Here is a 112,915-nt window from a genome sequence, read left to right on the forward strand (position 1 = left end):
ATCTTCTTATGAACAGCCCTATTTACAACACAGCCCTTAACTATATAAATCTTCCCATCCGCATGAAAGGAGACTCGTTATTGGTGATTTTGTGCTTAAAAACAAAGTCGACATCTCATGGAAATTGATGACCATGGTTGAGGACTATTCAAAGCTGGCTGGCTGCTTGGACCACAGAGTATCTTACTCGCACACCTACAAGGAAGCTAATCAAGTTGAGGATTAGATGGCGCATCAAGCTCTCTTGCCTTCCCCCAACCCCCTCAACTTTTGTACTATCTCCCTCCCTAAGGATTTATTGTTTACCTGTGCTAGTGATTCTTGGGGCCAAGCTACCCTCACCTTGTGTAATTCATGATGTTTCTTAAAGAAAAAAGAAACATATTCATATGAACATAATGTATAGGACTTTACCTAAAAAAAGCATAATGTATAGGAGATATTAGTAATATGCAATTGAATGCTATGAATGCCATGTACTCAGAATTTTTGTTTGTGGGAAATCTGAGCTCCTAACTAACCATTTTAAACCTAGACCTCAAAGTACTTGCGAAGACAACATTGCTCTAGATTGGCTGGCTAAAGGACATGAAAGAGATGGTTTCTTCAACCTTTCTTTCCCCTGGGACCTTAGATATAATAGCTCTTCTTCACTGATCAGCGGACAAGAGCCTTCATTGTTAGCTCTAGTTTTTCTTATCTTGCACATGTATTAAAAAAAAAAAAGAGTAGACCTCAAGAGAATTTAGTGTGGACGTCTTATTTGCCCTAATAGCAAACAATCTACGTATCTCCCAATTAATGAGAAGCAGTTCAACATTTTAAGTCCTTCCCAGGCAACATCAAGCTGTCAACTGAGTCGGAAAGTCAGTCTGCAGTCAGTTCAATACCTTTATTCATTCGACTTTTTTTTCCAATTCGGGTGATTCGTTTACGTGGTCGAACTTGGTTTGATTTTCAGTATGAGAAACTTCCTATTTTCTATTTTTTTTTTTTTTTTTTGCGGATTTTAGGTCATGAAGAAGTCAGGTGCTTCACTAAGTATACACTGAGAAGGACCTCCGGAAGAAAGGTAAATCTCTGCCATAGAATGAATCCCAAGGGCCAGGCCCGTGTTCCTTTGGACCTTGGCTTTGTGCCCAAAAACTTGCACAGCCCGATTAAGTTGCAAAAGGAGGTGGGTTCAGAGGCGTCAGAGTGAGACGGGATCTGCTCCTCACAAATGGGCGCCTCATATGCGCATCCACTCTGCATTGAAAACATCTCGCATGAATAATAATTAATAAGTGCGGGAGATGTTCTACGTGTGAAGCGCTTGTAAGGCATCAGATCCGATCTCATCAAGAGTAAGGTTTTCACGCCTGGAAGTCCAGCGTGTCAGCTCTCCTATGGATATCAGCCCCATTAAAAGGGACGGAGGCTCCACCCTTAATCCCCCCTGTAAAGGGGCTACAGTAGGAGAAACCAGTCGATCACCCTCCAAGAAGCCGGAGACAAAGAAGAGCTCATCACAAACCATCTCAGTCAACACCCTTAGGAATGGAGATCAGTGGGGATTGGAGGGCGTTTCTCAAAGTTCTGATGACCAGCACAAAACGGAAATGCAAGTCGCTAACATAAGTCTGGTTGGCCCTCAGAAAGGGGTGCAGCCTGGTGTATTTCCAAATCCAAGTATAGCGTGTGATATTCATCTATCCAAATCCCTCTTTCTTTTCTTATGTTTGTTATAAATAGTTATTAGCAGGACCCGTGCGATGTATGGGATTTGTTAAGTATAGTTAAACAATAAAACACATAAGAGTATACAATTGTTTTATATTTCTAACTTTTAAAATGATGGTTAATTATTTATATTTTATAATATTTTTAATAATTTTTTACAATACAAAAATAACAATAATTTATTTATGCTAAGTTTATTCATCGAACTAATGTAACCAACCAGTTCAACCCGAATTGCTCAATTTCTAATATTTCTGGTTGAAATTGGGATCAGTTTCGCTATGGCCATTTGTAAATTGACTAAAATCGAATGACCCAATCATATATATATATTAATATTTTTATATTTTAAATATAATTTTTTAATACGGGAAAGTGGGGAATTCCCATATTTCTTAATCTCAGATATTTTATATTATAAATTTGTTTTTTAATAATGTTAACGTAATTTTTTAAATTTAAAATTGTTTTTATTGTAATCTTTTAAACCAATTGAGCAAACCGAAAATCAACCCAAACCAATATAACCCGATTTAGTTGATTTTCACTAATGGTCAGTAGATTTTGGGTAACCAACTCCCCAACCTAACCATGTCGATTTGGTTGGCCAAATAGCCTACAAACAAACTAAACCAGGTCGTGATCAACACTTCTAATTTCATCTAAATTAATATTTTAATCTCTAATAAATAAAATTAGTTTAATATCCAATAATTATTAAAAATTTATAGTAAAAATGCACAATAATTGAAAATATATTGATAATGAAAATAAAACAAATAACTAATAAAATAAAATAATTACAAAAATACTAAAAAATATATTAAGTTAGTCAATAAATATTGCAATCTCAAAAATACAATAAGTATAATAAATTAAATTTAAAAAGTTAAATAACATTAGCTTAATATCCAATAATTATTAAAAAAAATTTATTAAATAACAAAACAAATATAGATTTATACATAACTATATATATTCATAAGAAAACTATAAATAATTATTGAAAATACAATAAATATTAATTATATTATATTAAATATATAATAAATATAGATTAAGATTTTAGAATCATTATTAATGAATATTAGTTTTTGAAAGCTATTCTTCTAGAATTATTAATTGATGTAAGTGAAATTGGTTATTTATAATATTATTTAGTTATTTAAATAGTATCCTTATTTAAACATTATAATTTTAATTATTAATTGAATTTAATAATCTATAGAATTATAATTTATTCTATTTTGCATAATTTCAATGTTAATTTTGTAAAAATTTTAAATTATTATTAATTTTAATATTATGTTATGATTTTTTTTAAAATTTTTAATTTATTGCATAACATTGTTATTTTTAATTTTAATAATCTGAAAAATCATAATTTATAATGTTAGTACATAATTTCGTAATTAATTTTGTAAAAATATAAAACTATTAATAATATGAATATTATTAAATCTATTATAATTATTTTTTGTGTTTTAATAAATATTTTAAAGTTTATACTATTATTACATAATTTCATTATTAATTTTGTGAAAATATTAAATTATTACTAATTTGGATATTATGTTATGATTTTTATTTTATTGCATAATTTTGTTATTTTAACTATTTAAAATATAGTTATGTTAAATATTTCGTTATTTAAAATACTTAGTTATTTAAATATTGAAACAATATATAAAATTTAAAAATACTCATTATTTGAATTTAAGATATTTAGTTATTGAAATGTTTAAATAATTAAACATTTTTCTGTGTAATTATTTAGCTATTTTTAGTGTTTTATTATTTAAGATATTTAGTTATTGAAATAATATTTTATTTTTTTAATGTTACATTTCTATTATTTGAATAACATTTAATTTGAATAATCTGGAAAATCATAATTTATATTGTTAGTACATAATTTTGTATGAGAAACCCTTAATCCCCCCTGTAAAGGGCTACAATAGGAGGAACCAGTCGATCACCCTCCAAGACACCAGAGACAAAGAAGAGCTCACCACAAACCATCCCAGTCAACACTCTTGGGAATGGAGATCAATGGGGACTGGAGGGCGTTTCTTAAAGCTCTTGTGATATATCTATACTACTTTAAAAAGTACGAATGGCCTCAAGAATATTTATGGAATTTTCTAAGGACAATATTTACCCCTCTATATTTAAATTTAATGATACAAAAATAAAGGCAAATAGGGTAATTGGTTATTGATATTAAATGACTTGAAAAGAGGTAATTTAAAGATATTAATGCATTCCATCATCTCTCATTAAATCCAACGTTTAAGTTATTAACTTGCATTCATGTTCATTGAATCATATATTTAAGTCATTTTTATTATTCTCATCATTAAGTTTTATTAATTAAATTCATACTTAATAAATTAATAATTCCAATAACATAAAAGCTTATATCTTTAAAATCTACAAAGCAAAAATAGTGTTTTTATCTAAGTGGTGGTAAGAAATTAAATCATTTTGGGTCAAATGAGTTAATCCATGTTGCTACGATTAAATAATAAAATTAAAAAATTAAAAATTAAAAAAAAATGGGAACATTTTTAACATAAATATTAAATAATAATAAGTATGTTAAATAGTAAATGTTTTTATTAATGATGAAAATGGAATGTAAAATTTAAAACCAATTGGAAAAAAAAATATTTTCCTATTCTCTCTCATTAAATCCTATATTTAAAATATATTTTTCTCATTATTAAATTCTTGTAATTAAATCCACAATATTAATTTTAATATTATAAAAATAAATATTTTGAAAAGTAATTTAAAAACAAAACCATTTTCTTCCCTCCCCCGGTGGTGGACAAACAATTTGACCTTGCCGCTATATAAAAAGGCGCAAGTTTCATTTTGCCTTCGTCACGCCTCTCCCCGTCATTTCTCTCCACTCTCGCTCAGTCATCTATTGCTTTCTCTCTTGTGCTCTCTATGTCTCTCTCTCTCCCCCTTTCTCTCACAGTCGCCCCTCTCTCGCGCGCGCTCTCTCTCTCAGTTGTCCCTCTCTCGCTCTCTCTCTTGCTCTGTTAAGGGAGTGATGTCTCTGTCAAAATAGTCGATGCTTCTTCAGGCCTTCTTCTCGGATTGGAATTATAGGTTTTATTTCTAGGTAAAGTCTAACTTGAGGTTTTATATATGCATTCTAGGTTTTATTTCTATTGTTTTGTTTTTTTGTTTTTTTTTTTTTTTACCTCTGGTTTGGCCCTGATCGCCGGTCATTTGCCTTTTCCAACCTTTATCAGTATTTTGATTTTTTTTTCCAATTTACTGTTTGTTTTCTTTGCATGATAGAATCGAGCTCATTTCCTGAACATATAGATTTAGGGTTTGTGTCGTTCATTTGATACTTTCACTTGTAGGAAGTTAAAGAATGTTTGTTTTAGTTCTGATATTTAAGCAGCGTACATGTGAATTTTTAGATCTGTTGTTCGATGCTTTTGGTTCTTGCTTAGACTCTATTCAGCTCTAAATCTTCTGATGTAGATCTGCTGATTTTTTAGTTGAAATAACTTGAGATATCTGTTATAGCCTCTACGTTTTCTTTGTTTATTTTTCTAAGCCATTGACATGATTAACTACTCCTATAGTTTGATGTACTTTATAGATCTTGACTCTTTTAAATGATTATGTTAGCATACCATGTGGAAAGGTTGGGATAAACTATTCACCAAACAGAAATTTCTGAATTTCACTGTTTCAGTACGCAGCTGGATGTTATTGTCTCATGAATCTATGAAAAAAAATGTCATTGTCTCATGGAGATCATCAAATATACTAGAAAAATATTTATGCCTATACAGGTTTGGAATGCTAATTGATATTGGTGAATCACAAAAGTTGAATCAATTGGGAATTAGAAATTGATTTCCACTCCTAATAATAATAATAACAACAGTGCATTATTGTCTGATGACTTTGATCTTGGCCATGGAATGCTATTATAGTATATAAAAATCCAGTCCCATCCCGACCCTAACTCTGTCCTACGCCGACCCTAAAAAGGTCCCAAAGGCCAAAGCAGAATATATCTTTGAAGTGAAGGAACTTTTTGTAACACACTTCTCATGTTCCCTTGATACTCACATCTCTTGTAATTTCTCTCTTTATTCTAATATTTTCTTTTAATGTTAAGAAAAGAACCAGACCCTAAGGGATGCTGCTGTTTTAGGATACTGTGTCTCACCACTTTTCTCATACTATTCATACCATGGACCTGTCTTCGGGGTCATGCTCCAAGTAAATCGTGGAAAGCTTCCTAAAAATAGGTAAGACTATATTTACATAAACAAAGAGAAATACATGGATTTGAGGCAATGCTGCATGATGCTCTTCTATTCTTGACAGGTATTATGGTTTCATCAGCTACTGCACTCAGTGCGGGAATTCTCAGGCTTTTTATGTACAAATTGAACTTGGAAATACCCGGTGCTATGGGTGCAATGATAATCTCTACTTGGTCCATGGTCATAGGAGGATTGTTCTATGTTTTTGGGGGTTGGTGCCCTCAGACATGGAGGGGATTCTCCAAAAGTGCACTCTCTGAACTTTGGCCTGTGGTGAAGCTCTCTCTTTCATCTGGTGTGATGCTCTGGTAAATTTTATTTTCCCTCTTTTTCCTTTCTTCTGATTTTTATGCTATTCTTTCTTGCATTTCTTTAATTAGAATTGTTTGAATGTGGCTGTTTTGCTTCATCAGAAATGTTATATTTATTTCCATGGGTTCTTGTCTTCTTAATAGGCTCCTTCTATGGTAGGCTCTTCCCAAGCCAGAGGTCTTCACTTCGTTCATTCTTCATATAGCTTGCATTGGCCGTCTCAGGTAGTCGACTATTGTTTTTGTTTATAACAAGTTTAGACGTTCAGTCTGTAATATTTTGATGATATGGTGATCGATGACAGGTTCCTCAAGGGCTAGAAAATAATAAGGGGAACATTTACATGGCGAAAACAAGCCCTTCGAGCATTTTCAAAGCATACTTTGAGCAATTTGAAAGAGACTTTTCGACATTCCTTGTGTCACGCTCAGAGGAGTTGGTTCCAGGAGGGCGTATGATCTTAACACTTCTGGGTAGGAAGAGTGAAGATCCCTATAGTAAAGAGTATTGTTATATATGGGAGCTGCTGGCATAGGTGCTCAATAGCTTGGTCTCGGAGGGAAAAATCATGGTTCGGCTTTAGGAAGCTAAGGCTTTCTGATGATGATAGCAGCTTTTGGCTTTGCATGAGCCATGAAATTATCAAGTTGTAGAAACCCAAGGATATTTTTTTAAATATTCAAGTCTGACTATGTATTTGTGATTCAAATATTTTGAATGGAGAATTTTTTTTTAATTTTATTTGTAATTGATGTTTATTTATTTTCGTATTTTATTTCTATTTAAATGAATATAGAGAAGAGAACAAGAAATTTGAAGAAAATTAGGAAAAAAAAGGTTATTTGAAATATATATATATATATATAAAGAAGTTCCTGACTGTCGCTAAAAAAGACTTCTAGTGGCAGTTTAAAATTTATACTAGCTGCCACGAAAACTGCCACTAGAATGTTTTAGCGACAGTTGTTTTAGTGGTTGTTTGTCGACTGCCATTAAAGCCTCTAGCGGCAGTTTTAGGGACTTTTCCTTGTAGTGTACCTAGATATTAAATGATGTCAGAGTCAAATAATAAAATTTTTAATAATAGAAAATACAAAGAATCACAAAAAAAATAGATAAGAGAAAATTTTGGGACATATCTAATGTTATATATTTATAACAAATAAAATATTTGGTACATCTCTAATATTGTACATTCATTATATTGAACAAAAATAAGTTTTATACATAAGAAATAATTTTATCAATGATGGAAATGTAATGCAAAATTTAATGTCAACATAGAAATCAAACAATTTTTATTTTTAGATGGTGGGTTAGTGGTTTGAATAAAAGGATACCATAGACAAACAAAAATTAGGTGTGCTAAGTAAAAAATATTTTATATAATGTAAATGAAATATATAATTTAAAGGAAAGTTATAGTCAAAGTGGGTTGTACATTTAAAATTAGGTTGCAGGTTGGTCTAGAAACCAACCAAACTCTAAACACCGGCTCTACATTTCAAATTATAAAAACACTCGCCATGTCATCAGAGGGTTATGTGGTTGTTGCCAACATTGGATTCTTATTCCATGTTGGACACGATAGAAAACCTATATCAAAAATAGGTTTCCAGTTTCTCTCCCACTCCCTCTATCTCTTGATCTCCCTCCCTTCTCTCTCACTCTCACAGTCATCTCTTGATCTCCTACTCCTTCTGTCTCTCCCACTCTGCTTCGATCTGTAGCTAAATCAAAACTTCTCTCTATTGTTCTCCCTCAATCTTTTTTCATTCTTCCCTGTCACTATCATCTCTATCAAAATCTCCTTCTTCCTCAATTTCTATCATTCTCCAATTGGTGTAAATTTCATAGCCAAGAGTTTCCTGTGAATTTTATCAATTTGGTGTAATAATTTTTAAACCATACCAAGTTAGTCTCGTGTTCTTTTATACGATCTGATTAATACCATATAAGTGTGTAAGAAAATAAGAAAATAAAAAATGAAAGAGGGAGAAGGATAGAAACTAAGGGAGAACGGTAGAAATTAAGGGAGAAGGAGAAATCGACCGAGAAAGATGAGAGAGATCGAGGGAGAACGATAGGTAGAGAGAGAGAGAATGAGAGAAATTGATATAGAGAACGTAAATATAGAAACCAAAAAACATTTTTTATTTATTTTCAAATCATATAGTCGTTGAGCAGATAAAGATGACTGTGAGGGAAATTGAGAGAGTGAGAAACTAAAAACCCTTTTTTTTTCCAATCACCCAACATTAGATGGCAATTTCAGCATAAGCTTTTTATTGTGTCCAATATGGATTAAGAGTCCCATGTTGGCAAAATCCACATAACCCTCCGATGACATGGCGAGGGTTTTTATAACTTGAAATGTAAAGCCATTTGTTAGAGTTTTGTTGGTTTATGGACCAACTTGTAACCAAATTTTAAATGCATAGTTGGCTCCGACTATAATTCTCCCTAATTTAAAACTAATCCAAAAGCAATGCTATTTCTTATTTAGATGGTGGGTCAATGATCCAACTTAAAAAAAAACACACACATGATGTCATAATTCAATAATAAATATTTAACTTTATTTTTAATCATATTGTTATCTTTTTTTATTTTTAATTTCCATCTTAACTATGATATATCTAAAATTCAAGTAATTAATATGAATACAAATTTCTCATGTGCAACGCATGTACTTAATTACTAGTATATATATATATATATATATATATATAGATAGATAGATAGATAGAGATAGTGTGGGTGTGTGTGTATGTGTCTGAATGGGGGATAGTTAGTTTCCTATTAAAAAGGAGAGGAAAAAAGGAGGTAAGCCATGTTAGGTGGCAACTTTTAGTGCTTCTAGAGGGAATCTTGCACCCCATATGGAATTGCTAAGTTTGGGTAATGAAGCAAGAAGAGGACTATTAACATGGCAAGCTCTATTTTAGTATAGAGCTTATTAGTATATAGATAAATTCATTAAGAGACAATATAATAATTTTTCATTCAACCACTTGTTAGCCTTTGCCATTTAAAAACTCAATGATGAATGGTCTTTTATGCTACTATTTCTTATTAGGGATGTAAGGTGAATAGGATTAAGTGGAAAATTAGCTTTGGTTCAATTTGATTTAGGTCTAGGATGAAGAAATCAACTTCGTGCTCACACCGTTCGCATAACCTTTTTTAGAACCGTGCATTAGGAATATTTTCATACTTGTATGTTTTTTACATAGATCAGCTTTAGTTAGGGATGTAAACGATTGAATCATATTTGAATAAGGCTATATTCGAATTTGATCCGACACTGTTCATGTTAGATCCGATATGATCTGATAATACTCTATTTGAATTCGAATCATATCAGTAAGTTGAATCTTCGGATCAAATCCGATCCAACTTGTTTTATTTAAAAATTAATAATTTGTTAAAAGAAAACAAAATATACTAATTTAAATAAAGCAATAACAAATAGTAGTTACTCCCCTTGTTCCGGTGATACTAGTATTGGGACAGATGGTATTCATAGTCTTAAAATATACCCTATAGACTAATGCTACATTCTCTGATATTGGTTTCATATATCCCTAGGTCTGTAGTCTTAAGGTCAAGGCTTCATGTATCCTTAGGTCTATTTGAGATACTGAGAAATTAGGGAAAGCATTAAAGTAATCATTGTTCATGTCGGATCTGATAGGACTCGATTTGAATTTGAATCCTATTAGTAAGTCGAATATTTGGATCAGATCCAATTCGACTTATTTTCTTTACAATTTAATGAATTGTTAAAAGAAAAAATAAAAAGATACTAATTTAAATAAAGTAAAAAAAATACAAGTAATTTTTAATTATTTTCATATATATATATATACATTTTTTTATAAAAAATAAATAATATATCAAAATTTATAAAAATATAATATAAAAAATATATTTATAAATAAATAAATAACATATATATATGTATTATATATATATATATTTATATTTATAAATATATAATATATTGGATCGTATCTTCTCAGATCGAATAGGGTGATTAGAATTCGACCAAAATAGGATTGAATCTCGGATCATATTGGATTGGATCATGATCTGATCCATTTGCACCCATAGCTTTAGCGATGCTGTAAGACGAAATTTTAGGTTTGAAGTGTGTAGATGTCCTATGGAATACATTGAGAAATATATATAGATAGATAGATAGAGAGAGAGAGAGAGAGAGAGAGAGACAAAATCTGAAACTTGATTCACTACCTTCCATATTCCGAATGTGTCTAAAAAAAAGGAAAATTCCTAATTAGTACCCTATACTTTGGGCCTAGTGTCAATTTGGTCCCTAAACTTTAAAATGCAACAATTTAGTGTCACGTGTCAATCCAATACCTACTGTCAACTAGCGGTTAACCAACCGTTAAGTAGCATTTGGAAAAGACATAAATACCTTTCGAGTGTCATCTAATTTTCTTCATAAACCATTCAAACATTGATAAAAATTTAATAGTCTCAAATCCTTGCATCTTTTATTCAAGAAAGTTAGGATCACCAAAATGCCCACTGAGACATGACCCCAACTTTGTTGAATAGAAGAGGTAAGGATTTGGGACTGTTAATTTTTTTGTCAATGTTTTGATGGTTTATAAAAAAAATTAGATGATACTCAAAGAGCATTTGCGTTTTTTTTTTAAATGCCACTTAATGGCTAATTAATAGCTAGTTAATGTTTGATATGTGATTGACACATTTTGAAAGTTTAGATATTGTCGAATTTAAAAGTTTGAGGACCAAAATGACACTAAGCCCCAGGTAATAATTGAGAATTTCCCCCAAAAGAAAAACCTATTGGGAATTTCCCCAAAAAATAAAAAAACGTGCTGCTAACTTTTCCAACGGAAACTTACGATCGAATCCCACCTTCACTCGGGTTGGCGGTCTTTATGGGAGCAGCATAGCACTATGCTTAATCCATTATCAGAAAAAAGAATCCATATTCCAAAAAAAGCTAGAAAAAATGTTAATTAGACTACATCAAGATAACTGTATTAAATTGTCATTGATCTGGACCGTTGAACTAGTGATAACGCACTGATGGAAACCCTATTTTTGATGGTTTTGAACTTTTGATTGCCTGACAGACAAATTGTCTAGTTTTATTTTCTTTTTTCTTTTTTAATGCATGATGCATGGTTTTGAATTTTGTTAAACAAATGATGCAAAAATTTCTCCGCACCCACGAATAGGAATATGCCACGTCAACTTGACTCTTTAAAATCCAGCTTAACGGAGTCCAAAAGGATTTTTGTCTACATGCTTCCCAACTCCTCTCGTCGTTCTCTCTCCCTGCCTCTCTCTCCGTTCTTCCACTGAGAACGCCGCTGCAACCGCCGCCGGCTCGTTCCTCTCTCTCTCTTTCTCTCTCTCTCTCTCCCCTCTCACTGGCGTTCTCACACTGCCCGCAGCAGCAGGAGGTCAGAATCCTAACCCTAACCTTGTGAAATATGAATTTCTCTGCTTCAGAAAAAAAATTGTAGGTTTCATTTTTGAACAAATTGAAGCTTTGAAGGTTTCATTTTCACGTTATTTAAATCTCTGTTTCCTCCAAAAATGTTCGTTTAATATGAACTTGAATCAATGCTGTTTGACTTGCAGTTATTTAAGCAAACACCTCTAGCTTCACTTCTGAGTGTTGGCAATCATCCCAGGTATTGGCATCCTATTCCTTCTATGCTTTTAAGTGTTAGAGGAAACTGTTATTTTATTTTTCTTCTTATTTTCTTTTTTCTTTTTGATGAGACTGTTGTTTTGCTTAAATGAGGCCTTTGTATTTCACTCACTTTGTTTCTGTTATAATTTCTGATTGTTTCTTAAAATCAGCGCATAGTTATATAGTTGATAATTGTCTTAAGCATTGGTATTCCCGTTCTTTTTTATAATTTTGATCAGGTATAAGTCATTGACTACCTACTAGAGAAGTTACATGGATCCAGAGTTCCAAACCTTCCTTCTCATTGTTTTATCTTTGACCATGTTACCTTTTCTACCTAAAGGAATAGTGAAGTAATTAATACCTAGAGTATCCAAATGGTACAAGCCAGAGTTTGATTCATGTTAACAGCAACAGCCAGTTGCTTGGTTGTAATAATAACCCGATGCACTATCATTCTATCATAGTCCCATCCCGTTTCAGTCTAAACTGAATGGTTACCCCACATAAGAGATCAAGAATACTCTCAAGCTTATCCAAATAGAACTGATCATGATATTAATACATATATCTGGAAAAAAAAACATAACTCGTCAACCAAATCATGATAAACCCAAATCCAACAATGTCAAATTACCAATGTTCAGAGAACCGGACCCGGCATAGAACCAGAGAAGGGAGAGAGAGGTTCGTGGGTCAGAGGTTCGATCGGGGTCGAACCGTGATGATGTGGCATATACATATATATACTACGGGTCATATAAATACTATATATAATATATTTTACAATTTCTAATGTAATCCAATGTAAATATATTTTACAATTTCTAGTGCACTTAATTACTATATATAATAGTATATATATAATATATTTTACATTGGATTCTCCCCGATGTTGGCTGTGGAATTGGAAGCCAGAAGTCTTCTTGAAGGCTTGAAGTTCTGCCTAGAGTTGGACATCACTTCAGTTGTAATTGAGGGAGACGCAAAGAATGTAATTCAGGCTCTGTTGGAGAATACCATTTCTCCTCCATGGCAAATCCAGCATCTAATTGCCGATTGCAGAGCCATTCTCAGCTCCTTCAACCTGTTTTCAGTGTGTTACATTCCAAGGAGTGCCAATAATGCTGGGCATCTCCTAGCCAAGTATGGTTTAAAAGCCCAAAGGGTACACACATGGTCTGTTTGCCCTGATTTTCTTTCTGATTGTATCTCTTTGGATGTGACACTGAGTTCTCCTTAATGAATTTGCCTACATTGGCTTCAAATATATATATATATATATGTATGTATGTATGTATGTATGTATGTATGTATGTATGTATATATATATGTGGTGAATGGATGGTAAGCTTCTTAAATTTTAAAACAAATGACTAGGGTTAAAGCCTTTTAACTTACATTTTCTTTAAAATAGTGCATAATAATGTAATATTTATAATAAATAGTCATTAATTAACATAAGTAAAGAGGTGGATTAGTGGTAATTAAGTTATCTGTGAAAATAAAAGGTCTTGAGTTCAAATCTTGTTAACAACATTTTAAAATTTCACTTATGCATGGACCTGGGCGGTTTCATGAAACTAGGACTGGTTCACCGGTTTTCCGGTTCAACCAGCCAGTCAGCCGGTTTTCAGTGAGTTTTGAGCAAGTCTGGTTATTGGGGTATTACTGAACCGGTCAGGGCCCCGGGTCACGGTTCAATCAGCCGGTACGACCCGATTTTCTAAACATTGCAAATTACCCATATCAATTCCTTTCAGTGACTGCTAGATCAGTTTCATTGACTAGTGAGGGAAGCACACAAATATATATATATATATATATATATATATATATATACAAGTAGAGCATTTGGAAACTACTATGAATGAAATAATTCCTCTTAATTTTTCAATACATTTAAGTGCATAAGTAACTAACCTGAAATGGACATCCAGAGAGATGTTAATGGAAATAGAAATAAGGATCAAACTCCTACTTAAATTTCTTCATGTCATGGTCATCAGTCTGGGAACTAAAAGCAAAAAATGCAACATTATATAAGTGGTAAATTTCCCATGTACTTTGGCTATAGATGTCAGACTCTTGACACTATGGATTCTTGAAGGACATTTCTATGTAAAGCTTTTCTCTTTCTCCTTGATCATTCATCACAAATTAACAGATAACGTACACAATCAATGTGAACTTTCCTATAAAATGTTTTTAATTTGAAAGGTACAGTATAATGTATTAATTTAAAAAATATGGTCCTCTGTACAATGAGATGCTGTACAAATATATGCCTTTTAAGGATCCCCAAAAAATATCCAACCCCAAAAAAGAAGCAGAGAATATATCATCCTTCAATACAATGTGTAAAGATAGCCAACTCTTTAAAAGTTCTACTGCCAGATTAATCACCCCTGTTTCTGTAGTTGGTTCTGTTCAAAGGTTTCCCTTTTTCCATTCATACCAGATAGCCCACGTAACAACCGCCGGAACAGCTGACCAGCAGACTTTCCTTTGCCTAGCCATACCTGCAACTGCAATTTTATAACCCTGAAAAAACGGTACCAAACGGAGGTACTACAACCACACTGTAAAAACAAGTGATTTGAGGATTCATCCTCACTTCTACACAGCACAGAAATCAAATCTGGTGTGGTGAAGCCTTTCTCTAGCAGCAAATCTTTTGTAAGACACTTCTCACAAGTTGTCACCCACATAAAAAACTTAACTTTTTTCTGGAGCACCAGTCCCCCATACGGCCTTGCTTGGGAAGTCTTCACCTGTCTCCCCAATAATGGCATTATAAAAGGATTTCACTGAAAACTCCTTAGTGTGTCCATTTCCAGTATCTAGAATCATGGGTTTGCAGGTTTATGTGCTGATTTTGGAGTATAGCAAAAAGCTCAGCCACTAAATCCAGTTCGGCAGTTCCTGGTCATTAGACCTGTTCATGGGCCGGGCTCGGGCTTGGCTCTTGTCAAAATTCTAATGGGCCTGGCCCGAAGCCCAAGCCCGAGACAGTGTAAAGTTGGGCCTGAAGCCCGGCCCGTGAACAGGTCTACTGGTCATTGATACTCCTAAAGGAGAGAACCCATGCAATCATGTTATATCTACCACATAAGATCCAGCAACCCTCACCAATTTGATCTCTGCTACAATAAAGCTCTGCCCTCACACCATGAATCCAACCAGAAATGTAATATTCCATCTCCTACTTTGAACCTGCATCCTTTGCAAAATTTATTAAAAGCCTTGTAGATACCCTTCTAAACACTATACCCGTAAGACATGTGAGAAACTGAGAATTTTCATAATCCCAACCATTTCTACTTAAGCCCTATTTCTCTGCTATAATCTTTTCCCAAAGACTATTTGGTTGTGGAGAATCTCCAAAACCACATGCCAATAAGTCCTTGTTAAAATCCAACAAAATATGGAGTGTTTTAATAGTTTATGCTTTTCTATAGATTGTGTCCACGAGTCCTTGTTTCGTCATCTTACCATGTCAAACTCCCATACATGCGTCAAATTCTGAATCCTGTGTCCATGTCCTTGTAATACTGCTTTTTATACACCTCTATACAAGAGGTACACCTTAATCATATGAGCAGTATACTAAAGTGCAAGAGAGTCCTAGAGACTGAGGTGCAAGGTGCAAGGTGCAAGGGAAGATAAAATTGGTTTGCCAAGGAGAAGAGATGGTCAATGAAGGGGAGGGGAATGCAGTGCATTGCAAGATAGAAAGAGGACTGGTTGCTGAGAGGATCCTTTATAGCTTCCTGAAGACAGGTAAACATTTATTTTTTTGGCAACTACAAGGATCCTTGGCTACTTCTTTCTATAAGGGGATAGACTTATATAAGACTGAAGTATCGCTGTGAACTAGCCGCAGTAGCAAAACTACAAGCTGTGTGGTCATTTGGTTAGTAGCACTTGTCTAAGGAAGATACACTTAGACCTGAACCGTGGATGCCCTTCATGGGTTGCAAGACAAAGTAAATAAAGCAAGCTGCGGTCTACGGAGCAAATAAAAAAAGCTTTGTACGATAGATCTTGTCTCCCTTGAGACGACATGTGGTAGGAGCTTGTGGGTGTGGGAATTAGAGCGAATATTTTTCCTGCATCGCAGCCCGACATGTGTCCTCATTGGAGCAACCTAGGGACTAGAGCCCTTAACCACCTAAGGAATATTCTAGAATTCTTGATCCTTGCTCATGCATGAAGTGGGCCCTCCCTTCATTTATAAATACTAGGGTTCATGATGTGAAAGTGAATAATTCAGATCATTCGAGTCATTAGATACCTTCATAATCATTCTGTCACCAGTTTTCTTCATCTCCAACTGTTCTATCAGTTTGAGCAGTTATCATTCTAGCCATAGCATCATTCTGTCCTTTATTCCCTGAAAGTTCTACCCTCTTCTTTCCAATCCAATTTCTTGCTTGATGCCTTGTTCTTCCCAGCATCCTACACTTTACCTCTGTTAAAAGCTGTTATTTGTCTAAGTATAGTACTGCAGGGGTACTATTGTAATTCTTCACATTTATTTTTTAGTTGCTGTCGCACTAGTATATATAACAAAAAAGGTGGCGCCGCCAGCAACCTTTTGAGCTCTCACACATCTTTATTCCTCTCTTCTTCTCTCCTGCATCATAGCACTGATAACATGGTATCAGAGCGAATTGATAAAAAAAAACATGGTATCAGAGCGGGACCATCAGATCTGAAAAGGAGAGATCGCACCAGACTTCCAGATCTGCCGCCATCATCTACAGATCAAGTCTCCTCACGCCTGAAATAATCTCTCTCCTTCCCTCTTTTTTTCTGGTCGTGTGCCAGGGCAGAACCTGTACTAGGTCTGCTGGTTGGATGTGAGGTGACCAGCACCTCTGTCTTTCCTTTTTTGTGGGGTCGACTGACCCCTGTAAAAAACTGTAGGTCAGTGAAGACCTTTTATGTGCTGCGATAGCAGTTTTTTTATGCTGAACCAGTTTTATGCTGAATCTGAAGGTCAGAGTGACCTGTACTTGCTATAACAGATTTCTATGTTTGATGCGTAGATCAAAAATTGACCTGTCTGCCCTGTAACAGCACCTGTGTTTATAAAAAAAGGGGCCTGCTAGTGCTGTTACAGCACCTGTGTTTTCCAAAAGGGGGTAACAGCACCTGGTGTTAATCAAAAGGGGTTGTGTTTCTGAAGAAAAAAGGGGAGGGGGGCTTCCTTTCTCCCTTGGTGTTAGCCTTTTTTTAAAGGTTTTGCTCCCACCTTACAGTTTTTTTGAATCTGTAACCATGAGCGGTGAAGATTCTGTTACGTCCGGTGTTTCCTCAATGCAGAATGGACTGAGTGGGGGTGCGGACTTATCCTTTCCCATGGCTGTTATTCCTCTCGATGGTTTAAATTATTTGGAATGGTCAAGAGGGATCAGGTTGTACATTACTGCAAGGGGAAAGATGGGTTATATAAATGGGAGAATTAAAGAACCTAATTCTGGGAGTGTTGAATATGATAGATGGAACCAGGAAAATAGCATGGTCATGTCTTGGCTTTTAGTGTCTATGCAACCCCAAATAAGAAGGAACTTTATGTGGGCTGAAACAGCAAATGAAATCTGAGAACAGGCAAAATCAACCGATTCTGAGCTACGTCACTATGCAAAGATTTATCAGTTATAGGTAGAATCGTCCACTTGTAAATAGGGGGAGAGGTGCCTTTCTGTGTACTATTCAGACTTGACCTCTGTTTGGAAGGAGTTAGATCATTATTAGAGTGTGGACTGGAAGTGTGATGAAGATGCAAAGTTATACAAGAAACTTGTTTCTCAGCAGAGAGTGTTTGCTTTCCTACATGGCTTGAATCCTGCATATGAATCTATCAGAATTCAGATCCTAGGTAGCAAGGATCTTCCCTCCGTTCAGGAAGTTTATGCTCTTGTACAATCAGAAGAAAGTAGAAGGAATTTGATGAACAATTTTGGAGGGGATGCAGTTGGGTTGGCAGCAAGAGGGAGTGTGATTACAAGTGGTGGAAATACCTTTAAGAGGGGGGACTCTCAAAAAAGGGCGGATGAAAAAGACAAACTGTGGTGTACTCATTGCCAGAAACCCCGACACACCTGAGATACATGCTGGGATCTTCATGGGAAGCCGAAATGGGCTCAAGATTCGAGTAAGAAGCAAGGTTCAGATTTGAATAAAAAGTCGGTACAGCAAAGTACAAGAAAGAACACTGTGGCAAACATGGCTTCTGAGGAAAATCAGCCCCCCATTACTACTGTGACTCCGACTCATGCCTCAGGATCTGACCCAAGGGAGGATATTATTAATTCCTTCCGTGACCATTTAGAGCTCTATGGTAGAGCAATTCGTTAGATGGATGCACCTTCCTCAACTTCATTTGCGTCTACGTCAGGTAACTCTACCACAACTTTCCATGTAGCATCTCATACCCCTGACACTCCTTGGATCATTGATTTTGGAGCGTCTAAACACATGATTGGTACGTCCTCTTACTTTCAAACCTATCACTTCCTTTTTGGAAGAGACAAGGTGAAACTAGCTGATGGATCATACACTACCATAGCTGGTCAAGGAACCATCTCTTCCTTTTGGCCTTGCCCTATCTGATGTTTTACATGTCCCAAAATTTTCCATTAATTTGTTATTTGTTAGTAGTATTACTAATTCCTTAAACTGCTCAGTGACCTTTTTCCTTTCTTATTGTGTGATTCAGGATCTGGCCTTGAGGAAGACAATTGGTAGAGGATGTATGGTGGATGGACTTTACATGCTGGAGAATAAGATTGGTCATTTATCTTTTGAGTCTTTAAAAGTGGTGTTTCTAGAGTTGTTTAAGTCGGTGTCAGTTTCAAATTTTACTTGTCAAACTTGTCAATTGAGTAAGCAATGTAGAACTCATTTTCCTTCAAAGAATAATAAATCTGAATTTCCTTTCCACATTGTTCGTTCTGATGTTTGGGGCCCTGTTGCTTTACCTTTTGAGAGTGGCTACAAGTATTTTATTACCATTATCGATGATTATTCTAGATATACATGGGTATATCCCATGTAAACCAGGGATGAAGTACCAAAAATTATCCAAGATTTTCAACGAATGATCTTCACCCAATTTCAAATTGAAATCCAAATCTTTCAATCAGATAAGACCAAAGAATATTTTCATAGTGATCTCACGGATTTTTTGCTTCACGTGGTTCACTTCATTGTAGTTCTTGTACCGGAACACCACAACAAAATGGTGTTGCTAAAAGAAAGAAACGACACCTCCTTAAAGTGGCCCAGGGTTTACTAATTCATATGAATGTCCCCAAACGATTTTGGCTTGAGGCTGTCCTTTGTGCTACTTATCTCATCAACCGTATGCCCTCTCGTTGGTTAGAGTGCAAAGCCCCACATCAACTTCTTTTTTCCTAAGGCTCCCCCTCTTTCCATTCCTCTTTGTGTGTTTGGTTGTCATTGTTTTATTCAAAACCTATCACCCACTCGTGGAAAATTAGACACTCATGCTATTCCTTGCATCTTCTTGGGGTATTCTTTCACTCAGAAGGGATACCGTTGTTTTGATCCTGTTTCTCGGAAGTTTTATGTTTCCATGGACATTTCTTTCTTTGAAAGTGAGCCTTTTTTCCCTGGTTCTCCTCAGGGGGAGTGTAGGAATGAGGAGAAATTGGTTCAACTCCTTCCTTTTCCTGATCCTCCTCCTTTTTGTGTCTTCTTTCGTCGTCACAAAGGCCAACCATGTTCAAGAGCTTTGGAGAACCTAGAAACTGTACCTCCAATGCCATCAAACTCTTTGGGGGTGAATCATACTCACTCAGGTATCTTGGTTCCTATCGATGTTCCTGACCCTATTGCTATTGATACTTCTGTTGCTAATGACCTTGACCTTCCTATTGCTCACCAGAAAGGTGTTAGATCTTGCACCGTTAAATACCCCATTTCCCACTTTGTTTCCAATGAAAACATTTCACCCTCTTTTCGGGCCTTTCTCACTTCCATTGACAGTGTGCCTAAGGTTCAAAATATTGATATGCCCGATGCGCCGGTATGGGCGTATCAGGCAAATTGATACTGTTTTTTTAGTTTTTTTTTAGTTTTTTTTTTATTTTTTTCTGAAACCAGTTTAGGGGGGCTAGTTTAGGGCTCCTCCATCCCCTGAACCGGTCAGACCCCCGATACACCCTCTATAGGGGCGTATCGGAGGGGTCCTGGAACGATACGTATCGATTGATACGGGCCGATACGTGTTGATACCTTAAACCTTGAGTGTGCCTATCCCTAAGAATGTTGTAGAAGCTCTTTCAGTACCTGAATGGACAGATGCTATGAAGAAAGAAATTAATGCTCTACATAAAAATGGCACATGGGAACTAGTAGATCTTCCTCAGGGAAAGGATCCAGTTGGATGTAAATGGGTTTTCACAGTCAAACATAGGGCTGATGGCATGGTGGAGTGGTATAAAGCTCGTTTAGTGGCAAAGGGGTTTACACAAGTGTATGGAGTTGATTATGCAGAAACATTTGCACCCGTTGCCAAGATGAATCCCATTAGAGTCCCTTTCTCCCTTGCTGCTAATCTTGATTGGGATCTGCATCAGCTCTATCAAGAATGCCTTCCTGAATGGTGACCTTGAAGAGGAAGTTTACATGGTACAACCTTTTGGTTTTCGGGCTCAGGCAAATAAACAGAAAGTGTGCAGGTTGAAGAATACATTATATGGGCTGAAACAATCACCGGGAGCCTGGTTCAACAGGTTTCATGCAGCGGTTCTGCAGAAAGGATACAAGCAGTGTCAATCTGATCACACATTGTTTGTCAAAAGAGGGGAAGGAAAAATTGTAGCACTGATAGTATATGTTGATGATATAATTATCACTGGCGATTGGAAGGATGAAATTGAAAAATTGAAGATTTTTCTTGCTACACAGTTTGAAGTAAAGGATCTAGGTCCTCTTAAGGTACTTCCTTGGAATTGAAGCTGCTCACTCACAAAAGGGTATCTTCATTTCCCAAAGAAAGTATGTCCTAGATCTACTCTAGGATTCAGGAAAGTTGGGAGTGAAGCTAGTTGATTCCCCTATTGATCCTAACCACAAATTAGGTGACTGCCAAGGTGAACCTATCAAGGATGTGAAACAGTTTTAGAGACTTATAGGAAGATTGTTATATCTTTCTATGACCCGTCCCGACATTGCTTATGCAGTGGGTGTTCTTAGCCAATTCATGCATGCTCCCAAGACCACTCATCTTGAAGCAGTAGAAAGAGTTCTCAGATATCTTAAGAAGTTCCCAGGTGTAGGATTGTTGTTTCAAAAGCACGGGCATTTGAAAGTTGAAGTGTACATTGATGCAGATTGGGTAGGATCCCCGAATGATAGAAAGTCAACTAGTGGCTATTGTACCTTTATAGGAGGAAATCTAGTTACCTGGAGAAGCAAAAAGCAGAATGTGGTAGCTAGATCTAGTGCTGAAGCTGAATATCAGGCAATGGCTCATAGAGTGGCTGAAATTATGTGGCTAAAAAAATTTTTGAGTGAGTAGGGTTTTCCAGTGGATAGACCTATGACCCTATTTTGTGATAACAAAGCAGCCATAAACATTGTTGCTAATTCAGTGCTACATGATAGAACTAAACACATCGAAGTTGACAAACACTTTATTAGAGAAAAGGTTGTCACAAGGGAAGTGTGTATCCTTATGTTAGCTCTGAAGATCAACTTGTAGACATCTTTACAAAAGGGCTACACCACTCAAGGCATCATGATTTATGTGACAAGTTGGGCATGATTGACATCTATGTCTCAACTTGAGGGGGAGTGTTAAAAGCTGTTATTTGTCTAAGTATAGTACCACAGGGGTACTATTGTAATTATTCACCTTTATTTTTTAGTTGCTGTCGCCCTAGTATATATAACAAAAAAGCTAGCGCCGCCAGCAACCTTTTGAGCTCTCACATCTTTCTCCTCTCTTCTCCTCTCTTCTTTCTTCCTCTCTTCTCTCTTGCATCATAACACTGATAACAACCTCCAAAACCTGGTCCATCTCCATAGTGCCATACCTACACTTTCATTCTTTCTCTCTGTGAAACAGAGGGCTCTTCTCCTACTGTTGCTACTGCAGTTTCATTGAATCATGTTCTTGACTAAAATGCCCTTATCTTTTAATTTGGCCCCTCTCTAATTGTGAGGATAGAAAATGTAATTTGAACTTCTTTTTACCTCATTCAATTTCCTGTCATTAAGTCATATATATATATATATATATATATAAGTCCCATTCTCTCTCATTAAATCCTATATTTAAGCTATTCTTTCTCACTAATAAATTCTATCATTTTTTTTGCTTCAAATAAATTTTGTCAATTAGATATATATCCAATACTTTTAGCAATATAAAACCCATGTAAAATAAATTTTGTCAATTAGATATATATCCCAACATAAAACCCATGTTTAAAACCAACCCAAAAATGACACCATTCTTCCATCTTGGTGGTGGGTAAATAATTCAACCATCCAAGTCAAATGGGTCAACCCATGATGTCATAGTTAAATAATAAAACATTTAAGATGGAAATAAACACAAAAAATATAAAAAAACAAAATGTAGAAAAACTAGGCACGTTTCTAATATTTTGTATTACTTATTAAGGAAAAATACATATGATAAATAATAATTGGCTTTATTTGATGATAGAAATAAATTGCAAAATTTAAAACCGGCAAAAATGAAATTGTTTTTCTATTTGGTAGTGAGTTAACAGTTCAACCTTTTGGGTCAAATGTGTCGGCCCTTGATGCCAAAGTTAAATAACAAAATTTTAAAAAAGATAAAAACACACAAAAAAAAATATAGACATTCACTAATATTTTATATTAATCATGTTAAATAAAAATAAGTGTGATAAACAAGAATTATTTGTACTGATGATGGAAATGTAATACAAAATATAAAACCGATCCAAAACTTAAATTATTTTCCCTATTTGGAAGAGGGTCAACAATGTAACCTTTTGGGTCAAATGTGTCTGCCCTTGATATCATAATTAAATAATAAAAATGAAAATATAAAAAAGATAAAAAATACAAGCAATTATGAAAGATGCAGAAACTTTGTAGAAAACATTAGTGCACCCGGACATCTCTAATATTATATATTCATCATATCAAACAAAAAATTTAAAAATAAACTGTAGAAAAATTTGGGCACATCTCTAATGTTTTATTGATGATAATATTTTATTAATCATATTAAAGAAAAGGTGCAACAAAAAAGGATTGTTTTTATTGATGATGGTAAGGAAATACAAAATTCAAAACTTACCCAAAAGTTAAGTTGTTCTCATGTTTGGTGGTAGGTCAATAATTCAACCTTTTAGGTCAAATATATTAACCCTTGATGTCATAATTAAATAATAACAATTTTAAAAAAGATAAAAACATAAAAAAGTTACAAAAATGAACAAATTTTGTAAAAATCATTTGGGTACATCTCTAATATCATATATAAACAAAAATAAGTGTGATAAATAAGAATTGTGGCTAGTATACATGGGCTGGAAGACAATGACCGGGATCTAGGAATCTTGGCAAGGACTACAGTTGCTTCTCCTTGGAAAGCCATTCATGATTTGCTTCCGGTTTTCTCCCCATGGATAAGGTATGATCTGAACTCTGGTAATCTCGTAAAATTCTGGGAGCAGCCTTGGGTTGGGGACTCATCTCTGATGGACCAATTTCCCTCCTTATATGTGTTGTCAGACTTCAAGAATGAACCAATTTCTTCTTTCTTAGTTCCTTCTGATTCTAATTCCTGTTTTGGATGGAATCTAGGGTTGAGGAGAACAATAAGGGATAAGGATTTGGGCTGCCTGTTGTCTCTACTAGCCACCCTTGAAAATGTTTCCTTGGACCCGAGTAAGGATGACTCCAGAATTTGGACCCCATCCTCCAATGGCTCCTTTTCTTGTGCGTCGTTTTTTGAGACCTTGGTCCATCCTCCTGCTCCCTCTGGCCTTTCCTTCCCTGTTAATGAGATTTGGAGTAAACCCATTCCTCCTCGGGTTGGTAGTTTTTGCTGGGAAACTTTCCTGGAAAGAATAAACACAACTGACTTGCTTCAAAGAAAGAGACCTAATTCTTGCTTACTTCCCAATAGGTGTGTTCTTTGTAAAGCTAATGGGGAAACGACTTACCACCTTATGGTTACTTGTCCGGTTACTAAGACTATTTGGGAATGGGCTTCATCCTTGTTTGGATGCACTTGGAATCCCCCCGTGAGTTTGCAAAGCTTGTTCTCTCCCTCGTTCTCTAGATGGCCTAAGAAAAGAGGGAGGATCATGTGGAGAAGCATTAAAGCAGCTGTGTGCTGGTCCGAATGGGAAGAGAGGAACTCTAGACTTTTTTCAGACATGGAAAGATCTATGGAGAATTTAACTGAATTGATACACTTAAGGGTCAGTCATTGGTTGAAATTTTTGGAGCTTTTTTCAGAGTTCTCCATGGCTGATCTTTTGAGAAAGTGGAAAGAAGTTGCTACCTCGGCTCAGTGCAAAAGGACCTCTAGACCTTCTTGGTCCCCCCCTCCTTCAGGATTCATGAAACTGAATTTTGATGGTTGTAGTTTAAGGAATCCTGGGCCTTCTGGGATTGGGGGAGTTTTCAGAAACGAGGCTGGGATTATTTTTTCTATGTTCTCTGGCCCTATTGGTGAGGGTGACTCTCTTAGGGCAGAGATTTTAGCAGCTTTGGAAGGAATCAAAAGAGCAAGAGAATTAAACATTCGGTGCTTGATCATTGAAGGGGACTTGGAGGTGGTAATTAGGTGGTTGAAGGAAAAGACAGCAATGGTTTGTGGAGCTACAGAAATGAAAAGAAAAAATTTAAATGGCTGAGTAGGGATATTGAGGTGAAGTACAGCTAGGTGAAGAGAAGTGCTAATTCCATGGCTGATGGGTTAGCCAAGCAAGGGGTGCTTAAGGATTCTTTGTTTTGGGCCACTTTTTAGCTTTCCTTCTTGTTTTCTGTTGTGGGGGAGTTAAGATATTTTACCTCCCCTCTCTTGTACTCAAAGTTTCACAATTTTTATAATCTAATAAAACATTCTGTTATTGATAAAAAAAATAATTATTTTTATACACAGATATATAAAAAAATTGTTGAAAACTTTGGAAACATATAATTACTATCATTATCATCATCATCTAAAATTGCCACGTGCAAAGCATGTGTACACTTACTAGTGAAATCAGAAGAATGATTGCTGTGAAGTATCGAATTTTAATAACTTAGAATGCTTATTAATAGTTGTCTAGAAAAAAAGTGCCAGTGTTGGGTCACCTACCCTAAATGCCATGACATATAAAGTGGTGCCTATCTAAGTGGTGTGCCTACCTAGATGACAAAAATCACAAGGTAGGCACCTTGTTGCAATATTATTACTATGGTTGCATCCTACATCCTATTTGGATGTGTATAGATACATCGTATCATATTATCATGAGCTATGCTTTATTTTAAGGTTTTACTATTTAAATATAAAAGGTCCAAGGATTTTGAAAAGAAAATGGAAAGAACAAAGGTTCTTTTCCTTAATCTTTTATTAGTATAAAGTTGTAACTATTTTAGTTGCTAATAATTTTTGGCATGTAATTTCTCTATCAAGTATGTGTTAATTATTATATTGTTACTGTTGTGTTTGAGATAGTGGTATTAATGGATTTAAAATGATGTTGTCTTTAGATATAATGATTTGTCATATTTTGACAGGAAAAATAATATTATTATCAAAGAGCTAACTTTTTTTAATTTATATACATGATAATTGGTAAACTTTTAGGGAACCAACCTATAGCTTAGTGGTTTTTTTTTGGGAGAACTGTAAGGTAAAGTATTTCATTAATAACAAAAGGGCAGAATACAAAAGGCCCCTGTACAATAAGAGACTGTACAGCAGAAATAGACAGAAGGACTCAGACAAGCCAGCCTCTGAAAAGCAACCCAACAAAAACACTAAGATCTTACAAAAAGGAAATCAGGCTCAAAAAAAGAACAAGTTTGCCTGTTTTTAAAGAGAGATGGTTTGTTAGCCACAAAAACACCATCCCCATAATCCTGTTGAACACCTCTTCTTTTGATTCCTGCCTGCCACAAAAATTTTCAAATTTCTTTCACCCCATACTGCTCAGAAAACAGCAGTGGCATACTCCATGCTACTTTTCCAGCCTTGCTGAGGCCTCCTCGGAACCAAGCCTCTAGGAAGCCCTTCACATCCTGTGGGAAGCAAATATTAACTCCGAAAATCTCTAGCAGTCTTGTACAAACCCAGTAAGTGAAGTCACAATGCAGTAATAAATGACTGGTACTTTCCACATTTCCATTACAGAGTATGCATTTCCAGATCTTTCACTTCAAAACCTCTTCTAGATAAATTCTCCTTGGTTAAAATCTTATCCAGCACTGCAGACCAAACAAAAAAAGCTAGTTTTGAAGGAACAGGCCTGATCCAGATTCTGTTGCCGGAAAGTGAGAGGTCTCTTCCCTTGACAGGTAGTTAAAAAAGGACTTTACTGTGAAAGAGCCCGACTTCTCAAACAACCACTTCCTTTTGTCCTCCCCTGAACCCAGGACCTTGGCATCATACGAAATCTGCAACAGGTTGACTAGAGACTCCACCTCCCAGTCATTCAAATTCCTCCTGAACAGAGGGTTCCATGTAACAAAACCATTTTGCCTCTCTAAATAGTCTGCTACGGAAGCATCCTTATTTACAGCTATCTCAAACAGATCAGGAAATAAGGTCGATAGAGGGCTCTCACCGCACCAGTAATCCTTGCAAAACAGCACTCTATGACCATTTCCCACTTCATATTTAATGCCCTTCAAGAACTGAGGACGAATTTTCTGGATAGCCTTCCAAACTGAACAACCATAAGGGGACTTTGCCTCTTCTGTTTCCCACTCCCTGCTGCTAAAGCCATACTTTGCCACAACTAATCTTCTCCATAGGCTGTCAGAGCGCTCGTTGAATCACCACAGCCATTTCCCTAGCAAGGCTGAGTTGACATCTTTCACTGATTTTGTCCCTAAACCTCCTTTTTCCCTGGGTGAGCAGATTCTCTTTCAGTTTACCAAATGACACTTAGAGTCCTCCTTCCAACCCCTCCACAGGAAATCTCTCATCCTTTTTTCTATAGCTGCAGCCCATTTAGCTGGAATAGGAAATAAAGACAAATAGTAGACAGGGAAGGAAGATAAGACACATTTAATTAAGGTTACTTTCCCCCCTTTTGACGAGTACTTGGATTTCCAAGAGGCCAGTTTCCTATCAACCTTCTCAATAATAGGTTCCCAAATGGATTTAGATTTACAGCTTTCACCCAATGGCATACCCAGGTATTTTGAAGGGAGTTTACCCACTTTACATCCCCAATCAACCGCCCAAGAATCCAGGTTTGCCACTTCCCCAACTGCCAATATCTCACTCTTTTTGATGTTGATGTGTAGGCCTGAAACCACCTCGAACCATCTTAGGATTGCCTTAACATTCCTAAATTATTCCCAAGATGCACCACAGAAAAAGAGTGTGTCATCTGCAAATTGCAGAAGAGGAACCTCTACTTCCCCATTTCCTACTTGGAAGCCTTCTAGCAATCCTCCCTCCGTCACTCTCTCTACCATTCTGAAGAGGGCTTCTGTTACACATATAAATAAGAGCGGGGAGAGGGGATCTCCCTGTCGAAGACCCCTAGTGCTTCCAAAATGCCCAAACGAGGTTCCATTTATGAGAACTGAAAATGAAGAAGAAGAAAGACACTTTTATCCAATTTCTCCATTTCACCCCAAAATTCATCCTCCTCAACATGTAATCAAGGAAATTCCAATTTGTACAGTTCTCTTGCCTAGGTGACTGGGTGCACCACTGTTGCCTAGATCATATATATGCTTTAGTGATTATGCTTATTATCTACTCTAATAACTTCGGAACTGCGAGTTTTAATTTGAAAATGCAAGTATGGACAATTTGACTTTAGGCTTTATGATTTTTCTAGTTATTTCCTCTTTTTGGAAAAGTTGGCTATATTTCTATTTGTTTTATTTTAAAGCATATACTTCTTAGGCTTATGCCTTTTGCATTCTGGTTTATACCTCATGCCTCAAGATAGTGTGAAGCTTCATATCACATCTCTGCATTTTAAAACATTTCTCATTGTGTAGGTTAGTTTCAATAGTTCTCTGGTTGTCTTGGGACTATTAAAATAAACACTCACATGGCACAAAAAGTAGAGTTATATGACCTCATTAACCATCTTGAAATGACCTCTCTTTTTCTCTTTCTTTTATTTCAATTTCATTTTCTTCTTTACAATAGTTGGCCTTTTATTTTGCATTTTTTTAATTTCAAAGCCTTCTTATAGTCATCTCCAATGGTATCTCTGTTTGTGAACTTATTTATTTCTTTTTTATGCTAGGGGTCTTGTATTTCTATTCTTTTATTTAGTTATGATCCTAAAGAATGTTCAATCTGCAACATAGATGTCTGGCTAGTCTGCATTAGTGTTGATTGGTTTTCTCAATCCTCTTGGTAGGTTAAACCATTGTCCCATGGACTCGTCTTATGGATGGTACAATGGGCTGGGAATGTATTGGGTTTTAACACCTCAAAGATTCTTTGGTTTACTATTTCAAATTATTATTTATTTTCCCATTTCTTGTTTGATATAAACTAATACACACCCTGAATTATGACTTCAGTTCTTTTCTAAAGCATTAGGTCATAAAGGTGATATTTTGCATTTATGCATATGAGTTTAGTGTTATGCAATGCACTCAGTTCTTACTTCCCCAATTAGTTCCTTGTCATTGCTGTTTCAGCTCCAGAGCCAGTTTCCCAGTAGATATCCTGACCAACTTGTTTTGTCAGTCTCCATGTAATTGCATGGTTGCATCTCAAACCGGACTGTGAATTCATTTTTCACATTGCCAGGATATATCAACACAAGCAATGATTTTTGTGGTCATAAAATATCTTGATGGTTTTGATGTTTTTTGGGTGCAATGATGGTTTTGATTAAGGCCTTCGGTATTTCACAATGTTTTGTCTCCATACAGTCAAGGGCACTTTCTTCTGGTTCCCAAACCTTTTCTTCAATGGAATTTATTTTTGTCCAAGCAGATTAGAGACTTCCTTCCCTTTAACATTGAGTTGGATAAATGTCACTGATTACCAATCTGTGATATTTATTGGATAACATATGGAAGTGTTTGGAGATTCTGCGAAGCATTAAAGTTTGATATTTCTTTCTAATTGCCTGAATCTGATACTGAAACTTTAACATTGAGTTGGCTCACGTAACTTCTCCATGCACATTGTTCTTGTTATTATTGATAACTTATAGTTTGCTTCTCAGGAATTCAGATGTATTGAGGGCTAGCATTGATATAATTGATGGACATAATAGAATCAATCCTCAATATTCCGGTTCAAGATCCACCGGAGGAAGACTTCTCTTCTGCTGATTTGAACTGGACAAAGTTTGGAACTGCTGAGCATCATGATGATGTGGCCCTTATTCCTTATGACCGAGTTGATGCATTTATAATTGGAGAATGTTCTAACGTGGAATGCCCGACTAGGTTTCACATTGAGAGAGGAAGAAAGAGGTCAAAAGGCAGCCTAAAGACATACAAGAGTGATGAGTATCTGGAGTATAGACTGTAAGTCTTCTATCTCATGTTTCTAACTTTCAATTCCTTTTTAGCAATTTTTTGTTGGGTCTCTGCAAATTGGAGGCACCATGTTGTATCATTGTTGCTAATATCACATCTTTGAAGGTCTATGTATTGACAAATGTGGTGCAATTGGTCTCGTCTAACTTGACATTAATTTTTTTTTTTGAAGAAGGTAAAGTAAATTTTTATTAGAACAGAACCAAATTACAGAATACAAGAGGCCCCTAAAAACAGCAATTCCAGGGGCCAGGAAACCAGAAATTCATTACAACTTAAAAAACTGCCAGCAATCAGCTGGGCTCCAAATATCCTTGGTTGAACCCCTAATGCAGCGGCATTCCAAGAGATTAACTTTCCAAAAGTACAGGACAACAGTTGATCCACTGCACAGTGCCTTTTTCTGGAAGATTCTTCTGTTTCTTTCAGCCCAAATGGTGCTGATTACTGCCACAGGAATTGAGACCCACACCCTTTTTCCTAACTTGGATAGGCCTTTCTAGTCCCAGCACCACAAAAGATCCAGAACAGTCACATGCATAACCCAAGAAAGATGCCAAGAGGAGATGAAGTGGTTCCAGATTTTAGTGGAGATAGGACAGTGCAGAAACAGATGATTGCTGTCTTCATCCCCTTGATTACAGAACACACAAGACAAATCCTGAAGCTGTTTACCTCTCCTCTCCAGATTCTTCTTGGTAAGACACTTATTCAAAGCCACAGCCCAGAGCAAATGAAGTGACAGAAAATAGACCATCGTTACTCCAAGTTCAAACCCAGGAGTCTTCTTCTGACAAATTCAGGGACTGGCTGAACCACAACTCCAGCAGCTCTGACACTTGATCTAGTTCCCAATCCTGGAAATGCCATATGAAAGAGGGGCCCCATAGGCATGTGTTATCTCTAACCTTACAGCAGTCAGCAACCAAGACTTGGTTCTCTGCAATTTGGAACAGCTGAGGGAAGTCAGGGAACATCTCTGCAAGAGGTCTGTTAATACACTACACACATCCTTCTAGAAGCTAACCCTATGACCATTCCCCAACTTTACAGAAAGACCACTACTCATTAGAGGGAAGACCTCCATGATTTTCTTCCAAATAGAGCACCTTAGATAGATCACAGAATTGGTAGTTACCCAATCCCTGTCTGAGTTATATTTGGCTGCAACTAATTTCCTCCACCAGCTTCCTCTTTCTCTGCCAAATTTCCAGATCCATTTCCCCAAAAGAGCCTTGTTGAAAACCTTCATTTTTCTGACCCCCAGACCAACTTTGTGTTTCGGGGCACAAACTTGATCCCAGCTGACCAAGTGCATCTTCTTCTCTTCTTCCCACCCTTTCGATAGGAAGTCCCTCTGCAATTTTTCCATTCTTTGGGCCACTTTCTCTGGCATTGGGAAGAGTGACAGAAAGTAGGAAGGCAGATTAGATGAAGAACTCTTAAGGAGAGTAATTCTTCCACCCAGAGAAAGATCTAGCTTGACATTCATCTTGATTTTTTTTTGATCAATAACTGTGAAATGTTAAATTTAAGAAGAATTACAAAGCAAGGGGGCTAAACAATCTTAGCTCCCTAAAACAGTCTATGAGCAGCAAATACAATTACAATAAAGCCCAAAACAAAGAGTTTCTATTAATCCCTTGCCTCGCTAAATCATCTGCAGTGAGTTTGCACTTCTCTTAACCCATTTGTACTGAATTTCAACATCCTTAGCCAGCCACTTAAATTTTCGTTTTTCATTGCTGTACTTCCATATCCTTGAGTTATCTTCTTTTAACCAGTTCACCACCACTTCAGAATCTCCTTCAATAATCAGCTTTCTAATTTGCATCTCCTTGGCTCTTCGAACCCCTTTAATGGCTGCAAGAATCTCAGCCCTCAAGGAATCCCCTTCCCCAATTGGTCCTGAAAACATAGCTAACAGATTTCCATGTTCATCTCTTATTGCTCCCCCTATTCCAGATGGACCTGGATTTCCCATACTTCTTCTATCAAAATTTAGTTTAAGAAAGCCATTAGATGGGGGACTCCAGCAAGAGAGTTATGTCTTCTTAGCTGAGGCTAATTCAGCAATTTCCTTCCAGTTTTTTACCGTCTCATCTACTGAGAAGTCTGCAAACAAGGCCAAAGTTTTCAGCCAATGTATCACCCTAACATGGATTACCTCCAATTTTACTTCCAAGGTTCTCTCCTTTTCTGAAAATATCCTTGAGTTCCTCTCCTCCCAAACAGTCCAGCATATACATTCATCTTGATTGGAAATTTAAATCTTGAAAATTTTACTCTATACCAGGTTGTAATTTGTAGAAAAGGGAATCTCTGTAGTGTGGTGTGGAATCTGTTGTTACATTACGGTGTACTTGTTTCAATGTTGTTCGCTTTGTGAACAGTTTGAGTTGATTAATGATTTTTTTGTTATTTATCAAAAAAAAAAGCTTGGATGTTTGAAGAAGTAGTTTAGCCGTATGATTTATGGAGTCACCAATTTGACTTCAACTTCAACATGAGAATGGAAAATTAGGACACAATTCTTTCTTTATATAAAATCAAGACATGATGATGAGTTAGAGTCACATAGTTACAAACAAGTGATTGACTGCAATGATTCCTTGACTTTTCAATCTCTCTCTCTCTCTCTCTCTCTCTCTCAAGTCTTTCAAGATAAAACAATAAAATTTCATGGCAAACATCTTAACTTATTAAAGATCGCTTAGAAAAATAGTCATGACCTCTCGGTTTTTGAGTGACATCTAGCCTGTCTTACCCCGCGCTATAAAATGTGGGGAAGTGATGACTAGTCACTTTGGCTGCTCTAGTCAAATGCCTAGGTGCTGATTAGTCAAAAGGAAAGATATGGTCTAAACTGTGCACAGCTTCTTGTTGTACACTTGTACATGAGAATATCTTTTTGTAAAGCAGGGCTGGGGGGTACAGGATTGCTTGGGCAGTGTTTTGTAGATCCCTGTGTACAGCTTCTTGTTGTACATTTTTTTGTTCTCTTTTGTCTCTTTTAATGACATTATATTTTACCCGTTTCAAAAAAAAAAAAAAAAAGATATGGTCTGAACTTAAGCGCTCCCCTGTTGTCTGGGCACCTTGGCGCCTTGAAAACTATGCATTTTATGCAGTTCTCTACTAGGTATTACAGAAGGAATTTATAGTGGTAACAATTGTTCTACTTTGTTGTGGTCATTCCTGAACATTTTGAGAGAAAAGGGTAAAGTGTTGCATTAATCAAAACTCAGAACATTGAAAAGTTTTAATGTATTAGTGTTGAGTGTAATAAAAACTCAAAAAATGTACAAAGCCTTGCTCAATAAGGCACTATGGTCATTCCTGAACATGGAGATCCCACTTTCACTAACCTTGCCATTAAACAATAGATAGAATACACAAGAACTTAATAGTCAGCATGAGAGGACAACTATTTGATAGTCTTTGATACAAGTGATTGTCATCTTATTTTTATACAAGACATACCAATTAAGCTCAACCTTTTTTTTAATCAGTAACAGTCAAAACTTTATTAACAAATAAATATACAGAAGATACAGATTCACAACATAAGGGATGTAGATCGCCAGCTTTGTTTGCTACTCTCTTGGGAATCAACTATCAAGGAACTTCAGGAACCATGGGATTTCAAAAAATCACAAGGGGATTGACTGTTTTAGTATTTTCAGGGATACTAGGCTGTTAATACTTGAATAGAGCCGAGTTGGTACTTTTATGGGGACCAAGTTGAAATATGCCATGAGTTATGATCAAGAGAAAGAAATAGGAAAAGAAAATTAAGGAAAAAAAGAAAAAAAGAAAAAAAGAAAAAAAAGGAAAAGAAAGAAAAAGAAAGCAAAAAAGAGAGAGAGAGAATGGACAATTTAAAAATTGCTTCTTGGAATGTTAGGGGTTTAAACTCAGGGCGGCGAAGGGTGGTAGCAGGGGGCTTTTTGAAAGAAGTGGAAGCCTTCAGTCTTGTGTATTCAGGAAACAAAGATGGAGGCGATGTCCAATGAGGTGGTACGATCTTTGTGGGGCAATCTGGACTGTGAGTGGAAGGCAATTCCTGCAGTGGGCACAACTGGGGGTCTGTTAATTGTTTGGAATCCTTGTTCTCACTCGATTCAGGGGGTGGTGAAGGGCTTGTTCTCAGTGTCTTTGCTGTTCCAATCCTTTGAATGTAATTTCAAATGGGTTATGACCGGGGTGTATGGGCCAACAGAGGATAGAAGTAGAGGGGACCTGTGGGCTGAGTTAGACGGGATAAGAGAGAGGTAGGATTTCCCTTGGGTAATTGGGGGGGGGTTAATACAGTCCGATTTTCCTCGGAGAAGAGGGGCGGTAATAATAGATGTAGGGGTAGACAAGGCTTCTCACAGTTTCTGAGAAGATGGGAGCTAGTGGATTTACCTTTATTGGGGGGCAAGGTATACCTGGACAAACAATCAGGAAGATCTAGTATTAGAGAAGTTGGACAGATTTATAATTTTCACTGACTGGGAGGATAGCTTCCCTAATCTATCCCAAGAAGCATTGCCCCGCCCTCTCTCAGATCACTCACCAGTTCTGTTGGACTGTAAAGGTTTAGTCACCTTAAGAAATCCACCTTTCAGGTTTGAACAGTTGTGGCTGGAAGAGGAAGGCTTCATGGATCAGATTAGAAGGTGGTGGGAGGAACACAGTAACTGGAACAGCAGGTCATGTTTTCTGTAAGAAACTTTCCTATGTAAAGTCTGAATTGAAACGACAGAAGAGGCAGGTCTTTAAAGGGGTAGAAAGGAGAAAACAGGATTTCCTAAAGGAAATAGCGGAGGTGGATCGGGTGGAGGAAGAGAGGAGTTTTTCGGAGGAGAGATAGAAGAGGGCAAGGGCAAAATTAGACTATGACAAATTATGTTTCCAAGAATAAATTAAGTGGACACAACGTTCCAGATGTTTGTGGTTAAAACAGGGGGATAAAAACACAGCTTTCTTCCATAAAATAGCAAACAACAGAAGGAGAACTAATACTATTAAGAGGCTGGAGGAAGGGGGGGGGAGGTGATCGAAGGGGAAGAAAGGATCAGACAAACAGCAACTAATTATTTAAAAAATCTCTATAAAGAAAGGTGGAGAAGAAGATTGAAGCTGGATGGGCTGCCTTTCAAGAGGCTCTCTCAGTTTGAGGCCAACCAACTGGAAGCAGATTTCTCAGAAGAGGAAGTAAGAGCCGCAATTGAGGAAATGGAAGGTGAAAAAGCACCAGAGCCAGATGGATTCACAATGGAATTTTTTAAAAGAAGTTGGAGTTTCATAAGAGAGGACTTAATGAAAGTTTTTCAGTAGTTCCATCAGAATGGTGCATTCGAAAGAAGCCTAAACTCTACTACTTTGGCTTTAATTCCCAAGAAGAAAGGTGCGGTGGGTTTGAAAGATTTCAGATCAATAAGCCTTGTTAGCAGCATCTATAAGGTGGTGGCAAAGGTGTTAGCTAAGAGAATGAGAGGGGTGATGGAAAAACTAATATCAGAATCTCAGGGAGCTTTTGTAGATGGGAGGCAAATTATTGATATGTTCTAGTGGCAAATGAACTCATTGACTCCAAAAGAAGAAGTTGGGGGGGGGTGTTGCTCAAAGTGGACTTGGAAAAGGCGTACGACCATGTAAATTGGGAGTTTTTTGGATTACATGCTTAAAAGGTTCAATTTTGGGAGGAGGTGGAGGAATTGGATAAAGGTGTGTGTAACAACAGCTAGCTTCTCTATCTTGGTAAACGGTGTTTCAGTAGGCAGGTTTCAGAGCTCGAGGGGCCTAAGGCAAGGTGACCCCCTCTCTCCCTTGCTGTTTATTTGTGTATCGGAAGCTTTAAGTATGATGGTGAATAAGACAGTGGAAGGAGGATTAATTGAGGGCTTCAAGGTGGGTCAATAAGTGGAGGTAGCACTGCTGCAGTTTGCTGATGATACTCTTATTCTTTGTCATCGCAATAGAAGATTAAGTGGAAAAAATCAGAATGATTTTAACTTTGTTTGAAGTGGTCTCTGGCCTGAAAGTCAATATGTGTAAAAGTGAGCTAATGGCAGTGGGGACTGGTCCAAATTTGGAAGTGTTGGCAGATATTGTAGGCTGCAATGTTGGAAAGTTGCCATCAAAGTATTGGGGATGCCACTTGGGGAAAAATGCATTTCAAAGAAGATTTGGGACCCAGTGATGGAAAGAATGGACAAGGAAACTTGCCTCTTGGAAATCGAGGTATCTATCAGAGGGAGGGAAACTTACATTATTAAAAAGTGTTTTGTCTTCTCTTCCTACCTACTTATTGTCTCTTTTCCATATTCCAGCTAGTGCAGCTAAGATGCTGGAGAGGACAACGAGAGATTTTCTTTGGCAGGGATGGAAGGATGAGGTGAAACTTCATTTAGTCAGCTGGAGCAAAGCTTGTAAGCCAAGAAAGGCAGGAGGTCTGGGTTTAAGGAATGGGAGAAAGTTCAACCTGGCTTGTCTAGGGAAATGGTATTAGGGGTGGAATGAACAGACCACAAGTCAATGGAGAAAAGTAATAGAGGCTAAGTATGGCTCAAGGAACACAAATTGGGACCCAGGGGAATCAAATGTCTTATGGATGTGCGGTCTGGAAGGGTATTCAGAAGTCAGAGAAGGATTTCAGACAAGGTTTAAGAATGGAAGTAGGAGACGGTTTTAGAGTCAGTTTCTGGAAGGAGGTCTGGTGTAGGGTTAGCCCTCTTAAGGACAGATTCCCAACCCTCTTCAATATTGCTAACAACGAGTGTTTGGTGTCAGAGGTGTTTTCTCAGGTTGGAGGGGCAGCTGTGTGGTATCCCAGTTTTAGAAGGAATCTGAATGATTGGGAAGTGGAGCAATGGGAGGAGCTGATGCAGATGCTGTGTGAGGTAAGGGTGGATAGTACAAGGGGGGACAGGAGGATTTGGGCAAAGGAGAAATCAGGTAGGTTCTCAGTCAAATCTGTTTACAGCAGCCTTTGCAGGGAGGAGGAAGATAATTTCCCTGAAGACCTGGTATGGAGGACAGTGGCTCCTTTAAAAGTCTCCTTTTGTCTATAGGTGACAGCTTTAGGGAAGTGCTTAACAGCTGATAATTTGTCAGAGGTTGGGTAGTAGAACCAAGCAGATGTGTTCTATGTGGCAACAATTCTGAAAAGTTGGAGCATCTCTTCCTGCACTGCAGATTCAGTTGGGTGATTCGGATGAAAATGCTAGAGCTTTTTGGAGTTCAGTCCTGCCTCCCAAGAAATGTATTGGATCTGTTACGGGGCTGGGGTCTGAAGGGTCTGTCGAGAAGAGGTAAGATTGTATGGAAGGTGTTGCCAGCGGTGGTGGTGTGGTCAATTTGGTCGGAAAGAAATATGTGACTCTTTGAAAATCAGTTGAGATCAGAGGAGGAAGTCTTAAAGAGCATCTGGGGAAGGTTATATTCCTGGGTGGCAACTCACAAACCGTTCAAGAATTGCCCTTATGATTCTTTTTTGGAATAATCTTTTTGTATGATGTTCCTTTTTGATTTTTTGAGTTGTTCATAGTGAGTGCCTTGCTCAGTGCCTCAATGGGCAAGGCTGTAGCCTGTATGTATTTCTTTCAGTCTTCTTTAATGAATAACTTTACCTTTTTTCTCAAAAAAAAAAGGACCAAGGTCAGCTAGTTATGTAGTTGATACATAGCTGGAGGTGGAGTAGGGAGGAAGGCTTTGTATAGTTTCCTGTAATTTTTGTTAAATCCATGTGTAGAGACTGGACATTTTGTCATCTTACAATATGATTGTTTTTCTTTTTCAAAGTTCTTTGGTCCTTCCCCTTGGGATGAAAGATTGTACGGAATTTCTTATTTGATCTCTTTTTTTTATTTAATAAAATTTTTTAATCATTGATCTGAAAGAAGGAAAGGCCAAAATTTTCTGTTATAGCTTCCTCCTAATCCTCTTTAAAAAAGAAAAAATAAATAAAGATATAAAAAGAAGGAAAACTATTTTTAACTTTGGAAAAGCCATAGATCTTGATAGATGGTGAATCTGCAAATGCCATTAGATGGGCTAGAGGGTTCTAGGTATACTAGGGATTATCCTTATGCCCAATGAGGTGTATTTCTTTTGACATGATTGTATTTTGAAAGCATTCTCTAGGGATCAGAATGAACTTTTGATGGGCTAACTGGGTCAGGGGTTAGTTGTGATGGTATATAGATGGTTGACATTGCCGCAGAATGTTTTATATAGCTTCGTGTTTATACATCTTTGGATGGATTCACATTCTTTTGTCTGATCATCTGATGTCCATTCTATAGACTGTTAAGATGTCAACCCAATCTGGTTAGGAAGAAGAGGGTCAGCCAACTGGCAGCTATGTCAGTTCCACTTTGTACATTTACTGCAAAGATCTTCCATTGGAAAGGGAACTTCTCAGTGAAAGAGGCATTGGAAATTGAGACAGGAAGCTACTGCTTCTAGAATGCAAATTCATCCTTATGTTTTATTGGAGTATACTGATTGAAATAACACAAAAGGGTTCATGGATGAAGTAAGTGAAGAAACCTATGATAATCTTTTGAATCTGAAAAGTGGATGCGAGCACTAGTGTGCATTCATTCAAATGTATGGAATGCACTAATGTGCAACGGCTTTGAGCATACGAAGCAAGGTGCCAACCAGCTGGTTGGTAAGGTCTCCTGATGGTTGTAGCGGAGGCTTGGGATCAAATCCCGCCTGCACCTGGGTTGGGGGATGGGTACCCCTCATTGTGTAGCCCTTCAAAAGAAATAAAAAAAAACAGCTTTGAGCATACGAACAAACTAGTGTGAAAACGGAAGTGTGCTAAAAGCATGATTTAAAATGAGTGTGCACACTAGCAACAAGCAATGGATTGAGTACTAGTGCTAATGCACAACTTGCTTCTCTAGCAACATAACCTAATGCATTACGGTGCCCTGGCAGGTGCGTTCACTTGCTCTTAATCCATTCTATAAACAGTCTTATTTTAATTGTTTTTAATGTAATTTTTTTTTTTAATTTCTCACTGCTTGAGAAGAAGTGAAAGACACAAGTGCTTTGATTAACAGTTAACAATTTTATTAAAAAAATCCCCTTGATATCTCTTGGAAACCAATGCTTGAGATCACTGTGCATGTGTAAGCTGGCACACCAACTGAAAAGTCTGGATTGATCCAATAAGAATATCATGTATACAGTATAGGATCAATGATTCAAAGGCTTTGACATATATGAAGGATTAAATTGCACCATAACCCTCTTTGTCCTTATATGTAAGAACAATGACATGTTAAACTCTTTTATCCTACATGGACCGAAAGAATAAATATCTATTTTGAAAAAGAAATTTATTTTACAGTTTTTATTTGTTTTTTCTTTGTGAAGCTATTGGTGCTCTTTTGGACCTGAGAATTATGGGGAAGGTGGGGGTATATTACCAAGCAGGAGATATCGACTCAATACCAGAAATCGTGCTGCTAGACCACAATCCATGAGGGGCTGTACTTGCCACTTTGTAGTCAAGCGCTTGTATGCTCGTCCATCTCTTGCACTCATAATATACAATGAGAGACGCCACATAAACAAGTCTGGTTTTGTTTGTCATGGTCCACTAGATAGAGATGCTATTGGTCCTGGTGCTAAGAAAATCCCATATATCTGTAATGAGATCCAACAACAAACAATGTCAATGATTTATCTTGGCCTTCCTGAGGAGAATGTATTGCAGAAGCACATTGAAGGGGTTCAACGCTACTGTGGCTCAAATGCAAAAGTTACTACCCTTGCATCCCAGTATGTTCGCAAACTTGGGATGATTATAAAAAGGTCAACATATGAATTGGATCTGGATGATCAAGCTAGTATTCGCTTATGGGTTGAACGCAATAAGAAATCTGTATTCTTCTATCAGGATTCTTCCGAAACAGATCCTTTCATTTTGGGGATTCAAACAGAATGGCAGTTGCAACAAATGATCCGTTTTGGATATCATGGTCTTATGGCATGTGATTCAACATTTGGCATAAAAAAACTCAAGGTAAGTATTACTAGTACATAGTTAATTAGTTATAACCACAACAGAAAGTTAATGGACAGGATTTTTATGATATGTGGTGTTTTTGAATGACAGTATCCACTGTGTACACTACTTGTATTTGATTCAAGACAACATGCCCTTCCAGTTGCCTGGGTCATAACACGTACTGCTGCCAAGCAGGATGTGTCCAAGTGGATGAAATCTCTTTTGGATCGAGCACGCACCATTGATTCAGCTTGGAAGATCAATGGGTTTCTGATTGATGATGCAGCTGCAGAGGTTGATCCAATCAGGCAAGATGCTTTGATAAATATGAATATTTGTTTATTCTTCTGGCAATACAAAACCATCCATGTGTTTACCATTTGGATGTTACAGGGATATATTTTGCTGTCCTGTTCTCTTTTGCCTCTGGCGTGTTCGTAGATCATGGCTGAGGAACATTATCAAGAAGTGCAATAACATTGAAGTTCAGCGAGAGATTTTTAAACGTCTGGGAAAAATAGTGTATGCCATCTGGGGTGGGATGGATTCGGCGGATGCCATGGGGGAGTTTATCCAAGATTTTGTTGATCAGACTGCCTTCATGCAGTATTTCAAGGCCTGTTGGGTGCCTAAGATTGGTAATTAATTTATAACTACTTGTGTTGTTATTGGATGTACTTTTTTTTTCTAGATTCTCTCTTCTCGTTATACTCTATAATTTTTTGGACATTTTCATTGTACTTGTGCATAAAAATAAACTTTTACTTTCTTTTCTGATAGAAATGTGGCTTGCTACCATGAAAGCTTTTCCACTTGCAAGTCAAGAGGCATCTGGAGCCATAGAAGCATATCATGTTAAGCTGAAGCTGAAATTATATGATGATTCACATCTTGGTGCACTCCAACGGGTTGATTGGTTGGTGCACAAGCTGACAACTGAATTGCATTCAAGCTATTGGCTTGATAGATATGCAGATGAAAGTGATTCCTTTCAAAATGTTAAGGAAGAATATATTGCTTCTACATCTTGGCACCGAGCACTGCAAATTCCAGACGCTGCTGTTACCTTGGATGATAAAGAGCATCTCTTTGCAAAAGTTGTAAGCCAGAAGGACAGTAGCCAGTCACATCTAATATGGAATCCTGGATCAGAGTTCTCTTTTTGTGATTGTGAATGGTCAATGCAGGGAAACCTTTGCAAACATGTTATCAAGGTCAATATGATCTGTCAAAATTGCAAGAACTATCAACCTTCCATGTCATTTCAATCGTTCAGAGAGATCTTGCTCAATTTGTGGAAAAAACCAATTGATGATTCAATTGCGCTTGATCAGTCAATTGCCCGGACAAGCCAAATGCTTGACCAAATACAAAGGCTAGTTGAATTAAGCAATTCCAAAGACATTGGTAATTTAATAAACAATCTACCACTGAAGTGGGTGTCAAAGAAAGGTAGAACTGTATCTCGCAAACCAGCATCATCTTTGGCTATTTGTGCTAGGAATAATTCCAAGAATGCTGCTACCCTTAAAAAGAACCGCAAAAGGAAGAGGCTGTCTCGGTTCAGGTGATATCTTGAATATATGGAGAAAACGGCAGTAACAGGTATTTTTCTGCCTTTTTTCAAATTTCCGTTATTTGTTTATGTCTTGTCTTTTCAAGTATTTTTTTGAAACTTTCAGCTTTCTTGCTTGGGTATATATACATTTCTCTGTCACTTGCTCAATTTCCCCCATTCTGTACCTTTTGTAATATTTCTTTTATTTACTTGATGTTTATGCATCACTTGGTGGTGTTGGGTAACTCTTGCAGATATTTTACATTTTTTATCTATCATGTCCCATTCAATTTTCAGCAATCCATAGCTTTTGTCATCCTTCTCTTTTTTTACTTGTTCTGTTGATGCAATGAAGCTTAGTGATGTTGGTGAATTTGTGCCAGATTTTTCAACAATCCGTAGCTTTTTGTCATCCTTTTCTTTGTTTATTTGCGTAATCGATATATATGTATTTATATGGTACTTTCATTTGCACAGGATCCTTTTTCCACAGTCTATGTGGACATGCCATTTCCCTGAATAACATGACTTAATCTTTGGTCATGGAACTTGGAAAGCATTAGTGATGTCCCTGATAGCATGGCCCTTTGTTTTTTACTGAGAAGAGGTGCATGTTTTAATGGTGTCCTGAGCCACATCTTTGGAAATTTGGAGGAAGAGCTCACCTACGTATCTAGATATAATAGTATTGTAGTAACTGTTTGGATGAAGAACCTTGATGATAACTTGAATGCCCCCACGAAATGTGGTTGTGGTGTGGTTGTAATGAGTGTATAGAATGGCTCTGAACTGTGTCCTCTGAAGGGATTACTTCAATTTTGATGAAAGATCCTTGGGCATTTTAAGGCCTGAATATGCTGAAGTTGCACCATTTATCAGCAAACTTCAGTTTCTTTTTCTTATTGTTCATGTTTTTTATTGTACCAGAGGCCAAATTTTGTCCCAAGCATGAACCGGAGATGTAATATGCCTATGTTTTGTTCTTATCATTTGACTAGTCTCTTTATTACATGCTGTACTTAATTTCAGAATATTAAAGTATAGTGCTTCATATCATAACTAGTTGACAAGAAATTTTGGAAACTGGACATGTTACGCATAAGCACCGTCTTTGCCTTGTATGGTTTTTGAACTGTCGGTGACTGACCTGGATGGTTGGACCTTTCGGCCTAGAATCCATTCAGGCAATTGGTTCTGTTTCACCCCTGAACTTTTCCTCTGCCAAAAACTGTTGACTTGGTCAGTGACCTGCCGATTCAGACGGTTGAACCATTGACTCATTTGACCCGGATAATGGTTTTGACTGTTTTTATATTTTAATTAATTTTTTTTATTATTCAGACCGTATGATTGAACTGCTGACCTAAAAACCAGTGGCAAAGCAGTTCCGGTTTGACCTGGTTTTTAAAACATTGTTGCTGGGATCGTTAACTGTGTTACAGCTAACATAGAGCCTAGGGACTGTTTGGGAGAACTCTGGCTGTGGGTGGGATCATTTTTTGTCATGGCATGTCATTCCATCGAGTTCTATGCTTGTCATTTTGGTCAAAAGAATGTTGAGTGCAATTATTTTTTTACCCCACACCTATGGTAATGTGTCATGCCGAGAACGTTTCTGACGGCCTAAGCTGGTGGCCAAGAAAGATATCACCTACCATTCCTATGTGCTTGATGACAAGAATGGTAAGTAAATAAAATTAAACGAACTATCCGATTGGATATTGTCCTCCATCCTTGTTAAATGTATACTGATGGTAAGTTGAAAACCAGTAGAAGTTATTTATAGTGAACCAATCACCCCTTACAATTTAAGGCCATCGAATTGGTGACTAATATTGTATCATTGGGGTGGAGTTGACATCTTCGCTTCACAAAGGCCGATGTTTCCAATACATGGCGGAAATGTACTATGAGACAGCCGGAGATATAGATGAGGGAATTCGACACAATATAATGAATACCTGTCCCCGAGGATGGGTTGAATTGGTACACTTTGATAGATTAGTTGACCTGTTACACAAATTAGGGCTGTTGGTCATTTCGATTCACGTAATTTGCCCGGCCGAACTGACATGCTCAATTTGATATATTCACCACCCGAAACCGAACCAAAAATATCTGAACTGACTTAAATTGGATTTCTGGACACTATACCTCTATGTTTGACAGCCAAGTTTGAGAGCTATAGTTGTAGGCTTTGACAGTAGAAATTCTATTTTTATATAAAAGATTTGAATTTCAAAATGAAGACAAAAAAAGGTACATAGATAGTCTCCAGCTGACTCCAATTATTTTTTATTTTTAAACGAGGTAAGTTTAAGTGATATTGGGACAAGAGTAGACTATAATAAAGGGACGTTTCTCATATTTAAAAATTTAAAATATAAAATTATATATATATATATATATATGGCTATGATTGGGTTGAGTTGATTTTGATCGGTTTACACATGATAACTGAAACTGACTTAACCTCTTCGTTTCTTTAATTCAAGAACTAAAATGGACGAAAAATATATGAAAACTAGGAAATTCAGATTGAATTAGGTTGGGTTGGTTAGTTTGGTCGGTTTGATTGAGTTTATAGAACAATCCTTTTAACCTATACCGCAATTGTTATTGCACATACAAAAGCTTAGGTTTCGAAAAGACGATTCACCATATGAATGTTTTTATTTTCCAAATGAGCATGCATCCACTGCGTTGTATGTGCTATATAGTGATTGGGTTTTGTATCCAAACTCGATTGGAAGTTTATCTCCTAGTCCAATGCAATAATTTCATTATTACAAAAAAAAAAAAAAGAAAAAGACAAAAGAGATTTGCAAGATGGTTTGGGCCCCATAACACTATAACTTAGCAAATGTTGTAGCAGGAGATATGGCTGTCAATGGATCGGTTCTACTTCATCAATAATTTTAATAATTTCAATAATTTTTTTTTGTAATTTTTATCATATTTAATATTTTAATGTCTAAAAGGGTATATAATATAAGATAATTTTGGTTAAACACACTTATTTTTTAATATAAACAATTTACTATTTTACTATCATTTTTATTTATCAAAAATGATGTTTTAACTTTTTATGTTGTTAACAGAGATAAATAGATGTGTTAATTGGGTATAGTTTGGTTAGACCTGATTATCTCAATTAATAATTGGGATGAAATAGGTTATGAGTCTATAATTTTGTCCTGATTAAGCTCCAGTTCTCGGGTCGAATGATTCGACTGTCTGGTCCGATTGGATTGACTGTTTTGACCAAAAAAAAAAAAATAAAAAGATCAAAAACTGTTGTCTGGGTCAATGATTCAATGGTTCAATTGCCCGGGTCAACAGTTTATTAATCAAATCAACAGTTTTGAGATGAAACGGAACCAATCAATTGACCAATTCCCGGTTTTTTCCAATCCGACCATCTAATCCAGTCCGATTTTGAAAACACAGGTCCCGTTGGCATCAATGCAAAGAATTTCTCTTCGCTCAAAATATTCTCTTGATTCTCTAGATGTGAATATTATTTGAAAGTGAGATTTTCAAGATCGCAATTCATTTCTGGATGGAAAATCTCATCCAGATGGTTATTTCTCAGAAGCCAAGAAAACCTAACTTCTAGAAATGACAAATGAAATGCTACATTGTACAACACCACTAAAATTAACCCCTTCTTCTCACAGCCTTCCCGGTGTTCTGTCGTTGTCGTTCACCAGAGAAGACTCCATAGTGTTTGATCGTAGAGATCGGCGGTCACTTTGATGACTGTTGTCATGAGTGGTGGTTTGTGTCTGTGTTGTTTTTTTTTTTTTTTTCTTTTTTTAAATTTAATTTTCATTTGATTTTGGTGTTCTTTTTTTTTTTTGTTTACATCAATAATCGATTACCATCGGTGGTCTATGTCCAAACTAAGGAGTGGTGTTCGGTCCATGTTCGCGAAGTATTGGTGGTTAGTGGTTTTGTTGAGTGAAAGGTGATCCGTGTGTGAACAAAAGGGAGGGGGAGAGAGAGATACTGATCAAAAGAAGCTGTGGTTCTGTCCGAGGTTGATCAGTTGATGATGACTGATTGGAGTGTTGCTGTTGTTTATTATTAATATTTTTGAATGCACTGTTTTCTTTATGGTTTGAATCTTCTAGGTTTACGGGTATCATGATGAACTGTGTTGGTGTCTTATTCATTCTTCTCTCCATTGTTGCTTTCTGAAAATCCACCGTCATTCCCCATTGTTGTCTTCTCACTGATTGAAGTGGATTCAGTCCCAAGGCTCCTCGGCCTTCAATGTGATTGGCTTGAGTTTGAGTGGCTGGCCTTGGTAGTTCCTAAGAAATACGTCGGATGGGGTGAGGAAAGAGAAAGATGACAGTGTTTTGTGTTCCTTGATTGAGTTGCAGGAAAACAATGAAGAAGAAGAAGCGTACATGGTAATCAAACTTTGAGCTTGAGAAATAGGAATCAAAATTATATGTCAAATGCATATACTGTTTCTCAGAATCTGGAAAATCTAGAATTCATTCTTTTTTGGAAAATTCAGAGAATTAGAATTTGTGAAGGGATGTTAAAGCTTTTTGAATTAAGATTATCAATCAGCACTTTGCAATTCGACTCTATGGTAACTTGCTTTATAGGGGTGCAAATCGATCAGGATCCAATCTGATCCGAGATCCAATCTTATTTGGTTGAATTCAGATTACCCATATTCGGATCTTTGAATCAGATAATAGGATCCAATCAGAAATCAGATCAGATTTGGATCACCCTCTATCCGATTCGAGAAGATTCAATCTGATATATGTTTTATATATAATACATATATATGTTATTTATTTATTTATAAATATATTATTTATATTATATTTTTGGAAATTTATTATATTATTTATTTTTTATAAAAACATGTATATATATGATGAAAATAATTAAAAACACTTATATATTTTTTTCTTTATTTAAATTGGTATATTTTAATTTTCTTTTAATAATTTATTAATTTTTAAAGAAAATAAATCGGATGGAATCAAATTTGAAGATCCGACTTCCCGATCGGATATGAATTTAGATCCTTACCTATCGGATCCGATTGGATCCACCATAAATAGTATCGGATCGGATTAAGATATACCCTTATTTGAATCCGATCCGATCCATTTGCATTCCTATATGTAGAGTGTAAAACCTTATTTTTTGTATTATTTTGTATGTATTTGAATTATATACATATGCATTTATACTCCTTCCAAACTTAGTCTTATGTTCAATTCCATGGTCCTCAGGAACATGATCTACCATTTATGGTCGCATTTGAAAGAAGACTTGTGTCAAAACCCAAAAGTTGATAGGATTAATAAACCTATAACCATTTGTTCCCTTTTACCACCCAAATCTTGGCTACATATTACAGATCCTATAGACTCAGTTTGGAAGGAATCCAAATATAAATATGTAGAGTATAAAATTATAAATATATAAGGTTTACAAATATAAAATAACACGATTTGCACAGGATATTTTTGTATTTATACTCTTTTCAAATTGGGCTTATAGCTTAATTTAGAAAGAATATAGATACAAATATGCAGAATGCAAAATCTTGTATTTTATATTATTTTGTATATATTTGTATTTGTATTCTTTTCAAACTAGACCATAGTTTAGAAAGAATACAAATACAAATATGTAATGACTCAGTTTAGAAAAAATACAAATACAAATATATAGAATACAAAACTTTATATTTTGTATTGTTTTATATGTATTTGCACTGTATATATTAGTATTTTGACTCCTCCAAACTGAGCCGGCCTATATGACAAATTCTGTCGACCAAGTTAGCGGGTATATCCCACAAAATCAATCCATTAGTTACTAACTATGACAAACAATGGATTTGTTAAAAGATCGTTCATGAAATGGAATTGATGAATGGATTTGCTTAGACATCTGGGTTAAATGATTTGTTTAGTCCCTGTTCTTTCCTTATCCATTTACCGTGAAGGAGATTTACAAGCGTGGATTTTCTAATTCTGAGACATTGTCTTCTACCAGAGTTAGTCATCTAGAAGATGCCAAAGTTATTTCAGTAATTTAATGCTAACAAATATTGGCGTGTTGAATCAGCCTGGGATTTTAAATTCAAAACCAGACGTCGAGTCGAACGTCTATTTCTGAAAAAGAAAAAGTCCCCCCACTTTCCTTCAATTACAAGTATACATACCCTAGCTTGCAAATAAAACACAAATGGTGAAATGGTTATATGCTAGCTCTACATATCAGTCCACAGGGAAAATTGGATCAATCAAATGTAGACCGTCCAAACTTCAGGGGTCCCTCTAGGTTGGCCACATGTGTGCTCATCGCCCCACATCAGCTTCTTGGTTAAGATTTTGGGTGAATTGAATATGGTTTTAGCCATTGAATGATGTTTTTTTTTCCCCACTTTCCATTGAATGATGTTTTAATTTGAATGGAAATAAGAGGAAACCAAACTTCCTTTTGCAGTAATTTGCCACATCACACCATATGAAGGCTTCTCAAACTAGAAATTGGAAACGTCAATTACTCAAGCAGATTTTTGGCTTTACTAATCTCCAATTCTCCATGGTGGGATCTGGGATGAACCCGTTTAGTATGATTTACTGGGTGTTTGGTATAGCGGCGTTGTGGTGTAGTTGCAACCGTTGCATTTTCTGGCCCTTTCAAAGTCCACGCACTCTATGCCCTTGTCAAATTAAGAAGCAAATAAAATAATCAACCCCACAACAAACCCATCTTCATTTCTATTCAGAACTCCATTAATCCTTCTTTCTGCAATTCCCAGTAACAGATCCTCTCAAGGAGAGAGAACCATCAACCATGGACAGAGAACCAGAGGAGCTCCAGTTCCTCGGGTTCTTTGGCATCTACAGAGAAGCCTACAAGATTATCTCCTCATGGTGGACGATCTTCACCAAGATCACCTTATCTCTCATCCTCCCTCTCTCCTTCATCTTCTTGGCTCACATCCAGATATCCGAATTCCTCTTCGCAAAGATCCTCCGCAACGAGGACTCCTTAGACACCACCCCAGTTGACAGCCCCAGATACAACGTCATCCTCGACCGCCTCTCCTCCGAATGGACCACCTACTGGTTATTCAAGGCCGCCTATTTCGTCTTCGTCCTCATCTTTTCCCTCCTCTCAACGTCGGCAGTCGTCTACACGGTTGCCTGCGTCTACACCGCCAAGGAAATCACCTTCAGGAAGATCATGAGCGTAGTCCCCAAGGTCTGGAAGAGGCTCATGGTCACCTTCTTGTGGAACTTCATCATTGTTTTTGCTTACAACGTGGTCGCACTACTGATCTTCATTCTGACTTCCATCGCCGTCGGACCCGGCGCTGCCAGAACGGTGGTTCTACTGGTTTTTCTGGCTGTCTACTTGGTTGGGTTGGTTTACATCACCGTCGTGTGGCACTTGGCGAGCGTGGTATCTGTGCTGGAAGACAGTTACGGAATTCAAGCCATGATCAAGAGCAAAGCCTTGATCAAGGGCAAGATGTGGGTGGCTAGTGCATTCATCCTGTTGTTTAATCTGGCATATTTGTTAATTCAGATTGTATTTGAGAAGCTGGTTGTACATGGGTGGTCAATGGGTGTGGCGAGTAGAGTTGGGTATGGAATCGTTTGTGTCATGTTGCTCTTCTTCTTGGATCTCCTGGGTCTGGTCGTCCAAACTGTGATCTACTTCGTCTGCAAGTCGTATCACCATGAGAACATAGACCAGTCCTGTTTGGCGGATCATCTTGAAGTTTACCTTGGAGAGTATGTACCTTTCAAGGGGAAGGATGTTCAGTTGGAGCAATATTACGTTTGATCTGAAATTCAGTACATGTAAATTTTACTCTGCAACATTATATATCATATCAGTGATGGATGAAGAATGTGTATTAATGTCCTTGTTGGAAAGTAACTTTGAAGTTCATGGACTTTTTTTTTCTTCTTTTAATCCTTAATTTTCTCAACTTCTGAGTGATTATTTTGGTATTTATTGTATATCAAATTGATGAATAAGTCAATATCGGATTTATTAGGCCCTGGAATGACTGCAGAAGAGGAGGACTGATACATGGATAAGAAAGGGCTGGACTTATCTCTTTTTTTTTGGCAAAAGAAAAGCAGCCGAAACTCTTCATTAAGGAACTGATAACCGTACATGTAGAGATAGTGCTGGGTTGTATGATATTTTAACTTGCCCTTTGCATGCCAAGTAAGCTAACGTATGAGCTACTTTGTTATATGTTCTACTTATATGTACACATTCAATTATCTCAAAAGTGGATAGGGGCTTTTTAAGTTGAGCTTGGTGTAGATGTTCGATCCACTTCCTTGGTTTGCTTCTATCCCGCAAAAACTCGATCAGCTGCAAGGAGTCACTGTGGAGCTTTAACTTTGAAATTCCCATTTGTTCGGCTGCTGTTAGACCAAGAATTAGGGCTCTAAATTCTGCATCATAACTGTCGATGGCCCAGCATGGTTCACCTCCAGCAAGTGCTGTGCCTCCACCGGGGCATTCGATGAAGAAAGCTCGTCCTGCAAGACCTGATTGTGAGTCAAAGGATCCATCAATGAAAACTGAGGTAGAAGGACACCTGATTGAATTTGTTGTATGTATGTGACTTTCTATTGATGTCCTTTGATCCTGATGTTGAAGATAACTGCTCACTCGATGTAATATATCACGAGGGGTGATGTTGGCATGTTTGAAAATGATGCCATTCCTAGCTCTCCATAGGATATACAGTATTATGCAACCTTTCCCGTTAAGCTGGTTTGCCTCCTGTGAAGGTAGTTGTCTCTTCACTTTTTCCCACCAGTTCTTAATGGAAATAAAAAAATCTTCCTCTTCTCTGATATCTTCTGGGTTCAGTCCAACTTGTGCTTCACATCAAACTGCCCTTGTGAAAAGGGCATGTGAAGAAAATGTGTTGATCCGTTTCTGTACATGATGCACAAAAAGGACAATTCATTTCGGTTGGGGGAAGCCATTTTTTACATTTGTGTCGGGTAAGAAGTCCATTCCATAGCATCTTCCAGACTGCTATTATACATCTGTATGGGACATTGATGCACAAAAAGGACAATTCATTTCGGTTGGGGGAAGCCATTTTTTACATTTGTGTCGGGTAAGAAGTCCATTCCATAGCATCTTCCAGACTGCTATTATACATCTGTATGGGACATTCAATTTCCATAATTTCATCCAGGGGAAATGTGTATGGGAGGGTGATGGGTATTGAGATTCATACGATTTGTATGCTGATTTCACTGTGTAAATCCCCAGGGAGTTACGTTTCCACGGTATATCATCTTGCAAGGAATTTGTGTTGGGAGTAATTTGGAGAATGTGTTGACATGTTGGTTCATCGAAGAGCTGAAACAGGGTAGCTTGATTCTAACTCCGATCTGGGTTTAGTAATGATGACACATATTGGGAGCTGCTGGTTTCTATGGTATTGTCTTTTGGCTTAGGGATGCCCCTGCCATGGTTGGAATCCAAGGATCCGAAAAGACTGAGATATTCCTCCCCGTGCATACTTGCCACATTACATTCGGCCTTAGTTCTTTGAGAGATTTATGTGCTGAGAGCCACCATGAAGATGACTTTTGAGTGATCTTTGCTTGGAAGGGACTTTGGTTTGGGAAGTATTTTTGTTTGATGACCCGACTCCATAGAGTATTAGGAGAGGAAATGAGTCTCCATACCTGTTTCCCAAAAACCGCCTTGTTCATCTCCTTGCTTTTTCGGAAGCCAAGTCCACCAGTTTGCTTGGATTGACATGCTTTTTTCCAAGAGATTGTTTGTGTTGTTTTTTTGTCTCCCACATGCCACCAGAAATCCTTCATAATTGGGATGGTTTGAAGGACTGATTGAATTAAAGTTGTACGGCCTGCTTGAGATAAAAATCTAGAGTTCCAAGCAGTGATTTTGAGCAGTAACCGGTCCACTAGGGGTTGGTGATCAGTTGCAATTCTATTATCTTGCACACCTAGTCGAGCACCTAGATATTTTGTGTCTTGTAGTTGTTTTTTCACCTTCAAGATATGAGTGAGGAACTTTGCCTTGAGACATTGTTGCTAAACATGATGGATGATTTCTCATGATTTATTTTTTGCCTAGAGAGTTGCTCAAAGGTGGTTAGAATTTGGCTCAGGACTCTAACTTGCTGCAGATCTACCTTGCAGAAAATGATGCAATCATCTGCAAATAATAAGTGGGTGATATTCCTGTAGATTCTGGCACCTTCAATGAGGCCTTCATTTTCAGCACACACTAACATTTGTGTTAGTATTTCCATGCCATTGATAAAAAGATAAGGAGAGAGAGGATCACCTTGTCTCAAGCCCCAATTCAGTTTGAAATGTCCATAGCATTTACCTCCTAATTTTACAAAGAAGGTGGGAGTGGAGATACATTGATGAATGAGATTGATCCGGTGGGCAGGAAAACCCATTTTATTCAGTGTCTCCTTGATAAAAACCCAATCCATTCTATTAAAAGCCTTAGACATGTCTAGTTTCAAGGCAATCAGACCCTTTCCCTTTTTTTGGTGCTTCATGAAGTTCAGTATCTCTTTGGCTAGTATAATGTTGTTTGTGATTTGTTTGTTCTTGAGAAATCCCACTTGGAAGGGAGAGATGATCTCTTCAAGGAGGGGCTGCATTCTGGATACTAACCATTTGGAGATAATTTTGTAGAGCACATTGCAGAGGCTGATGGGTCTGAAATGTACAGATTCCATGGGGTCAAGGGTTTTTGGAATGAACACGAGGTTTGTGTTGTTGATTTCCTTGGGGAGGTATCCAAAAGAGAAGAAATGCAATACCATGTGGTGGATGTCATGACCCACAATATCCCAGAAATGCTGGTAGAAAAAGGCTGTATAACCATCTGGACCCAGGGCATTGTGGGGATTCATTTGTTTTACCACCCAGGATATTTCCTCAAAGCTTGGAGGTTGTAAGAGAGTCTCCCTTTGCTGCTCTGTGAGGGTAGGACATGGTATCATGGAAAGTAGCCTAGTATCCAATTGTTCACTGAGAGCAACTACTTCTGACATGGAGTTGATGAAGAGCTGAATAATTTGTTCCTTATTGGATGTCCATTCACCAGTTGGTGTAGATTGCTTTGTCTGGCCTTTTGGTTTCCTGTTTTATGGAAGTATTTTGTATTTTTGTTTCTTGCTTGATTTTAGTTTCCAGATCTTCTCTTCTTTTCTCAGCCAATATAGATATTGGGCTTCTAGGTCCTGGAGCTGTTGAGGGTTATTATCATGCATTTGTAGAGAGGAGATTTGTCTTTTCAGGTTGTTGATGTGGTCTTGTATAATCCCAAATGTGTGGTGGTTCCAGTGTTTTAGATTCTTTTTGCATTCTTTAAGTTTTTGTGGTTATCTGATAATGAAGAGATCCTGTGATGTGTGCCAGCCAGACTGAATTGACAATTTGTCTGCAATCGCTATGCTCAATCCAGAAAGGTAGAAAATGGAACTGGGATTGTCTGTACATGGAAATGGGCTCTGTACACAATTTGATAGGAGCATGGTCTGATGACATTATGGGGAGGTGGTGTACCAAGGAGTCTGGGTACATGTCTAACCATGTAGACGTGGCAAAGGCTCGGTCTAGTCTTTCCAAGATTCTAGATTTGCTGTGTTGTCCATTTGGGTGAAATTTTGAAGGTGTTTGATTTCTGTAGTTTTTTTTTTTTTTATCTCGGCTTGTAAGCAAGTCATAGGTCTCCTATCAATAACCATAGAAGGGACACTTGTTGCAGTATGTTGGTTAGTTGGGCCCAAATGTATTTTCTTTGATGTTTTTGTGGATGTTCATACAGGAAGATTAGGATCCAGGGTTGGTTTATGGGGGAGGTTTTCCACTTAAAGGATGATGAAGTTTTGTTGCGAGTGCAACATTGTGGTGCGAATGTTACTGGACCAGCAGCAGAGGAGACCACCTGACTGTCCTATGGACGGCTGAATTAAGAAGGACTGGAAGTTTTGTTTTTGTGCCAAAACTGTGGCGACAGTTTTGTTTTTGTTTCACAAAGTAAACAAAAATCTGGCTTGTCTTTCTTAATCTGATTACGCAAGTGCCGGACTTTTGAGGGTTTATGTGCCCCTCTAATATTCCATGAGAAGATGATTGATGAGGGTAGATTTGGCCCTCCAGTGAAATTGCGACACGTGGCACCTCGTGACAACTAGGCAAGCACCCAGGCAACAACTTACCAAGTTGGTGTCCCCCCCGGGCATCGGTCTGGCTGGCTTGGCGCGACCTGCACGCGGCCCACGGGCGGCCTGCACGCGGCCTGGCGCGGCCTGCGCGTGACCTGGCGCGACATGCGCGCGACTTGCGCGCGGCCTGCGCGCGGCCTGCGCGACCTGGCAACCTGTCCCGGACACAGGCGCCGACCTAGCAATCTGGCCCGGACACAGGCGCCGACCTGACAACCTGGCCCGGACACAGGCGCCGACCTGGCAACTTGGCCCGGACACAAGCGCCGACCTGGCAATCTGGCCCGGACACAAGCGCCGACCTGACAACCTGACCCGGACACAGGCGCCGGCCTGGCAACCTGGCCCGGACACCGACCCGCCGATTGACATAGGCGCCGACCTGACAACCTGGCCCAGACACAGGCACCGACCTGGCAAGCTGACCCGGACATAGGCGCCGGCTTGGCAACCTGGCCCGGACACCGACCCGCCGACTGACACAGGCGCCGACCTGGCAACCTGGCCCGGACACCGACCCGCCGACTGACACAGGCGCCGACCTGACAACCTGGCCCAGACACAGGCGCCGACCTGGCAACCTGGCCCGGACACCGATCCGCCGACAGACACAGGCGCCGGCCTGGCAACTTGGCCCGGACACCGACTTGCCGACTGACATAAGCGCCGACCTGACAACCTGGCCCAGGCGCCGACCTGGCCGCCTGGCACAAGTGCCAGCCTGACAACCTCGAGGAGTTCATCACCGTACCCCGGTTCTGACGGGATATGACATCTTACCATTTGAAGGCTTTTCACCCACCTAACCCGCGAGGGCACCACTATATAAGGACTCCGACCCCCAAAGCCGGAGGGGGAAAAAAAGGATGGTAACCCCCGCTCTCTAGCTCTCTCATTTCTCTCCAAGCCCTCTGTAATCAGAATGCTAACTTAGGCATCGGAGAGTCCCCGCCGGGAAAATACCCCTGGGTCCTCTGATTCAGTTATCGCAGGTCCCTCAGCTCCCGCCATCTACAAAGGAGAGAAAATCACCTCACGCGGAGGGTAGTCGGGTTGCGCTGCACCAGGGAGCTCCGCCATCCTCTGAGTTGCAGACCGCCTAGGAGCAAGTCAAGTGACGAGTTCGCCATCAGGCAGTTCGCCACCAGGGAGTTCACCACCAGGCCGTTCGCCACCAAGCAGTTCGCCCCCAGGCAGTTCGCCACCAGGTAGCTCGCCAGCAGGCAGCTCGCCAGCAGGCAGTTTGCCACCAGGGAGCACTACCAGGCAGTTCGCCATCAGGCAGTTCGCCACCAGGCAGTTCGCCACCAAGGAGCACTACCAGGCAGTTCGCCACCAGGCAGTTCACTCCCAGACAATTCGCCACCAGGTAGCTCGTCACCAGGCAGTTCGCCACCAGGGAGCACTAGCAGGCAGTTCGCCATCAGATAGTTCGCCACCAGGCAATTTGCCATCAGGCAGTTCGCCACCAGGGAGCACTACCAGGCAATTCGTCACCAGGCAGCTCGCCACCGGGCAGTTCGCCATCAGGCAGTTCATCACCAGGGAGTTCACCACTAGGCAGTTCGCCCCCAGGCAGTTTGCCACCAAGGAGCACCACTAGGCAGTTCGTCACCAAGTAGTTCTCCCCCAGGGAGTTCGCCACCAAGTAGCTCATCACCAAGCCACGTCACCACCGGGTCAAACAACGAGGTACTTAGCCAAAAAATTTATACATCACAAAAAATGGTACGTGACCAAAAACGATTACATCAATGATCATCTTGCGAGGGTGATCAGGCACTAATGCAGTTATGATGAAAAAAATTCCAATGTAGATGGAGTAGAAGAGCTCCTGTTCGAGGATCAGGTTCGGATCAATGTGCCCACCGGTATCCGGATACCCTGTTTGTATGGTTGTAGCAGCCTTGTCGTCATAGCAATGGCTCGTTTGGGTGCCACATAGGATGATGATGATGATGCTCTTTAGGTAATTGGGTTTGATCAAGATGCTTTGCTGGACTGGGTGAGTAGTTTATCAGGGCACCATTTTCCACCATCAAAATGTTATTTGAGTCCTTTTGGCTACCGAAGAGAGTGAATGAATTTTTCTGCCTTGGTTGCATGCCGATGTGGTTAGGTGTAGCTTCTTTGTCCTTTGGTGCATGGGGACCACTTGGAGTAATAATATTTGCATGAGCTACACTTGTAGCATGCATGCAAATGTTCCCATGACGAGGTGGATCTGCATGAAGTGCACGTGTATCATGCATGATGGTGTCACATTGGCGAGTTGACTCGGGTAGTTTGTATCGCTGACTCGGTCGCCGCTCCGGTAGGTGAGAATCTGTAGTTGCCACTGGTTTGCTCTATACATCTTCACTTGTGTCCTCCCGTGTCGTCCTCAGAATCCTCATCGGATCCATGATCACCATGACGTATTTTGCAAGCTTTAGTGCTTTTGAGTTCAAAAGAGAAAGTCGGGATTATCAGTGGCTTTTCTGGTCGATATTCAGCTCGCAGCCATTCACCTGGATTGTCTATAGAGCGGCCCTCCAGGAAGCTCTTGTAATCTTGTACCTGAGAGTCCAGCCTTTTACAGGTTGGCCACGCATGGCCTATCAGTCCGCAATTTGCACAAGTTCTGGGGAGCTGTTCATAGCAATAATGGAGCTAGACTGGCTTCCCTTGATAGAAGATGAAGCGACCTATGTACAAGGGTTTGCGCAGGTCTATTTCGATTTTCTTTCTCACATATAAGCCTCTGATGAGATGTCCTGTGCGCGTCTTCTCCTGATTTGGTAAGACTTTGCCTGCAAATGCTGCTAAGAAGCTGATTCTTGCATCCTCCACCATCCCTTTCGGGACCATATGGATTTGAAGCCATACGTGTTGCGTCCATATATGGTCTACCACTCCAGTGTTCGAATCTTTCCATTCTTCTATCAATATCCAGCTTTGTCGATAAAACCAAGGGCCACCATTGAGAGCGTTGTTTTTGTCGTTTTAATCTTCAAAAATGAATTCAATGCTTCCGCCCTCGATAAAATTTACTGTGAGAGCATTTGTTATTCCCCAAAGGTTTTTAACATGTGCAGAGAGGGTTTCTTGGTTTACCTGTTGTCTGGGGAATATACGACCTTTAAGAGTGAGGTTGGTGACATTTACTGCTTCTTCAACTGGATCAAATGAGGGATATTCCTGATTGGCTATCACAGTAACTGCATGTTCTAAAAGTTGAACAATGTCTCTACTGTCCTTCTGTGAACTGTCCGCTACCATTATTTCTTTTTCTTTGTTATCCTTTGTAGCCATCTGGGGTGGAGGACTGTAGTTTTAGATGGGGCCCAAGAATAAAGGGAGAAAGTGACGACAAGGTGATACAACCAATACACAAGGAATCCTTCAAACCAGAGGCGTTGTGGTTGGGGCAGGGGTTTAACTGTCGGATGGGAGGTATAGTGGGGCCTTGTAGGTTATTGTGAGGTCTGAGGGTCTTTGTAGCAGGGGAAGAGCAGGCCTTAGGCCGAGGGGAGGAGCGAAGGTATGGAAAGAGTCAGGCTCAGGCCGATAGGGAAAGTTCCATGGGAGGAGACAGGCTCAGGCCGGTAACACGATAATTACTCTTGAAGGTGGTAATAGAGGGACTCGAATCTGTGACTTATCTTGAGACTAGGTTTCTGAGGGTTATAGCGTCATATCTTAAACTTAAAATGAGGTTCTATACAAAATAAATAGGCTTGGCCAAGCCTTGGCTTCAATTCTAGGTGTTTGGATGTAAATTTTGGGCCAGGAAGTAAAGTAAATAGAGCCCAATATGAGGTTGAATGAAAAGGAATTGTTGGACCCACTAAGAAAAGAATAATAAAATTAGTTATTTTTTGGATGCTGATGTATTCCTAAAAAAATGAGTGGGGGTTAAAAAAAAAAAAAAGGTAGAAATATAAGATTTGATTCAAACCCAAGAGTGTGTTAGGTAGGGTCTACACCTACCACGTAGAGGATTGAGGATTGAATGTTGAGATAAAGCTTATCATTCATGGCTATTAGAAAGATTTTTCTTAAATTAATTTTAGTGGGGCCCAATTGATTGGCAACCATGCCTAAAAGGGAAATTTGATTGGCTGATTTAAGGAGGATTAGTTTAATGGATTTTTTTCTTTTTGTGGGTTCTAATTTTTGACAAGTGGCACCTTTACAAACCTCTTCCAGTCGACCTTATTTATACAAAGATAGCGGATACGTTAACGGGAGATCTTAGGCCAATCAATTTTCCCAAATAATACAATTCTCTTTCAAATCAATTTGTGGGTTTCATGTCAATGGTAACAACAATTGGTGGATTCAAGCAGTTCATCCGCTAAGGGTGAACCTCTGTAAATAGAGGAGAAAACAAGAGAAAGCTCTAGCCCTCCTTTGGTTTTTTTCTCTTTGGCTCCCCCTTCAACTACCCAATTCCTCTCTAATTGCTTACGTTGCTTTTGACAAAGAAGAAGAAATGGGCTGCATCAAGATCAAAGGAAGAAAAATCAGAATCTTGGCTCCTCAACCATTGAAGCTTCAAAATCGTTACAGTTCTGTACAATGTCGGCAAAGATATTATGGCCTTTGAGTTGCTGCAACCAAAAACTCCATCAAATTACTACAACCAAAAAAAAAAAAAGAAAATTCTCTTATCTTGTACACGTACAATTGATCGTTGCAAGTTCTTTCTATAACTACAAAAATTTTTGCAAAAAAAAATTAAATTCTTTTAATTTATCTTCATTAATTTTTGTGCTCCAAATTTAACGCAAAATTTGTATAGACAAAAGGCTTTGCCTGGGCCCTTGTAAGTCTTTGATTTAATAGGTAATATATAAGTGGTGAACTGAAAAATGGCATTGTGTTTACAACAGGAGGGATTGAGATACATTTTGTAACCTGCAAGTTTTGGCCAACAGTGATTAAATCCTGTGGTATATTTATATGCTTGATCACTTGAAATTTCACTACTGTCTATATAAACGGTTTTTCAAGTTCTGTCATGTCGGCTCCTTTTGGCTGTCAAATTGAGAAGCCAAAAGAATGTCAATAAGGCTGTGTTTAGTTTAGCAAAAAGATAACATTAAATTACTTTTAAAATTTTTGTTTCTCCTATTTTTTTGATAAACCAAACAGAGCATAAAAGAAAATGAAAGAAATTGTTTATTGGGTTGTTATCCGAAAGACTGAACTCCCCTACAATTTTCTAACATTATCTTAAGACTTACCCTCACTTCTTATACCTCCAGCAGACCATGTCAGGTACTAGTTTTATTTATAAATAAAACACATACTTTTCCTCGAGTCAATGTTACTAACCCTAAGTAACAGACTGGTCCACATATGCCATTTTTATTTCTTTAATGACAAAAAAACCTTGACAACTAGTATATTCTATTAATTAATTGTTATATAACAAATGAATTCAACTATTGGGCATTAATGAATGATACATGTTAAATCAAGATCTTAACCAAATACTTTAAAGATGTTATATGATCTAATTACTCTTTATTTGTTCATGTTTCACAAATTATATTTATCATCAAGATTTAAAGACCGTGACATCTCGTTTTATCATTGCTTTATCATTATTCACGTCTTTTTTATTTATGGTGTAGTTTATGCACTATACATTTTGCCATAACAAAAAATAATCTTGGCTGTTGTTGAAGCACAACTTTTGGCTTTCTGAGGTGGGTCCTACGTGAACAACTTATATGTTGTGTTTGGTGAAAAATCATGGAACCCAAATTGGCTTTAGGGGTGCAACTTGGGCGGGCCCAGCCCGGAATTTTACATGGATTGAGTTTGGATTTTCGATCTTTGGGCTGGGTTTGACCCAACTTGAGTGCATCAAATTACAGTACAGGCTAGGCTCGGGTTGGGAAAATATGGCTTGACCTCAGGTTCGGGCCTTAAGTCCAAGTTTTAGGGCCAGACCTGAGTTGACCATAAACCCAACCCAATCCACCCAACTTGCATCCCTAAATGGCTCTCATTACTCTTTTCTAATAAAATCATTCTTAATCTTAGGGATGCCAATTTTCCTCGTCCCCTTTGGATACTCAACTTCCTAACCCCATTGGGTTGGGGATGGAGATTGGCAGATGGCCTTGGTGGGAATGGGGATTGATAGTGATATTCAATTTGGGATGAGGATGGAGAGTGTATTCCCTGCCTCACCCTGGCCCAAATTATATATTATATATTAAACATATACATATATAGTATTTTTATATTATATACCAAAATATATTTAAAATATTTTTATATTTTAAAATTTTCCCTTACTTTAAGTAAATCTATATTCTAAAAACAATTTTAATTTAAAAATTTTAGGGACTCAGGTCTTTGATGGGGAACTCATCCTCGTTAGGGATCAAAGATGTGTGGTCATTTTTCCCCGGGAGGAATCAAGGTCAGGAAATAGAGATGAGGATTTGTTTCAAAGTCAAGGTCAGGAAATGGGAGTATGGTTTCCACCCCAAACCCACCCTGCTGCCATTTCTACTTAATCTCCCCTCTCCTCTCCTCTCTTCATTAGTGAATGTTTGTAACATCCCCCCATTAAATTTCTTATTTCCTATTAAATATCTTTGAAACTCTTTTGACTTTTGTCAAAATCCAAATTTGCCCACTCAAACCTAACCAAATTTTTATTCAACCTCATGTATTTGCATGAATTTACTTGTGAGTGATCAACTAAATAGAACGAAAGCATCATAAATGGCTCACCCCGATATGCTAAATACTTGGTGCTTTGGGTTTTGGCTCACCCCGATTTGATTGACTGGATTGGTTCCTACCTTCAAATACAAACAGACTATGTTACTTACTACCTCAACTTATTTCCCCATTTCAATCGGCTTTCACACCAGGAAGACAAATCACAGACAACTCCATTTGTGAGGAAGCCATCCACACCATGAAAAAACAAAAAGCCATACACAAGCATCATTATAGCTTGTTTTCTGACATATTCAGGTCTCTGATAACTGTTTTGAGTTTTCCAATCCTACACATACACTACGTTTTTTCTAAAAAAAAAAAGAAAAGGAAACTTAAAACACTTTGCAAAAATAGCATAATGTGAACAAGAAGCTAACAAATAACCAAGGCAAGTAGCATAATTTTGAGAATACATAGCCACTTAGAGTTTTAGAGGACTTTGGGGGATTAAACCCATCCATCTTTTTATTTAATTCTTCCATTTATTAAAAAAAGGATATGTAACCACTTAGAGATCTAAATCAGAAGAGAGGAGGGGAATGGGGGGCGGGGGAGTCGAGAAGCAGACAAAAAGGAAAGAAAAAAGGGGGGCAAGAGAAGAACATTTTAGAGATGTTTTAGAACCATTACCAGCTTCGTAGAAGAAATTATGCATTTTTGTTTATTCCCTAATCTTTTGTTGTATGGACACAGTATAATTAATTCGGCTTAACTTTAGTAAAAAAGAGGACCCTTTTTTTGGTAGGGATGGCAACGGGGAGGGTTTTATAAATTCTAAATTCTATCAGTCTCCTTAAACTTTTCAACTTGTACCTTCTCCAAAATCCATAGTGGGTTGGATTTTGAAAATCTAAATCCTTTTGGTACACAAAAATGCAAAAGCCTCCCCAACCCTATCCTCCCCACATTCAAGGGTAGGGTTGGGTTGGGTTTAGAATCTACATCTAATTTCTTTTTGTTTTTTGTCATATATAAATAATAAAAAAGAAAAACAATACAAATAAACAACAAAATTTTCATTTATTTGATTAAGGCATATAAAAAATTAATGCATAAATTATCAATTATCCTTCATGTAAAATTTAAAATATTATTAAATTGAAGACTTATTACATAAAGTTTATATGCTTTCCGATAATATATGAGTTATGGAGGATCAGGTTTAGCATAATACGATACTCTACCCATACCTATATGAATTATAGAATCCCAAAACCTGTCCCCAAAAACCCATTTTTCAAGCAATAAATACCCACTTTGTCGGGGAGGGTAGGGGCGAGTACCCACCGGGTAGAGTAGAAATTGCCATCCCCGTTCTTTGTAATCAATCATAGGAAAACACACTATGCCCATTTGGGAGGGCTGAAGTGTAGTGGCTTTCAGCTTTCTATGGTTGGCCCCACACACATACTATAACCTGTTTTTGGTGAAAAAACCAGTGAGCCAAATTGGCTGTCAATCAATCATTTGAAAGGTTTTCTACTTTAGCTTCTTTGAATGGCTTATTGAAAACAGTAGAGTTGTTAATCGGTCAGGTCTACCAAACAGAATATATTTGGCCTAACTGATTATATTGTCTTTTGTGGTTAAAATGTTTTAGATTTTTTTTGTTTATTCCATATTATTTATTATTTGAATTTGAAAATACTATATGTTCTGTACAGAGTCATGGGTAGGGAAATTCTACCATTTTACGTGGAGATGATCTCCATGCCCGTCATGAAGCTACACCATCAAACCGAGTAAGTCATATCAAGTATAATTTTATTTTCATACATTTATATCTTTTGGCATAAAAATAAGGGTAAATTACAAATACCCCCTTTGTTATTTTCATACATTTATTTTCTTTTTCTTGCCCTTTTTCTCTTAAAACCTATTTAATCTGGGAAATGGATGTCTGGTCCTATAGAGTTAGAACGGGCCGTTTGTTCCTCTGTTGGTGGACGGAAATGGCTACAAACTACCCTACGCTCCTCTAAATATTCATTCCTCGTCTTTGTTTTTTTCTTCTTTTTCTTCTTTGCTTTCTGTCTTTCCTTGTCTTTCCTTGTCTTTCTTGTTCTTCCATCTCCCTTTGCCTGACTTCTTCATGTCTTCCAATCTCAGCTAACCTTCGTTCTTCCTGCATCCTCTTCTTTTCCTCATAAAACCTCCTTGTTTTCTCCTCTCTCAACCTGTCTGCATATCTCCTCTTTTCCTCCTCTTCTCTCAATCTTCTCTCTTCTGCAGCTTTTCTCCTTGATGCCTCTTCAGCCAATTGCTTTCTCTCCTTCTCTCTATGTTTCTCAAAACTTGACAACTCAATCATCTTTTTTGGCTTTCGATGTCTTCACCTAGTCCAGAGCTAGCTTCCTGTTTGACCTGGTCCACATTAGCAACTGTCTTTGTCTGCTTAGTTATGATTTTCTTGCGAGGTTGATCTCTATCAGCCTCTGTTGGTGGACGTATCACAATGGATGGCTTCTGAGGTTCCACCTGGTATCTTCATTTTTCATCTTGTTGGAAATTTTTATCTTACTGATCTTTGCAATAGGTTTAGTCCCAGTTTCAACATCAGAAGTGATAGGTTTCTTAGAACCCTGCATAATCCCAAGTATTGCTTTCTTAGAACATTTGTCAACAGGACCACATTTGAGCTTCAGTGAGGGGAATTTTGCTTTTAATCCCAATTTATCAGCATTTAGCAACCTTTGACATAGTCTTTTGTTTTAGTTTCTTCACTGCAGCTTTTTGTTGGGGCTGGGAAAAAGGATAAAGAATGGTAGATTTTCCTGATACTTTTTCCAGCTTGTGTTATCAACCTGTATTTCCAAGTCTTCTCCGTACTTGGGGCAGTTCTTGTTGGTCCTCATGTGCCCTGACTGGAACACCAAAAGGTAAACAATCACTATTGTAAGTTAAAAACCATTTATCATTATTTTATGGCAATGCAAAAGAATGCAACTTCAATGGAGAAGACAATGAACAGTATAAAGGGTAGTTTGGACATTTAAAAAACTTTAAGGTTTAAACAGTTGGATGAATTTTTTTTTTTCGAAATTAACTGATAAAATGCTAACAGAACGAGGTCTTTGTCTAATAGTTAAAGTTCAAGGGGGTCTTTGTCACAAAAAAAAAAGTACAGGGGGACTTTATCACTGACCCCATAGTACAATAGGAGCCTTCGTAATTTACCCTAAAAATAATATCATTAGCAGCATGCCGTCCATGTTGACAATGACTGTGATTTTCCGTCCAGCAGAGGAGCATTTATCAACGGTTGGAAAGACGAGAAGGTCCCTCAAATTCAAGAGTTCGCATTTGGAGTCCATCCTGCCATTCTCATTCCCTCTCTCTTCTCTTCACCCTCCCCACCGCCCCTACACAGCACCAAACTACCCCGACATAACATCTCCCCTGCCATGTAATTCAGCAGGAAGCCAAAATTTAATTCACATAAACAAAATGTTTGGTTTGTTTTTTTGCCTTTTTTTGCGTATTCGTGCAACCCATCCACAAACTTGAGGCTAAGAATTAAATGATAACTCTATGATGATGTGGGGCGGAGATGTGATCTCCTTTTACTACTGCTAGGCATTGATTCAATGCCACTAGTCTCATATGCAGCCCAGCTGAGAGATTGATTTTGGAATTCTTCTTTATTCAAATTTTGAATATTGGAAAACATTTTTTCTGTAATGTTGACCAGATAATGATGATGCAACAACGGGAATGCATAGAACTGAATTTGTTTCTTGTTTGTACTTAATTCTCCATCCTCCAACCTGGGTGCTTATCGTGCTCTGTTACATTGACTGGTTCTCATGCTTGTATTTTGGGTGTTCTGATTGTCTGATTCATTCATTAGTGGAGAAATGGGTGGTTGGGTACTGCTGAATTATGCAGTTGCCGGAGATGAGACGAAGTTTAGGGGTGGTATTGTGTGAGCGGTGGAGATTGAATGGTATTGTGTGGGTGGTGGAGATTCAGTCTGTGTGGGGATTCGGGCTGTGTGGAGGCAGTTCGGAGTTATTCAGAGATGGTGGGGAGGGAGGAGAAAATAAGAGAGAGGGAATGAGAAGACATAAAATATAAATGAGCGGGTTAATTGAATTTTACAAATTTTTGGAGTCCAGACTGCTGTTAGGTTTGGACTCAGTCAATTGAAAAAAAAAATTCACAAATTTTCAGATCCAATAAAACATATTACATTATATGAGACAATTGAAAAAAAAGGAAACTTCATTTAATCATCTAATTGATTATTCCATAATGAAAAGAGAGGTTGGAAAAAATCATTCCTCCATTCAAATTCGTGGTTTGGACAAACCATCTGATACTTGACATGTGTTGGCTTTAATCAATGAAAAAGTTTAACAGGTAAGTGCTTCGGGAGAAAATCAGATAAGGTAAGGAATAGGTTACACAACAGTCTTATTATTAGTTTATTTGTTAACTGTTAATTAAATAAAATTTAAAAAAATAAAAAATACAACAAAGGATAGAAATGAAAAGTGAAAATCAAGCTTTAAAATAAAAAAAAAAACATGATAAAGGGTAAAAATGAAAAGAGAAAATTAGGCTTTTTGACAAAACATTCTTACCATCCTCATTTTTATAAATGGTACAGGTTATGCAAATGGACCCTTAACCATTATGAAAAGTCTCACAAATAACACTAGGCAAAGTTTGAAAGGAGTACAAATACAAATATGTAGAATGCAAAACCTTATAATTTGTATTGTTTTATATGCATTTGTACTGTACATGTTTGTATTTATACTCCTTCCAAACTGAGCCTTAATACAAATATAAATATATATAAAATAATACAAAATACAAGATTTTGCACTCTATATATTTGTATTTATACTCTTTCCTTTTTTCTGTGTAATGCTTAGGAACATCCGTCCATTATAAAATTAAAGATAGAAGCAATAGCCAACAGGCTGGTGTTGGACCTGGGACCATGTTTGCGGCTGATTTGGCCTACATTTCTCATACACTAGACTGGGCTTGGCCATCTAGCATCTGCAAATCTATGACTATTGATTCTTTTTTGGGCAAGCGCAGCGCTATGATTACAGCAAGTAGAAAAATGTTGATCGAGAGGTATATTCAAGAAAGGGAACATTGATTCAATTGCGGGGATGAGATTGGAGTCGTTCACATTCTTTGGTGAGCAATTTGAGTATCATCAACCGACTTATGATTCAGCTTGGAAAGAGTATAAATATGAATATGTAGAGTGTAAAATCTTGTATTTTGTAGTGAAATTCCATTTTATTATTTTGAACTTTAAGGATAGTGCCAAGTTAGTACTCAAACTTTTAAACGTATTATTGAAGTATCTAAACTTTAAAGAAGTGTCAAGTTGTTTCCTACCGTCAACCGACCATCACTTATTTGTTGAAAATGTCAAAACTACCCTTCAAAAGAAGACATTGTTCATTGTCTTCTCTACCTTGAGACCGAATCAGTTGAGGTGTTTGAGATTCTAGACTAATGAAGTCATTGTCTTCTACCTTTAGATCTTAAACATATTCTTGTGTAGTTATTTCTTTGCATTCAGTTATTGTTTCCCTCTATCATATTTCATCTTTTTTCTCTCTTTTTCTTTGAAAATAACTGGTTCAGTCTCAAGGTAGAATACTAGAACAATGTCTTCTTTTGAATGATAGTTTTGACATTTTCAACATATAACCATTGGTTGGTTAACAGCAGGGATCAATTTGACACTTTTAAAAGTTTAGGTACTTGAACTTTAGTGACACTTCGAAAGTTCGGGTACTAACTTGACACTACCCCCAAAGTTCAGGGTACTAAAGTTGAATTTTCCCTATTTTGTATTTATTTATACTGTATACATTTGTATTTGAACTTTTCCCACATTGAGCCTAAGGTTGTGTTTGGTTGCAATGCAAATAAATTTGCACTGATGCAAAACTATGGTTGTGCAAATTATTTGAATGTAAATCTGACCTATTTTTGTTTTAAATTTCAACTTATTTTGTTTGATTGCAGCATGGTTTTTAAAACCGAACCGGTCAGGACACCATTTTATGGTTTGGCGGTTCAACCATCCGGGTCGAGCGGTTTGACCCGTGATGTCATAAATAAATAAAAAACAAAAAATACTTATATATAATAAAAAATACCATAGAAATTTAAATAAAATACAAAAAATACACAGAAAAAAATATAGGAAAAAGAACAACATATGAAAAAATAAAATATCTAAATATTACAGAAAATATAGAAAATTTTCCAAAAAATATAGAAAATTTTCCAAAATTATAGAAAAAATATGTAAGCAAGAATATGTAATGAGCACCTGTTTTTTTTAGAAGAAAAAAGCATATCAGTTTAGAAAAAAGTATCTGAACATATTTTGAGAAGAAAGCATAAATTTCATATCAAAACATATTTTGAGAAGAAAAAAAAAGAAAATTCAGAAAAATATAGGATGTGACTCTGTTTTTTTCATAGGAAACAAAGAATAAGAAGGATAGAAGAAAAAGAATGTGTTGATTTGATAAAATTTAAGATATTCCTTGCTTATCCTAACTAATGAGAGTTTTATCCTAACAAATGAATCAAAAGAATTCAAAAAATCAATTAAATCACAAAAAAAAAATCAGAAAAAAAATTATACCTTCAGGGATTCGTCGACAGTGGGCTCGGGTAGTCCGCCGTTGCAAGTCGCTCACCGTCCGCCGCTGCAAGTGCTTGGGTGACTCTTTTCGCCACTGCAAGTTCACTAGTCATCGTCGAATGCCAGAGTTGATGGTTGCCGTAGGTGGTAGGGTGTGAGGGTTGAGACTTGATTGGACTGAGGAGTGAGGAGGGAACTCGGAAACCCTAAAGGCTAAACCGAATAAGGGACCGGGATTGGGATTTGAAAATCGAACTGGTTGGGATATAATTGACATTTTATTTTTTGTTTTTTTATTTGACATTAAAAATAAAAATATTAACCTGCGAACCACTGCTTGGGTCGAACGGTTTAGCGGTCTGATCGCCCGAGTCAACGGTTTTTTTGACTTTTCAACATTTTTTTTTCAAATTTCCGATTTCTAGTAAAACCAAACTCGAATGGCTGACCGGTTATCAGTTTTTCCGGTCCGGTCCGATTTTGAAAACCATGGATTACAGTACAAATGAAGTAAATTAAGACATGAAGCAGAATAAAGTAAAACCCAAAATAAAATTAAATGAGAATTTGTATTTTTTTCATTTGCACTTTTGTGCCTTTGTACTAATGCAAATAAAATTGCACTGCAACCTAACAAAGCCTAAGGTTATACTGGTTTGAAGGAAAAGGTAGGGAAACATTTACAAACCTTGTATAAATTTAACTGTCTTTCCCTTCTTTTTCCTACTTTTTCCTTCAAACCAAACACAGCCTAAAGGAGATAACTGATAATAAGATGATTGGTTGTGCACTTTTTACGAACTTTCCCCCTCAGCTTTCCGTTCTATTTACTTTGTCATACATAACATAGCTTTGCAAAGCAATAAGCCAGTCATTGAGTACAGCCACTATAGATTTTTCTATTTTTTAATGCTTGGGCCTTGAGAAACGCTCCAAATTCACAACTGGTTTTACATAGTCAGATTTTCTTTAATAATAAAAATAATAATAATAATAATTAATAAAGTTACCGATTTTGTATTGAATAGTTACATTTACCCATGCACATGCGTTCTTATTTAAAAATCTCGATCCTTTGGTTTGCTTTTGCTTTAATGTTTATTTATTATATATAGTATAGATTGGGCATAAATACACAATCTATTTCTGGTTTGCTAATATGAATGGTCAGCCATGAATACTTAATTTCTCTTTCTCTCTGTTGAGTGCTGAGTGCTGAGTGCTGACCTTGAAAAAAAAAACATTGCCCCAAAAAGCACTCTCTGCACATGCTTGCTTCATTGAATGAAATTAAGAGGAATCGATCATAACATAGTCCTCTATGCTTCAAATAACCAATTGACAGATAAGATAAGCACCATATGTACGGAAAAATAAAATGTGAGACTACCAAACCTAAAGAATATGGTTCAGAAATGATGCCCACCGTCCAAAATATAAAAGTTGGCTCAGTTGACAATGAATCCCACTATTTAAATCAGCTTGCATTTTTTTTTTTTTGCCGAACCCACAATAAGAGTTATTGGTCAGTGGAGGATTTCAATGAGGTTGCCTCTTATTGGACAAAATGGATATACATATTCATGACATCTACTATCCAAATCTATGCATGGCGTTCAAATCACCTTCTAATTCTTTTCCTTGTGCCATTTTTCAGACTTCATACTCCAGATTCCAGAGTTAAGGCTAATTCAGTTTGACGCTCCACATATACATTCAGTGTATATTAGAAACATCTCTGATAGTTGTATGTTATGGTGAGATATTTTCAATATACAGAAGGCAAGACATCAGAAGTCTCTAAGAAGGTGTTGGAATCATGGGCATTTATTGAATAAATGTTGCTACATAGATATCCATTAGCAAAGGCTTCATTATGCGCATTCATACATATCGATGTCTACAAATCTGTGTGTCTTTCTTATTTCAGGAAGCTTCATTTTGGATTTTCTCCTAACGGGTAAGTGTTTATTGACATCTTTGCTGATGTAGTGCCTAATAGCACCTGTGTCATAAACGCCAAACGCCCTAATTAATTGCTTTTATCGATTTTACAATCATATCAAGTACAAAACATTTACTCAATAAACACTAACGGAACCAAACACATAATAAAAGTATCTATATTCCATCATTTGCACTTTGATCTAATTTGTGTTTTTAGGAAACTTACCCACATTTAGGTAACCATGGAAGCAACATGGAGCCAACATTAATGTCCCAACAGTCAACTGCAGCCTCACATTGGGAGCACCTTCCTTGACATTCATGATTAATTGGGACAGTGTTGTGAGCGTTTGTTGGTAACAAATTTGAAGTCCACAGTACCAGTACTGGCATTAGATTATTGAGATTGGCTTCCATCAGAGCAACCCCGTGCTCACACCATCCCAACAGCCTCTTACGCCCTTGCATCGGGAATATCTCTCCATGAAACAAAACATATGAGTGTGAAAATATTCCCAATGCAAGGCTACAGTAAAGGCTGGTCGAATGGGAGTTGCCCATGGAAGCCGACCTTTAGATTATTAGCCGGCCTGATACGCAAAGTATCTCTGTTTCCAACTGTTGATGAGTTGCAGACAGCTCAAGTGTCGGCTCCTTGTTCAATCACTTCCAGCTCCAGGGGAACGGATTGGGCAGAGACTTGGCAGCCACTTCACTTGGTATATACTAGGAGGAATTCTAGCTACTGGGTTTCTTTCTGTAACTCTTGGAGACTTACCTACATGGACAAGGTGGGATCCATGAATTTAAAAGAAAAAAAAATGAAGTTGGCTATTTAGACAAAGTTGGTTAACTTTGGTTGGATCCACACCTTGTCTCTACCATGAAATTCGTATCATGGAACAGCTAAGCTATTAGCTATATGTGTCATCCATTAATGTACGTAAATGATGGAGCAGAGACGAAACACTACAGAGAAGAAGAAATATATGAATCAAACATAAACATCATCCAGGGTATGGAGGAATCCCAACTCTTAAGTGCCATTTTATTTTATTGGCGACAAGTCACCATCAAAGACAGGGCAAGACTGGCAAGTATCATAATAATAAAGTTAAATTAACAAACAAAAATAAAAGGAAGAATAAAAAGGTTGGTCCAGGTTTTGTAATATAAACTGATTAATTGTACCCCGTAATAACTGATCAACGACCAGTATGTTTCTTTGTCTAGTAGTGACTAGTGAATGAATGAAAGGAGATGAGTCTGGCAGCTACCAGCCTACAACGCAACTACTTTATTGATGATTTTAATTTAGCACAAATACAAAAGCAGAGGCAGCAATGGCAAAAGAGTAAAACAAGGTCCTACCTAGAAAATTCTTGTGAAAGCCCAGCCCAGTTCATCATCCAATCCAATTCTCTCAACGCTAGCCCAATGGATCGATGCTCTTCCCTTGGGGTTGCCTGTGGGCTGTGGCCGAAGTCGGTTACATGAATATAGATAGCCATATAGGGCGGGCGGAAAACCGAAAATGGATAAGAAAACCCGCGGGAATTCGAACCTTCTACGCTTCTATACGTAATACTGAGCTGAGCCACCTCACGTACGAATCACGAATTCACGAAATGCGACGTCAGCTTCGTGTCCATCAGCCCAGGTTTCAATCTAAATCTAAGAGTAAGACATGATGTATTATGAATGATTAGCCCAGAAATGTTAGGGTAAGGAATCGCGTGCGTGCCAACTGCCAACTGCCAACTGCCAACGAGAGAGCTGACTCAGCTGAGATCACAGTGGAATGAGAAGAGCGGCCCCCCAATGAGACAAAAGGTGACAAGGCTATTTCAACAGGCGTGGCGAGTGGCGACCCACCAACCACTTGGTTGGGACTCTGACGGTGTGCCCCACCAAGTTCATGCATGTTTCACGGCCGCTTTGATAACGGCAAAGCCCTTATCAACGTGTGGCTCTGTTAACTGTACAGTCTGTATTCTATTACAATTGTTTGAAGTTAGAAACGGCCACATATACACACATGCATGTACACTCTCCACGAGTCTGAACCTGTAAAATTTATTTATTTATTTTCTTATGGAGATGAGTCTGTGTAGAATTAGGAGTAATTCTGATTTTTTAGAGCTAGCAGCTGCGTAAAGGTTAAGACTTTCTATACATCTCAATTATTGAATGGCACGTCTAAAAGAGAGTGGATATAGTATTTTGGTGGTCTGGACGTGAAGCCAAAATATACAGTAAAATACTGAAATTAATCAACCAAAAATCATGTATTGGGTTTGGTTCAACGCGATTATGACCAGGCCTACCTCATCACGATGATAATAAGACGATAAGCTAGCTCTAACCAACTGCAGCTTTGGCCTCTTTTGGGGACAACCACTTGTACTTGTAATCAAGGTGTGGAATTGATAGTCACACGATAGCATTGTGCATAGATGATCGGGGCGGTTGGTTATAGATTGATTGATAATATGTGTCAGAAAGTTGGATCAGACCTAGACCTAGATGATGTTACGATCAATTTGTCCCATAGGGTGCTAATACGAGGTATTCTACATTTATAACATAGGATGTATACATGTTTAGGTTCTCTCCCACTAACAATTAATTTTTAAGAGTGAGTTCTCCTAATGCATATATAAGATGATTAAGTCAATATATATATATATATATATATATAGGGAGTGGGTATCTACTTGAAGCTGAGGGTTGAGGTCATGCCACATTTACCAAAAATATATATATATATATATATATATACACACATATACATTCAAATCAGACAGTTCTTAAACCAGGATTTAAAAATAAAGAAAAAGAAAAAGTTTCATTTGTTAGAGAATATTAACCTATTCAAGAACTTCACCTAACATAAGCTTTTAAGTTGAATGGTTCTTTAATATGGTATCAGAGTTATTTTGACCAAATAATCTAGTGTTGGATTCTCATTTTCCCTATTATAATTAATTCAGTTTCAACATAAGGTATAAATGAGTCTGTGCTTATTCACACTTCAAGCCCAATGGATCCACTGTGAGTGAGCATTTTCGTTTGGCCATTTCTTAAGGTCATGTCACTTTTTTAGATTTGAAGCTGGCCCGCTAGTCGATCCGGAGTGGATAAGACCATCAATTTATTGAAGCCCTTGTGTGAGGTAGAGGATTTGAAGCATTGGTTGGTGTTCTCTGTGACAAACAAACAATCGGTGGGGCTATCAATCGTTTTGGGGGATCAACAGGACCACATATTGTTCTTCATCATAGAAAATGGGTTCTGACTTCTGGCTGTAACCATTTCAAAGCTTTAGTGTAGAGAGACATACCATGTCACGTTTGCTACGCAATGGCCATTCAAATCTAATCCTCCTTATGTTGCTGTTGCTGCTTTTTTTATCCCTTAACAAAAAAATAGGAGTATAAGTTGGTTTGGTTCAAGTTAACAGTTTATACTGTTTCAGGTTCGGGCTTTGAGTTGGGTCCATTGAAATTTTAACAAAATTCCAACCCAAACCCGAAAAAGTTGCATCTCAACAAAAAAACATTTGGATGTGATAAAAGTTTACGGGTCACTACTCTTACGCCACGACTACTCGCCATCGGTGAGATGTTTGCAGAGAGCGCCAATCGCGATACAAATTGACAAAAAGTAGTTTTGCTTTTCTTTACGTTGTTGCAAAAAACAAGTTGCCCCAATCCAATGCAACGAATGGCTAAAGTTTATCGGATAAATAGTCGTCAACTTATTAGTGGGTATATATAGGGCTTTGGCCTTTTGGGTTGGGGTTCCTCTTGTTTTTGTTCTTTTCTGTCTGTGTGTAGCCCTCAACATAATAACCACGATGGTCCCAATCCCCTCACACACAGACCATAAATCAATCCAAAATTTACCAGACTCATCTACCACATCTTCTACCTAACCCCAATACCAGGTAAGTTCTACTAAATTAACCCCAATTATCAATGCAAATCAAATGTGGTGTTAATGAATAAAGATCTGCCATAAATAAAACTCGAATACTTAAATTCATGCTAATGAAAGATTAATGAAGTAGGTTTTATACAGTGGATAGAGATCTGTTACCAATAAAATGCTATCAATTCTGTCCCAACAGGCCACTGCAGCCTCACATTGAGAACATCTCTCTGGGATATGTAGGGAAAGGAATTTTTGGGCAATCCTAGGGTTTACTTAAACCTTTCTTCTCTTTGTATATTTCTTTTTTTTTATTCATTCATCTCTTTGTTCTCTCTCCTAATATTTATTTATTGTAGTGCAAATGCTAGTAGTGGTAATAATGGATGTATGGTAGTTTGATTAGGTGTCATGTTTGGTTTGTATTTTCTTTTGTATATATATTTAAGAAAGGGCTCATTTCCTGGCTCAGAAAGAATAAACTTTAACACTCTCAACTCCCAAGTGATATGGATTAATTCTTCACCTCCCTGGCGGTTAGAAACTTCATGTGAAGACTGTAATAGTTTTCTGATCTTTAAGGCTATGTTTGGAATTTTGGATGTTTGGTTTGAAGGAAAAGGTAGAGAAAGGAATTAATTAGTTATTTTAGCCATAAAACAACTAATGAACGACGGTAATTTCTTTCGTGCATTGTTATAATTCATTTTTTTGGTAAGAAAAATAAGAGGATGTTGCCTGGTGTCATTTTGTCGTACTGCCGGTCCGAATTGAAGCCTAGACTAGATGGAAGAGGATTAAGTTCAAGACTTCAACTATCGGTTTGGACCCGTGAAGAAATTTTTGTGTAACATCCCTTTTCATAATTCGTTTTTCTTTCATTTTTCTGGATGGAACTCTTTTCATGATTTCTTTTTTTACGCAAATGAACCTAAATTTGTTTAGACTGCCGTTCTCAAATGATAAGATGGAGGGTTCCATTTACTATAGACCCAATGCATCCAAGGATGAAGTCAAAATTTGTATTGATGTCCTAATCTTTATTCTTTTGGCTGTGTTTGGAATTGGTGTAAATTAACAACGATATCAATATTTACATCGGTTCCGTTTTGTTTGTATTTGAAAAGAATATGTAATAATGATCGAAGTAAAATTTCACTTTGATTTATTTTTGCGTGCACTTGAATTGAGTGGAGTTTTACATTGTGAATCAATATAAGACCTCATCATATGTAAAGTTTTACATCGATTTTACACCGATTGCATCACGTTTTTCAAAAATACAATGGTCACTTATAACGGTTTAGTGTAAAACATCATCGGTGTACTTTACACCAATTGATGACGTTTTACACTGATTCTAAACGCGACCTTAAGCTCAATTTAATTCAGTTTGGAAAGAATAAAAATATAAATATGCATATGTATAGTATAAAATAATATAAAATATAAGGTTTCACATTCTATATTTTGTATTTATACTCCTTACAAACTGAGTTTTATGGAGAGATATTATGAGTAAGGTTTTAAAAATCGGATCGGACATGGAACCATTTTGGGGACTGGTTCTTGGGTCAAATAGTCCAACCTGATTTGAATGGATGATCCATTCTGATTTAAAAAATAAATAATTAAAATAAAAAATCGAAAACATTGTTCGGGTCCATGGTTCGACTACCTGGGTCAGTGGGTCACTGATCAAATAAATGGTTTTTGGCCTAGGAGCGATTTTAGGGTGAAATGAAACCGGTTCTCAGTTTAACCGATTCGATCGTCTAATCCTGTCCAGTTTTCAAAACCATAGCTATTTTCAAAGGTTGTGGAGCCAATAATTATACTCCATACCAATCATAAAATATATTGAAATTCACAACTGTTCAACCTCTCAATATGGGATCCATGTATTTTATCAATGGTGTGGGGGTGTTATCAATGATTTCATAGTCTCTTAGGCTGCTATAGGATATAGCTAATTCGAATATTGGGTGGTTGTTATAGCATATGTTTTGTTACATAGATGTTTCATGATAGGCATTTATTAAAATGCTGTCATGTTATTGCCAAATCAATATTTTTTTTTTCATCATCTTTATCAATATGTGGTGATATTTACAAAAGTGAGTTTTGATTTATTCACTCAACCACTGATGTGATATTTATTTGTCAATAAATGATTTATCAAAATACTTTTCATGGTTCTTGGTTCCGAATATAAATCAAATATAAACATTTATTTAATAAAAAAAAAGCTATACCAAACAAATAGGTAGTTTAGGCTAGGTTTTTGTCAGGTTGCAGCCCAGCCCAATCTGGTCCAACCCAATCCGGTCCAACCCAATCCGAGAGTAATTCCAAACCCAATATATTATGGATATTAGGCGAAGACCGTGCAGAGTAGATATGTACTGTTTTTGTGGGATGTGTCAAGAGTCTCTTTTGGCTCGAACAATGCGGAATTGCGGATTAGGCGGTGTAATCACAACACGGAGACAAGAGATAGCAGAATAGTGTGTCGTACCAAAATCCACGTCGCCATAGTAAAATGACGACCCAACTATGTAGACTTGGATTGAGGCGTGGCAACAACAAATTAAAATGAATAGAAAAAAGCCCAACCCACAAGAAAACAAAGTGGAGAGTGGAGACAGACAGAAGCACCCATTGAAATACTCAATGACGACCTCAGAAGAGTTTTGAGCAAGCAAAACAGTAAAAGCAAAGAAACACATGCCTAAATATATAATAATGATAAAATGCATACATGAAAAGGAGAAGCCGAGGAAAGTGAAAGAAAAGGGAGTTCACTAACATCACCACACCACACACGGGAAGAAGAAAGAAAAGCTGGGTGAAGTCCAGACTCCAGAGTAAAGTCTCAAGGTTTGTGTTGGTGGGGGCCCACGTCAAGGCGATTAAAGAAAAAGACCCACACCACCACCAAAGCCCATAGGCATTAGGCAGACAACCAAATCTTTCTCAAGGTAGAAACAGAATATGCGAAGCCGACGGTGGACACACTCTCTTCTTCTCCACCACCCCTTTATTCGCTTATTATTCATTCATCCATTTATTTATTTATTATATTTATTTTAATTGCTATCCATTAATAAGGAGAAATTTTTTCATCCTTCTGAATACTACCACTCAACCAATTTATAGTTTTTATAAATTATATACACGGTTGTCAAATAGTTAATTACATATGAGGTCATCCGAACTGATTTTTTTTTTTAATTTTATAACCATTCGATCTATTTCCAATCTCATCGTGTCGTATTCGAAGTGTTCTATTTGAACGGTCCCGATTCTTACAGAGGAAAAGTATTTCGTGTACAATAGCATTATAGCCGGTATTTCGTGGTATCATCAGCATCTGAGTTTCCTTTTAAAATCCTAAATTACAAGTTAACTAGGCGATCATCAAATGGTAAACCCCTTATAAGATATATCTAAATCACTACACCACCACTCGCTCGCCCTTCTCAATTTCCAAAGCACACATCCGCTTCTTTCTCTCTCTCTTCCGCTGTGTGGGCTGAGACTTTGTTGTACGGACTGATAGATTCTTCTTCGCTTTCTGAGAAGAAAAAGAAGGGAACAACAAGAAGAACATTGGAGAAAGGAAGAGAGAAGCAGAAATCTTGAACCGAACCGTCGTCACCCGTCAACCAAGATGTCGCGCAGCTGCTCGCAGTGCGGCAACAACGGCCACAACTCCCGTACTTGTGCAGAGGCTGGCTCCGGTGCCGCCTCGGAATCTGGTGGATTTATGCTGTTTGGTGTTCGTGTAACCGAGGGCTCGATCCGTAAGAGCGTCAGCATGAACAATCTGTCGCAGTACGAGCAACCTCAAGAGCCCAACGCCGACGTTAATGACGGATACGCCTCCGACGATGTCTGCCATGCCTCTGCTGGGAACCGCGAGCGCAAAAGAGGTGCTTTTTCAGATCTCTGATGATATCTTGTACTATTTCTTTCTCTAACTTATACTAGTTTAAGGATTTTAAATACAAGAATGGATTTTCCTCGATCATATTAGGAGTTCCATGGACCGAAGAAGAACACAGGCTTTTCCTAGTAGGCCTGCAGAAGGTAGGAAAGGGAGATTGGAGAGGTATTTCTAGAAACTTCGTCAAGACTCGTACGCCTACTCAGGTAGCTAGTCATGCTCAGAAATATTTCCTCCGTCGAAACAACCTTAACCGGAGGAGGCGCCGATCCAGTCTCTTCGACATCACCACCGATACGGTACTTCAGTCAATTTGTTTATTCATTTCCTCAAATATGTTACGTCATTTTTTTTTTTATTTCCCACGGATGTTTTGTTTTATTGATTTGCTTCTTTTTCTTTTATTTTTCTATATGATAGTTTATGGGATTGCCAATGGAAGAAGAAACTGTTTACCAGGAGACCACAACTCAGTCACCGGCACCGGTGAACTGTAACATACGTTTTCCGGTACCGGCCTTCCCTGTGACGCTTAGTCCCGTGGTACTGCCCGGCGGTGGCGAGAATCCCATAGAGAATCTGACGCTGGGAAAAAGTGAACAAACGAATGCGCCAACAAAAGTTGTCCGCCCGATACCTATACTACCCATACCGCCAGCATCGAGAATGGCTGATCTTAATCTGAACCAGAAATCCTCTGCGGATCCATCGCCGTTGTCGCTTAAACTGTCTACTCCGTCATCAGATCAACAAGCGTCACCGAGACATTCTGCTTTTCAGGCCATGCCGAGCTTTGGCTCAGGGGATCTCGATTCCAACGGTGGAAGCATTATTACCGTTGCCTGACAATAAACTTTCTATATATCTTTTTAGGCAAAACAAGAGTAGTTAGGGTTAGATTTAGATTAGATTAAATTGGATTAAGCGAGACAAAGTGATTTGGTGATTCCTTGTTTGTACAGAGTAGACACAGTCGATAAAGGAGATGCGTTGTTGTTTTGGTGGTGGACTGTAAGGGATGTAATCTTGTTTATCTCTCTCATCTTGTTTGCCTGCGGTTTGTTTGGTGGTCTCAACTCTCAAGGGATTTACATGGCAAAAAAAAAAAAAAATTATATCGACTATCATTATAGACATTTTCTGCTTAACAAAAATAATTCTGGATGCTGCTGTTTTTACTGGAATCCCTCTCTCTCTCTCTCATGGTTTTCACTTTTCAGTTTTCACCATTCACACAAGTCCATGTATCTATAATCGGTTGCCCGGCCTCTTCTATGAGAAAGATAAAGATGAAAGATTCTAATTCTTAGCCTTTTTCCTTTTCCAAACAATGGAATAATTTAAACATAATTATTCTCAACATATTTTGATCTGCATTGTACTGGCTTCACAGACACGTAAACGGTACAGATTGCTCCATTCTACTCTATCTGTTCAACTTTAATTCTTTTAAGTACAAACTGTGAACGGTACTTCTGGATCTCTAAAATCTAGCCATGGATTCACAATCAAGAAGGAGAAGACAACCCAATTTTCTCAAGGTCTTTTTTTTCTTTGGTTCAAGCTAAGATACTTATGAAGTAACTATCACGGGCTCACGGCTATGACGGGGCGGAAGGAAAAACCAAAAACTCAAAAAGAATAAACTATATCGTTCTCGATCGGATGGACGAAAGGCCACAGAAAGATGCTAAGTTTCTTTCTGGTGGTGGGGAGAATCTTCTTTATTTGGAATGGACTATTTTAGTGGGTTTTCCGTTGAACGAAATAAAACGTTAAAACTCCATTTCTCGACTTCTTTTTTTTTTATTTTCTTTTCTTGATAGGTTATTTCTTGACTTCTATTTGGGTGTGCGTTTCTGACTTTCTGGATCAGTTACTAAACAAAGCGCTAGTTGTTGGAGAGGTCATTTTTGTATTTGTTTTCCCTTATTTTTGGTTGTTTAGTTTATTTGCTTTTTACATATATTAGCATAAGCATCTGAAGAAATTGCTCTGACTCCTTGTTATATATTAAAAACGTGATATCAGTCTTCATACTTAAGCAAAACCGGTGGCTTAGGCTAAGTTGGTTCCTCTATACTTTCCTTGTTTAAATAGGAATGACTAATGGAGAATGAAGAGCGGTAATATTGCTGGGTTGCTGAACCCAATTTGTTTCAACGTAACTCACTTGGTTGATCACCTAAATGCGTTTGACTAAACTTGTAATTGGAAGAAGCTTTCAAAAAACTCATAAAAAGATAGCGTCCAATAAAAGTTGTTTTTATTTAAAAAAAAAAAAAAGACAGTAGGGTGTTGGGCTTTTTTACTTTTTGAAATAAAAATAATTCATAAAATCCAATTGAGTTACTATTTTGATTAGAAGAAAGAAATCGGAGCCCACATCTGTTACAACTTACAACTATGGTCGTGGCAGATTCGGAGCATGAAATCCTTAATTGCTTATAAACTTATATAAGCAAAAAGTAGGAGTTGATTTCATCATGTAACAGATCCCATGCAGTTGGGATAAGGCTTAGATGATGGTATGAAGAGGCAATTAACTAATTTTAGTAGAAGTAAAAGCCCTCCAAACCGATCCCAAAAATGTTTTTGTTTTATATAATGGATGGGATACGAGTAAACAATGTGTCAATGAATTCAGAAACATTTTTTTTCACAAGTAAACAAGGAGTAAAAATAAAAGGAAAAATCTATGATGCAGAAAAGGTATGGTATGGGAAGAGTTTTGAGTAATCAAAATCCACCCATGAATTTTGATAAATAACAGTTGATTGGCTATCAGGTTTATGATTCCAGTTGATTAGTCAGATGTTTTTCAGATATGATAACTTTTCCATATCATAGTTGAACCCAAAATAAAAAGAATTATTAATAATTAAAACCCCATCAGCCCAGGGTCAGAATTTTTAGGGCTAAAGTACAGTTGGGGTGGGTGCTGGCTCGAAATTGATATTAATTTACGGGCAGGAATTGGTGTATAGAGTGGGAACTTTTGACATTTTGAATATTTATAACTCTGTAGTAGAAATCAGAAATCTGCATTGGGTCTATCCGTACTTTTTCACAAATTCTTCTAGTTAAATTTCACTTTGTTGTAACTTTCTTTCTTTTTGCACGTAGATTTCTTCCTAGTTACAAAGTTAATGCTATAAATTTTTCTTTTGTAAAAGATAAATGTTAAGGGGCCGGGTGTTTGATGATGTGAATGATTTTTGGATGATGGGGCAAAAGTGACACACCATTCATCTGTTGCCACGTGGATGTTTATAACCACCTCGGACCACCTTGGGACCTAAGGTGGCATCACCTTAGAAAGCGTTCATAAGCAGGTACATGAGGGGTGGCAATTTTTCACCCAACGCGCTCATTTACTTAGCGGGTTAGAAATGGGTTGATCACCCATTGGGTCAATTTAAATGGATTGGGTTGGGTTGGGTTGTGGATAACCATTGGGTTAACCACTACAGGTATAAGTATTAATTCCTTAGCCTTTTTTTTATTTTCTTCATTTGAATGAAATAATTTATAATTAATGCATTAATTTTCTATTAAATATTGACTAAAATTAGTTTTGTCTCGAATCAATACACTTCACCCAAATCGATATAAATCCAAATCAATTTGACCAGAGTCTGGACCAGCTCAACTTGGTCTAAATATGAACAGACCCGATCACCTCAGTTCAGTTCGTTTGGGTGATCCGAATCCGAAATGAGTCCGGTGTTGATGGATTGACCTGCCCCAAAATCCGCCTGATTGCTTTGTTTGGTTTGGATCATCCAGTCCAGCCCGGATCCACACAACCCGACTCGAATCCGAACTGGTCCGATTTACTTCTCTTGACCCACTTTGTGCCAATCGGTCTGGTCCCAGACCTGTAAACAAACCTGATATGGGCCGGTCCAAGTCAATCTGCCATTGACTGAACCGGTCTGATCTGGTCCGACTAGATTGATCTAGATCTAAACAGTTCAACCACCATTGATGTGATTAGCTTGAAGACAGTCCAATTAGATAGTTCAAGTTGGTATAACCGGTTTGAACTTAAGTGGTTCGGTCAAACCCGAAATCTAAATATAATCAAATGGCTTTGCCCTTGTGTAAAAATAGCATGCATGTAATATGATTTGAACCTTCACCACTTGTGTAAATAGCAACTACTATTACCACTAAGCTATGACTAACTTTTTTGTCAAGAGAGAGTTACTCTTTTGTTTTAAGTACATAAATATAAGATTAATAGGTTTGGGTGAGCTAGATTAGGTTAAAGCAGGTTTGGGTTGAACCCAACCCATTTAATTTTATATAACTGGGTCATTAATGGGTTGGCAAGTTAGATGGATTGGGTTGAAGCTCAACAAAAACCCAACCCAACCCGCCCGATTGCCAACGCTATTCATGCCACACCTGAGTACCCGAGCTCAATTGAAGACAGCTCGGAGAAGACCAACCTGCAATGTCAGTCATCACCTTAGAGCATTTATGCGGCCCAGGCATCTAGCCTCATGACGACCAACCGGCATTGTCCACCCGGCTTGTACCTTTCAGGCTATTTAATGCCTATGAGATATTCGGGGGGCACGATGTCCATGTAGTGGCAATTACATAAGTCTCCCTCGTTTCTTGGGGAAATGGCGAGTGGTCGAGTTGGTGACAGTTCTCGAGTGTTCCCTAAAGTCTCGGTGGTTGAGTCCCATTACCTCCGAACATGTAGGGGACATTTTGGTCATTCCCCCGAAGCTTATATAAAGGCAGTTCCTCGCCCTCAAACGGTATGCTCTCTATTGTCACTTTTGCTCTCATTCTACTCTCCCTGCTCCCCTAGCTTGGCACTAACTTGACCATCGGAACTTCGTCGCCTGGGTCAAGAACCCGGCCGGACACACTAACGTCGTTTCCTTGGCAGGTATAACTCGCGTGACCTTGCCTAATTCACTACTATTGTAGCAGGGAGCGGAGCAGATTGAGCGGCATCAATTTTATTTTCTAAAACAAAATCACCTGCTATGTTAGTAAAAACACCGCATTTTTTTTTTTTTAACTAGTGGATGAGAATGAGAGTTGAAACCTTTTATTCTCCCGTTATGGGACGTGCTTTTATATAATTTTTTTTCAGAACTGAAAAAGAAAACAGTAGAAAATTATAATTGCAACCAAAGTGTTTGTATCACTAAGGAGGGTGCTAAAATTAACAACGAATCCGGATCTAGTCCTTACACCGACCTCATAGTCACATCCCATCATGTATCGGAACATCTTTTGTATTTTTTAAAATCGGCTTCATTGCTTGTGCTTATAAGATAGTACTCACACGGTATAGTCTTTGTATATCTTATCATAAAGAAGCATATAAATATGAAGATATTTTCAATGTATGGCCATAAAATACTGTGTGAACAGTTGTAAGCAATGAAGAAGCCGATCGCCAAAAAAACGTTTTTTCTGTAGTACGCTTTATTTTTGTGTTATTATTCAGGGGAGCACAATGGGATGTGCCTGTGAAATCAATATGTGAGGAGCAGATCGCAATTCTGAAATAAGACCGTGACCCCGGTAGATTCTTTCAACTTTTGATTTATAAAAAGAATATCCATGGAGTACATAAAATCAGGACAACCATCCCGCAACAATAAAAGTTCTCTTTAATGTTCTATTTTTCAACCATAGTAGTGGAAAGGCATGATACCCAATAACCAATCAACCAGTATCATAAGGGTATTAAGCAATCACTTAAATTCACATGGAGTCCTTCCGATTGGTCAAAGTTTTTTTCTGGTAGCATACCCTTTATGGCGTCATAGATATTGTCATCTAACCAATCGTGGCCTTTATAAAAAGAAAAAATTTAGTTGGTTTTACCGCTATGTTATGGGTGAGCAAAAGCAACCGAAAAACTTAACCGACTAAAACTGAACCGAAAAATCGATTAATCGAACTGGTCGGTTTGGTGTTTTTAAAAACCAGCAGTTTCGGTTAACTATTTAAAAAATCAGCGTTTAAAACCAACCGATATATATATATATATATATATATATTGAAAATCAAATAAAAAAGTTCAGTAATCTTAAGACTTTCAGCCTTTTTCTTCAAAAGTCGAACATTTCAATTGAAAATTAAAACATATTATATTTTATTTCAATTGAAAACCGAACACTGCATCACTCACTCACTGCCAATCTCTCAGTTTGACAGTTGATGAGGGCGGATTTGGCCCTCCGGTGAAATTGTGACACCTGGCACCTCATGCAAACCAAGCGCAGCCTCTTGGCAACTGGGCAGCTCGGGAACCTCGGGCAGCTCGGCAGAGCTCGCCACAAGCAGATCGGTATAGCTAGGGGCAACTCGGCATAGGTAGCTCGGCACTTAGGGCAACTCGTTGTATCGCAGGAAGATCTCCTGCCTGACAACCGTACCTAACGGACCCAAAGACCTGCGACACGTATCTCGCTAGGCGGCGCCGTGCCTGCCAGTCCTGAGAGTTGTCCCTTGACTGGTAGAGCCGTACTCTGCAGCAGCCGCCTGCACCCGCCACCTCAGCTCTGGCAGTAACGGCTGCGGCAGTGAGACAAAGGCGGTTATGCCTAACTTGATATAGGTTGTTACGCCTGATTTGACAGGACACCACTATATAAGGACTCCGACTCCCAAAGACAAGGGAGAGAGAATGAAAAAATGGAGGTAATCCCTGCTCTCTAGCTCTCTCATTTCTCTCCAAGCTCCCTACAATCAGATGCTAACTTAGGCATCGGAGAGTCCCCGCCAGGAAAATACCCCCGTGTCCTCTGATTCAGTTCTCGCAGGTCCCTCAGCTCCCGCCGCCTACAAAGGAGAGGAGATCACCTCATGCAGAGGGCAGTCGGGTTAAGCTACGCCAGGGAGCTCCACCATCCCATGAGTTACAGGCCGCCTAGGAGCAGGTCAAATGACGAGTCCACCCAGGTAGCTCACCACCAGGGAGCTCGTCACCAGGTAGCTCACCTCCAGGGAGCTCGTCACCAGGTAGCTCACCACCAAGGAGCTCCACCGTCCTCTCCTGGGAGCAGGTCAAATGGCGAGGCACTTAGCCAAAAAAAAATTGATACATCACAAAAAATTGGTACATGACCAGAAACGGTTACATCAACAGTCTTTTCGAAAATCGAATCGCTAATAAAGTAATAATTGGCCTCCTACCTCTGTCGCGCCTTTCCAGTTTCCCCTTTCTTTCCCTCTCTGAATCTAAGCTTTCTCTGTCACTCTCTGACTCTCAGTCTCATTTCTCTTCTTCCCCAACAGACTGACGGCCTCCGGTGCTCTGCCCTCCAACCGAATCACTAACGTCTGACCAGGCGACCAACTGTCTCACTCTCTGTTCTCCTTCTCAGACTCTTCTTCTTCCCCAATAGGCTAGAGCTACCGATGGTGTCTCTCACTCTAATCTCTCTCAGTAGTCGGTTTTGTTCATCGGCTCTCATTCTCTCATTAATCATCTCTCTGACTCTCTCACTCTCAGATTCAGAGCCTTCACTCTCTCTTAGATCGTCTGGCGTCTCCTCTCAATCTCTCATCTCTCAGTCTCTCTCTCACTCAACACTCACTCAGACTCACTCAATCTCTTCTCTCTCAGTCTCAATCACTCATCTCTCTCATTCAGTCAATCTCTCATCTCTCTCAGTCTCAGTTCCATTCACTCTATCTCAAGAGGGAAGGTTTTTTCCCTTTTTTTTTAATTTTCAGTGCATAAAAAAAACCGAAAAATCGAAACAGTTATCTGCTCCATCGATCGACCGGTTAGCCACTTGCATCAGTTCGGTTAGATTTAAAACTCGAACAGATCGGTTCAGTCTAGAAAATCATCCCACGGTTTGGTTAATAACCCTACCTATGGCACATTGTTCTCCGTAAATTTCTTAAACTACCCCTAAGGTTTAGGAAATTGACTAATTATATCCCTACTGTTGTTTCATTATTATCTTAAAGTACCCTTATAATTTCTGACAATTGGCTAAATCTTCCTTAACATCAGTGTTCGTTAACGAAAGGATTAAAAAAACTATTTTTGCCATCACTCAGAAAACTCAGACTCCAAGTTCAACAGAATACATTGTCAATGATCTTCAACCTCTTTGGTTCGCCACCGCCAATTACCTAGAATTTTTTTTCATTCACCTATTACCTATTTCTTTCTTTCTCTTAATTTTTTTCTTTGAATTTTAGAACGAAGAGGCTTCCAGAGATAAGTGGTTCACTGGAAGCAATACTCTTAGATAATGAACTGGAACGATGAATAACCCATTCAACTGGAGCGATGAATCACTGAAACCCCTTCAGGCGAAATTCGAGAGACAGCTAGCCCCATTCCCATTGAATTAGACCCACCCCACCACTAGAACTCCAGTGTCTAGCATGTATGTTTTAGAAGTACTTTACAGAGCCGAACCGTATGTCTATAACTGATAAGCAAGGGTGCTTTGCCTCATTCATCCGACCTAGAAGAAGAATTCCAAAGAATCACCTTGGTTTCGAGTTAAGCAAGTTAAAAATCATCAACCCAGTTTAAAGCTCAAATAATACAACCCTAATCCTTCCACAGAAGGAAGAAGCCAACAAGTCCTTGTGTTTCAAATTCAAAACAAACATCAACGTCACAGAAAAATTCCTAACTTATTCGGGCGACCTCCATAATCTTTCTTTTTTAAGTCCTTAACAAAGACACCAAATTCGTCTCCTTAAAGAACATCAATATATCATCTTGCAGTAATCTACACAAATCAGTGGAAAGTTAGCCGTAGCACAGGCCATATAAGCCCCAAATTATCAGTTTTCCAGCTTAAATAATGTTAGATTCAAAAGGGTTTCAACATTCAACAACAATAATCACCTAACCTTGGTCCGATGCATGTTTCGCTCTCGACGTTTGTAGATATGTTCCAAGAAATAAGATCTGAGCTGAATTTTTAGGGTTTCTGTTCCAGTTCGCAAATGGGATTTAATAGAAGAACATCCGGCCTAACAAAGATGAAAAAAAATATTAGAGAGCAGGAAAATGAGTGGGAAAGCTTGAGAGAAAATTATCTTTCTTGTTCACTTCTTTACAGATATACAACTATATATATATATATATATATATATAGAGAGAGAGAGAGAGAGAGAAGTTAGTTATTGTAACCAACTCTCCAGCTCAGCTAACTAATATAAATATTTCAATTACAATTTGTATTACCCCCCCCCCCCTCAAGATGAATATGGATATTGAGCATGTTCATCTTGCCTATTAAGCACTGAAAATGTGAATGTTGCAGAGCCTTGGTAAATGCATCTGCCACTTGATCAGAAGAAGGCAAATGCAGTAAATGTAGGAAACCACTCTGAACTTGATCCCGGACAAAATGACAATCCACCTCAATGTGTTACTCCGCTCATGAAACACAGGATTACAAGAAAGATAGATCGTAGAATGATTATTACAATGTAATGAGATAGGTAATGAAACTTTTATGCGAAAATCATTGAGCAAAGAAGAAAGCCACATCAATTCACAAGTAGTGGCTGCAATAGCGCGATACTCCGCCTTAGTTGAACTTCGTGCCACCAAATTCTGCTGCTTAGACTTCCATGTGATCAAAGAATCACCCAAGAAAATACACAAGCCAGAAACGGATCTCCTTGTATCTGGGCAATCAGCCCAGTCACTGTCAGAGAAAGCCCTCAACTGTGTAGAAGAACCTACAGAGAAGAAAAGGCCAACTCTAGGGGAAGATTTCAAGTATCTCAATACATGATGTGCAACTTATAAATGAAGATCAGTAGGTTTATCCATGTATTGAGATAAAATCTACACAGCATAAGAGATGTCGGGACGAGTGAAAGTGACATAAATCAACTTCCCAACCAACTGTCTGTAATATGAAGCATCAACAAGAAGAGTACCATTATCCTTGGCCAACTTATGATTAGGATCAATGGGAGTAGAGACAGGTTTGCAGCCCAATTTCCCAAGGTCATTCAACAGGTCCAATACATATTTTCTTTGGCATACTACAATCCCCTTGTCAGATCTTGCAATTTCAAGACCTAAGAAATACTTCAATGAACCCAGATCCTTAAGCTTAAACTTGGAGCTAAGGAACATTTTGATATCAGCAATGAGTGTAGTGGAGTTACTGGCTATAGCAATGTCATCAATATAAACTAACAATGCAATAAATCCTTCAGCAGTGGACTTTGTAAACAGAGAGCAATCAGCTTTTGGTTGAACAAAACCATACTCAAACAATGTTGCAGAAAATTTAGTGTTCCATTGTCTTGATGCTTGTTTAAGACCATACAATGATTTATTTAGTTTGCACACTAATCTGGATCCTGTTGGACAGTGAGGAGGTTTATCAACAACATAGCCCAAAGGAAGATCCATATAAATATCTTCCTCCAAATCACCATATAAGAAAGCATTTTTAATATCAAGTTGAGCTAGATACCAACCAAAATGAGCTGCCAAAGCAAGAAGCACCCTCACAGTAGTTTGTTTTCCAACATGGCTAAAAGTCTCCTGATAATCAAATCCTTCTTGTTGGCTATAACCTTTAGCCACTAATCTAGTTTTATGTCTTTCTATGCTTCTATCAGATTTTAACTTCACCTTGTATACCCATTTACAACCCACTGCATGGTGATCTAGGGGTAAGAGAATAATTGGCCAAGTGTTGTTTTCTTCCAAAGCAAGTAATTCAGCTCGCATGGCTTATTGCCAATGGCTATGATCCTTAGCTTGAGAATAGGATTTTGGTTCATCAAGAAGAGACAAAGCAATAGTAAAAGCAGAATGAGAATCAGAAAGTTGGGATGCTGAGAGGAAATTCTGAATAGGATGAGTTGTAGACAGATGGGATGATTTAGCAGGTAAGTCATGATGTATGCAGCTAGATACTGAGGTGGTTTTGTCACTCTTGTACTCCTTCTTAGAGGCACAGAATTAGAACAAACCTTTGGCTGCAGATGAGAAGTAGCAGGGGGATGTGCATCAGTAGGAGAAGTATGAAGATTATCAGACACAGGAGTGGATGAGTTAGGATTGGAAGGAATAGAAGATGATGGGGAAGAAGCATTGTCAGCAGGAATTTGAGGTTGTGGTAAAGGATGAATGGCAGAGAAGTCAAATAAGGAGGATTGTGCATCATGAGTATGTATAGATGATGTAGCAGAGGGTGAAGAAATGGGAAATTCAGATTCAAAAAATACTACATCCCTAGAGATGAAAAAAGAATGATCATCAAGATTATAGAGTTTGTATCCCTTCACCCCATTGGGGTATCCCACAAAAACACATTTTATGGCTCTTGAATGAAACTTCTTTCTATTATGTTGTAAAGTGCTGGCTTGAACCTTAGTTCCATTTGGCAGAGTGACAAACAAACCATGAATAGTGGTGTAAGAATCAAAGTATTTGAGAGAATGAGCAATATGGTATGTGGCCCCTATGTCTACAATCCATATATCAGTGGGAGATAATTGAGATGAAGAGCAATGAGAGTTAACAAAATGTATATGGTCCAACATACCTGCAAAGGCAGTATTGGCTGGAGGTTCTGGTTGAGAAATGGGGCTGCTATGAGAGTCACAACCATTGAGAAGAGTCAGCAACCTTCTTGCTTGCTCAAGAGTGAGTGACAATGCTGGTGATGTCTCAGAAACATTTGACAGAGTGCTAGTGCCTTGAGTTACACTATTAGCAGAAGGTGTACCACCAGTTGCAGATTTTCCTTTAGTAAATTTGAAATTTGGAGGAAAACCTATTATCCTGTAGCATTTATCCTTTGAGTGACCATTTTTACCACAGTGACTTCTTCTTCTTATTTCCAGAACTGATTGTCATCGTTCTAATTTTAGGTAAGGGAGAAACATTCATTCTGCTGCGTCTCTGCGATTCTTCCCTTAAGGCAAGATTATACACCTCATCAAGATTGGGGAAGGGCTTCATGACCATAACTTGTGATCTCAAGGTAGAAAAAGATTCATTCAATCCATTGATGAATTTGAACACATAGTCCTTTTGTTGCGCTTCAGAAAAAATCTTGAAACAATCCTTGTTACATTTTCCACACTGGCAGTGGGGCAGAGGTCGATAACTCCTTAATTCTTCCCATATTCCTGTCAACTCAGTGAAATAGGCATCAACAGTTCTTGTTCCCTGAGTAATTGTACTGAGCGACAACTGCAAATTAAAAATTTTTGAATCATCTGGTTATGGGAATGTCTTCTTCAATGTCTCCCATATTGTGATGCCGAACTGATGTAGAACACAGTGGATGCTATTGGAGGAGAAATCGAACAAAGAAGTCATGCAACAATTAAATTGTTGCATCTCATCCAAGCATCGTGAAGAGCATCATCCAGAGTAGGTTCTTTAATGGTTCCATCCACGAAACCGGTTTGTTTCTGATTGACAAGGCTAGAAGGAAAGATCTGCTCCATGAAGCGTAATTAGAGCTTGTAAGTTCTAGCGAAACAGTGACCGATCCATGATGATCCGAATGATGAAGATAATATGGTGAAGCAGGACCCAACAAAGGTGCGAGTTCCACTGCAAACGAAAAACTTGACATGATCAACAGAAAACTTGAATCAAACGTAGCCGGGCTCTGAATTCTTTCCAAAGAGAAAGTGAAGACAGCTCAGGAGAGGACGACGGGGCAACAGAAATAACCCTGAATCAACGGTAAATTTATGGAATATGCCCCCGAGCAGTACAGACTACAGAGTACAGGACGCTAGCTTTGGAGAATGGCAAAGCAAAATGTGTACTTTCTGAAGAAGAAAACTCGCACAACTAATGAGCTACTGAAAGTCTGAGAGACTGAGACCCTCTGTAGTATCGCGTCGCGTGTTGTAGATGATGCGCGGGAATCTACGACTATGCGGGAGGTAGAAGGAGCGGAAGAGCAAGAATTCAGAGCAAGAAAGATCGGCGGTCAGCGGATCTTGGACCTGATGTTGATGCGGCGGACGAACGGAGAGCAAGAAGTTCGACATGTCCCGAGCTGTCGATCTCTCTCGGAGCTTTGCTTAGTTACTTGTCAAGAAGTTCGATATGGCTGGAAGGGGAAAATCTCTTGGCGCTGAAGCTTCAAAGAAGGCAGCATCCAGAAGCAGCAAGGTCGGGCTCCAGTTTCTCGTCGGAAGGATCGCCAGCTTTCTGAAAGCCGATAAATACACAGAGAGAGTTGGTGCCGGTGTTCCAGTATATCTCGCCGCCGTTCTTGAGTATCTTGTAGCCGAGGTGTTGGAATTAGCTTGGAACGCGGTGAGGGATAACAAGAAGACGAGGATCGTGCCAAGGCACATTCAATTAGCAGTGAGGAACGATGAAGAGCAAGAAAGATCGAAGAAGATTGCAGACTGAGAAATTTTCTTCTCAAGAACTGTCGAATATGTAGCTCTCCCAGCTCTCTTCTTGGTTCCAACGAAGCCAAGGACGATCTCCGACAAATCCAGTGACGAAGAACTATTGGTTGTTCTTAGCAGTTCCGGCGATGCCAGTGATGGAGAAATCTTGGTTGTTTGGAAAAAAAATCTCAAGCTTCTCCTATTTTGATTCTATGGAAACCAATTTACAGAGAGAGAACTTAGGGTTCCTGCACCATTTGAAGGGAAATGAGAAGAAGTCGAGAAGTGGAGCGTCGTGACAAAGTGGGTTGCTTACATTTTCAGTTTTCTGGGTTTGTTGGATAGAAATTCATTTGCATATCACCATCCATTTCTATGATATATTTTCTTATCCTTTTTCTTTCTACAATACACCTGATCTTAATGTCGGATAAGATGAGACGAGGTGCTCCATGAAGCTGCCATTTGCACCATAGCCGAGTGCAATCCATTTCTCTCTAGATGGGGGATGCAGAGAGTGTATGACTTGAAAGAAACAGCGTATGACTGATAAGGGAGATGGACAAACAGGGGATTTTGGGTCTGAGAAGTGGTCGAGAGGAAGGAGAGAATGAATAGTAGATTTTTTTTGTGGAAGTGAAAAGGGCATTTCGACCATTAAAGGGTATTTTGGGTATAATATAACATTAAATTAAATATATGATGTCATGTGTAAAGGGTTAGAGTAAACAGGAAGGCAACTATACTACAGAAACAACAGCGTTACTTTTGACAATACTGAAACAATAAAGGTATAGTTAGTCAATTTCCTAAACCTTAAAGGTAGTTTAAGAAATTTGCCCTTTAAGTAGGAATGGCGACAGGGTGGGGTGGGGACGGGGAGCCTCTCTTCATCCCAGTCCCCGTGAAAATCCCCATCCCCACTAACAGGGACAAGGTTATCCCCATCCCCGTTCCCATAGGAATCCCCATTCCCCGTGATTTTTTATAATGTTAATCATTTTGTTTTTGTTTTTTATTTTATTAAAAAATAAAAACAAAATAATTAGAATTTACAATCCTATAAGAAAAGATTCAAATTTATTCAATCATATTTTTAAAAAGAGTAAATTACAAAGACCCTCCCTGTACTATGGGGTCTGTGACAAAGACCCCCCCTGTACTTTGTTTTACAACAAACACACCCCTTATACTATGATCGTGAGACAAAGACCCCCTTCCGTTAGCCTTCCGTCAAAAAAGACCGTTACAATATTTTTTAATCTCTATATTACCCTAGAATGAGAAAAACACTGTTCGTCTTCTCATAAAAATCGAGAGTTCACTGTTCATGATACACTAACAGATCTGAAGGATAAAATTCTAGAGTGCACTGGCGTGAATGACTGCAAGAACCACTCGGAATTCCCGACAAAACAACAATTTGTCTAATCCAACGAACTCAGCAAGAACCACTCGGAATTTTGGCTCCAAATCTGGCGGAACCTCCAGATCTGTTTCTCTGTTCTCACTAACAACCCTAAGAATCTCTTCTATCCTCCATTGCAAAGATTTGGATCAACATAGTCGGTTGCAAAGATTTGCTTCGCTTGAGAGATTGCTATTTAATTGGGGATGGGATTGAGGTGAGAATCCTCCATGAACCTTGGCTACTTCAACAAGTGGTGGAGTTAGACTCTCAAACCACGGTGGACTACCTCATTAATGTTAGCTCAGGTAGTTGGAAAACTGATGAACTAAACCTCCTCTTTGACCATCACACCATATCCATGATTCCATTACAGTCTCAGATTGTTGGAGCTAGGGATCGATTTGTGTGGATCCTAAAACCATCAGATTTGTTCCCACCACTAGCCAGTTGTTAAGAGTTCCATTAGCACTCCTAGCCCATTGTGTCGATGGACTCCCCCACCCGGGAATTTTCCGAAAATTAATGTAGATGGTGGTTCTACTAGTCGGTGTCACCGTTTTTTGTCTACGGTAATGTCAGCCTGGCGCTTGACGAGAAAAACACCAGATTCGCGCTAGTTTTGTATCACCTCTCACTGAGAAGGGTAAGAAGAGAGATAGGGGAGAGGGAGAGAGAAATTTGAATAAATATGAAGTAGATGAGATTAGTGCTGCTACTTTTAGTGTATCGTGTGAGATCGGGGAAGATGAACAGTGTTTTTCTCGTCTGAGAGTAATATAAGGATTAAAAAATATTGTAACGGTTTTTTTGAACGAAATGCTAACGGAAGGGGGTCTTTGTCTCACGGTCATAGTACAAGGGGGGTGTTTGATGCAAAACAAAGTACATGGGAGTCTTTGTCAAAGACCCCATAATACAGGGGGGTCTTTGTTATTTACCCTTTTTAAAATATCAATATATAGATGTATGTGTACATATAGTGGGGATCCCATGGGGCAGGGATTGGGTTCCCGTAGGGCGGGGAATGTTCTCCCCGTCCTTGCTAACGGAGTAACGGGGATGAAAATTTTCCCATCTCCATCCCCGTGAGGGGAAAATCATCCTCATCCCTGCTCCATTTATGATGGATCCCCACGGGAATGGAGAAAATTGTCATCCGTACTTTTAAGTTCAATTTGAAAAGTATACAAATGTAAATATATAGAATATAAATACATACAAAATAATATAAAATACAAAATTTTGCAATATAAATATTTATATTTATACTCCTTCCAAGCTGAGCCTTATTTTATATAAATCAAACCAATAGTAGTGTTGATAACGTAGTAGTATTTTAGAATTAACGGTCACTCGGCCATCAATCAGAGTTCTCTCACCATTATAAAGTTCTCTTTTAGCAGCTACCATTTTTTGGCAGCCAAAAAATAATGCCTCTCTAGTCTCTAGGTGATTAATTGGGGCAGCCGGGCAGGCAGTCTAGGTGGGATCCGTCTAACCACGGTTACTAAATGCTTCACTATGCAAATTTTTGTGCCCCTGCCAGTATTCTCTCTTGTATCAGAGATCTTATTGCCGAGTGCAAAAGTACCCTCTGGCCGCTACTTCTCCCCATTTATTGTTCTGCATGTGCAGAGATTTTTGTAATTTTGCTACTCATTGGTGGTGCTAAATTTGCTATAATCAATTGGGGCCAAATTTAGTGGAGTGAAACGCCTTCTTTCCTAGATTCTTTGATTGATAACAAACTTGAATAGCCTGAGGCTATGAACCAAGTAGCTATTAATGATATGATTTTTTAGAAGATTTCCCCCTTGGAGGGGTGTAGATGATGTACCATAGGGAAACCGTGAAAGCGATAGTTTGTGGGTCGGGTCTGAACCTTCGGATTCAAGTTTTAGCGCTCAAAAAGGACCCTTGGGTTTCTTCTTTTGTGCAGATTTCATTTCATTGGGACAAATATATGGGAGTGCAAATGGGTTGAGTGTAGATTCTGATTTTACTTTGTTCTGTTTTGTTTGTTTGAGAGTAATAAAATTGGAAGTAAAGCGATGTTAACATGTTGTCCCACTTTGTATGAGAGGCAAAACGAAATTGGGGAAAGGTATTTAACTATTACCAGAGAAAGAGAAAACAGAATTATATTTTATGTACAAACATAATTACTTAACCACTCAGATGGACAATCCCACCAAATAACTTCCTCAACAAAACATTTTGTTTTTTCATCCGCAAGGTAATGCAGCTCTGTCGATCTTCTTTTCCATTCAAACATATTTAAAACAAATCCAATCAAACTTCACATAGAACACGTTAATTTTGTTCATAATTGACCAACAAAGCCAAGGCACAACTTGTTCCCACAACAACAAAATGGATGGCCCCTGCATTATATGAGAAACATGAATGTAAGAAGGTGGTGCAAATTTTTCAAGGTAGGAATACAAGCTTTTTATCTAATTTAAATTTGCACTGCATACAAAGGCAATCATAGAAGAGAAAAGGTTACATATCCTGATTTCATAATCCCTCTTCAAACTTGCAATGCAACTTGGGTCAGGGGAACCCAGACCCAACTCAGCCCAAAAATTAATGGGATTACCTTGGGTTAAATTTCAGATTAGGGTCAGGGTTGCATGGTTTTTAAAACTAACCCAGTGACTGAACCGGTCAGGGGTCCGGTTATCGGGTCGAATGGCTTGACCGTTTGAACCGAATGCTTGGCCCGTTCTGATAGAAAAATTAAAAAAATAAAAACAGTCAAAACTGTTCGAACGATTAACCGCCCGGTTCAGCGGTTCGCTGACCAAAATTAATGGTTTTGGGGGGGAATCCACTTTTGGGGGAAAACGGACCGGTTCCCGGTTTTTCCGGTCCGGTTTTAAAAACCATACAGGGTTGGACAATCTCAATCCGATGTAATATTAAGGTGATGTTTGGCATCAATGATGATTTTTCAGAAGTCAGCACCATATAGGATCCACATCAGAATTTGAAGAATCAGTGATTTTTTCTTGTTTGGATGATTGATTATGTCAATTTCTGGGAAATCAATTAAAAATCGATTATTGAAACAGCCCTTTTCAAGGATCACTTTTTCTGGTGATTACCTGATTTTTATCTGATTCTGATTTTTTGAGGATGACATAACATCCAACATGACATTGAATAATAACTCTAATACAAAAATAACTGACCCTTAAAAACTAGTACCAAATAGACTCAAAACCGATTTCTTAAAAACCAGCTTACATGGCATAAATGATACCAAACAACAATTTTTGAGAATTTTTCAAAATTTACTGATTCCAGAAATCACCGATTTCTAAATAGTTGGCAAGGAGAAATCATTATTGATGCTTTGGGTAAACTGACCCAACATAATAATGCACACATCTTTATCACTTATCATGTGTGGATTTATATATACATGTAAATGCTTATCTGAAATGGTAGAAAGAGGGAGAAATGATAGAATGTTTTTTCATGGTTTTCAAAATCGGACCAGACTGGACGATCGGATCGGAAAAACCAGGACTTGACTGGTTCCGCTTTCTCCCAAAATTGTTGATTTTAGTTAACAAACTGCTGAATCGGCCGGTTAATCGTTTGAATCGTTCGAACGGTTTTGATCATTTTTCAATTTTTTTAATTTTTTGTCAGAACGGGCCGGCCGTTCAGGTCGAACGGTCGAACCATTTGACCCGATAACCGGACCCCTGACCGGTTCGGTTACTGGTTCGTTTTTAAAAACTATGGTTTTTTTAAATATTATAATCGAATATCCATTTGTTTAACATGTGTTATGCATTTCTTTTTTTTTATCTTTCATCATCCTCTTGCTTCCAACTTTAAAAATCTGCTCCATTTGGAAAGAGTATACGAAATATAAAGGGATTTTTATAGTTCAGTCCACTTCAGAAATCTGACCCCACTGTACAGGTCAGATGAATCCTACGGGTAGATTGATGTCAAATTCATGGGCAGGATGCGATTTATAGAGGGCTACTAGTAGAATAGGAGGGACTGAGTAGATTGCAGTCCACTTATCCCAATATATAATTGGCTATGTTCACCCAACTGGAAATATCGGGCCGTACATCGAAAACCTCAGATCTGAACTCTCTTAAAAGACCCTACTTTTAAGAATAAAGTAGAAAACGGAACACCTCCTACATGGACCTGGATATAAAAGGTAGGAGGCCCAGAAACTTGGGGGCCTGGCTGGGCCAAGCTTCCGGGATGGGCTAAAAATGCCCACCTCTATTGTCCTATATTGTTCCAATACAGCATCAAAGTTCAGATTTCAATGCATCGCGAAGGCAATAGCTGCAACAGAAACCAGGTTCATTACAAGGGATTATTAAGAGGAGAAAGACAGAAGGTGACGTGACTCAAATATCGTTATGGAAAGCATAAACCTCGTAGTCTCCTGATACCCGTTTAGGAGGGCTTTAGCATCGGTTGAATTGTATTGATTGAAGATGCTTCGAAGAAGTTAGTTGATGAGGGGTAAAGTGACCCTCCAGTTACGAGCTGCCACATGTGGCATGACCTCGGAAGAACGCTCCTCGACAGAAGAAACCTAAGTGGTCCGCAACAGTTCCGACCTACCTCTTTGACTCGGGCAACTAATGACTTGATATGCTAGCCGATCTCGGGGACACCCACTTATGTGGAATGTCTTCCCTTATCTTCACATCACTTAATGCCCCTGAAATGCATGGTGGTACACTGCTCACGTGGCAATAATGAGCCCGGTTCCTTCCGCTTCTCGGGGACCCGGATAAGGTTCAAGACTCAAATATGTTGGGCATGCTTTGACCAGACTCCACAATCTATACAAGGGTGATTCCTCGTCAGGGACAGAGTTAGGGGAGACCTAGAGGAGCCATCCCCTATGGACACACTGAATCATGGTTTTTAAAAACGAACCGGTGACTGAACGGTCAGGGTCCAGTTACTGGTTCGAACGGTCCAACCATTCGACCCAGAGGAACCATCCCCCATGGGCACACTGAATCATGGTTTTTAAAAACGAACCGGTGATCGAATCGGTTAAGGGTCCGGTTGTCAGTTCAAACGGTCCGACTGTTCGACCCGAATGGTTGGCCTGTTCTGACAAAAAAATAAAAAAAAATTAAAAAATTGAAAAATGGTTCAAACGATTAACCGCCGGTTCAGCGATTTACTGACCAAAATCAACGGTTTTAAGGGAAAAAGTGATTTTGGAGAAAAACAACCAGTTCTTAGTTTTTTCCGGTCCGACCGTCCGATCTAGTCCAATTTTAAAAACAATGCACTGAATACATTTTTTTATGTAAGTTTTCTCCTCCTCTCACTTCACTCTCTTACTCTCTAGTCCAAATCTCTCACTTTATCAAGCAATTTGATACTTTTTTTCTTTTTTGCTATTAAACAGTTGGATAACCAGCCTGCAGACCTTATCAATTTCATTCGAGCTGTCAAAGCCAACAAGTACGCAGCGCAGTCCGTGCATCACCACTATCAAAATTAACTTCACCAGAAAATTGATTTTTTCATCTCAATGTAAGGGTTTCTAGGCTTTAACATAATTTAATGGCTTTTTGTGTGAGGCCTACCTTGCAATACAGAAGACATTGCATGAAAATTCTTTCAAATGGACGCTAATAAGTAAAAAAACATGCTTACATTGAACTGAAAATATGACTTTCCAGTAAAGCTAATTTTGGTAACATTTTAAAGCCACTGAATCATAAAAGGCATCAAATTAAAAATATAAGCCCACACATTAGACATATCGTATAGGAACCACATAGCAAATCCGTTCCATTGCAAATTGATGTGGGGTGACCCAACCCAGCCCATTTGAGGCTGGGAGGCCCAGCCCACGAGTGTCAGAATGGGAAACGAGATCCACTACAACCAAGGTTATTCTGTTCTCTTTGTACGGAGCCAACCATAGAGCGCCCACGTGTCCCCAGAGGGCTTTCTGATTGCCCTCATACGGCTCCCATCTTAGGCGCTCATCTCCACCTACCTCTAGGCAGTTCAAGTATAAATAGGGGTGCCCCCCTCCAGATAAGGGGAATCGAATACAATCAGTATCTGAGCTTAGAACTGATTTCAAGAGTTACATTTTAACTCCCCTCTTCGTACCCCGTACTAACTTGACTGTCAGAAACTTTGCCTCAGGTTCTCACCTAGGGCCTCTGATGTATTCTGCCTTGCAGTGCCTCGGCCACTTGCCTTCAGCTTATACAGTATTCCGAGCCCTCTCTGTCTCAGCCTGTATACCTTAGCTTTGGCAATAAGCTCCCTGAACCCTTAAAGCTTTCGGCCGACCCTTTGGAGTCTAAGGACAAAATTACTTTATTATCCTCGACAATCCCGAACATCAACACAAATGATTTGACAATTTGGACAGGAACAAATCCTGCACGATCTCGGGCCCAAGCTTTATTCGAATGCCTTGTAGGCTTTTGTTTTTCTTTTACCATGTCAGAGAAGGATACATTGTTTGTTCTTTTCTTTGTATTTCTTCCATATTATTCCTTAGGAAAAGCGTCTCAGAAATAGAATCTGCATTATTCTTTGACCACTACACCAATTTGAAACTTCCATACAAGGCATGGTCACGACTCACGATCGCCCTTTCCAAGGATACCCCACCAAATGGGCCGGAACAATCATAAGAATTTCTTTTGGATTGACATAGATAGGTTCCACCTAAAAAGGGCGATTCAAAGGTGATTTTGATTGCCTCTGCCCCTTTTTTCCCCGACCACTCTTTCACACAATTGTATTATTTTTATGTTAGATTTGGGCATCTTGGCCTAACGACATTAGGGCTTATACTTTATTCGAATTATGAATTATCCCAATCTGAATGAAGTGATTCATTGCACCAGTGAGAAAAGTGATCTCTTTCAAGTTTAGGGATCTTATGAGATTCTGGTGCAAATCAAAAAGAACATGTCCAGGTAATATAACTGGGTGGGTTCTCGGTTTTAATCTTACGTTCTGATTATAATTGGGCTAGGACCGGTTTGGTGGTTCTGAATTTGACTATTTATTAGAAAGTACCCCTTATCTAATACCTATCTCTCTGTATTTATTAATATTATCATGATATTATGTTTAAATGTATCAAATGAATGGGTTTGTCAAATTAGTTGGAATTGTCAAGAATTTTTTTTATGCATGCTTGAGAAAATTTTAATTATCCGCATTTGACAATCTGGGCTGTCATCAGAGCTCTCACCGTTACTTGAGAACGTTCAAAGTTTAGGAGTTCATGTGAATTAATGTGCCATGTGAGGAGAGACTTTTTTAGTGAAGCAAACAAGTCAGTCGATTCCCGTTCCAGGTAGAAGCCAGGTTCTGCTTTCTCTCATTTGCTTAATCAGTAATGTTTTAAAAATCGATTTAGAATTGGAATTGTCCTGGTCACCAGTTTCTAGGTTTATGGTTTGATCGTTTGATTTGAATGAATAGTCTGTTCTGACAAAAAAATTAAAAAAATGAAATAATAAATTAAAATATAAAATGGTCAAAAATAATTGAACAAGTTAACAGTTTAACCGTTTGAGTTAATGGATCGTTAACTAATTCAACGTTTTTGATCAAAAATCAGGTTTGAGATAAAACGAAATCGATTGCCTAAACAATTCTCAGGCCAATGGTGGTTCAAAAACATTATTAACCACATACCACATAAAAGTGATTGTGAATAATGATAGATCCGTGGTCTTCTTATTCGAAAGCTATGTTAATTTTTGTTTTTTGTTTTTTTTGGGGATGTGTTTTTTGAGTAGGATGAGATTTTATATAGTTAGGTTTGGGACAAGGCGAGCTATGTGTTCTTCTCCTTTTTTTTTTTCTTCGATTTTAGTGATTATTTTAATAAAGTTTTAGGTGGATGCCTTCCGCTTAGAGTAGGGGTAAAAAAATGTGGGGAGTGTTGACTGGAAAAATTTTCAGCCTATTCTAACTTATACCGCTTATGAAAAATTTTCCTGTATGAAAAAAGAAAAAAAAACACAGGTTGTTTTGGGAACTTCTTGTGTATAATAGTAACATGAGTCTGGGAAAAAGAAAATTTTGTACGAGGAAGCTCCCAAACAGCCCAAACTCTTTTCTCCAAACAGCCAAAGGTCCTCCTCATCATTCACAATGTAGATCATCCCAACGATTAACCATGCTGTTTCATTTTTACCCGCATTTGAGCGTAGACTACCAATATATCAAAGGCAAAATCACAATAGGATCGGAGTTCGGATTTCCTGCAGTTTTGTGTGTGCAGGGGTACACTTCCAACTCAAATATGCGAATCATTTAGACGGCCAGTTTGTCTCTCTTAGTTAATTTTCTTTAATACTTCAAAAAATAAAAGAAAATGTAAAAACTTTAACCATAAGACTATTCCATCACAAAATTTAATATTGTCCGTAAAACCCTAATCTCTTTTTCTTTGTTTAGCAGAAAATGAAAGAATTAGAATTCAGAACTCCAAATAGAGAGCTATACACTCTACTTCACATATATCTCCCGAAACATGGGATGAAGATATTAAAAAGTTTATTGTCAATGGGCATAAATCTATCACTCCATAAATGCTGATCTCCACAAATGAAAACATTGCTATAGAAAACCCTCACAGGAGTTGTAAAGCATATGAAATCTTGACTGATGACAATTGAAAAGCAAAACAAAGAAAACTATTACAAACCAATCCAGCACTAACCTGGTGTGGATGCATTAATAAACAATTGCAGACCAAATAAGTGTGGAAATCATGAACGGAAAGACAATGGAGACTTCACAAATTAGGAAGCATGTTACAGAGTAATTAACATTTTTTTTTTTCAATTTTGCTCTTGAATTTATCTCAACTTCAAGACTTCTGAATCATTACCTCAATCAACTGGATATAGTATACGCTATAAAGTCATCAAAACAACAAGGTTTGCCAGTTTGTTGCTTCAGTTCTCATTTGCGGAATAAGAAACACTGAACTTAATTAACTTAAAGAAAGCAAGTTTACTATGGTGGAGCTATGCTAGCACTTCAATATAAACAATTCAACACCAGAATTTCTTTTCCCCTGCAATTGTTTGTTAATGGCATCCGCCCTATAGAAGGGCTTGGTCTGGAACAGTTTTCTCTGTCGAACTGGGCACTCAAAGTATCTATTTTTATTTTTTCTTTTAAATTTTTAGTTTGAAGAAAATGAGATATTATGCACAGTCCTGTTTAATGACTCGCACATGTGACCTAGGATGCCATGTGAAGTCTTACGTGTTACAATTTAATTGGGAGTGCACCCCAACACAAACGTAACCAAGTGCAGGAAATCCGAACTCGACGGTGATTGGGTGGATATATTGGGGAAGAAAATTAAAGGAGCAATTAGACCTGGAGGACTGCACTACGTACCCTTTGGGAGTGATTAAACTAGGGGGGCATTCTTTTTTTGGATTTTGAGAGGGTTGAAAGTTGGTCAATGGAATTTTGATTCCTATTGACCAAGAATCTCAGATTTATGTGGGAATCAGGGAAAGTTTATTTTCCTGGGTATCACTTACCTGGATACTCATCTCCGAGGTGGGTAAATAACTTTCCCACCTTGGAGGAAAGTTGCCGATGCTTGAATGGAACAAAAATGTCTCTTGTAATAATGATTTTTTATGGCTAAAATGGTCATTGTCTTGTTTGCATGGGAAATAAAAGAATACGGGTAAATGTACTTATCCGAATAAGTCTTTCCTAGGAAACACTTACCTGGGTAAATGCATTTACCCGGGTAAGTGACTTACCAAAAAACGAACGGGACCTAGATGTAATTCCAACAAAGTGATGGTGAAGGTGAATTCTTATTTAGTTGTAGCAGGCTGTGGGACCAATGATAATTCCCTCACACTAGCAATAGTAAGTGTCATAACTCATAATTGGTTCTACCACCTGCTGAACAGCTTTTGCATTCATCTAATCCTATCTCAGTGAAGGTGGTTTAGATTGGAACCCACGGAAGAAAGGCAAAGAATTGTTTAACTAAAATACCTCATTTTTTAAATTTAGTTCTTCTCTAATTGTAAGAACAGAAAATATAATTTGAACAATCATTTTTCTTCTCCATTCAAATCCCCTTCATTAAATCTTATAGTTAAGGTATTAACTCTCATTAACATTCATTGAATCTTTCTTTTTACTAGAATACCCCTATTTTTGTCTTTAATGCCTCTCTAATCCTAAGGCCATTAAATGTAATTTGAACTATTACATTTCTCCTCACTTAATTCTTTCTTATTAAGTCATATATTTAGGGTATTAATTATCATTCTGTCATTTAATCATATAAAAGAAAAATAAATGTGACAAAGAATAATTATTTTATCAATGATAAAAATAAAATATAAATTTAAAACCAACCTAAAAATGGAATTGCTTTTTGTTTGGTGACAAGTCAACAATTCCACCTTTTGGGTCAAAATGCATTAACCCTTGATGCCATATTTAAATAATAACAAAACTTAAGAAAAGATGAAAACACACAAAAGTATAAAAAATACAAAAAAAAAAAATTGTAGAAAATATTTGGACACACATAAGTATGACCCTGAAAATATTCACCAGTTGTTGGTGTTGGGAGATCGGCTTTAGGAATGGCAACGGGGCGGGGATCATATTCCTTGTCCCCATCCCCAATGGGGTCGAGTTCCGCATGGGGGCCCGAATCCCCAATTTTTTTAGATAATAGTATTTTTTGAAAAATAGATTTACTTAAAATAAATAAAAATTTAAAATATAAATAATATTTTAAATATGTTTGGATATATACAAATAATATTTAATTCGCAGTCAGGGTAGGGCGGGGACCCTGACCCCGATTGGGGAATCCTATTAATCCCCGTCCTTATCCCCATCCCCACCCTGCCAAAGCAATCCCCATCCTCAACCCCATTGGGTTGGGGAAATCGATCAGGATGGAAAAAATTGTCATTCCTAATTGGCTTTAGTCCTCACAATTTATTTTCACACCATCCTAACAACAATATCCCAACCATGCATTGAGAACATCTCTATACTAACATGTTTTCATTCATGGAAATATGTTCTTAATGCACAGGTTGCAGTGTTATGAGGACCATGTGAGGACAAATTTTGTGAAAATAAAATCCGAATTCCGGTGTTAGAGCAGGGAAGTCATCCTCGGGCATTTCGGTCCAGCAATCTCTCCCACTCACATCTGGCTACAAGCTTAATTACACCTTATTGGGTTCCAATTGGAACAGCTTCTTATCTGTTCAACCTATTGAAGATGGTTCTTTCTGCTGTGGCAAGAAAATACAGACGTAGGCCGTTCGATTAATTGCTCCTAAAACATGGTACCATTCCACACACAAGCACCTTAGTGCTTATTTAATTGAAGTATGATCTGTACTAAGTAGAAAGAAGACATTAACGCCCACCGTGGGGTTCGAACCCACGACCACAAGGTTAAGAGCCTTGCGCTCTACCGACTGAGCTAAACGGGCATTTCATCTTGAAGAATGAATATATATTTTAAGGATTTCATCCGTAGGATGCAAAAATATCCCACTTCAAATGGGTGTATATGTGTATCGGATTTCATAAATATTGATTCAAATTTGAATCCAATAAAGAAGTTAATCTGATCCAATTTAATTTTTAAAAAGCTATTAAATTATTAAAAGAAAAGCCAAATATGATAGTTTAAATAAAGAAAAACAAAAAATACAAGTTCTTTTTCAACTATTTTCATCATATGTATACGTGTTTTTATAAAAAAATAAAAAATTACAAAAATGCAATATAAATAACATGCTTATAAATGAATAAACAACATATATATGTTATATATCAAATTGGATAGGGGTGATCCAAATTCGATTCGTTCTTTTATCAGATCATGTTATCCAAGATGATTTGCTTCGAAAATTTGGAATGGGGATATCCAAATATGACAAAATAGGACCGATCTTCAGACTGGATCGGATCATGATCCCATCCATTTGCACTTGTCGCCAACCCACATTACACCATGAGTTGGGTTAGGTTTGGAGTTTTATGAAATTTTGGACTCAAAGCCTAATCCAAAACCAATGTAGTTGAAAACTTGAAATTCTTCAAATCAAAACAAGGCAACTTGTAGTCCTACTTACCAAATAATGCTCAGAATTTAGTTAACCGAACCATGCACTTGTTTTCCAAATCAAACTAGTAGTACCGGTTTTTTGAAAACGAATAATCGAAGCCAATTAGTTGATTAGTTCAATTAATCGTTGGTTCGGTTAATTTATTTTCAATTTTTTATTTTTATAATATATATTATAAATAAACATATAAGTATATAACAAAAAACTAGACATGCATATAAAAGATTATATTATAGATAAAAAATATATAATATAAAATGTATGTATATGAAAAATATACATAATATACATAAATATATGTGTATACTGGTCGATTCGACTACCATAATTTTTGGTTTGGTCATAAATTTGGTTCAGTTTTTTTTTTATTTTTCATGATCACCCCTACTTACCAAGCATGATACCAGTCTCATACAATCACAAGGAGACTTTTTTTATATAAAGTTTTCTAACAAATAAAATCTCCTTTGAATTTGAAGGATAAAGCCACAATTTTTTTTTTCTTTTCTTTTGGTAAACTAAGCTATAAATTGTTGGGGAGAGGGGGAATTTGACAAACATTCACTCTCATTTTTATTTTACCAAAATATATTGTTGTATTTATGCATATAATCAAATCCAAACATATGTCCAATACGTATGTGACCTTGGCTTGGAGAGCTCAACTACAATACATTCATCAATATTAGTTATACTTAAATCAAGATCTCAACCAATCACATTAAAGTTTGCTTAATTTTCAATAATTCACGTAATAGAGTAGTTAATATCATGTTCAACCAATCACACCATAGTTGGATGCACCATAGATTTTGTCATGCAAAGAGAGAGAGAGATTCATTCAATTGAAACCCAAATTTTCTTTTCATTTTTTTTGGTTCAATTATTTGTCAGTAGATATGTCAACATCTATTAACATTTAAAACAAATGCAATATTGGGCAGATGATTTGGCCTCTTAACAAGTTGCTCTCTCAGAAATGAGATGGTAAATAAAAACAACTTGAAAAATATTAAGTACAGTTTAACACTTCATCGTCTCAAAGTAATGAAACTGAGTTTTTTTTTTTTTTTTTGTGGTGCAAAGGTATTTGACAAGTCTTTTTTTGGAAGATCTTCCAAAAGCTCAAGACTTCAAAAGACTGATGAGCTTTCACGAATAGATCTTTGAAGATCAAAGACCATTTGGTTGTAAAATTTTTCAAAGATCTTCCTAGAAGCTAAAAAGATTGAAAGACAGTCCGACAAACATACTTGTGGGTTCCCCTTAGATGCATGTGAAATATCATGTGTGGGGCCCAATAACACATTCAAGCATGCAAATAGAACTTGTGAGTCCCACTTGCACATGTTCCTATGCAAAATATTAAAGTGAGCCTCACTCGCATCTCCCAATACAAGATATCAAATGTAGTCCCCATCTACACATTGGTATATGTGATTATCACCTGTGGACCCCTCTCATACATTTACCTATACAGAAAATCAATGTGGGTCCCATATAATTCATCACATAATAAATAATTATTTTAATACATGCAATTAATTTAATATGAATACTTCTTTTGACAAACAGTTCAATACGAACAATCCAATACATGTTATTAAATAAAACGAAAATTTATGGCTTACTCCACCTCAAAAAATTTTATTGTTTTCTCAAACACTTACCTATGCTACAATACCCCCCTTGAATTTATAGACAGCACAATCAAGCTACTCATCTCTTTGCTTACATATCATGCATGGGGCTGCTATTTATCCAATATGATTCTAGACAATATTCTCATGTAACTATTTATACGATCAGTTAATTAAGATCTCCTTCTTTTGCAAAAAAACGAAAAAAAAATACTCTTCTTGAATTGTGATAGATTCCCCCACTTGTCATTGTTTCTAACTGTACAAACCAAGTACAGTCGCAGAGATAATCAATGCTGAATTTGGAACACAATCATTAGATTGAATCAACACCGCCAAAGAGGTTGCACAAACATGTTGTAGCCAGAATGTTGAACATTTTATTATAGTTTCCTCACGTTGCAACTAATGACTGCAGAATGAAAGGGTGATGACTAATAACAGATTGCTTTAGGTCATATTTTACTTAATGTGTACAATAATCAGATAAAATAAGGTAAAATTGGAATTAAACAACAAAATAATTCAGAATTTGCACTACCATCATTTTACAAAGCAATAGATTTTGTAGAAGGAGATGTGATGAAGGGTGATTTGGCATGATCTAGTAAAAAGGGGACACGTAGATGCGATCTGCTCGAGGGGTGACAAATCAGCCAAACGAACCTGGCCCGCAACATTCGTAGCTCGGATGTTCAGCCACCTCGGCATAGAGACACCTTGACACCCAATCTGGTTCGGGACTAAAGAATCAAAGTATCAGTTCAGAGCTAAAGAGCCGAAACGCCACGTAATCGACTCAAAAGGCCTCTCCAACGGACCTAGAATTTCTTGAATCACAACGAGACTCATCCTAGCTCCGCCTGAATCGGAGGTAGACAATAAACCTTATCAACACATTGCTCTCCTTCAAAAACAAAATAGATCTTATCCACACAACCCGAAGATCCCAGAGCTCTTTCGTAAGGCCCACAACTACTCCGTTATATAAGGACATAAAACCCCAAGGCAAAGGTAGACGTGATTATTTTACTCACTAGCAATCAAGCACTCAAGTATTCAGCTCGCATCCACAGTATAGTACTGACTTAAGCATCAGAGTGACCTCACCGGGTTAGCTACCCCGGGTTCTCTGATATACTATTTTGCAAATTGATCCAGCTCACCGCACAACTAGAGTTTGGATCGTCTTACAGCTAGGAGTATCTAGATCGCGCACCATCAAGATGTTACAGATATCATAGGGGAATCATAAATAGTAGTATATCATATGCAGACAAAACATGGTTTAGGCCATGCTACAAAGCAAAATGGTATATTTCAGGTCTGGAAAATTTAACTTGTAGCAAATTCATGATGGAATCAGAAGAAATTTCAGATTTGATTGCTTAATTAAACAGTAAAATATCTATCATATGCAAACAAAACAATATTTAGGCCATTCTATACAACAATTTTTTTGTTAAGCCATTCTACATAGCAAAACGGTAGGTTTTTTGCTTGAAAATTTTAGCTCATACATTCCCCCTTCTCCAATTTCTCCTCAACACTCTTTCCTTTTTGCTATACCCCTTTCCTAGCCCTTCCATGTAGCTAGGTGGAAGCCCTCTCTTCTTCACCAGAGTCCTACTCAAGGTGGAAGCTCAATCTTTTCAGTAATTTTGGTCAATTTATTAATATTTAATGATATTATCATATAATAATTAAAAGTTTTCAGTGGAAAATTAATTTAAATAATATAAATTTATTTGTTATATTTTCAATAATTTTGATATTAACTATAATTTTTAAGCAATAATTAGTGATTTTGGTAACTTAATTTAGTGAAAGTTAAATTATAAAACTTCTAATTACTCAAATAAATAATTGGAAAATTTTAATAATTTCCATAAGTATTGGATACTACATTTATAATTACCATATTTATTGGAACTATATTTATAGGTTTGGGGGATGACCCCCCATGGGTAGGAATGGCAATGGGTGGGTTCGGGACGGGGTTCATACTCCCCGTCTTGACTCTGAGTTATAAATTAATTCCCGTCTCTAACCCTAGTCCCCATTTGAAAAAAATTAACATGCATCCCTGGTCCCTAATAAAGACGGGTTCCCCATCAAGGATCTGAATCCCCAATTTTTTTTTAATTAAAAGTTTGTTTTCAGAAAGGTATTTATTTAAAGTAAATGAAAAATTAAAATACAAATAATAGTTTAAATATGTTTTGATATATATAATATATAAATAATTTTGTATATATTTAATATAATATATACACTAAAACACAACAGTGAATAATTTTTTTTTCCTTTTTTTGAATTTTATATTTTTTATTCCACGTCATTTTTAAACAACCAATGAGATGCTCTCTATCCTCGTAAAAATTCTCTCTCTCTCTCTCTCTCTCTCTCTCTCTCGCTTGCTCGCTCCCACAAGTTCCCAATAACCTAAATAATATCATCTTCTAAAATTTCTCCTAAACTACCTCCCCCACTATCTCTCACTTTCTCCTAAATTATCTCCAATTTAATAGATATTTCTCTCCTAAATTATCTCTAATCCTATTTATCCTCTACCCCACTTTTTACCTATTTCTAGCTAAATAAAGTTTGAATTCAAAAATTTAAAAATTATTTAATATTCTCACAAAATTATATAATAACTTTAAAATATTTATTAAAAACACAAAAAGTAGTTATAATAGATTTAATATTATTAATAATTTTGTATTTTTAAAAATGTATTATTTTCTGGATTATTCAATTTAAATGTTATTCAAATAAATTATGTACTGAAAATATAAATTATTTTTTCTGGATTATTCATTTTAAATGTTATTCAAATAAATAAATATTTAACATTAAAAAATAAAATATTGTTTAAATATTTCAATAACTAAATATCTAAAATAACAAAATATTAAAAATAGATAAATAATTATATAAAAAAATATTTAAGATTATGCAATAACTTTAAAATAAAAAATTCAAAATTAATAACTAACGAAATATTTAATAAGTAGATATTTTAACTAATGAAATATCTAAAATAACTAGATTTTAAATAGTTAAAATAATGAACTTATATAATAAATTTAAAAAAAAATCTTAAAACTAGAAAAATAATTATAACATAATATTCAAATTAATAATAATTACATATTTTACAAAATTAATAACAAATTTATATAATAATATTAAAAATTATAATTTTATGGATTATTAAATTCAATAAATAGTTAATATTTTATAAGTTTAAATAATGATATTATTTAAATAACTAAATAATATTGTAAATAACTAATTTCACTTATATCAATTAATAATTCTAGAAAAATAACTTTCAAAGAATTAAAGTTTATTAATAATAATTTTAAAATCTTAATCTATATTTATTATATATCTATATATACTAAAATCAATATTTGTTTTGTCTCAAGTAATTATTTATTGTTGTTTTGTGATAAATATATTTTCAATAATTATGTATAAATCTATTTTTGTTTTGTTATTTAACAAAAAAATTCAATAATTATTAGAGATTAAACTACTATTATTTAACTTTTTAAGTTTAATTTATTGTACTTATTGTATTTTTGTTATAATTTATTGATTAATATTTATTAGAGATTAAACTATTATTTGAGATTACACTGTTTATTGACTAATTTAATATTTTTTAGTATTTATTGTATTTTCATTACCAATATATTTTCAATAATTGTGTATTTTTGCTATAAAATTTCAATAATTATTAGAGATTAAACTATTTCTATTTATTAGAGATTAGACTATGAATTTAGCTAAAATTAGGAATGTTCATGGGTTGGTTTGGTTCGATTTGTAGGGTGCTTGGCCAACCAAATCGACTCGGTTATGTTGTGGAGTTGGTCACCCGAAACTAGGGATGCAAACAGATTAGATCATATTTGAATCAGGGTCTATCTGAATTCGACCTAATAGTGTTAATTGCAGATTTTGGATATGATACACATGGATCTGAATTCGAATCCGATGAGGAAGTCAACTTTTCAAATTTGATCCGATCTGATTTAATTTTAAAAAATTAAAATGAAAATAAAATATAACAATTTAAATAAAGAAAAACAAAAACTACAAGTATCTTTTCAACTATTTTTATCATATATTTACATGTTTTTTTATAAAAAATAATTAATATAACAAATTTACAAAAATGCAATATAAATAATATATTTATAAATGAATAAATAAGTAGCATATCTATGTGTGTTATATATATTTATATACATAAACAAATAATATATATATCGGATTGAATCTTATCGAATTAAATAGGGGTTGGGTGATCTGAGTTTGATCCAATTTTTGATTGGATCCTATTATCTGATCTGATCTAAGATTTGAAATGGAGCTATCTAAATCTAATAATATAGGATCAAACTTCATATCGGATTATGATCTAATCCATTTGCACCCCTACTCGAAACCAACTCACCATTAGTGAAATCCGCCCTTGAGTTGTATTAGTTTGAGTCGATTTTCGGTTGGTTAGTCGGTTTAAAAGATTTAAACTTCAAAAATAAAATTGGAAATTAAATTCATGATATAAAATATTTTAGACTAAAAAATATAGGAATTTTTCCACTTTTCCATATTAATATATATATATATATATATATATATATATATGGTCGAGTCATTCAATTTTGGTCAATTTACAAATTGCCAAAGCGAAACTGATCTAACTTGGTCAGGTTGGGAAATTGTTGGACCAAAGTCGACCAAATATACTAGAAAATCAACCAACTCAAGTCAAGTTGGTTGGTTTCATCAGTATGATGAACAACACTAGCTAAAATTAATTATTGTTATTTTTATGTTGTAACAAAATTATTAATAGTAGTATATAAGGGAAAATCTATGATGCAAGAACGATATGGAATCAAAAGAGTTTTGACCAATGGAAATCCACCCATGAATTTTGATAAATAACACCTATTGTCTGCCACGTTTATGATACCAGTTGATTGGTCAACATTTTTTCAAATATCATATCTTTTCTATATCATTGTCAAACTCAAAATATAAATAATTATTAATTATTTAAAATTTAGAAAATATCAAACAATTGTATACTCTTATGTGTTTCTATTATTTAGCTTTCGCTTAACAAATCCCGTGCATCGCACAGGTCCCCACTAGTATATTATTAAATATATAATTGGGATCGAGGTGGGGCATGGACTTCACTCCCCATCCCCAATCAAGTATTCCTACTAATCCCATCCTCATCCTATCCCCACTGAGGTAGTCTCCATCCCCATCCCCACCTGGTCAGGGAAGTTGGGTACTAGAAAAGGATGGGAAAATTGCCATCCCTACCCTCGGGTTGTGTAGCCCCATAGATCAATAAGTTTTGAACCTAATAAACCCTTAAAAATTAATTTGAATGTATAAAAATTAATCAAAATTAATGTTATTAATAAAACTCAGTGATTAATGTTTTGAAACCAAATAGGAAATTACCTTCTCTCACTGTGGGTGAACTTCAATTTAACTTAACAAAGTCCGTGTATCCCATGGGTCCTGACTAGTTAATTAATTATAAATAAAATTAGGTTAAAAGACTTAAACCTCCCCTAATATTTACCTTAAATACTAGGACCTCCACTCTCTTTTTAAAAAGGACAAAGACCTCCCTTGTAGAATGACGTCTTCAAACAAAAACCTCCTTTCCATTAGTAATTGATCAACATCCGTTTTCATCTAACTCTATATGTAATTGATTTTTTTGAAAACCCAAATTTAGCCTTTATAGGCCCTTCAACAATAATCGAGGAAAGAATGTCGCATAAGTGGTCAAACAAATGGCCCTTGAAGAAACACGCACAGAAAGATCTCCTCTGGCATGGGAAGGTTTGATAGAAAAAACAAGATTAAAAGAGTGGCGGACTCACCCCACCGAAGAAGAAGACGTTGGAAAGCAACAAGAAGGTGATGTGATTGAATGTGGTTCTAATTATGCCACCACCAACATCACACTGGATATTGGTGATGATGGGAACTTTTTACTAGGGATTAGGGCAATAAACCCGATTTTGGGATCTCACTGGGACACTCTTGCCTTCATTCAACAACTATGGACTTTTGTTGTACAATGAATCAATCCAATCTTGAGAATCGTTGGAAGAGCCTGAAACACCCTATAAGTACATATAGTTTATCATTACCAGGACTAAAACGAGGATGTTAAAGGAAAACCACATAGAGAAATCCCAACCGGGACACCTCTGTAATGGCATAGAGACACTTTATCAAAATGATGGAAGGCTCACACACTTGCAATGAGCACATAGAGCCATTTAGGACTTGTGATTAAGGGTGGCCACGAATCGAGTTTTTCACGAGTTATTCAAATTTGGCTCGACTTGGTTTAAACCATGCTTTGAGCCAAGCTCGAGCCTAATACATAGACTCGTTTGCTAATCGGGCCAAGCTCATGCCGAATGAAGCTTGGCTCATGAGGTTTGCAAGCCTAGTATAATAACTAAATAATTTTTTATTATATACATACATACATATAAACATATAAAACTTGTTAAAATTTTTATTCAAAATTGTACCTAATAGACTCCTAAAGTTGGAAACTTGTTGAAATTTTTCATCGTCCAAAGAGAAATAAAAGGCCACAGAGGGCCAAAACGAAAGAAGTGTTACTCATCTTGTGTGGGTGGATTGGTATTTCTGAAATGTATGGAAATATTAAGAAATGGAAGGTAAAAGAGACCTTTTGATTATTTTACTAGAATAACCGTGATAGGAGAGGTCTTTGTGCTTTTTTAAAAGAGAGGGGAAGTCTTAGTATTTAGCGTAAATGTTAGGGGAGGTTTAAGTCTTTTATCCATAAAATTATTCAATCTTTCATATTTTTTTTTAAAAGGAAAAAAGGGAGGGGGAGAAGGAATAAAAAATCGGTGCACATGGAAAGAAAGATCGAAAGAGAAGTCCCACCTAGGGGTGAGCAAGAAAAACTGAAAAACCGAACCAACCAAAAAACCGACCAAAATTGAACAAAAAATTTAGTTAACTGAACTGGTCAGTTTGGCATTTTAAAAAACCAAAGGTACCGGTTCAGTTTCGATTAACCAAAATAGAAAACCAGCGGTTAAATGAACCAACCGGTTTCTATATATTTATGTATATTATATATTTTCTATACATTATAAATTCATAAATATGCATTATATATAAATATATATTTATAATATATAATATATTATTTTTTATTTAAAATATAATATTATATATATATATATATTTCTAGTGTTTTATTATATATTTATATATTTTTTATAATATATATTGTAAATAATAAAAGATCGACAAACCGAACAGATGGTTAACCAAATTGATCAACTGATTAACCAATCAGCTTTGATTCGATTTCAGGAAACCAATAACCCCGGTTCGGTTTAAAAAATAAGCCCATGGTAACTGAACTGTGAGCACCCCTACCCCACC

The 112,915-nt window shown here is 37.4% G+C and overlaps 3 protein-coding genes, 1 long non-coding RNA gene and 1 other non-coding gene across 10 annotated transcripts; 4 read left to right on the plus strand and 1 right to left on the minus strand.

Annotated features, from left to right (window-relative positions):
• Positions 1-4,577: 4,577 nt before the first annotated feature.
• Positions 4,578-7,080, plus strand: LOC104596222 (uncharacterized). Of its 4 annotated transcripts, none has more exons than XR_735014.3 (5): positions 4,578-4,858; positions 5,882-6,014; positions 6,094-6,340; positions 6,488-6,568; positions 6,649-7,080. It is a non-coding gene; the product is annotated as an uncharacterized LOC104596222 (long non-coding RNA). The 4 variants fall into 4 exon arrangements; XR_735013.3 differs by having other exon boundaries at positions 5,887-6,014; XR_735016.3 differs by having other exon boundaries at positions 5,893-6,014.
• A 4,551-nt stretch (positions 7,081-11,631) lies between these two features.
• On the plus strand, positions 11,632-42,425 carry LOC104596236 (SWIM zinc finger family protein). 3 transcript variants are annotated; one of them, XM_010257331.3, is made up of 8 exons: positions 11,632-11,812; positions 11,994-12,046; positions 29,460-29,778; positions 39,172-39,823; positions 39,917-40,116; positions 40,202-40,446; positions 40,589-41,413; positions 41,844-42,425. In XM_010257331.3, the coding sequence occupies exons 3-7, from the start codon at positions 29,510-29,512 to the stop codon at positions 41,377-41,379; spliced, it is 2,157 nt and encodes a 718-aa protein (XP_010255633.1). In that variant the 5' UTR covers positions 11,632-11,812; positions 11,994-12,046; positions 29,460-29,509; the 3' UTR covers positions 41,380-41,413; positions 41,844-42,425. The 3 variants fall into 3 exon arrangements, with proteins under 3 accessions (XP_010255633.1, XP_010255617.1, XP_010255642.1); XM_010257315.3 differs by having other exon boundaries at positions 29,472-29,778; XM_010257340.3 differs by having other exon boundaries at positions 29,480-29,778.
• Positions 42,426-47,954: 5,529 nt separating this feature from the next.
• LOC104602788 (uncharacterized) lies at positions 47,955-49,437 on the plus strand. Its single transcript, XM_010266605.3, has one exon. The coding sequence runs from the start codon at positions 48,216-48,218 to the stop codon at positions 49,212-49,214; it is 999 nt and encodes a 332-aa protein (XP_010264907.1). The 5' UTR covers positions 47,955-48,215; the 3' UTR covers positions 49,215-49,437.
• A 26,864-nt stretch (positions 49,438-76,301) lies between these two features.
• Positions 76,302-78,019, plus strand: LOC104596258 (transcription factor MYB1R1-like). Its single transcript, XM_010257344.3, has 3 exons — positions 76,302-76,821; positions 76,926-77,134; positions 77,256-78,019. The coding sequence occupies exons 1-3, from the start codon at positions 76,560-76,562 to the stop codon at positions 77,679-77,681; spliced, it is 897 nt and encodes a 298-aa protein (XP_010255646.1). The 5' UTR covers positions 76,302-76,559; the 3' UTR covers positions 77,682-78,019.
• Positions 78,020-103,060: 25,041 nt separating this feature from the next.
• On the minus strand, positions 103,061-103,133 carry TRNAK-CUU (transfer RNA lysine (anticodon CUU)). Its single transcript has one exon. It is a non-coding gene; the product is annotated as a tRNA-Lys (tRNA).
• Between the last annotated feature and the right edge of the window lie 9,782 nt (positions 103,134-112,915).

The sequence above is a fragment of the Nelumbo nucifera genome, chromosome 3, assembly GCF_055504915.1.
Source record: "Nelumbo nucifera cultivar China Antique chromosome 3, China Antique-T2T, whole genome shotgun sequence".
Lineage (NCBI taxonomy): Eukaryota > Viridiplantae > Streptophyta > Magnoliopsida > Proteales > Nelumbonaceae > Nelumbo > Nelumbo nucifera.

Coding starts and splice junctions, on each gene's coding strand:
- LOC104596236 (XM_010257331.3), top strand. CDS start 29,510: ATGGACATAATAGAATCAATCCTCAATATTCCGGTTCAAGATCCACCG. Junction 29,779..39,171: donor GAGTATCTGGAGTATAGACT/GTAAGTCTTCTA, acceptor TTCTTTGTGAAG/CTATTGGTGCTCTTTTGGAC. Junction 39,824..39,916: donor TTGGCATAAAAAAACTCAAG/GTAAGTATTACT, acceptor TTTGAATGACAG/TATCCACTGTGTACACTACT.
- LOC104596258 (XM_010257344.3), top strand. CDS start 76,560: ATGTCGCGCAGCTGCTCGCAGTGCGGCAACAACGGCCACAACTCCCGT. Junction 76,822..76,925: donor GAACCGCGAGCGCAAAAGAG/GTGCTTTTTCAG, acceptor CGATCATATTAG/GAGTTCCATGGACCGAAGAA. Junction 77,135..77,255: donor TCGACATCACCACCGATACG/GTACTTCAGTCA, acceptor TCTATATGATAG/TTTATGGGATTGCCAATGGA.
- LOC104602788 (XM_010266605.3), top strand. CDS start 48,216: ATGGACAGAGAACCAGAGGAGCTCCAGTTCCTCGGGTTCTTTGGCATC.